This window comes from Anopheles coluzzii, chromosome 3, assembly GCF_943734685.1.
Source record: "Anopheles coluzzii chromosome 3, AcolN3, whole genome shotgun sequence".
Taxonomy (NCBI): Eukaryota; Metazoa; Arthropoda; class Insecta; order Diptera; family Culicidae; genus Anopheles; species Anopheles coluzzii.
Genome location: NC_064671.1, coordinates 73,547,399 through 73,691,577, shown reverse-complemented (window position 1 = coordinate 73,691,577; position 144,179 = coordinate 73,547,399). Strand labels below are relative to the sequence as shown.

Genomic DNA, 144,179 nt, shown 5'->3' with positions numbered 1-144,179 from the left:
GCAAAATGCTTCTGTCAGCCGCCGCCAGATGCGCTAGTGAAAATCAAAATTACACTTGCGAGTACGATCAATGTAGCCCGGCCTTTAGACGGCAAAAATGCAAACTATAATTGATCGTTCGCCATAAACTGCCAATTCAATTTTTTCTCAGCTCCATCGTTCTTTGCATGCCGAGGAGAATTCTCTCGCCGAAAATGCTGTCAGTCGCTGTCAAAGCATGCTGTCAGTTATTTTCTCAGCTGCTTTCTCGGTGTATGTAGAAACGCTCTTACACTGCTTCTTTGGACTGATCGTTTAGATTTCGTTTTCACTGACGGGTAGGCCGAAATCGGTCGACCGAAAAAAGAAGCGAATCAAAATTGTTGTGTCTTTGGCTTGCATCAGGTACTTTATTCAAACACTGATATAACAGTACACATCATAAATATAAACTCACAAGCACAATACACACTAAAGTACTCGGCCGCGCGCCAGCCGTACCGTGCCCTGCCGGGAGCCCTGCTCGACCGGCTGCTCGCAACACCTGCTTGTCCGAGCGCACAACACACACTAAGCGGCCCGCGGTTCGATTGGTGCTAGAGCGCCACCTTACTTTTATACTTTCTTATCCGGCGCTACAATCGCGGTCTAGGCCTGCCTCAGAAATGTCCGAGACCGCTCACGGTCTCGCGCCTTCGTCCGCCAATCTGTTATCTAGGTCTTAATGGCAAACGTCTCCACGCCATCCTGCCACCTCCATTTAGGCCTACCACGCCATCGACTCTGTCTTCTGTGGACGGCCTAAAAAGACTGTACGAACTGGAACGTCCGTTTCAATGCGTGCAACCCCGGAGCCTGGCGAGCTTGATACGCTGTACGACAGTGAGGTTGCCGTACATCTCGTATAGCTCGTCATTGTAGCGGCTCCTCCATTGTCCTTCCACACAAACGGGGCCAAGTATCCTTCTGAGCATCTTCCTCTCGAACGCGGCTAAGAGGGCTTGTGTGTGAGTTCCGGTACAATATATGTGCGATATATATGCCAACTTCGTCCGCCGTGACAGATGCCGTGTGGTGAACTTATTTCTCAGGCTGTAGAATGACCGGGCAGCCAGCATCCTTGCGCGCAACTCAGCTTCCATGCTGTTGTCGTTGCTGACCTTTGACCCCAGATAGGTGAATTCTGGGACGACTTCAAAAGTGCGTTCACCTATCTGCCCGTTGCGCCTACTTAGGGTGCGCCACCTTACTTTTGCGTAAAATTTGTGACGGCAATTTGCGGATCGTCTAGAAGCAGTGTAACGCCACGTAACGCAGAGGCCTGTTTATTTACCTTTATCTTTTTGATTTTGCTGTTTGGGTAAACATCAGAGAAATGTCAAATTTATCCAGCTGCAGCAAGCGCGGCAAATCTGTTCTTTTGTGTCCGCTCTCACGGCAACCGACATTGCTGCCGGAGGAAAAACAAAGCAGAGTTTGTAAGCAGTTATTTATTCACGTATCTATCCAGAACGCTTAGCTCCATTTTGTTTTGCGTGAGTGAGGCCTGGTTAAATCCGCCTTTGGTCACTACTTTCATTTCTATTCTAGACTTTTCTTACTCGTCCGGCGTTTTACACATAATTTTAGACGGTGTTAACCCGAAAGCAAGCCCAATATACAGGTGAACATGTCTAAGCGGCTCAGTAACAAGAAGTGCGATGTGACGAAGCTGTTTGATACACTTTGGAAAGAAGCGAAGCAGCACCGCGTCGCCATACTGATCCAGAACCAGCCGGATAAGGATAAGTTAGCAGAGCTCATTAAGCGCAAGACCGATGACTTTCTGCGCACGTTCCCGTTTCGCGACCGGCTTAAGCTGCAACCCGACACAAAGGACAATGCGAAAGCGCTTGCGGCCCGCAATCGTGGCAATGAACTGTTCGTTCCAATGCAAGGAAAGTACTTGGAGTCGCTCCAGCACTACAACGAGAGCATCGCGTACTCGGAGCCAGGTTCAGAAGCAAGAGCGCTTGCGTACGGCAACCGGTCGGTGGTCTGTCTGAAGTTAGGCCTGTCCCAAGAGTGCTTGGAAAACATACGCCTAGCGCGGGCCTCGAACTATCCGGCACGTTTGATGAACAAGCTGAACAAGCGCGAACAGGACGTGAAGCGATGCATCGAAAATGATGCCCAAATCATTCCGCGCAGAGTGACGCACACGCCTGGAAAGTATTGGGCACGTGAAACGGGCTGTCCTGCACTGCAATTGAGCTATGAGCCACACGCAAACATCCCTCACCTGGCGAAATGTGTTGAGTTGCGCCAGAACAGCCAATACGGTCGTCATTTGGTGACGACGCAGCATCTAAAGGCAGGGGACGTGTTTTTGATTGAGAAGCCGTACGCAAACTTGCTATGTGACACAGAACGGTATAAACGTTGCGCTTTTTGTCAGAATGAGGACACGTTTACGCTGATTCCTTGCGAGGGATGCACCGTGACGATGTACTGCTCCAAGGAATGTATGGACAAAGCGCACAAGCAGTATCATCGGTACGAGTGTGGCGTGCTGCGTGACTGTTGGCGCATTGTTGGCCACTTGTTTGGGGGCATGGTGGGATTGCGTACGGTTGCCACGGCCATCGCATCCTTCGACCAGGATCTCGAGGGTTTGGCCCATCATCTGAACACGCTGGACGAAGCGAATGTGAATGCATTTACGATGGATTGGAACGAGGTTACAGACAGCGATATCTACGACACGATACACGTGCTCACCACGAACCAGCAACGTCGACGACGCAAAGATCTGTCGAAACTCATATTTTTCACCTCCATCGTCCACCTACTACTGCTGGAACGCACCGAGCTCGGACCGTTGTGCGAGTCAAACCCGGCAAGAAACAAGCTTCTGTTCGATCTGCTGCTTCGCCACGTGCAAACGTCCCTGATCAACAAGAAGGGTGTGTATCACATGACACGCTCGAAGGACGATGAGGAGGAAGACGAGTATGAGGATAATTATTTCGGGTACGATAGGGACGATGAGGAGGAACAGGAATACACGGACTACGGGGAGGAAACGCATGCAATTGCCGTTTACCCGCTGTCCAGCATGCTGAACCATAGCTGCATACCGAACGTGGCCCCGATCCATCTGCTCGATGGCCGGTGTGCCTTTGTAGCCAGCCGACCGATCGCTGCCGGAGAGCAGCTCTTCGACGTCTATGAGTAAGTGTAAGATTTGTGGGAAGTGGGGCAGAGTTTTCTCACTTAAATCTCTTTTAAAAACAAACTCTTTTCAGCTTTCTCACAATGGAGTTCGACCCCTCGTTCCGAAGATATTGTCTGAAGCAATCGTACTTTTTCAACTGTCGCTGCCCGGCATGCCAATCTGGTTGGCCCATGCCTTTCCGTAATAAGAGCCTAGCGGAAGAACATTTTCTCCTACTGCTGCGTGAGATGGATAACGTGGTGCAGGGACTGCCGCGGCTGGTAGAGTACATGAACCAGGCCGGGCGGCACTATCCGAAGCATCAGATCACGGCCGCGGAGGTGATACTGTCGCATACCCTGCGCATGATTCACAGCTACTCGCCGGTGGATGATATGCTCAACGAGATGGAGGGTATTGCTGAGATTGGTTTGGAAGCTATTTTTAAGCGAATTTTGATAAGGAACTTCAGATAGTGTGGATTTCGCTGTTACTGATCTCACTCGCCCTACCTGAATACTGAATCTCGTTCTCTCCGTTTCAATGTTTATGCTCTACGTGTTATTGTTTCTTTTTGTCGAATTTTGGGAATTTTCCTTTTACATCATCAAAACAATCAAGAAAAAATATATTTCAAGTCTTGCAAGCAGAGAGCTTATTAGCCCGGTGTTAATAATGAAAAAAAAAAACGATTCCAATCAAGTGCCGGAACGAAATAAAATAATAATTCTAGGATGTTAACAAATCACTCCCATGGCCAGGCCATCAAATTGTTAACAAGCAGAGGATACGGCACCAATCCTTTAGTTTATGGTTTATGAGTAAATTGGAATCGTCATCTACTTAAAAGTATTGTTTGCTAATATAGACATTAAGAATTTGTTTACTCCGAATAAATGCTCTATTTGCACAATCCGATTGTTATTTTTACATCATTTTATTTTTATCTTTATTAGAAAAGCAACTCTTTATTAGTACACCTTACATCGTCTATCAATCGCTCCCACAGACTAAAAGCCTATTGGCCCGAAAGGCTCCTTTAAATTGAAATAAATGTATACGGATTACATTATTACATTATTTTGGGGATTCACGGAAACAGGAAGTGATCGTGAACCCATATCGGCATTGGAGCCGGGAATAGATGCTGCATCTAAACCGGTCCATCAAATGAACCCTAAGCTATTCCGGCCCTGAAACTATACTGATCGTGAAACTGATCCCATAATTTAAAATTGTTCCTGAATCCATACCAGTCCTGGAACTGATACTGAAACCTAACCGGTACTAGAACTGATAGTGAGTCCAAGCCAGACGTGGAATTCCTGCAGGTTTATCGGAACCGATCACCAGCCCACAGCGACTCTGGTACAAAAGCTGAAGCAATTCCGGTCCTGCGAAGCGAAAACAAGTCCATTACGGTCCTAGAACTGGAATTGAACCCATACTGATCCTGGATCCGATCTTGAACCCTTATCCGATCTCTAACTCACTAGTCGTTAGTTCTGGTCACCTTGCTTAGAGGGCTGTACGTTTTTGTTGCTTGGGTAAAACAGAGAAATGTCAGTTTTTTTTTCCTGCGGCGGCAAACATGTTCCCTCTTGTTCATTTTCAACGTAACCGACATTGCCGCCGACCGAAAACTAAGCCCGACAGTTGTGCAATTGTTTTCCACTCGTATCCCACTCCCACTCGACTCCATTTTGTTTTTGCGTGAGTTTTGTAATCTTTCCTGGTGTGGACTAGTTGTTGTCACTGTTTTGATTGTAATTTTTAGACAAGAGCTTAACCCTAGAGCCAGGACGTGAACATGTCTCTCATGCTGGGCGACAGCAATTTCGATTTGGTACAGTACTTTCTTCGACTGTGGGAGATGTTGTTCGAACACCGAATCAGCGAAGCTACCCAAGCCCGGCCAGAGATGGCAGAAGCGATTATTAGGCGCGAAATTGAAGACTATCTGCGCACGTCCCTGTTGCGCGAAAGGCTGCATCTGCAACCCGACACAAAGGACAATGCGAAAGCGCTTGCGGCCCGCAATCGTGGCAATGAACTGTTCGTGCCGAAGCTAGGAAAGGACTTGGAGGCGCTCCAGCACTACAACGAGAGCATCGCGTACTCGGAGCCAGGTTCCGAAGCAAGAGCGCTTGCGTACGGTGACCGTTCGGTGGTCTGTCTAAAGTTTAACCTGTTTAAAGAGTGTTTGGAAAACATACGCCTAGCGCGGGCCTCGAACTACCCGGCACGATTGGCGGATCAGCTGAGCGAGCGGGAACAGTACGCTAAGAAGTGCCTAAACTTGCTCCCTCCTATCTTTCCGGATCCGGCAAAACGCACGCCTGGAAAATATCGCCCACGTGGCACGGGCCGTCCGGCACTGCAGTTGAGCTACGAGGCGCACCGGAACATCCCTCACCTGGTGAAATGTGTGGAGCTGCGCCAGAACAGTGAATTCGGTCGTCATCTTGTGACGACGCAGCATTTAAAGGCAGGCGATGTTTTAATGATCGAGAAACCGTACGCATCCCTACTCTGCGAAAGAGACCAGTACAAGCGTTGCGCTTTCTGCCACAACGAGGACACGTTTACGCTAATTCCTTGCGAGGGATGCACCGTGGCGATGTACTGCTCGGAAGAATGTCGCGACAAAGCGCACAAGCAGTACCATCGGTACGAATGTGCCGTGCTGCGTGACTGTTGGCGCAGTGTTGGCTTCCCGGTTGAGATGTTGTTGGGATTGCGTACGGTTGCCACGGCTTTTGCGTCCTTCGACCAGTCTCTAGGGCAATGGATCTATCGTATGGGCACGCTGGACGAAACGAAGGTGAATGCATTCACGGTGGACTGGAACAAAGCAACGGACCGCGATATCTACGACACGGTGCACGTGCTCGCCACGAACCAGAACCGGCGCGATCACAAACAGCTAGCGTCGCTCATATTTTTCGCCTACATCGTGCAGGGGTTGCTGCTGGACCGCACCGAGCTCGGACCGCTTTGCTGGTCGTGCCCGTCAAGACGCAAGCTCCTGTTCGAACTGCTGCTACGGCACACGCAAACGGCGCTGACCAGTAAGAATGATGTTTACCACATGGAACGCGTGAAGCTTGAAGATGACCATGTGGAGGACGACGAGAGCGAGGAAGAGTCTTCTGTCGATAACAACAATAGTGACGATCGGAAGAGTCCGAGGAACGTGCACCACGAGGAGCGAACGCATGCGATTGCCATTTACCCCCTGTTTAGCATGGTGAACCATAGCTGCATACCGAACGTGGCCCCGATCCATCTGCTCGATGGCCGCTTGGCTATGGTAGCAACCCGACCGATCGCTGCCGGCGAGCAGCTGTACAATATCAACGGGTAAGTGTGTCTATGTGTACGAATTGCAAGAACAGGTGGCTCACTGAGTGTGTCTGCTTTACATGTCCTTTCAGCTTCTCGACGTTCGATCCCGACGATTCGGCCAGAAGACATGCACTGCAGCTGTCCCACTTTTTCAAATGTCGCTGCGCATCGTGCCAATCTCGGGTCGTGGGTTTCAGTCCTGTCAAGCTGCTGGAGGAGCAGTACTTCTTTCGGCGGCTGAGTCTGAAAGACTGGGACTGGCAGCAGGAAGTGCACATGCTGGTAGAGTACATTAATCAGGCGGAACGGCGCCACCTGCAGAGCGTGGTGACGGGTCCGGAGCTGTTGCTGGCCCATACCATGCGCAAGTTGCACGGTTACGCGCCGGACGATGATATGTTCACCCTTACTGGGGAGCTAAGCAAGAAGAGCTGGGAAACCACTGCGCAGCAAATGATGCGATTTTTCTGTGGTTGAGCAAACCGAGCGATGCTTATTATCACCTCTCTTCAAAAGAGCCAACACTTCTGTTCTTTTTCACTACTGAACACAGTTAATGAACTGGAGTTTGTGAACTCCTCTGTTGCACCTTTTTTCAATATGCAAGCATCGCATTAACTTATTTGAATTTTAGACAGCATTTTTACTGTTTGACTGTTCGAACAAATCGAAGAAACGCTTGGTAGAGTGTTATATTATCGAAGCGCGGAACGAATAACGAACACGCCCAGGAAAAAGGGGGGAAGCTACACTTTTGCTCTGATACCAAATGAAGCATTCCCATCGCACCCCGGGTCTTATTGAATTGTTAACATGCAGAGAAGAGACGCCAATGCAGAACGGTTTGCAGTGGCTTCTGGAAAAGCATAATTAGCAAACGAAGTGTAAGAATTTATTTACTCTTGAATAAATATTCCGTTTTCAACAAATAAGCTGTACATTTCCTAATTCTGTTTAATTGTAGCAATATCATCAACGCCTATTCCTATCCCCACCCATGCGTAGTGATGCGCAAGAATTGGAATTTCGCTCTCGTTCGTGTACGGCTTCATATTCGTTAAGCTTATTTTTGCGTACCATTTCTAGCGTGTGCGAAAGCGTTAAGGCTTTCGCCCTTTACGGACCACTGCCGAAAGTCACCGGCAATCTGAGAAACGGCACCAGGTGGTGGTGACGTGTCAGGACGCTAGGAATGGCATCACCAAAGTATCGCCCAAAAGGTCGATCGATTGGTTGTGGAAAGTTTTCCAACTGGAAAAATGGATTCCAAAGCGAACGGTCCCTACAGGGTTCTTCGGTACGCACAAAGTCACCCACATGCGATGCCACTATTGTGATTCCAAATATGTGTGTGTGTGTGTGTGTGTGTGATTCTGCCACCAGCCTCATAAAAGGGTAGCAGGGTGGAAAGTTTTGCCGAAGCTGTAGCCCGCTTTGATGCGGTAAAAACATTAGCAAACGGTAGAACACACCTTTTTCTGGGAGGAATGGGGCTGAAAGGTGCTCATCCCTACCCTAAAATAGAGTTCAAGAGAGAGAGAGAGTTTGTGGGAAGCGTAAAATGTAAAAAAACACTTTGCTACCAGCAACCGATCCCAAGCCGTAGCCGTATTGAACCTGCCAAGGGCCTTTTCACGGTGACTTACCACACATATGGAGCGAGCGCGCGCGCGCGCCAATGGAAAGGGTAGCAATCGAAGAGGGAGAGAATTATTAGCACACGAAACTTGATACTTGCTAGTAGTTCTGGGGACAGAATGAACAAACTCAGTAAAAAAAAAACATTAATATACGAGGAGTTCGCCGCTTTGCCTGAGCTCTACCGAGGCGCGTGGTAGGTTCGTGTGCGTTCCTTCCGCTTTACGCAAGGCACAGGCGCTTTTTCCCAGGCGAATAATGAAATTTTACGTTTTATTTGATGGTGGCAAACAAATTGGCGGAACGTTTAATAAGTTTGACATAATCAGATTTATCGGTTACGATGGTGTATTTGAAGAGCGTCCCGGCTTCCTTCCCGATGGGTTGTTTGCATTGAGCACGACGTCCTGCCATATGTTGGCCATCTTGGTGGGAGGGTGCGAGAGGTGTTTATTTAGGTGCAAGAACTCAGCCCAGATGCTGCAACCATCTACACTCTCCACTTGCCAGGGATAGCATAGTTGGTCAATGTTTGAAGCGTCGCATGTTGTCCAAAATTACGACATGCGGAAAACCTTTCATCATCGGTGTATGGTGTGGTACCGTTTACTTAACGCCAACTTCACGTACGGTTCCCTAATTTGTGGACGGCATATGTTGGCCGCATTTCATAAATCACAACCCCAGTCGGTGTGTGTGGAGTATAGGAAGGGACGTGAAACAATCGTGGGCAGTGGCGCGTTAAACGGTGGGCGGACTGGGCGGCCGCCAGGGGCCCCGTCGATCTAGGGGGCCCCGTCATTGTGATGTTCGACTTCGTACTGATTCTACCCCCCCCCCCCCCCCCCCTCTGGATGGGACTTTTACCATCTACTTCAAAAAGACACATTTTTAATTAATTCATTTTTCCCATCGCTTTACTCACTGTATTTTGTCGAGGGCCCCGAACTGCAGAAAACCGGGACCCATACTACTCAAAGCAGCACATTAAATGTTCTAAGAAATCTGCCAATACTTGCATCAAAGCTGCGCTGCGACACGCGCGCACAGCTCAAATCAATACCTCATCATCGTTGGCGCAAAGTATTGGACAGAGCGAGAAACCGTCAATTTTTGCTGGTGTGGGTGGCCTGTGCACGAGACACCCAAACCCACAACCACGCAGAGCAACTTGCTGCTAAAATGGAATGCACAGAACGCTGCGCTTAACTACCACCGAAAACCCGTTACACAACACAAGCATACAACACACCCAAACAAAAGTTTAAAGGCCCCGAAACACAATATCAATACATCGGATCGTAGCCGGTAAAATTAGCAAGAAAAATTGACTAACATCAAGCAAGCAACGGTGCTCCAGTGGGTAGAGGTTTCATTCGAGAAACGATTCCATCGATATCGATGTGTGCGCTTTTCAATTTGGCTGGGATGAAACGTGCCTGCGCTTGTCTAGGGGCCCCTATACTTGTTTTGCAGATGTGTGCCGAAAACAGACAGCTGTTTTCACGCGAAAAATGGTATTCACATCTCAAGCCTGAGATCGTGGAGCGTGCCTGCTTTTAACGCAAAACCTTAAATTTTCACGCGGGGCCCTACTCAACTTTTGTGGTCAACTGACAAATAGGGGAAATCGGGAAGGGGTGGTATTTATATGTCCAAAAAGAAACTGTGCCATGTTAATATTAAAATGATGTTTTATCACTATTTACATACAACTTTTTGCGTGAAGACAAGATAAAAAACCGTTACAGCTATGCTGAAACTAAAACTCAAAGGTGGTTTACGAGGCCCCAACTATTATGTGGACTCTTCGATGAAGGGGCCCCTTCGGTAAGGGCCCCCGTCGGTAAGGAGGCCCCGTCGATAAGGGGCCCCGTCTATAAGGGGCCCCGTCAATGAAGGGCCCGTCCATTTGGTGTCTTGGTGTGGATGGTCGATGCACGAGCTCACCAAAAAAAAAACGCGGAGACACTTGCTGCTAAAATCCAATGCACAGCACACAGAACAGAACGCTGCGTTTAACCACAAAGAAAACCCGTTTCAACAGCCACAAGCACACATCATACACAGACAAAAATTTAAAGGCCCCTAAACAAAATTTCAATACACCGGCTCGTAGCCGGAGAAATTAGCAGGAAAAAATGACACCAAGCTCGCGTCGCTTTAAAAAGCCTAGGAAGGTCGTTTGGTCAACGGTGGGTTCAGTGGGTTGAGGTTTCATTCGAGGAATGGTTAAATCGATGTCATTGTGTGCGCTCTTGGCTGGGATGAACCGTCCTGTTGTTGTATACGGGGCCCCTGCTACCGCTTTGCGATTCTGTGCCAAAAGCAGACAGCTGTTTCACACGAAAAATGGTATTCACATTCCTGGCCTGGGATAGTGGATTGTGTGTGTCTTTTAATGCAAAAACTAAAATTTTCATTCTTGGCCCTAATCGAACACATCCAGTTTGTGGACCGAAGAGAAGGGGAAATGGGAAAGGTTTCAGTTAGAAGAAAGGGGGGAAGGGTATAAAAATACTCAAGGAACCTATGGAACATGTTCATTTATATATGGTTTTTATCGACTATTTCAAGTTTTGCGAATACAACAAGACCAAAAACCGTTACAGATGCATCTACATACAGCCATACACAGCCATAATACGAAGAACAATCTCCATTGCCGCGTCCATTTGGGGCCCCGTTGATGATCCCGTCGATTGAGGGGCCCCTTCTATTTGGTGTTGTCAACCCAATATACCTCCATTTTCCCCCCGGGGGTTATGTTTACAATCAGATTTATTATTACTATTATTATTATTACTACCAGACCTATCAGAAGCATATTTATTTTATTTATCATAAGCATTTTACTATCAGAAGCAGAAAACATTTGCCTTTTTAACATGTGCAATATTTTTGTTTAACACGTGCACCTTATTTGGAAGCGTAGAACGCTGCGATACATGCCCACAGCTCAAAACAATATCATTTCATCATCGTTGGCCCAATGCATTGAACGTTACGCGCGAGTTGGGTAAAGCGAAATCCGTTACAAGAGATGCCTCACGCAAACTACTTGCACATACGACATTAAAAGGCTCCGAAACCGATCTCAACACAACGGTTCGTAGCCGGAGAAATTAGCAAGAAAAATTGGCTGACACCAAGCACGCTCTTTTTATCTGTTGAGGTTTCATTCAAGAATCGATTCCGATGTCGATGTGTGCGCTTTTTAATTTGGCCTGTTTCTATGTTATCACGCAAAAACTAAGAACTCGTGCCCCTGCTATCTTTTGGGGACTGGACGAAGTGATGGTGGAAAAGCAAGCTGTTGAAGGGTTTGGGTCAAATTTGGAAGGGTCGGCGGAAAGGAAATATCGATATGAATGATCGCGTAAAATTTGACGGCAGCGGCCGGCAAAGTCCGGCCCGCCACAATATGCAGTCAGGCCCGAGAAAATATTTGCGCGATTTTGAAAGATAGGAAGATCCTATTCAGTACAAATTAACTGAACATATTTTAATATGACAATTCATATCGTTGAACTATTCCAAATTTGATCACCATAACATGGATTGTCGGACCAATTAATATGGTCAAATTTGAGGAGAAATTAGAAAATAGAAACGAATAATTCCATAAAAACCTGACTGTTGATTTTACGAGAACAATGGTTACACACTATTGCTTTTTAAGGATGCAACGATTTTCTTGGAGCTTTTTTTTAAAGAAATACACTATCAATTGGTCTGACCTGGCCTTACTTGTCCGTGGCCTCATAATAGTACTGAACGATTGTACTTTTGTCTCGATAATTTTTCAGCTGTTAAGGTTTTTGTACCATCTTCAGATATATCCTGAAAACATTTTGCAACATGGAAGGAAGGGTACATTCAGAAGCGATATTGCGATTTTGCTTAATTGTTTTGAACTTTTTATGACTTTTGCACAGTATCCTGCAGACTCTTAATTGAAGAATCTTTACAATCAATTTTAGTTATTTAATAAAATGAATTTGAAACTTGCTTGGATGATATAATAATTTAAGAAAACCAATAACCAATCGCATTGTTTAATATCATAAACCAGTTATTTGGGTATTAACTGTAATAATATAATAATATATGTGTAAAAAAATGCATTCTCCTGGCCCTCACCGCTCGACCTGTGGTCCGTGGATTACTTGAGACAAACATACTGCAATACAAGGTATTTCCAGTTACTTTCGAATGAAAATATTGTTTTTCCCGCGTGCAACAAGTTATCGCTCTGACCGATTGAAAATGAAGTGGCCGTAATTCGAAGCAAGACGGTACTTCAGTATTCATTGTAAAGGTAAACACCAACGTAAAAGCAAAATATTGTTTTCATGTTATGCTCACGATGATGATTTTAAATCAAATCGTCCGTATTATGAAACACGAGCTAGAAACTGTAAAGTAGGAAAGAAAATATCGTTTAGAACCATCGTTCTTGTCAATAAAAGACAAATGTAACTAGCTTAGCGAAAACGATAACTTTCCGACCTTTAACTTCTTTTGAGTATAGATAAAACCAACTCCGATCATGGCAGGTCAGATTTGTTCGGATTGTCAGGATAGGACTAAGCCCATCCATCATCTATCGACTTCTCATTTAAGGAGTTTAGTTATGTCCTCCTACCCAAGGTAATCCCTCTAAACTCCAACGTCCGAAAGGTTTTTATGATCGCCTAGACGATCAAGTGTCGAAAGTCCGCTTCGAAACAGTATCCACAGTACCCAAAATTTGAACATACTACAAAGCCTTTCTGATATTACTGATTGTTTAGTCATTGATATCGATTAAAAATTGGCGAAAAAAAGTATTGAAATTGGAGTTTTTATTGTTGCGCGGGTGGCAGTCCATGCTGCTCTTGTTCATCTCTGTTTCATAAAGATTTATACAGATGTGAACTGTATTTTGTCGAAACAAGTTTGTTGATTTGGTACGCACTCACGGTTATCATGAAATATCAGCAAGAACAGCAAAGTGGTGTGAAGATTTTTCTCAACCAAAACGTTAATTCCGCAAGCCGAATACGCACCTAAAATTACCAAATCAAATGTTTGTTCATCACGAGCAAGTGGGCATCGCATTATGTTTTCTTTTGAAGCTCAGAAATGTCGTTTTGACAGAATAAATAGCTGCATTTTCAGTAATTTGTTTTACTGATATTCAGTGAAACGAGAAAACCATGTATTACTCAATAGCTTTCAGTAAAAAATCTAACTGCAGCAAACTTATAAAATTTGCAGTGTATGATTCGTACACCAAGCCCCCCCCCCCCGTCGATGGATTTGGTGAAGGGGCCCCGTCTACCATAACGCCTAGGGCCTCGGAGAGGCTTGACCCGCCGCTGATCGTGGGCCGTTTGATTTGGGAAGTACTTCAGCTAGCTTCAGCATCCTATCCATAAAGAAGTTTGAAGATTTGTTATTTCTGAACATTGAGTTCACAAACAATCTACACTTAACGCCTAAACATACTAAAGACGAGCATCTCCAGACTTTAAGGACCCATTTTGTTGGACATCGGACACCACCCCACCAACACATCGCTGTAGGTCCGTTAACGATCTTCGTCCACTTGAATGAGTTCTTCGGACCGAATGTCACCGGGGGAGACACGATGCGGGGCCACAGCATTCAGAGCAAACAATCAATTTGTGTGCACCGTTCTCCGGGGGCAAGAACTCCGAGAATCCTACTGGCCTCAGTCCCTTTTCCTGGCCAATACATTCTCACTGCAACACGACGATTCGAACGGTGTTGTCATCGTTTAGCGCCTCGATGAGCTTCGATGAGTAGTAATACCACCGGATCCGTTTGCCTGACTTATGGGCTCATTCCAGGGTTGGGAGAGGTCTTTAGCTCGGTATGGCATCCTCATCAAAACCCGCCCCCCCTTTTCTCAGGCCTAGGTAGGATGCAAGGCTTTCAAATATCTAAAAGGCTCCCTTCTCTCTTTCCACCAAGCACGCGGAAGGCGACTTCACGGAACTGTGACGCCCGACTGTTCGGTTTATAATTAATTGCGGTCTCACTTGGTCTGCAGTAATTTATCAACCAACAACTCGCTCGCTATCACTTTCACCCTCTCCTCTCTTACCATTTCCTTTACTACTTTACCGATTGAGTGTGGAAAATGGCAGCCCGCTGCTGGCCCGATGCTTGCATCGTCATTCCGATTCGTTGCATCCTTTTGACAAATGTGCAAAATCTCTTCCGTTTCCGGGCGCATACATACAGGCGGTGTGTTGGCAATGGATTCATCTAGCGCGCTGACCCGCTACAGCCCGCTCCATCGCATCGTTTGCCGGCCATTGTTTTGCCCTGGCAGGCGCGAGATCCGATACTAGACAGAGCCCACAGACCGGAGCTATTCAACAGGAACCTACACCGGAGCTCCGGCGTACCCCGAAATCATTCAACTAAGGACTAAGGTACATCCTCAGGACGGCTTGTGTGTGTGTGTGTGTGTGTGTTTTGTACGGTCATAAATTAAAATCTTATCACAACCGATGACACCGACCTGACTGGCCGAGGCTGTACAGTGTGCTGAGCTTGACCACAGGGAACGGTGGCCAGTCAGCACCCACAAATTCACTGCGCGCGCGAACTCTTCTCGCAAACGATTCGCCGGAATGGATGGTGGGCAAACATAAAAAAAGGAAAGCGGATACCCATCGGGATCTAATTATGTTTGCTCTGAGGGCGGGATCTTTCGAACCACATCGTAAATTATGCGAAACGGCACTTCTTCTGTGCTTTTCCTGATGAATGGATGACACGGGTTTCTAAAGAAAACGTACGGGACACGTCATTCATGGCGTTAAGGGCGGAAGCGTTACTTTAAATGCGGAATAATCGTTTTTCATTCAGTTTTTTTTAAAGCAGAAAAAACGAATCTTTGTTGAATTTCTTCGTCTGCTTCAAAATGGACACCTTAAGCAGGACGAAAAGTTAACTAATGAATGACAATATTTTGTGCAATTTCATCCAGTGAGGAGGAAGACTCATCGCATCCAATCCAGCCTTCGTTGAGGATGAAGTTTATCGGACTAATGCTGTAAACTTTACACCATCAGCTGCTGCATCGTGTCGTGTCCGATCGATTTTAACCGTTCCAAGAAGGGGAGGACCATCATCCCGATATATGCATAGCCTCGAGAACAAAGCAGTGATATGGTGACTTGCTCATCCAAACTCCAAACATCCTCCTGTGCCGTTCGCAATAAGACGCCCAATAACTATCTGCACTGTATTGGAAAGGCCAACAACAAGTCCACATACCATTTCCACCCTAGCTTCTTCACATTGGGCGGGGGAATGTAACATTAATTTGCAGCCCCAACTTTGTGTGACGCCAGTGTCTGACGCCTCCCCGCATCAGGTGATTATACCGTTCGATGAAGTGTGAAATCTTGCCATCCACACATACCTACCACCACCCGCTTCTCCACTCGCAAACACGTGCGGAAATTTCCATCCTCCGGAGCAATTTCAAATCACGTTTTACGCTAGCACGCAGCCATTGCTGAACCGGCTGCTGAATGGCTGCGTACTGCGCGCAGCCACGCTTTACCTTAGTATCGTCTTTGAGTAGATGTTCGGCAGAAGGAAGGCGCTTCAATTGAAATAACGACACACACACACATACACACAATTAGTGAAATTCTGATGCGGTGAGCAAAATCGTACCATGCGAAGATTCAGAACGGGATGCCAACAAGAGGCCCCGCGTCGCCTTTAATTACTAATGCTTAAACGGCTGATTTCGGCGTCAGTGTCAATGGAAGGGTGGCAAGGTGGTTTGATTTGACGCAGCGCCGCCAAAACTTTCCAGACATTCCAGCGAAAGCGACGAACGAGATAAACCGCAACTTCAACGTTGGGGTGGGGAAAATAAAGGGAAAGTGTTTCAATTCCACTGTGGAGTCGCGCGAACGCGACCGGATGCAATAGTCTGCCGGAAGTTCCGGCATGGGAGCAGATACTGGAGGAAAGGAGGGCCCACGTGGCCAGAAATTCGCCAACAATACAGGAGCGAGAATTCGATATTAGACTAATTCGCTTTTCCATTCACTTCGAGTAAAAAGGAACCACACTAGCCATGTGTAAGGACTCGTTGGAGGAAATCACAAAGTTATTGCTCCATTCTACGATAGAATGTGCCCTTGTCTCATCAAATACATTCTATTCGACCTCTATAGCGAACTCCTATCTCCCTCAGTTTGTTGGGATTCTTCCCTGAATCACCCGGCACCAGAAGGCAACGAAGGACGTCCGTTCGTTCGTGTCTGATGATTGTTTGCACAGATGCAAATTAAACAGAAAAAAATGCACCCACCCACGGTTAAAGACAGACAAGTTAAATGATTTGCCTTTCAACGAGCGAAATGTTCCCTCTTTCGTCGAATTTCGTACCAGTTTCGTCAAACCAGTAGAAAGAAATGTACTTTTGGGGCAGAGCACATCTATTTTAATTTTGAATTTCGAAACACATTCCCAGATTAGGTTGGGGGGAACGCTGTTCTGCGTTCTGTGAAGGACTGTGAAAGGAGCGTTGGTTTTACTTTGGTTTAATTTAAGAATTTTGTTTATAAAAATAGTGGGTTGTAAGAGCGTAGGGACGCGTTGGCGTGCTCTGTCCTATTTTGGCGTTTTGATTTATCTCACAATTTTGCATATCAATTTTAAATGTTGAAAATACTCTATTGAGCACTAAATGACACTGAGATAATATTAAAAACACACCTTATATTCTACTTCTATACCTTCGCAATTGAGAGCAGTCGGGCAAAACGATTCCGACCGGAAGGATAATATTTACACACATCGAATTGCGCTGACTTGCTCTACTTAATGTACCAGATGCAAATCGGTCCGCCATTACACTCCTGTCACCAAAACGGCAGCTACAGCGATATGGCGGTAATGCTACTTATTCCCTACTTATACCCATACTCTATCATGCGATATGCAGTCAAAAACAAAACAAATAAAACAAAACCTCAACTCTCTTCACACTCTTACGAGAAGCGCTGGTTTTAGAGTCACCGAGGAGAAAGGATGGGAATATGTTTGTCTTGGCAGTGGTTGACACTGGATTGACTGCTGGCTGATAGCGCATTGCACACTGGCAAAAGCGTACTACGTACATCATCTCCTGCCCCGCACATTGCTGCACATAGTGACGGCACCTCCGAAAATACGAGGGGAACGCACAAGAATTGTCCTTCTTCGGGGCAACCGATGTCACCAGTCAACCAGCCACCAGTCGGTTCTGTCCTAAAAAGAAAGCAAAACCCAAACTGCATTAGTGCGCCAAGGCGATGGCAAGGCAAGGGAAACGACTTGACTCAATTTACCCAAACTCGCTCATCTCCATTGCATTTCGTTTTTCTGCTTCTCTCTTGTAGGGACGTTTAGATTCCATTTTCGACAGTTTTTGGCACTTATTTGTTTGCACATTTCAAACACACGACGCTGCGTTCACTTGAAGCTTCGAGCGTTGGGGCTCCGAACGTATGGAAATATACATATAAAAATGGGGACATTTGAAAAATTTGTTTAAACAAGTACGTTTTGCTTCTAATAGGATCATTCCCACGCTCTCCAGTTTGATTCCAGTTGTGAATTGCTCGGTGTCAATTTCGTTCTTAGAATAATCCCTCCGACGAGCAGGCATCGTATGCTTCATGGCTCTGGTCTTTTCATAAAAGCAGGTCAACAAAGTTTGATTGCGGAACAAGTTTATCGATAAGTATCAACATGACAACACACAGAGAGAGAAAGAAATTCTACGCCAAAAGGAGCTTAGCCGAACAAAGAACCAACAAAGGGTGGAGGAGAGATGGCAAACCTTCTTATCCTGACAATAGCCCATTGAACGGTCCCAAGTACAGTTAGTCCGTACGATTCCGTCTCACACGTACAACAAAGACACACACACACACACACACACACACACACACACACACACACACACACACACACACACACACACACACACACACACACACACACACACACACACACACACACACACACACACACACACACACACACACACACACACACACACACACACACACACACACACACACACACACACACACACACACACACACACACACACACACACACACACACACACACACACACACACACACACACACACACACACACACACACACACACACACACACACACACACACACACACACACACACACACACACACACACACACACACACACACACACACACACACACACACACACACACACACACACACACACACACACACACACACACACACACACACACACACACACACACACACACACACACACACACACACACACACACACACACACACACACACACACACACACACGTCTAACATCCTTTCGCAAGAGATCACCTTTGAAGAGATGCCTCGGAATCGGGTCGGATTTTCCCTGCACATCAGTCCACCCCGGTTTTTTCTCGGTGCATCGCCATTTCGGATGCTTTTACCCCATCGCCACACCTGACCAAACCCTTTCCAGAGAAACTCAAAATGTACTTCCATAGCAGTTGGTTTGAAAATAGAAATAAAAATGCTTTACGAGGGGTTAGAGAGAGATTTTACGACAAGTCAAAGCCGAGCCAGTAGTGCCTTTTCATTCACCTTTTTTCTCCAATTCTCCTACTTAAGGACATCATCCATCAACAGAGATGTGTGTGTGTGTCCTCGCATGTGGGATGTGGTTGGGTGGGAAAGCTTTACACCAGTTTTAGCAATTCCAACATCATCCACATTGCCCACTGTGCTCCTAGTAGTTACTCCTGATGCTGCTTAGCTATTCAGCTGCCTTCATTCGTACCGGTCTCGTTGGCTTGAAATCGTGATCTCATCTAAAGTGCATCCCATCTCCAAAGGCGGTGGTGCACAATAGTTGATGCATTTTTATTCGCACACCACACAACGGCGGTTAAGTGTGGGTGTGTGTGTGCGGTCGGGCTTTGTTGTCATACGATCTCTCCTCCACGTGTGGGGTGGTGTTTGTTGCGAACTAAACAACAATTCTCAACACAAAACGTGCACAAAACAACCAACAATAAATCGAATTTGTGCGGAAGTATCACAAAAGTTTTTGAAGTAGCTATGACCCTGTTGATTCAATTATATGGTACGGGTTGAGGAGGGTTGTTGATGATGCTGGTACACAAGTAGGAAAGTTTGGTTGCAATAATATCCTACCTTTGGCGGACTTCAAGCTGTGCTGTCACTGTGCACACACCTTCCAGCAGCTCCATTATCTTCAAAGAGATTTCTTGAGCTAGTCTCTTTGTCTTTCGCCGTACCACACACATTGGGAGTATGAACAAATATGCTTCTCCACTGCGTCCAGACACTAGGCAAACGCAAACATCGGAGTGAGTGACATCGACGACTATAAGTGTCACTATATAACATTTGAGAGTTTCGAAACGATTCGTCGGGCGATATCTGAGGATGGAACGGAAAAAGAGAATATTAAAAGTGTCCAAAACCAACCTTTCGAGCTGAGCACACGTACCGAACATCAACGAAATCGGGTTGCTCGGATGGGGCAGTCATGTCCAAAATGTCTTCTTTCGTACGGAGGATCCAAGTGGCGAGTGACAGCGGTGCCAGGATGATACTCCCCCCCCCCCCCCCACACACACACACACACACACGGTCTTCGTGAAAGAAATCCGCTTTGTCCGTTCCGTTCAAGTAGTGTTTAACTTATTCCCGCCATGTGCAAGCTTCTTGCCAACTTCCGTTCAACATTAGATCGGTTCTACTTCTCCTTCTCCTTCTTTATTGCTCTCTATTTGCACACCTGTGTGTTGGTTTCCCTTTTCGGCCATTTCAGTATCCTCCAAATATTTCCAAATAAAAAAAGGGAGGGGGGGGAGGGGGTCAGTCGAACCCCCCTCCCCATCATACTGTAATATCTTCTTTTTAGCAGGTGGACGAAAGATTTTCTTGGCTTTTTAGGTTAGGCACTTGTGAAACACATGGCACACCTAGATGAGAGTCGTGATGGTAATATCCAAACTCTTTTAATTTTCGTATCTTGGAGGTGAACATGGCTGTGGAGCGTCTTCAAAGGGTAGAAGTATGTAGCTCCTTTTGTTTTAGAAAAATTACTGAGAACTATGTATATTAAAACCTCTCCTAGCTAAGTGGATAAGAATATATTATATTGATACCAGAGCATACAGGAGGTATTGTTATTTTGAAGTAGCTTTGCCCCCCTTTTATCTATTTAGCAATCTTATCGAATCTTAACGAAAACCCTTGTCTTTTGTGCCTCCTGCTGGGCAGAAATTAAATCCTATTGGTCATCATATCAGTGAAGTGTCATTACACGTACACAGTGAACTTGATCGATTTATGGCAAGTTATTGCAATTAGAAAAAAATGCTAGTGGAATAGAGATCACTTAATTCCACTGTTGGTTTATGCATCGCATCCAAGCGTATGCAATGAACTTTTGAGAATAAAATCTGCTTTTTGGAGCAACTATTTCAATTGCAACAATGCAATGACTTGAGATTTGGAATTTGGAAACTAACGACGCAAGGCACATTCGCAAAACTTACATCTAAACACTTTCCTAGAACTGTTTGGAAAGCTCATTTTTCCCCTATCATTAATGACTGTATCGTCGTCTGTAACGTCTTCACAGAATAAAAAGGCAGAATCCTTCTGCTCTAGATAGGTTAAGGCAGAATCCTTCATCATCGTGTGTGTGGTACCTGTACCACTGTTCCTTTGCATGTTGAATGGTGAAAAACGTTTGAGGCCTGCCGTTACGATCCTCGGCGAACAACATTCTAGTTAGCGTTAATCTAATCAGAAAATAGAGAGAAACATGCGTAACACTCTACAATTAGAGCATTTCACTGCGCTATATTTACCTGCACAGCTGGTCAGATAGTAAAGGATCAATTCAAACAACAGTCGGCTAATTCGAGGGTCCTCGATGCAGCAAAATCTCAGCACCGTACGCTCCACCATCAGCTGATGGATGATGTCGGTGAGGAAAATCCGGTACGACAGCTGGCGATGGTCGTTCTCCTGCACCGTTGCTCCTTCCAATCCATCCGCCACCGCACAGTATCCCTTCATAGCGACGAACAGCTCCAGATACTCGACGGACGACGGTACATCGGGGAAGGATGCGAGTTCGGCCGCGACCCGCCGGAATGCTGTAACCGCTTCGGCGCCACCGATTTTCCACAGATCGCGCACCAAGCCGCACTCGTACCGGTGGTACTTCCGGTACGCCTCGGTCAAACACGCCACCGAGCAGAACATGGCCACCGTGCAGCCTTCGCACGGGATGAAGGTAAACAGCCGCCGACTGTGGCAATAGTTGCACCGCGCGTACAGATGCTCGTACTCGACCACGGCCAGCCCGTGCAGATGCGGGCCCAACTTCGTCGACAGTTCCTCCGCGCCGTTTGCTGCCGTCGGCTGTTTCTTCTCCTGCTGCTGCCAGTTGCGCTCGGCGGACCGGTGGCCGTTCTTTTGCTTCCGCGCGTTGATCGTCCGGACGCGCTGCAGCGCATGCTGGGCGCGTGCTTCACGCGCTGCCAGCTTGGGCAGAAAGCGGACCGGATAGTTGGACGCGCGGGCCAGGCGCACGTTCGCCACGCAGTCCTCGTACTGGTGCAGCTCCATGCAGACGATCGACCGGTTCGCGTACGCTATGCCCCGGTCGACCGAGTTCAGCTCCGTGTGGGCGATGCTTGCGTTGAAGTACTTCAGCGCCTCGATGTAATTGCACACCCGCGGGTGGTACAGGGCGGTACCTTGCGCGCGGTACGCCAGGGCCGCCACGTGCCCCTTCACGTCGGGCGCCAGATTCAGCTGGTCGCGGATGCCACCGCTGCGCACCAGGATAATGATTTGGTCGACAAAACGCTCCCGCACGCGCTGCGCGTCCGCGCTGGTGGTGCAGCTGGCCAAACAGCAGCTCAACGCATGCTCGGCGAGGTACTTTATTTGGCTTTGCCACAGTTTTTCGAACGGCGCGAGCAGATTGCATTTTCCGGCCAGCTTAAGATCCATGGCGCTTGGGGTGGGGAAGGAGGCACCACCTGAAGTAAAAGGAAGCCGGCAAAGGGAAGGTTGGTAAGCGTTTTCTTTCCACACTGCTCATACCCAGTGGCCGTATTTACACTTTAAAAAAATGCACTTACCGTACGCTAATTGCACAAAACGAGTGATTTAGGGCACCGATTTCATCAGTTCCACTCAAACGCTCAAAACGTGGCCACATTTGCTGGAGGAGTGCTTTTGAACGCTCAAAATACCGGATTATACTGCGTCATTGCAATGTTGACGTTTCTCGGACGCCCGTTTGACAGCATTTAAATTGTCCGTTACGCTGGTGGCGTGTTCAGGGCGGTTGCACAGCTCTTTTCCAGATTTTGCTCTGCAAACGTGTGGCTTTTTGATTCGATTTTAGTGCAGATGGTGCTAAGTGGGATATATCTCGAAAGCGTATCCGCAGATGATCAATTATATCCCGAATCCAAGACCTTATGGAATCAGAGCATGGCAAAATGCTTTAGAGGAGCTTGGTACAGAATTTCTTTTTCAAGTAAATTGATTCTTATCCATCGTTTTTCCAATTTTGTTCATGTTCCAGCGAAACCTAAGGTTCGATTAATGATCCTGTCTATATTTTGAAGATTACCATAGAATCTACTTTGTAAAGCTTTCAGCAATGGCGCCACAGATGGCAATCGTGATGCAATAGCGAGCTTCTAAAAACACAATAGGTGGGATAAATTGAAAAAAAGCCGAACTACTTCGTTTTCTATGAACAGGATAAAAGTGTCAAGACAGGGGTTTGAGTTAAGTTCGATGGAGAATTAATATTTATTTCTATTCGTAAAAAATCAATTTAATCCTAACGGGTTATTCGTACTCCCTTTTTCGTAAGATTTTATCTTGTGTCGATACGAAATTTCTAAATAATGTAACCCTCTAATGTTTCAGCAAGACGTCCCTTCTATGGCGCCCAATTGTTACGTTCGAAAACAAATTCTAATTCAACCTTCTAAAAAGGAGTCGTGCCCTCTGCTCCCTTTTCCTCTTTCGATCATGGTGCAATTCTATAGCACAGCTGCTCTCTCTTTCTCTCTATCTTAACCCTCCTTTCACTACACAACATTAAAGCCCATACCGGCACATCGATATCCACGATGTGTAGGTGTGAAGTATCTGATAGCAGTGTATCAGCTGGTTCATCGAGACGACACTAACACTGGTCGGATAGTTGCGTCCCGCCGAGTTCATGTAGTCCTGCAGCAGTGGCAACCATTTGAATGCCTCTTCCTCACTCTGCACCATCAATCTAGCGTATATGCTGCCCGTTAGCATGAACTCTACCGGGCTGGAGTACTTATCAACGAAGGTTAGCAACGAACCATAGTCCTTTACGCAGGCTTCGCACTCGCAGGTGAATCTGTACAGCTGCTTCAAGATTTTCTGCCGCTGCTTGCGCGGTATCATCCAGTGGTGCACGCTGAAAGATGGTTAGTGGTTTTGTGTGGTGAAAACCGTTAAAGCATTATTCCTGTCAACCTCACCATCAACCGTAACTTACTCGTAATGGTCAAAAAGCTGCCCACCGTCGGCGATCTGTCGCGTCACGACCAGGGCGCACCGTCCGTCGCGCATCGTGATGCGCTTCACGTTCGGTGCGCAGGAATGGTTCAGCATGCTCAGCAGCGGAAAGCAGGCGATGGCATACTCATCCGGCTCGTAAACGTCCTGCTCCGCCAGGTAGTCCATGTAGTGCAGAAACTGATGATTCACGATCGTGCTTTGCAGATGGTGGAGCAACAGGTTAAGCAGCGTCTTGCGCAGGATCGGATCCGCACCGCACACCTGCGCCGCGGGGGTGCGCTTGAGCAGCAGCTTGTGCGTGATCATTGCCACCAGCACGTTCAGGGCGAAATCTTTCCGGGCACGCTTCCGCTGGTTGGTGGCCAGGCTGTAGACCGTTTCGTACACCGTCCTCGGTGACGCTGCGCGCCAGTCCATCTCAAACGCGTTCACTTTAGACACGTCCAGGTGGCTCAAATGTGCCCGCAGCGCCTCCAGATCGTGGTCGAAGCTGGCCAGCGCTATCGCAACGGTGCGCACCGCCAGCGCGAGATACTCCGTGCCGATGGTGCGCATGTCGTTCAGGATGGGACATTCGTAGCGGTGGTACTGTTGCCAGGCCGTGCGCAAACACTTCTGGCTGCAGTACATGGCGATCGTGCACTCTTCGCACGGGATGAGCAGAAACGGTTCCTCGGCGTGGCAGAAGGCGCACCGGACGCGCTTCATGTGGTCGCTCAGCACCGTTGCGTACGGTTTTTCAACCATTACCACATCGCCTACCCGAAGCTGGCGGGTAGCCACCACGTGCCGACCGTACTGCTGGTTGTTGCACAGCTGCAGATCCGCCACCCGCTGCGGCACCGTCGGGTGAGCTGGGTGGCTCAGCTTCAACTCCTGCGCGTGCTGGTCCTCCGGTACCATGGGGTCGTCTGCAAAACGGCGCGCTGCTTCGGCACTCGCCTGCATACTCTGGGCCGCGACTTCACGCATCGTCAGCTTGCCCATCAGCGCAGCCGGGTAGTTTGATTCGCGCGCAAGCCGTACGTTGGCCAGACAATCTTCATACCGGCCCAGCTGCAGGCAGACGGCCGCCCGGTTGCCGTACCCGATCGCTCGCACTTCCGAGCCCTTCGGCGAGTGCGCAATGCTTTCGTTGTAGTAGACGGTGGCAGCGATGTACTTTCGCTCCCGCTTGTGGAACAGCTCGTTCCCCTTGGTACGCAGGACCGCCGCACGGGCTTCGTCCTTCAGGTCGGGGTGCAGAAAAAGCCGCTCGCGGTACGGGTAGGACCGCAAGTAGGTGCCGATTTCGTGAAGCAGCAGCTGTACCACACTGTAATTATTGTCGGACTTTTTTTTATCCGCCTCTTCCAGCTTGCCCTTGATCGTACTTTCCCACATTTCCTGGAACAGGCCAGTGACGGTGGGCATATGCACACGTTCCATAAGTAAGTATTTATTGGCCATTAAAAAGCGGTAGAGCTCTGTGTGGATATAAAAAGCCAAATTATAATCGATCACTACACCTTCGATGCTGATAAGATGTTTTCTTACCAGAGAGCCGTTTTCTATTTCACAACCGACACGTCGAGAGTTTTTCGCTGGAATGTTTTGGTAGTGATGCTTTGCGATGTTTGCGCACTGCTCAAAATGGCTGCTCTTCGGGCGACAAGCGCGCGAGTGACATCCGTCGTTTGGACAACAATTTAATTGTTCAGTTGGAAAGTTGCTGTTTTGGTTCGATTTTCGAGGGAAAAGTGACTGGTTTTCTCGTTTGCTACCAAATTATGCGATGAAACGGGACAAATAGAATCATATCGAATTAAACTATGCAATGTAAACTATGTTGATGTAAAATAATAATTATCATGTCTTGTTTAGGGCACGGACACCGCTCTGCCGCATGCAATGTAGTGATGTGCAAAGTATAAAGAAAATCCGGAGTTGAATCCATTCCGGCTAAAAAGAACTTCGGATCCGATTCTGGAGGGTAGTTTAGATCATAACTCTACTGAGACGTATCGGAATCGTAATCTATCGGAATTGGGTGGTATTGGAATCGGTCGGTACCAGGTGGATTCGGAGCTGGTGTAACGAGCAAAATGTTTTTTTTTTTTTTTTTTTTTTTTTTTTTTTTTTTTTTTTTATGAAAATGGCGAAAACACAACAATGTAGGCAGTAAAGAGGCCTATGAGCCGCTTTAAGCAGATCACTGGTCTGTTCTAGATGGGTTCAGCCGACTCCAATCGACTTCGATACTCATCGGTTCCAAATAATTCCGGCCAATTTCGACTCCAGCCGACACTGACGCCCAATGATTCTTTCTAATTCGGACTCCGGCCTACTTTGACTCCAGCCGACTCTGACTTCTGACGGTTCAACTTTAGAGCCGGCAACGAATCAATGGCTCCACACAAACGGTTCAATGGTCTTAATGTGCAAGTAGAATTTGGCATGCAATGTTTACAAAGCCCATTGGCGGGTAGCGGACTTAAAAATAAAAATAAAATAAACTCGCGCATCAACTCTCAACGTTTTTAAAGCACAAAAGAGTTGTTGTGCCACAAGCCACAATGGAATGCAATCTCACCAAAATAATTTGCTTTGTTTTCTTCGGTACGGTCCTCCTGAGCCATTCCGTGCTGCATCTAGCGAGCAATGCGCTCAGTAAATTAAATAGTACACAATTCATCAGTCCCCGCTCACTCCCCTGCTTCGGCTTACGGCTTAGCTAAGCCCTTGGTCGTAAGAAATTCGCTCCCTGTATTGGTGGTGCGATTGGAATCGAAGCAAATCGGATTAAATTCCTGTCGTGTCCGCAGTAGTATCTAGGGAGGGGGCCCATGATGATGCTTGTAACACTATCCGCTCCATATGGTTTGCTGCTGCGAGTGGTGGCGGCTGTTGGAGTCGATTAAGCAAGTCTTTCGAAACCGAAGTAAGACCGAGGGAAGGGCAAAAGGAAAATAATAGAAATCCCGAAGAGAAAATTATCTTACCCTTAAGGACCGGCTTTTCCAATCGCAGCCAGAGAAACGGAGCTGGCTGGCCGGTTGTCTTCGCTGTGGTCGGTCGCTGCGTGGGGGAAGTGTTTTCTTTTCCTCGACACAACACATTCCCCGGCTGTGAGAGATTACCGACCGTCCGACCGGACTGACTGTGCGGTTTTTGGGAAGGTGGCAAAGGAAAGACCTACGAAAAGGGAGCGAGAACTTTGGGAGACGCATCACGGATTGACTTAGGGAGGGAATGCATGCTTTGGAATTAAAATCCCTATCCTCGCTTCCACCTCCTCCTTACCGGGTTTTCACACCCGCACACGCCAAAATGGCACACTTGACCTGAAGGGACCGTAATCAGTAGTCAAGCACCCAAAAATGGGAAACGGAAATCCTTAATGAAAGGGTTCGTTGCTGCTAGTTGGTACCCGGGCAAGCAGCCCTTAACGAGCAGTGTAAGGGATAGGGGAAATCCCGTTTTCTCTAGCAAACCATTCGCATTCCCGAAGTTTGTGTGTGTGTTCTGGCGTCTTAAGCCAACCATAAGCTAACGCAAAGCATCGCAAGGTGTTGGGTACGAAACAATCATTTAATTTTCTGCCCCTCCCCTCCAAAAACCACGACAGCAACAACGCAACAACGACCACTATGTAGGGTGCGACCGGGTCCGGTGGACAGCATCCGTTGTGGAAAAGGGCATCACGCTCGCCTCCGACCCACCACTCCCTAGTGCTGGTGATGAATAAGTGATGAATGGTTTTTTGTTTCTTCCTGTGCCACTCGAAACGGTGCACCACCGTTGGTGCATCATCATCATCATCATCATCATCAGCAGCAGCATGTGCCGCTAGCATCAAAAGAAGTACGTCTGTGTCTTTGTGCACGATAAGCCATGTTTCTTTCTCCATGTTTTGTTTTGGCACGATGAAGTGTAATAGCATCAAAGTGTTTTGCAATCGGAGGGAAATGGCACTTGCTAATCCCGGGAGATTAGAGTGGACAATTTGGTTGCATGAAAGGTGGTATGAAGCATAAAGGAGATATGTGTTCTTGTGTAGCATTGGGAGTAAATTATTTATTGTTTGAATAGCGTTAAGCTTTACTTCAAAAGCGAGAGATGACACAAAATAAGATAGAACAACTGGATTAATTTAGAAGAAATGATGTTTGCAGGACAGTCTGCTTCCGAGTTACGCAAATTTGGAGATTCAAGAATTCTAGAGATAGGATCAAATTCTTCTGATTCCATACATCAATGAATGAATTTAAAGTGAGCGGCCAGTACATTAAAATCTCCAGTGTACCAAATTTCACTAAAAAGAAAGAAAATTGCGTATTTTCTGTCCGAAGCACATTAATTAATTAATTTACGGTCTGAAACGGAACTTACGCGAACGTTCACTGATGTAGTGATGAGGAAAATGAAGTTTTTGTCGGAATCGATTCCGGCTAGCTCCGCAGTTTTCTGGAATCGATTCCGGATAGTAGGTCCGGAATCAGTTTCCGGAATCGACTCCGGAATCGGCTCCGGAATAGGAATCGGTTCCGGAATCGACTCCGGAATCGGATCCGGAATAAGAATCGGTTCCAGAATCGACTCCGGAATCGGCTCCGGAATCGGAATTGGTTCCGGAATCGACTCTGGAATCGGCTCCGGAATCGAAGTCGGCTCTCGAATCGGAAATGGCTCATAAATTAGAATCGGCTACCAAACGGAGTCAGTTTCGGCATCGCCATAAAAAAAGGCGTTTGGGTCCAATCATACTACGTATTGATAACCGCAAAAATCCAAATTTACTTGTAAAAGATCCATTCTCATGGAGATTCCCTGACTGATTTCGTACCGGAGTCAACTTCGGAATCGGCTCCGGAGCCAACTCCGGAATCGGCTCCGGAATCGACTCCGGAATCGGCTTCGGAATCGGCTCCGGAATCGGCTCCGGAATCGGCTCGGGAATCGGCTCCGGAATCGACTCCGGAATCGGCTCCGGAATCGGAATCGATTCCAGCATCGGAATCGGCTCCGGAATTGATTCTGAACACGGAATCGGAATCGGGTAGGTCCGATTCCGAGCTCCCACCACTACACTGATGCCTTCGGTGGCGCTTTAACTGGCTCACTTAATTGAACGTACATCTATAAGAAGATTACAATTATGAGATATTACTAATGTACAATGCCATTGGAATGTGTGGAAGTGAAGAAGGCCAATGACCCTTGTTGCTAAAGACAACTAAATGATGACTGCAAAGGTGTAATCATAAGTGTTGTTAAATCTCGAATCATTTCGATTTTTATTAATTTACTTAAATTTAATCTTTGTGTATTATGATAATCTGTATATATATATATACTGCAAAAATATATAAATTTGGTGAGACACTGTATTTTTGATGCAAACTGAACGGTGATACAAACGCGAATCAAACTCTTGCTTTTATTGCAACGCATCGGGCTTTGGCCTTCATGGCCATCGCCAAGACTGCCATCCAAGAACTAAAAGAGGAAGAAATTGTCACAAAGAAGAACAAAGATTGCATTGCTTCCCATACAAAAGCCTTCCCATGAACCGGGAACTGTTCCGATTTCATCCCATCGATAAACGTGCTGACAAGTGTCCACAAGTGACAGCAGACTGGGTTTGGTCGATATGGAGAGCCATCTTCGCCACCGGTGGGATTAGCTCACCGTACGATACCAATTCTGCAGCCTACGCACGCATCACACCAGATCGGGTGTGCGATGCTACCAGTGCGATAGGCCTCCAGGCGTTCGAGTCTATCGTGGGCTTTTGCTGCACGACGTTCAAGAAGCAGAGGTGCAATATTTTTTCTTTCTTTTTTGCGTACCCACTATCGTTGATATGAGTTTCCTGAGCGTGACGATTTCTTGATATCGTCAACCGACCACAGCTCATACGGTACCTTTTGGCAACGGAATCCGTACACCGGCGATGCGTGTGCGGATGCACCATGAAGCGCCCACGTGCGTGCTGCAGCTAAGGAAAGGCAATCTCTCAGCGCAATTCCCGTCCCTGCTGTGTGTTTGTGGATGGAAGAGATACGGTACAAGAGTTGCCTTCTTTCTTCACTTGCTTGTTGGTACGAAATCATGCGGTGCTGTAAGAAATACAGAAAAAAAGTCTGCCACGAACGAGTTGTTCTCCCAAACCGCGAGATAACAAGTGCAGTGACAAGCGACAACTTCACTATCGAAAAGGGTGGTGACGTTGAGAAATTGTGATTCTCACACTTTTTGGGGGATTCCCTTTGGCCGTAGTAACAAAACTGGATGAGCTGCAATCATTAGATTGATACGCTGGCCGTGCGCGTGTTTTGGTTGTTGTAGGGGATTTCTTTTCTGTATGCTACACTTTATTATTAGCGAAGTATGTGGCTCATAAGGCGTGAAGGCTATTTTAAATTTATAATTAACCTCGCTGAACCCATCGTGCGACGAAACATTGTAATGGTGATAAGTTTCCTACTTCCTATATCTTGCTCGAAGTTCTGCTTCTTCTCCGCTACAATAGTATAAAACGAAGCTGCATTTGTCACTGTTTAGCATTATTCCATCATGTATGTCTTTAAAGTGCCGTTGTGCCTTGGGTTGATAGTGTTTTCCCCCCGCGGTGCACGGTGACGAACTAGATGTCACCGAATCGACCCTCGAAGGGTTTGAATATCAAACCTTAATAGCAAAACTGGACTATTTGCAGCACAAGTTTACCGAGATGGACTTTGCGATAAAGGATGAACGAAAGGCCATCGACGAGAAGCTAGAACATCAGAAGAACGTGTCGGAATGGATACTGTCGATCATGAACCAGCAGAGCCAAACGCTTCGTCATAATCTATCCGAGGTTACGGGGGCCATCAGTACGCTAAACCAGAGGATGGTTAGCAATTTCATGGCTTTGCACATTCAGTCGAATGAAATACTCACAGTGCAGATCGCCAACGCTAATTACGAACGGCTGCGGAAGGATGTTCAAATGCTCCTATCAAACCAAGACCTCGCTCAGTTTATGATCAGTTCAGGCTTTAATCTTCGCAGTGTTTCGTTTCAATCGTGCAAGAAGACCCCATCGAAGAGATCGGGCAAGTACTTAATGCAGCCTACTGAAAACGATGAGCCATTCATAGGATATTGCGAACAGACTAGTTTCGGAGGGTGATGGCTTGTGTTTCAGTATCGGTTTAACGGATCGCTAGATTTTTACCGCGACTGGGCCGAGAATCGAGATGGGTTTGGCATTGTGGATGGAGAATTTTGGCTCGGCTTGGAGCACTTGCATCGGATTACTAGAGCCCGAAAACACGAACTGTTGGTAGAGCTGAAAGATTTTGATGGAAATTACGTGTACGCTCGGTATGGTGAGTTCGAGATCGGCAGTGGAGTAGGACAATATCAGTTAAACAAGCTGGGAACGTACACAGGAACGGCAGGAGACTCATTGACGTACCATAAGGGGATGAAGATCGAGACAATGACAATATAAGTGGAAACTGTGCCACCAGTTGGCAGGGCGCATGGTGGTATGGAAATTGTTATAATTCAAATCTAAATGGTGTTTATATGAATAGTACAGATGCAAAATCTATGAACTGGTATGACTACAAATCAACCTTTATGGGTTTAGCGTACTCAAGAATATTGATTCGCGAAAAGTAACGCAGTTTACATCAATAAAGTAAAATACACAACTTCAGATAACATCACACGACCAAAAACAGCTCCCTAAGTGACTGATACGGAGAACCGCATAAATTGGCATTGTGCATATGTTATCGCACTTTGTAAGACCGCATTCATAAAAACAAAGCAGAAAAAAGATTGCAAAAAAAAATAATCTACTTGGTTTGATGTGCTGAACCCGTGGATAAAAGGAAGCTACATATGCTTTGCCTGCTCAGTTTCATTCCATTCCTCGGTTCTTAGGTTCTAGCTGACCATGATCGTAACTAAAGTGTTCTTGTGCTTTGTGGTAGTTTTGCTTTCTGCACTGAAAGTGTTTGGTGTCGAGGAAAATGGCACAAAACCTTCCTTCACCGGGTTCGGTTTCGAAATAATAATGGCCAAGTTGGAATTCCTTCAGTACAAGCTGATCGAGATGGAATCTGCCATGAAGGAAGATCGAGAGACGATCGAACAGAAGCTGTGTTTTACTTCTGGCTTAAATCTTCGGAGTGTTTTGTTTCCATCGTGCAAGAAGAACCCATCGAAGAGATCGGGCAAGTACTTTATACAGCCTACTGAAAACGACGAACCATTCCTGGGATACTGTGAGCAGACTGCTTTCGGTGGAGGTTGGCTTGTGTTCCAGCATCGTTACGACGGATCGGTGGACTTTTACCGCAATTGGACAGAGTACCGGAACGGTTTCGGAAGCGTCGATGGAGAGATTTGGCTTGGCTTGCAACACTTGCATCAGATTACTTCAGAACGAAAGCATGAGCTGCTTGTGGAGCTGAAAGACTTCGAAGGAAACTACAAGTACGCACGGTATAGTGAGTTCGAGATCGGCAGTGAGGCGGAGCAATATTCGTTAAAGAAGCTGGGATCGTATACAGGAACGGCAGGTGACTCATTGACGTACCATAAGGGTATGAAGTTTACAACCAAAGATAGGGACAATGATGAAAGTAGAAGTATGAATGGTGCTGAGAAATATGAGGGAGCTTGGTGGTACAAGGAATTTCACCTGTCCAATCTTAATGGACGTTATAAGAATGCTTGGGACTTTAAAAGCATGTTCTGGTACAACTATAAATTAAAATCTATTGGTTTAGCATACTCAAGAATGTTGATTCGGGAAACATAACCGATAAGGCGCTGTTGTTAGAAACAATATTTTACAATAGTAAAACAGAAGCGTCTTTTGCTAAACCAAGTGTTTCATTGCATGTATTAGTGAGAAAATATATAATATGTTGTAGCATGCACATGCACATGCTATACTGTTTTCAATCAGTTCACACACATTTCTTATTACACTTAATAAACACAAAATTGTCAACACAACACAACACACAAAAAGACCAAATTCCAACCACTCAAGATACCAACACAACCCAAACCACATAAATAACCTTACGTCAGGAATTGTAAGTCAGCAGAAAAACCCTTATCCAAAAACACTTAAAACACACAAGCGACACACAACCCCGGAGGTGCGAAAAAACCTTACCCAGCACAAAACGCTTCAAGTGGGTAAAGCGTAAAAACACAGCATTGCATAATAGCAACCAACAGTTAATAAATAATAAATAATTAATGATACGGCCAACCAGGCCGTCCTTACGAGAAATAAAAAAAAAAAGTTAATAAATAATGAAATAGGAGACACCGTACCTCGTGTGTACAAACAGAACCGTAAGCGTAGGAAACAAAACACCGCGTAAGCGTCAGAACCAAGAACTGACCTTACATAATAAGCACAACCATATGTAAACTCAAAACTTGACATTCAGCATAATTGACACAAAATAGAAAGTAAAGTAAAACCAAATCTAACTAAAAGGAAATGAATCGTATAAATAAAGATGTAAGATGAGACCGAGAGCTGCTCAGTTACACACAGTACGCACAGTGACACGGTTCAGTGGAGCCGTTTAAGTCTTATCGTAATTCGCACAAACAACACAAATATGTTAAATTAATTCATTGTGTCCACTCGTTACCTGGAGCCCTGATGGCTCCCAGTGATCATCCGAAACTAATGCTTTGTTTTTGACGAATTGACCTCGCGAGTGATGTTTAATCCTTCTGCACCGCTGCTCTAACAATTGCAACCTGTGCCGAATATTACAATGTAATTGATTAGTTGGCATCATTGCTTCACTATTCACCTAACTTTTAAAGTTAAGTGCGTGGCATTGAGTCAACTAAAGTCTACTAATGCTACGCAACTGAAGGAATACTTGACTACTTGTCGTTGGTCACATGGCTGCATCGCCGTTCCTAATCAGTAAAGATGCGGTTAAAATGCGGTTGGCTCGAGGAGTCATTGCTATTTTTCGACCGTCAAATATCTTTTAGAGCACGTATTTATTTGTTGTCCATTGCGAAACCTCTGGCATGCAGAAGGTTGCATGCGAGATCTCTAAGCAATCTCAAGCCACCTTCGCAGACCACGTGCTTACTATCGTTTGGTAAATTTTTCCACGAAAAAACGCACATAGAGATTGTGTCCAATGCATGAGAGCTTGCTGGTAATGATTTATATGATTCATTTTTGGTAGGATTTGAACAAAAATGTGTCAATTTTCATGTCATCCAACGATCGCAGAACCAACCGATGATGTGGTGTAGAAGAACATATATTTTTTGTTGAAGTTAATTTCTATTCCAGTTATTAAAAGTTGAATGTGTGTGACCTTTTAACCAAGTAACTATCCAGGATGTTGTGAAAGATGATAAATGATTAATCAACTGACATTTGAGAACACGCTACTATAAAACCACCATAAGCGATATGAAACGTTAATGGAAAAGGTCGTATTTACATTAACAGCCTTACTTTCCCTAAAATTTGAGATAAATCGGCACAAATAAAATAGCTCGCTAAGCGACCGATAAGGCAACGACCGCATAATTTTGCATACGTTATCACACTTTTTGAGACCACATCCGAACCGACCGTTACATGCATGAGAATAGAACAGATCACTAAACAGATAATCAACTAAAAACGCGGAACTATAAAAGGAAGCTACATACGCCGCTGCTTGCTCAGTATCATTCCTCAAAATCATTGTACTAATTGATTCTAGCTGACCATGGACGTTAATAAAGTGTTCTTGTGCTTTGTGGTAGTTTTGTTTTCTGCACCGAAAGTGCGCGGTAACAACCAAAATGCCACAAATTCTTCGCTCACCGGGTACGACTACAAAATCATAACGGCGAAGCTGGAATACATTCAGGGAAAGCTGATCGAGATGGAATCTGCCATGAAAATAGATCGAGAGGCTATCGAACAGAAGCTGTCTGGAGCCATCAGTCAGCTAAGCCAAACGATTGGCCACAATTTGACCGCGCTGCAGACACAGTCGAATAAGATTCTGTATGAGCAGGCAGCTAAAGCCAATCAAAAACGCATGCGAAAGGCGATCCAAACGCTAGCATCGAACAGAGATGTAGCTCGATTTCTAATCAGTTCAGCTCTGTACGCTCGAACGATCACATTATCATCGTGCAAAGAGGAGTCTTCGAAGTTATCGGGAAAGTATCTAATACAATCTGCTGAAAACGACGAACCATTCCTGGGTTACTGTGAGCAGACTGCTTTCGGTGGTGGTTGGCTTGTGTTCCAGCATCGCTACGACGGATCGGTGGACTTTTATCGTAACTGGACTGAGTACCGTGACGGGTTCGGAAGCATGGATGGGGAGTTCTGGCTCGGCTTGGAGAAGTTGCATCAGATTACTTCAGAACGAGAGCATGAGATGTTGGTGGAGCTAAAAGATTTCGATGGAAACTACAAGTACGCACGGTACGATGAGTTCGAGATCGGCAGTGAGGCGGAGCAATATTCGTTAAAGAAGCTGGGATCGTATACAGGAACGGCAGGAGACTCATTGATCCACCATAAGGGTATGAAATTTTCTACTAAAGATCGGGACAATGATAACAGTTCAACGACACACCTTGCTGTGTATTGCCAGGGAGCGTGGTGGTACGATAACATTTGCATTGCTAATGTTAATGGACTTTATAAGAATGGTGAAGATATTCAAGCTGTGGTATGGTACACCTATAAATCAAGCTTTCTGGGTATGGCATACACAAGAATGTTGATTCGTGAAATTTAACGAACAATTGTAAAATATTTTAATAAACAAATATTTTCACACATCATATAACGAGGTCAGACTGGACATGGTGTCGGCGTTTTCAATGTTTTTTTATCGTTTGGCTGTGTTTGTATAAAAAATAATAAACCTAACTGCAATCAGCGTTTCAACCCAGTTTGCATATAAAAGATAGGTAATGTTCACAGTTTTGTATTTTGACTTTGCAAGCATGATTAACAGACACGGCCCAAAGCTTATGTTGAGCTTTTCAAAGTTGTAGCGCGGATAATTGAGTAGATTTTAATTTCAATAAAACGTTGAGAAGTTTGCAGTACATCATTAGATTACAATTTTTGAAGCGAATTTAAATCCAATCCAAGATAAGAAGAGAACCAACGAGGATTAATATTTACATTCACCATAGATATGAAACGTTTGTAGAAAAGTGTTACTATTGTTACAGTCACAATTAACCTCATTTAACTTGAAACTTTAGATTTGACAGCTGAAGTGAACCTGATAAGGCTAAGATCGCATAGTTTTGCATACGTTATCACACTTGCTGTAACCGCATCCGATCGTTTATTCCATGAGGTTTACACTGTTCGCCAAACAGATAACTTAGTGTACAGCAGCACTATAAAATGAAGCTACATTTGCATTGCTTGTTCAGTATGATTTCATGGTAGTAATTGATTCTAGCTGACCATGGACGTTAATAAAGTGTTCTTGTGCTTTGTGGTAGTTTTGTTTTCTGCACCGAAAGTGCGCGGTGTCGAGCAAAATGAGACAACTTCTTCCCTCACCGGGTACGGGTACGAATTACTAACGGCGAAGCTGGAATACATCCAGGGCAAGCTGATCGAGATGGAATACACCATGAAGGAAGATCGAGAGGCTATCGAACAGAAGCTGTCGGAGCAGAAAACTCTTTCCAATGGTTTATTGTGGGCCATCGATCAAAAGCTGTCTGGAGCCATCAGTCAGCTGGCGCAAACGATCGGCCACAATCTGACCACACTGCAGACACAGTCGAATGAAATGCTCTCCCAGCAGATGGCCTGCGCCAACCACGAACAGATGCGAAAGGAGATCCAAACGCTAGCTCCAAAGAAGGATCGAGATCAATTCAGGGCCAGTTCACCGTTCACTAAGATGCAAACCTCTTACCGTGCGTGCAAGGAAGAGCCATCGAAAGTATCGGGAAAGTATCTAATTCAACCTACTGCGAACGACGTACCATTCGTGGGATATTGCGAACAGACTCGTTTCGGAGGTGGATGGCTTGTGTTCCAGCACCGATTTAACGGATCGGTGGACTTTTACCGCAACTGGATCGAGTATCGGAACGGGTTCGGAAGCGTTGATGGAGAGTTTTGGCTCGGGCTGGAGCATTTACATCGCGTGACGTCGACAAGATCGCACGAGCTGTTGATAGAGTTGGAAGATTTCGAAGGAAACTACATTTACGCCCGGTACAGTGAGTTCAAGATTGGCAGTGAGGCGGAACAGTATCGCCTAAAGAAGCTGGGAACTTACACGGGAACGGCAAATGATGGATTGACTTACCACAAGGGTATGGAATTTACAACGAAAGATCGGGACAATGATGGCCATATAAGTAAAAAAAGTGCCGAGGATTGCCGAGGAGCGTGGTGGTATAATGCGTGCTTCAACGTAAATCTCAATGCACTTTACAATAATACTGAGGACGCAAAAGCCATAGTTTGGTACATGTACAAATCATCTTACACCGGGTTGGCATACACAAGAATGATGATCCGGGAGGTTTAGTTGGGTCTGGTTTGCTTGATAATAAAAACACCTTTTTGATTTGGGATTATTTTACTTGCGTTCTCAACACCATCACAGCTAACCTGACGCGTTGTCTCACTTTCAAGACGATCCTTCGCTGTAAACCTTCTTCAACACAAAAGCTCCTCCCGCTTAGCTCTCATGTCTGCAAATTATTTCGATCAATTAAAACCGACATTTGGCATGGTTTGCAAAACTCTGCGATAAATCCTCATTATCTGCACGCAAACGCGTTTCTTTCCGATCCAGGGGCCGTAGCGCAACGGCCACGGTCCTTAATCTCGCCTGCGAATGCAATAAATTTCATCACTCTATTCTAACAAGCAAACTCCGGGATTAGTTCCGGCCCCTCCCCCCCGGCTCAGCTGTAACGCTGGACATTTGTCTCTCCGTCCCGGAACACTCGTCCTTTCCATCGGGATGTACACTTGCTTTAGGTTGTACTTTTACTTCCCCACCACAGCAAGGGACTTGACTACGGGGAAATTCGTGACGGCGTGCCCTTTATCGGTGCGCCGTCCTGCTCCACAAGCAATCCATCTCGACACGGGCGCAACATGGCCGATAAAGTGAAGAAAAATTATGCGAATAATTCCCCGGGTTTTGGAGATAAAATTTACGCGCTTCTGGCACTGTTTCTCGCTTTTCCTCGCTCTGGCTCGATAAAGCAGACACTTTACACCCTCTCTGTCGAATGGAGCAGGCAGTTAGAAAGCCGTACAGAAACAGTTTCAGCTTCTTCGCTCCAATGATAAACGCAATCCCGCACTCTTAAGTGAGGAAGTTGAAAAGTATCCTTCGCGAAAGCGTTCCTTCTACTGAAGAGCGTCCCAGGAACGAAGTGAGCACCCGGCACCCGGTCCAAAGAAAGTCCAGCAAGCCCGCTTGGTCTCGCTTGTGTTTTCTCCCAGCCAGTCTGATCTTTGTGCGGCTCTCAAGATGCTAATCTGCGAAAACTTTTGCAACTCTACCTTCTCTGCAACCACCTTCCGTTCGGTTCGTGTCCGTTTGGTGCGCATCGGTGGTATGTTTCCATGCCGATTTCCATCCGGCGGATGGCGGTGCACCCTGCACGCGGCTGTCACTCCGGGATAGTGCGAAGCGGTTTTACAATTTTAATTTATCTACTTTCGTTCGTTCGTTTTTTCCGGTTCCGGTCTTCGGGAGCGTTTCAGTGCGGCCAAAGTAACAAACGTTTAGTGCCACTGGGCGCCAATGTGGGCCCCGCCAGTGCCACACTGGGTGGTGGAACTCGGTGCAAACGGTTCGTTTGTTCATTTGGAGCAAATTTATTCGTTTCCCAGGCCGGAGGTGAGGGAAGCACTGGGTAATAGTGGTATTACAAGTGATAATAACAGAGTTTGGAATGTGGGGTGAAGATTCGTTCGTTTCGAAGATAGGGACGAGCAAGAAGGCACGATTTGCTGGCGGGATACGGGAAAGGTGTACGACGATTTAAAGGGTTTCAAGCAGCCCCTGTTTCTTGAGAATGTTGTTTACCTCTAAGTAAAATTAAACGATTTTTTCAAAGGTGTTTAACCCACTTTACTTAATGTGTTGTGTTAAAAGCACAATTTTCATGAAAGAAAAAAAAAATGCTTTTGTTTTTTTTTTAATTTATTGTACATATTTATCGCTCAACCACATCATTTCAGTGTTATAAAATCAACAATAAATAAAATGTAAACGAAATAAAAAGTAAATATTTAATAAAATAATCATTTTGCATACTTTTAGGCGTTCTTCAAATGCAAAGACAATCTCTCGAATGCCTTATAAAGCACCTGAAGATAAACAATATGGCAATCAATTGCACTTTATTTTGAGAATTTTGGTATAAACTTAGCTGAATTATCATGGTTTTGTATGACTGTTTTTTTCTGAAACAAATAATAAAAAAATGACCGTCTTTTCGTCGAGGAGTAATCTTACTTACATTTTGCTTTTGAAGTAAGATTAAACAGGCTAATAGTTGGGATGAAAGTGTAAAGTTAATTGTTAAATATACTGCTTTTCTTCTGCCTCCACAAAACAAACAAGTACATATTTGCTACGCTAATAAAAGATAGGTTAGTTGAGTTTGTCGAAAATGTTTACTTTTGCCAAAAACACATCTAATGTTTCAGATTGCATACTTGTAGGCGTGTAAAATAGGATGCCAAGGAGAATGAAATAATTATGTCTAATTTTCAAGCGATGAATAATCTTTAAAAAACATGCAAGATAAAGATTCCCAAGCAATCCACAAACACTAATTGTAACACTGTAGGACCCTTGTACCATAATTTCCTAGCTCCAGGAAAATCACTCCTCGTACACAAATGGTTACACGCGCAAATGGTACTGCGTAACACTCGCCAGCGTAACAGTAATAGCAAAACAAAATAGGCACAACGATCACGGCGTAATGATTATGAGTTCCTCCCTCCTCCCCCCCCCCCCCCCCCTATCAGCTGGTTGGTTTGGGCCTCAAGAGGCAAGTTGGTAAGTGGTTACCTTGGCCGTGGCTACCTTTTACAAAACCGGGAAACCAATTGCCCCGTCGTCCCCCGGTTGGCAGTGGTAAAACGGTAGCGCAAAACGATCGTGTCTATGGTCCACCGTTAATAATAAAACACTTGCTCTAAATTATGCACGTAACATCTTTGCACGGGTATTTTTCGGATCAGCCTGCCCGTCGACTCCGGTCTAAACTTTCCGCACGAGCCGTCGGTTGGTTTCGTGTCCGTTCTTTTGCCTTCATTTGCCTGCCTGCCAGAAGTCTAGAAGTCGGCTGTTGTCCAGTGTGTGTGCACCGTTTACTTCAATTGAGCATTACTGATCCCAATTTAGGGGGAATTTATTTCCGAGCGGTTTGGCCGTTTTCTAGCAAATGGAAAGGAAAGCGCAAAAGAAAACCCATACCACACATTCCACCCCACCAAGCTGCTTCCTGTCGAGGTTGTCCTGGGTAGAGAGCTTTTCCGTTTGCTGCTGTGTAAGTTAAATAATTTTTTACGATTATTAGTAAATTTGCATATAGATTTCTTCTGCGCTGCGGTGCGGTGGAGCGCATCATAGAGCTCGCGCGTATTCGAAAGCTCGTCGGACGTGATTGGATGGTAAACGGGTAGACATCGCGCTCATTACTTCCCGGTGCGCTAAACTTGTAGCCCATTTGCTCATCTCCCGCCCATCGGTTCCGTTCTGCTCGACCTGTTTAGTGCCATGTTTTCTTCGTTTTGAAGTTAATGAAAAAAACGAGAAATACACGTGGCTGTAAAGCGAAGGAATGCTCATTGGCAGGAACACAACAGACTACAGCGTTTTCATAAGGGCAATCTTCAGCGTACGGCGTATTGGCGTACGTGTGCATCGTACGAGAGAAATAGAAACCAACGGCTCGCAAGCACAAACGGCTTCACTTCCGCCCATGGCCGTGAAGCGAGCGCTGTTTGTCGGTGCGTTTGCATAAAATATTAACAACTGAAAACAAGCTTGCAAACAGGCGAGAATGGAAAATTGCTACACACCAACGATGCTGATGGCGATGATGATGATGACGACGATGAGTATTATGATGATGGGTGGTGGTGGTGGTGGTGGTACTTTGTGTTTCATTTCAGCCAATTTTGTCCATCATCTGTTTGGGTTTTAAAGGGCCAATGCGAACCTATGCGATTGGAGAAACACTTCAGGCAGTCCACCAGAGGGGTGACAAAATTGCTGTTGATCTATAACGAGGCCAATGTGCTCTCTCACACACACTGGGCAGGGCTTTATTAAGATAGATTAATTCCAATTTATTGTTAAACCATTTCACCCCAACATGGTGCCGACGACGGGTTTTCGATCGATCGGTAGCGGCTTCCGGAGCCCGCAGTCCAGCGGATCTTTCGGTCGCGACCAATTTGGTGGACGGGCCTAAAGACAGTCTCAGGAAGACACCTTCCTGACAGTGCCACCACCGCCACCATTCCCACGAACCATTGCTCCGTGCGAGACAAAGAGTGAGCGAATAAATCATCAATTATTTACGATAAATTGAGTTGTTTTGTTTTGGAGCAAACCCACCCCCCTCCCCCCCCCCCCCCCCTGCTCGCCATTCTAACGCTTCACGCCGCGCCACTATCTTATCATCCTGGTGCTGGTGGCGGGTGCGAGAAGGCGTTTGAGCGAAAATGCTTCCACCCCGGCGCGCACGAGAGCCGGTGTTGTGCCGGAAGTATGGGGGGGATAATTGAATTTTCTCGTCATTTCATGATTTATGTAGTGAAGCTAAATGTTTCGACTAAATGACTGCCCAACCGGTGTCGGACCGGTGGTGGACTGCGCAGCACTCAACAACTTCCCGGTTTTGCGGTGGTGGTGGTGGCACCAGCAGCAGCAGCAGCAGCACAGTTTATCAATTGCGTATAATGTTTGCGGTTATGTGACAACGGACAGCGGCCGTACCGGATGGACATGCATGTGTGTGTGTATGTGTGTGTTTGTGAGTAGGGCGAATGTGATTAACTTAAGAAGGTATTGCAGCGGAATTGATAAACGTTGCCCATATTGGGGGGATTATTACTGAGACAGCTTTAACGCGAAGAGTGAACGATTGGTTGACATTATTTTGGTCAAATCGGGTTTTCGGTGAGGGAAAAGCTAAATTCGGTTTAAGAAGCTACACCACGGTTGAATACTTAAACGTTAAAGTTCTGATTTAAAGTCGTTACCTGAATTCAAAGGAAGAGAAGAGAGCAAAACAAAAGGCTCTATTCACCACAGGTAGATCAGAGGGCTTCCATGGTGTTATGTTAAACGTTTGGTCTCACACATCAAAGGGAATGAGTTCAAACCCAGTCTGGATCAGCGAGTGAAAACTAGATGAGAACTGAGATGAGAACTGTAATTCTTGTTAGAAAACATAATATATATCAGAAAATAGGAAAATAAAAACTATAATAAGTAAAAATACTACTGTAGCCAGGAAGGTGCCCACAAGTTAGTCTATTTTATTAACTTCACTAGTAAAACGATGTAATTCTTACAATGTAGCATACTTTTAGGCACTTTACAATCCTCTTTGCAATGGGATTTTAATCTCTACATTTTTTGTAATGTTTATCTAATTTATTAACCAGAATTGACAACAAAATCGGATTGTGAAAAAGTTAAGCTGCACTCAAATCCACACAAATGAATATGTAATGCTAAAGCTCATTACCTTTGGTGTAAATCATTTACACCCGCGTACACAATTAAACCGAAACTGTGGGAAACGTGCATTAAATTAAAATCATTACAAAAAAGCCACACATTAAATTGATGTGTGGTTTTCCCCCTGTTCTAATCACACGGTAGAGTATATTTCCATGACCGGAATGTGTGGTATTTATTCCACCTTTATTGAGCAAAACGGTACGGTAACAATAAATTTTTATTTGAAAAAAAAAAAAAAAACGCTGTCATTTAATTTGTGTCATTTGCCTCATTTTTCTTCCTTCCCCTCATGGCGACCAGATGCTGCTGAAAAGGCAGGAAGCGGAAGGATAATTTATACCCCGCTTTTACAGGAAGCCGCCGAGCGGGAGTTCATTTTAAAGCGACTAATTATTTTGCGCTAGCAGTTTAGTGCAGAACAAATGCACGCGAAATGGGAACAGGAAATGAGGAGCGAAAAAAAATAGGACAAAAGCTTTTTTCTTCTACAAAAAACACACACACACACACACACACGTAGTGGGCCCGGAAGTGCAGTGCTGCCGGTAGGCTGCACCAATTGCGGTGCTAATTATTCCGGAATGACAGCACGTAAGCAGGTAATAAAAAGTCATAAAACAATTTTCTCGCAAAAATGATATAGTGAAATGAGTCGTCGCCAATCCGGACAGTAATTTCCCCCTCCCGCAAATACCTCCAGCTGTCCTCTGTCTGCCAACCTACCATCCAAAGGGGGCTGGTGCAGCTGCAATCATTCAATGTGCCTCTCCGCAGCCTGTTCCTTTCCCCTCTCGCAAACCCATAAAGTAATAATCCAAGCGTTGGTGTCGCATTTGCTACAAACAACTGAGCACAGAGCAAACATGAGCTTCTGCCTCGGCTAAAAGCGGTTGCGGCGGCGGCGGCGGACAGCATCAGTAGGACGGCGAAAAAACGTGCCGCTCGTGCCCCATCGGGTACGCGCGTTACCCGCGTTGCTCACGTGCAGTAGCATAAATTAAAAATAACAATAGCCTGTGCGCCGAGCGAAACTCTCTTTTTCCCTGACCCCGTTCCATCCTTTTCGGCCGCGTTGCCGCCAGGTGACTCATTTACTCATTTTCACCCTGTTTATTTATTTACGTTTATCCGACCGGTGGTGGCGGGACCATCCCGCTGACAGGATGATCGTTGCGTTGGAAGCGATGGGAAGGGGAGGGGAGAGGAGGAAGGGATTGTGCTGCGCTGACAGGATATTGGGAGCTGCTGGCATCAGTGTGAGCCGAGAGCCCAGGATATTATTGTCGACCATCCGTTGACGGCGAAATGTTGGCTTTCGGTCGTCATAAGTCGTCATGATCCCTTCGCGAACGGTGTTTGGGTTTGGGGCTACTTTTGTGTGTGTGTGTGTGTGTGTGTGTGTGTGTGTGTTGCTGTTGTTGTACAAACCACTCCCACACACACACATATACATATACACACACAATCACACCGGCGAGGCTGAGAGTTGGCTTTCAGAGACCGCAAATCTTGCTGTCCGGACTGTTCGGATTGAAGCACACATGATGGCCCACGTGCGCGAACATGCAACCGAGCTGGTGCGTTTTTTTTTTGTCGAATGTTTTGATCTTTTTTGCAAGGCTTTGTGTGCACCGCTTCGGTGTGATGTGGGTGGATGGAGCAAGATTTTCATCCGAATGATTTATTGTATAAATATCGGGCGTTATGGGAATGGATAAGTTGGGGCGTTTTGTTTGATGTTCATCGACCGGTTTGGTTTGGTCCATCGGGAAAGGTGATTCGTTTTTTTTGCCTTACAATTTGGATCACTTTATCCCTGCTTTATCGTTTCATTTGCGAGTTTTAATGTATTGATACTGTTTTTAACTTGTTGTTGGTAAAGCTTTCCGTAAAAAAAGAAGGTTTATTATTTTTTTTGTACTTTCATTTTAAAAGTTATCTTTTTACATAATTGAATAATTTTCCTCGATCACCGGTTTACTCGCTGACTCGTTTACACATTCAGGTTGTATTTTATCAATTGCTATTTTCCTTTTCCTTTTGCTGTACTGCTTTTACTGTGATGATTTACACTGACTGAAGAATAAAATTTGATTTGTGCAAACTGCAAACTGCTGTGTTGCTTTTTAGCTTGATTTTTGTTTGCTCCATTTCGCTATAGTTTTTAGTATTTGCTTTGCATATCAAATTGAAACAAAAGCGGTGCATTTTGTGCCCATTTCCGCCATTTGTTTTGCAACACATGTTTTTATCTCGTTTGTTAATTAACATGTTTGAAGAAATAAGTAAAACCAAAACAAAAACAGCCCTTCAAACAAACGCAGCATTTTTACGATTTGATGCATTTTGCATAAATTCGTTGCTGATTGTTGCGCGCTGTTTGCGGGAAACCCATTTTTATGCATTGGAAAATTTTGCGCAATAAAAATCAATCAATCTGCTGTACGAACAAACAGCGGGACTGAACAAAGCTTGTAGCTGAAAGTCAAACAAACGCACCGGCCTTAACGATTTCAAATCAGTAGGCGTGTTTGCATCTCTGGTCAAATCGTCCACGCAGGCCGCAGAAATTGGATCATATTTCAATCGGGACCGCTGAGCGCTTGATCGGGGCTCGGGCGATTTATTTCATCCTCATCGTGACGATAGTCACGACATTCACTGGCTATCCTCTTCTCCCTCGCTATGTTCCTCCAAGCTGCACGGGGAAACACGGCTGTGACGTGCCGTTTCAAGAGGGCCCAGTCAAGTGCGCTACCCGGGACGAGCGGGGCTGGAGTGGAAAGGAGTGTAGCTTCATTTAATTCATTTATGGCCAATGTGTTTGAGCGATTGGCACTCATTAAAACTTTAATTGGAGCGTGGTTCAATAAATCAATTATTGAAGTATCATTAAACATCGTATTTATCAAATATTTGGTCGCTCCTGTTGCTCGCGCCAGTAGGCAGTCCCCCTTCGGAGGCTAGCGGTCTCGACCGATTACCGATGCCAGCTGGTGTCGGCTGTGGTGAATGGTGAAAGCCCCTGCCCATTCTTTTCGCCATTGTAAGGAGACGCGCGGGATTGAGAGGGCTATTTATGATTCAGTTATTGTTTGATTGATGAGTTGGTTCGTTTGTTGTTGTTTTTTTAATTTAAATAAATGATACCAAATGGTAATAACAATGGAATGGGAAATGGGTTTGATTGTGTTTGTACAGACGATACGAATATACCAACGTATGTTTATCGAATTAATTTGTATGCATTTCCAAACCGACAGCACATGTTTCTGGGAATGTTTGCTTTAATGGAGAAATTTCAGTAAAGAAAGTGACGCGTAATTGGCGAACTTATTGCTTCTATAAAATATTCATTATGTAATAATTAAAATATATTATTATTATTATTATTATTATAAAATATATTATATTATTATAAATTAATAAAATAATTAATAAACAATAATATGGAACGATAATAAGCAAAAGTAGTACGTTCTCTGCTTACTAGCTATAAGTAATGAGAAATTATGAGGTACTAAGCAATGTAATTACTGATTTTTGAGGCGTTGTTAAAAAAAAACTATATTCATTGAAATTTGTTAGAATTAAAATAAAATGAACTATTCGAACTATAAAACAAAGAAAAAGTTAAAAAAAAACTTCAATTTCACACAAACATAAAAATGGTGATATTAACAAATTTTAATATTATTTTAATATGTTTAAACAATAACTATAGGCTTAATAGCTCCCCTTGAGGAAACATAATGTTTGAATATACCACTTGACCAGCGGTCGGCAATATTTTGCAGATAATCAGCCATACCGGTGAACTCGTTCGACGAGAAACATTCGTCGCTCATGAGTGGACAGGGTTGTACCACTAGGTTGACCAGTACAAAATCTATACGTTTTTCTAATTTTTGATCTAGAGGGCTATGAAATGAGTGAAAATGAGCGTCGCGGCGAACGTTCCCAGGAACGAACGAGTTCGCCGGTACGGCTGAATAGCAAAAAAAAAAGTTAGTACATGACAGAAATCCGCGGGCCAGTTAATTTTGTTCATCAATTATTACATTATTAGCAATACGGCCGAAGCCGTTCTTTCTGAATAATAAATTATTACATTATTACACATAACAAATTGAAATATATTAAATACGTTACGTTACGTAGTAAATACGTTAAAAATTTAAAATAAAACGATTGATTCACGATGTTGAATCCGTTCTTAGCGGGAACGTACGGCGCTCGCTAGTAATTCTAGGGATGGCAACACATTTCTTGAACCCGGTACTAGCCATTGGCTGGTATTATTGAATTCGTTCATAGCGGCGGCGTACGAAACATTCGTCGCTCATGAGTGGACAGGGTTGTACCACTAGGTTGCCCAGTACAAAATCTACACGGTTTTCTAATTTTTGATCTAGAAGGCTATGAAATGAGTGAAAATGAGCGTCGCGGCGAACGTTCCCAAGAACGAACGAGTTCGTCGGTACGGCTGTATAATAATATCAACCAAGCCGAGGGTAAATATAGGTAATTCCTATTATTAAACTTAATTGTAATAGTAGTAGGGTAGTCAGATCTCGGTTGCTGCTGAAAGCGCACGCCAGTCACAAATTTATTTCCAGGGAGGTAAAAAAAAGCCCAAATTCAGCCGTACCGGCGAACTCGTTCGACGAGAAACATTCGTCGCTCATGAGTGGACAGGGTTGTACCGCTAGGTTGGCCAGTACAAAATCTACACTGTTTTCTAATTTTTGATCTAGAGGGCTATGAAATGAGTGAAAATGAGCGTCGCAGCGAACGTTCCCAGGAACGAACGAGTTCGCCGGTACGGCTGATTATGAGAACTCCTATAAATCTCTGTAATAATTGGTCCGTCTATCTCTATTACGATAATCAAATTTGGAACATCGAAGTACTCTTCACAGTATGAGATGTCATGGATGTTTAGTAATTTTATACGAATAGTTTCTTACCTTTATTCAAAATCCATCAAATTCTTCATCCACCATCAGATTTGATGCTTTACTTTGCCAACCGCTGCTCTAGATCCCGATCGCTGCAAATATTCGAAGCGATTGAACAGCTGAAAAATTGATGCGCAAGGATCATCAACATTCTACTGTATGCCAAACAAAATTTTCATCAAGTCCCAACCAAATGTTATGACAAAAATAGCCTTCCATACTTCCATGTCCACTTACAAAACTATAATCACACCCCATATTCCATAGTCACCTTGGTAATAAAAAGGAAATTACAGAGGAGACTGTGCAAATGAAATCAAATGAAAATTAAATCAATTTGAGCATTCATTCTACCAACTATTTATTTTTGAAATTAAATTCCAAGTACACTCACATTTCTGTTAAAATGTTTACATTTAATTTCAATACGTTAACATTCAACTCCGATGCGTAAAAAACTTTCATATTAAAGATTCCACTTCACTGCACCGAATGAGCGAAAACATTCCATTCCACTTTTGGGAATTTAAACACTCTCTAAAGGGCGCCCACCAACCAACCCATCAACGGTGTGGGGTTAGTTATCGGGTTAGTGCGGTTAACGATTATGTGTTACACGCGGGCCAGCGTTCCAGCTTTATGATGTTTGCTTCGCGTGGCGTACACGCAGCAATGCGTGTACGTACGCCACGTGGGTGTGTGTGTGCCGGTACGCCGATCCGGCTAAAAGTTCCCGAACGCACTCCCAAACGGGGCACACAGTTTGTTGCACAAAGATCGCAGCACTAGCAGCACCAGCAGCGTTGTTAATTCGACCGAAAGTTTGCGGTCGGTGCGATACAACCCCACACGGTGAAGCACATCGGCCCACGACGGTGGGGGTTGTATTTTACAATTTATGCAACGCCACACGCCACACTAGCCGTAAGTTATTGGCCGGCTGCCCGAAAATGTGTCGCTGGTAGCAGGACACAGATACGGCCGAACTTGCGATGATCGGTAATAATTATTTTGCATGTGAGAGAACAGGGAACCTAACACGCGAGCGCGACTCGGATCCATGGGAAAGCGCAAACGCCCGCAAGCCATTCGCATGCCCAAAACCGACCACTATCGCTACCACCCTCGCTGACAGTATCGATGCATCGGTGTCAGGTCAGTGATTTGGGAATGTTAATAATGTCACCAATTGGAAAATAATTACAATTATTGGCACCGGGCCCAAACGGTCCCGTGCGCTCGTACACTTATCGAGTGCCGATTGGGAATCGAGATAAAACATCCGGACAAGGCACGGGACGGCTGGTTGGGTGGCAAATGGGTGATACTGCGCGTGCTAATTTGAGTGTTGCTGCTGCTTGTTGCTGTTGAAAAAACGGGATGCACGAGCAATGCGATGCTGGTTGATGCATTAGTGCACTATCCTGCGCTCGAGGAAAAAAGGGACAATAAAATCGATTTTAGAGTGATGTTACTTTTTATGGGATGAAAAAAAGATCCAATTGATGTGTATGCTTTACAAGCCCGGAGGGATTTATTTGTGTTGTTTTGTATGTGTTTTTATTAAAGTTAATTAGATATTTTATTAAAATGGCAAAGCAACGTTTCAAAATAACCTCATTATTCCGCCATGAGTGCTTTCTGTAATTCGCACAGCCAGTGGCGCACATGCCTTGCCACTTCAGGCGTTAACAAAACATTGACCCCATAATGGTGATGGAGCGTTCTGAATTGGCTTACATTGCCGGCTACGCAAACACTATTAAGCCGATGTGGAATGCATTTGAATTTGCGGCGCGGGTTTGAATTATTCAGCCCCATGTGTGACAGGAAAGCTTTTTGCGTGTAGTGTTGAAGTGTTCAAAGTAGCAACAACAAAAACAAAAAAAGCATTTCCCATTCCCCGTTTGCACGCATCAGGTAAAATTTATTGTGGCACCATCCCGTGTGCCAATCATGCATAATTTAACATTGCCAATTGGAATAGATAATGTGGGTGGTCGGAAATGCGGGTTTGAAAACAAAGCGGTCAGCAATGTGTGCAATACGCCCCCTTCTCCCCAGATTGTGTCCACGTATCCAGGGCGATAATGGACCACTGTCGCGAGACCCCTTTTAGTGTCGAAGAGCGTTCCCTTTTGTTTTTTTTTTGAGCGATTCTACCGATAGACTGCCACTTAATCCCTACGGCTCTATGGGCCTATCAAGCGCGTATGGAGCGCGGTTGTAGTGCACCTGACAGATCGCAATGGGTCGGCGAACAATGTGTGTGTGTGTGTGTGGTACCTCAAAGCAAAAAAAAAAAAAGGACAGCACACCCATTGCTGAAGTGCCCATACAACAACAAATAAAACCAATTAATGCCAGGGCAGATTATGGCACTTATTGGCACTTGTAGGCCGTAGTGTCGTACACGACAATTCGATCAACCCCGCAGCAACGGTTTAATTTTTCGAAACAACAAAAGAGCCTCCCCACAAGTAGGCTAGGAGTGTGCGTTTAATTCGAGTCGTTACGCGGGGCTGACGGACACTATCAAAGAGCCAAAAGTGCGCTCAGTGCGCCACACAACCCCATATCTTGATCGACGAAAGCGTGAAGCTTTAAATTTATTGCATCATTTATCAAGACCGGCTTGGTCTGGTTTGGTGTGTGTGTGTATGTTTTCGGCACGGCATGATGATTGCTTGCAGTGCTACGGCTGCATCAGGCATCCAGTGTGCTGTCTGTCCCGTTGGGAATTTGTGGGGACACATAATCATGCGCCAACGGGGCGAATTGTGAACCGGGTTCGATAATCGAATTTGTTTGTCACTTTGCACCTCTTTTTTTTGTTTTTGTTTTCGCCGCTGAGTGGGCCTCTGTTGCGCCATTATGCACGTTTTGCCCGCTGGCTGATGGAGACGCCTGGTGGTTGGTTTAATTGGAGGAAAGGGCGCATGGAGAGCAGACATGAAGATGAAATCAATGGGAAGGTTAATGGGGTAGGCTTCATTATCGCAGAACTGTCATTGGTGTGGTCGGGTGGAGGAGAAGCAAAGGATGGACAGGATGTGATTGAACCACAAATATGTCGGGGGGATGGATTTTTTTCTGCGTAAAATGCTGCCATTTTTACAATACACCCAGGGAATGAGAATTCGATCAAATGAATCCTTTTGCAGTACAACGCACATTAAATGACTTCTGGAGGGATAAAATAGGGGCAAAAATTGTTGTTAAGTTTATACGATATCAATGTTATTGCTCAGTGTTCTGTCTGATGCAGGTTCGAATCCGTGGTAGCATTTGGTTCAGTTTCAGGAAAAGGTTCCTAGTTCTTCCAAATTCCAAATAGGGCACCAAATAGGACCAAATAAGTTCTTCATAAATGTTACAATCCACGTAGCTACAGAATCAGTTCTAGGGTCCAGGAACAGTTCTATAACCGCATCCAGTTCCAAAGCGGCCGAGATCTGGCTTCGATTTCAGTAATGATGCAATTTTTAAGATCAGCTCTAATACAAGTTGAGTTCCGTGTATACGCTAAAACCGGTAGTATTTTGAGTTTTAGGGCCGGTACAGGTTCGAGCTCAGTTTACTAAACGAATGACAGAGCAAGTTAGGGTTCATGATCAGGTTCCAAGCCAAAGTTAGGTTCCAGCTATCGTACCAGATCCGTATCCGGGAGGGGCCTTGAGTGCTATAGCTATTGGGGTTACAAACACTTGAACACCGCTTCAAAGTGAGCCAAAGCGTTTTTGTGAAAAAACTTTTAAAGGATGAATTTGATACGTCTCCTTGACTAGAAAATATTAATATTTACGCACCTTCAAAGTGACTCCATTCCAGAAGCTTATTGTGTGATATACAGCTCTACACCTTTGTTCAGTAACGCGTGAACATTTAGTTAGGAGATGAACTCAAGATGAACTACTCGAATTAGGTATAATGAACACCTAAGTCAAAAGAATAATGAACACACGGCATTAAACTTACGAAATCGTGAATCAGGAGCATAAGGGTAAAGACACTGAGCTATCTTTCGGAATTGGAGGAGAAATCATGAGTAAAAGTAGGGGAAGTCGAACATAGGAAATTCCAATCCAACACATAGAAATTATTATAAGTTCTTATTAAATATATTTTATAATAAACTTGATTACCTAAAATAAATACAACAGTTTTACAGATAGCATAAGCATACATAAAAATACAATATTGTTAACAAATACATTTAGACATAAATATCTGGAAAAGGGAAAAGTTCAGTCAATTGCGTAGTAGGATTATACACGCACACAAATTCAAAAATAGTAAGATGGGCAGGGATCGCAATCAGTATTAGGATTAAACGAACAAGGATAGCATATCGTACAATAGAAATTATAAGCGCACCATAAGCTACTGTAGGAATAATTTCATATAAATACGGATCCGCGAAACAAGGGAACCAAGTTCCACTTCTAATCGCCACTATGAAGCTCCGACGCAAAAAGTAACGTATAAAAGTTGAAAGTTTAAATAAATAAGCTGCAATTTTATGTAAGAGTTAACAAGCTTTAAAGAGTTTTAAACACGTGTGAAAAAGTTCAAACTCTGATGACATCCTCCTCTGCCATCGTGGCCCTAAATCCTTATAAGCTATCACAATTGCAAAACGAGACTAGACGGACACTACATAGAGCTAATGAACCGCTCCTTACCCTGGCTCGGCAATTTAATATATGGTCTTAACATTTCGACTTAACATAATTACTGATACTTTCAAACGAAACTTGCTATTAATTTTTAAATTTGGTGACGGCACAACTCGATAGAGTTAGAGATATGGTAGAATTAATATTATATTTAAGTTATCTCAGCAAAATTAAGCAAGACAAATATGGGCACAAAAAAAAAAAGATCATTATAGGCGAGCAGTTCCAGCATTATATTCACGATCGGAACTGATTGTTGTATCAGATCGGTGAAAAAGCCAGTTAGATGTATAGTTTGTTCCAGGACAAAGATAGGTTCTGTTGTTTTGTCTGCAATGTCGTTTACCTTGAAATATTTGGCCACTTCGAAGCTGTGCAAGCCCTATAAAACCTACAATATTATCTAATTAATTTCAATGTAAAGAATGTTAATGTCACCCTCAAAAGCACTTATGATAAATTTTGCATGAAAATTTTGGACCCTTTTACCGCTCAAAAATTTACGATAATGATTGCTCTTTAGTGCGCAAAAGCCCGCAGTAATAAATACCTACTGTGTTTCAATGTCAATGAATGGGTCAATAAAACCGGACCCATTTGCTCGCCACAAATTGCATTAGCTGTACGGTACGGTATACAAAAAGGCAAAGACTGATGCGCATAATTCAACGTGAAGGACTGTCCATCCTCCCTACCGCGCACTGTAATTAGCACTCTCCCACAGGCGGCACAAACAGCCAGGTAGGTAGGTATCGACTCTTCCCATAAATCCCTATCGTGATCCTTTTATCATAAACCTCTCTCCTGCTCTCATCGGAGGGATAAAAAAAACCGAGGGACCCCAACATTTCGATGATGAGTTGTAGGGGATGTCAAACGTAAAAAACAAGGGGACACTCGAGCGCACGCGAGAAAATATCACATACCACAAAACAAGCTTGATTACAATGTCGAGTTGCGTTGGAAGAGTTAAATCATTCGAAAAAGGGTAGCGCACAATCCCTTTTTCCAGGAGCGTAAAACAACGGTACAAAAGGCCTAAAGGCAAAAATGTTTGCAAAAAATGTGCACCCCCCCCGCATTTTGTGCAACAGACAATGAATCATTCAAAGGGGGTTTGGCGTTTGGAGTGTGAGTAGTTTTAATTTTATGAACCAAACAGCGTTATTTACAATGTCAAAACTCCACTCTCTGAAATAAAGCGAGTGTGATAGAGAGAGTGGGACAGAGGGAAGGGATTTCGTGTGTCTGTGAGGTGGTAAACGATGGAGTTACGCCATTGTTTCTAAAATTGAACATTTTTACCATTCTAAAGAACCGTTTATGCGCATGTATCGCCTGCGAGCATGGGACGGATCAAATGGTTAGCTAGAGGAAAGGGCTACACACCCGTGACTAACCCTGGTAGATTAAATAACGCACCATAACGCTTTGTTGAAGAGTCTGTTGGTGTAATAAGCACTAAAAACCTGGCGAATGGGGCGAGCGTGGAAATCAATGCGACCGTTTCTCCAAGCCCGACCGGACCTGACCGGATGCGAGCGTTTTTGGGAGGCGAGTCCGCTGGAGTCCTGTGGGTATGAATTCAGTTTCAAATTGCTTTGCTCATACCGTGTCTTTGGCACAATCGGAAAGGACACGGAGATGCAGGACCGAACTGCTGGAGGAGCACATTTAGGAAAAAGTCATTACCATATTTCATTATGTATGATAATTTTGTCTGTGTTTCCCTGTCCGTTCGCAAATAAATTGTAATTTAACGGGTGATGAAAATCAACACTTTGTGGTCGTGGTGGTGCTTAGCGCGAGATCGGTCAGGTATGGGGGATGGATGGACATTGCAAATGCCAAACCATCCGGATGTATTGTGTGATGTCTGCACCGAGGTTTTGGTCTGCACCTTCCCTTTTCTCCGGGTGCGGGCACAATAATTTCCTACCGAACCTTCCTATCAGACATTGAGAGGCATTTTTTGTTGTGTTGACGTTGGGCCGAGAGTTTGTGTGCGGTTGTAGTTCTTTGAGTGTTTTGTGGTAGTTTTTGCACACACGCACACACACGAACACACAAACAGCATCCATTTTTTCGGTGGTTTGTATTGAGGTCCCGGGGAGAGAGAAGAAAGGGACAGGGAACAAGTGTGAGTTCGTTAAAGGTTTCGGCGAAGCGTGTAAATTTCTCTACCAGCCCCTGTGGGTATGTGTGTATATGTGTGTGTATGTTTGTGTGCTATGGAGTTGATTCGAGCGTTTGTGGTTAGGCGGTCGCTTTGGCTTTGGGGCACATTTTTCCACAAGTGCCACTTGTAGTCGGCTGGGTAGTTGTAATGTGGTGTTTTGATTTTTTTTTTCACTTTTTTCTCCTTCTCTCTCTCCCTCTCACAGTGCTGTTGTCTGTTGTCATTTTGCGCCCGGGATGGGACGATGGGTTCAGAATTTCATCTCTCTGCTCAAGCTGCTGTGCAGGAATGTGCACATTAAGAAGTGAAAATTGACTTTTAAAGCAGGGCAATAATATGGTTCCAGTGCGGTGGACACGCTTTCGATGGAGAGGGTTTTTTGCATGCTTTAAGGGTTCGGGAGCAGGGGGTTGGGTGGTAGCGAAAGTGCACTTAGCGTACAATCAGAAATCTTGTTAGAAGGCAAAACGGGAATTAGCTTTCGGTTTGGTGAGTTTCGGGAGCGACAATTGTACCTTTTTGAAGGAGTTTTTTTTATCTCTAGCGTCAGACGAGATGAGACAAGAGGGAATTTTTTGCGTACTTAATTCGTCATGACAACAATAATAATGATGTAGACATGAGAAGAAGAAAGCGAAATTAAAAATATGTTGCAATTAGATGCATTCGACATAATGCTCTGCAATGTTGTAATGAAAAACTACGAAATGGTTAGTATCTTTCTGTTATCTGAGTTTTGAGAAAATAAAATCATGAACCAAGTTTCATGCAAGGCATCATTTTATCATTGTTTTTCTATTTTATACCAAACATATGTGTTGCACGGTTTGGAATTCCTTCTCTGAAGAGTGAGGCACATTCCTGTATCAAACTTCAGGTTTGTTCTGTGGAATGTTATAAACAGTGCTATGAAACACCTTTCCTCAGTTCTTAGGATACTAATATGACTGTAAAGGAGATTCGCTTATGTTGTTGAATTCTTGAAATTTTGATCTGATACTGAGTGGAAAAGATTATGATTCTAAGAAAGCTTCCAGTGTTGTCCATATTCTTTAACTGTCATGTTCAATTCAAGTCACTAACATGACTGCAATTCAACAAAGGCACTCATAACAAATCTAATACCCCCGTTTCGTAGACTCTTAGAAACAGATACACTGAGCATTGCCAATGATGTCGTAATAGTGGAGTAATAAAAACATAAACTCCTCATTTACGGGTTTCAGATCACTTCAGAGGTTTCAGAGGATGACCAACATTGCGACATAAAGTGTCAAAATATATAACTTTACAAGTAGTATTCCACGCAAGATCCACGCAAATTCTGCGGCGCATTATTCGCAAAATTATGGGTCACAATTTCGATTTTGCGCCAAATAAACTCCATTTAGGCCGCTTTTATTGGTTACTGTGCTTAGTATATACTTCATAAGTCTCGAAAATAAATGACAGTGCCCAATTGAGGGTTTACGTCGCCCGAAATGAGTATTTACGGTAACAGATAATGGGGTCCTTTTCGTTGTAAGTTCGTAGGCTGAAATTTCAGCCTGTCAGCTGTTTGCATTGTATAGCAGTTTTCGAGCAGCTATCTAAGCTATCTACTATCTATAGTATATAGGTGGACTTATCCCCAGGTGTATGAATTTAGAAGGGTGATTTTTATCGATTATGTTTCTGAATGAAGATTTTAAGAGTGTTTTGTGTATTCGTCAAGCCTACCAGAAAGCCTGTTTCAGCAAAAGTGTTCACCCGTCCTGTCAAAAAGTGACGTTTAAATTTGGTTATAAAAAATATGCTATGAGACCACCTGGACTACATACACTTTCATTCTGGATTCCATCACCAGATCTTTTTAATGCACTTTGGGATAAGAGTAAACACCACCTTGGTTTGCCATTTTTCGAGCAGGTACTCGAATCTAATTCTAGCTTTGAAGCTAGAATAATTTAGACTGAAAATTGCAGGCTAGGTTTATGTGTGGTTTTGCATGAAGTGTTTACATGATTTCAGCCTCCAACGGTCAAACTCCATACAAAAAACTGACTAGAAAGGTGAAGGGCCCCAATGCTAGAAACCTTATGGACCTAATCCTTCTGAAATTTGTATATTAAACTTATTAAAGCTTCTATATCTATGGAACCAGACAACCGTTATTTTAGGACAAGGACAAAAAGGGCGTTTCATGTCCAAAGTGATCGCGTTGTAGTGCTGGATAAGTAAGTAAAGAACTGTTCCTGTTAACTTGGCCAGCGCTTCCACAATACTGGACCTGGGGATCTCAATAGAACTTTATGCAATTTTCAATCGAAAAAGAATATCATACTGCACTTTGAAATGCATTGTTGATTGAACTGCAATCCATTGACGTAACTCAAATAGCTCATAATCGATTTGCAATTGTATGTGTGTGTGTTTGTTTTGTTGCAATGCAAATTCCATTTCTAATTAAGTTTAGTCTAGCGTGCCCATTGAAAGCTGCTCCGCAACAAAGCGCGTTTGTAATAAAACCCCCTAAAACAATTGCCAGCACAACGGCCAGCTGTGGCCAGTGCGCTAAACTGACACCGGTACCGGAATGTGACCTATTGTCCGGCTGTCCGGGTGATACAGTTTCACAAGGCTCCACTCAACCTCGTAATTGTGCGCGCTAATCGAGGACTTATTAATTAGGAACGCTCAATGCGGATGATTGCACCGATGGGCCCTGAGCGGAAGGTGGCTGGCGCTGGAATGTTTGTGCTCCAATGGTTCCGGATTGCTGTTTACAGTGCTCTGTTTTTTTGTTGTTGCTTAATTCCTTTCCGCTCCATCCTGCACGTGACAATTTTCACCTTCAGATGTTTCCTGTTCGGTCGACCGGCCATTCAATTGACTTCAGTGAAAATGGAATGTCATTAAATTTCCAGATTACTTTTCCATCCGCTGACGCGTCCTGGCGTCCAATATTCGCGCTGGGTTTGTGATGTTCGAGTGAGTGGAAATTGTGGAACAAAAAAAAATCGCTGCTCACGGAACGCTGCAGCTGCTACCAAAGGCGGGTTAAAAAAAACGGGATGGAAAGCAGTGTTGTGGCGCGCGTTGGATCATGTTTTAATACGTTCAATCGCACATGAAGCCGGGTTGCCAATATATTCCCGGTCCCGGTCGAAATCGTTCAGCAGCGCACATGCTCCACACGTGGGTGGATTTGATTTGGTGCAAAACGATTTCTCGTCCACTGCGATTCGTTACAAAAATCTCGCCTCGGCGCTATTCCTCGCTTTAGCCTTCCCTTCGGAGCGCCTACCCGGTCCCAAGCGCAACTACAAATACAGTGCAAGCGTTCACAAAATTAGATGTCCATCTAGGGGAGACAGAGAGAGAGAAAGGGGTCCTAGAGTAGAGCGTTTTGCGGAAAATCGAACATCGAGCAGCGCATAACACGGCAATTTGGTGCCGCTGCTGCTTTCATCATCATTCACCGATTTGTAGCGCCGCGTGCGCCGGAAATGCACAGAGTTGCACGCGGGTGTAGGCAACGTTCGAGATTGGGTCAACTGTTTGTTCGTAATTAAAATACGTGTTTCAAATAACAATCAATATTGCGGACAGCGAAGCTGGCAGCTCCCAAATAATGTCACTTCAACCGAACGGCGAGCGGGAATGTTAAGAGCGTTTTGCTGGGAGGCGTCCTCCTGCAGTGGATTTGTTTGGTCAAGCAAAGCGCCGGGAGCAGGGGAGAAACAACACACTCGCGCCGTGTTTGGTGCGTTCGACCGAAAGTTTCGAGCGCGTCCCCAAACGCAATTCGCCTAACAACAAACGCGCGCCCCGCTGGATGGACAATGGATTGTGCAAATTTTCTAGCGCCATTCTCGTTCGGATTTGCAACTGGCGCCACGTTTCGAGTCTGTGGTGGTTGGCGCGCATGGGGGAAGGTTACACAATTTTTGGACGATTGCAATTTATTGCATTTGCATGTTTAATTGAATCGTTCGCTTGTCGTAAGCGCACGCTCTCTCTCTCTCTCTCTCCCACTGCTTGATTGATTGCTCTCGAGGGTGTGTGTTTGTGTCGGTGCCAGCTGTTTATGAACGCTGGCAGGCAGCATCCGGCTGACCACATCGTTTGACGGATTTTGATGCAGTTGATGACGGGGGCTTTGGGGGGGGGGGGGGGCTGGAATAGGTCGGGGACGACGCCGGGCGTGGATTTGGAACGTAAATTTGAAATTAAAAGGATTTACAGAGCCATTTGGAGCGCTGTGCGCTTCCTTTTAATCAGATTTTATATTTAAACCTCGTCAGGAGAAATGCGATTTGATGCTGCGTTTGATTGGCTTAAATCCTATTGAGTGCGTGGGAAAGAAGCTTTTCAACGCCGCTTTAAATAAAGTAATAATCTAAAATTAATACTAAATTTTATAAAAAATAATATAAAATTACATTTCCAGCTTACACGCATTACCCAACGGGCATCACAACATCCCAAAGGTTAACGCCACTTACGAACCGCCGAAGTAAGTACCCGGTCCCAGCTGTGGGAGAGGGACGGCGTTAAACAATGTGCGAAACCCATTGTGTGGGCAATCATTTGATTTTCATTTCCATGAATATTCCGACTGATAAATATGTCTGTAAATCAATTAAACATATGTGAGGCTCGTTCGGGAAGTGCTCGTTTCGCTTCTTCTTCCCCTTGCTTGACAGTTTTCATGTTCACGTCCTACCTCATCACCCCCCGGTGCGGCAAAAAAGCATTTCCAACTGGCGAACGGCATGTTGGCTCGCGGCAACCGATTCCGGTGTCAAACCGTGCCCGTACTGGAATTTACAATCGATCCTTGTCCCACCGGCGTTACCGCCATCGGCCCCATCGTTGGCTCGGGTAATCCGTAGCGCTGTCAGCTGAATGTAACAATTTGGTTTTCGTGTTGTATTTTGGTTTAACTCACTCGCTGTTATTGTTTGCTATCGTGTTCCGGCTGTGTGTACCGATGAGTGAAACCGGGTAAAACCGGAGGGCTGCGTAGTAGGAGCTCCAATTGGACCCATGTGGTTAAATCAGTTCCAGACATTGCCAACGATGGCAATGCATGCCGGCTGCACCGGCTCGCCTTCTCCGTCCGGCGTACAGGATGTCGGGTTGTTTGACGATGGGATTTAAAATTCCTGCGGTGCTCATTAGCGAAGGGCGGGGAATGTGTGTTTGAAGAGTAAAAAGAACCCTTCAGGATGCTATTCTGGTTTTATAGTTAGCTTTAATAATAAAAACTAAAATCACAAACACAAATTAAAACTTTGAACAGGATAAAAGGGGAGACACATGGAGGCTGGGAGGTTGTACGCACTCGACGGTTATGTGTGTACTCGTAACAATAGCATTTGCGGGTTGCATTTATGGTTATTTAATTTTATTGAACGTGTTGATATCGCGTTTGCAAAACCCAGGAGGGGTAAAAAATGCGATTGCGACATGAAAGTTTTTTTTTTCACGAATAAATACACTTTTTACATCAAACACAGCACATTGGAAATGATTTATCTCACGCGTGCGTTTGTTTTTCCAGTCTGCTATACAACACAAAAAAGGCAACAAACACATCCGATGACATATTTCCGAGAGCAAAATCCAAATCCCAGTAAGCCATACCAACCAATTATCGAGCTTATTCCCACACTTCTTCCCGCTCCGGGGGTCGGTGAGTGTTTAGAAAAAAGAGAAGGAAGAAGCGCTCTGTACAAAAGCTGATGGCTACTGGGTCACACACACACATATATATACACAAATATGTTGAGGTAGCGAAACACACAAAACAATTTGCTGCAGCAGCGCCGGGGCAGTACTGATTCGGGCAAACAGTTTTAATTATTGTGTGCTTTGTGAATTTAAAACGTCCGCATTCAGGCGCATTTAGCTTGCGGGCTTTATTGCTGTGTTTGTGTGTGTTTGTGCACGTGTGCCGTGTGCGGTGTTTGTGCACGTGTGGTGCACAGTGGGCATGGAATGGTTTGGGTGGTGGACAAGCAGAAGTTTTTTTTTTTTACAATTTGTGATAAATTCACCTTTAGTGCTGCTGCGCATCATTCTACCGCATCATCTGCTCAGTGCTCAGTCACACAACGAGGAATATTTCAGTTAAAGATGAGCGCTACGAGTAAGAGAGGGCAACTGAGTTCTGCAAATTAATAAATATATTCGTTCGTTCTCGTAGTTTTCAAACCACTCTTTTGAAGCTCTTTTTTGAAGCCCTTTTTCAAGCTGATTTGAAGAGTAAAATCCAAAAAAGAGTGGATCGTTATACGGAGCGAGGAGTGCTTGAGTTCGTTCACAAAAGAGTGATTTGTTTTTCGGAGTCTAAACTCGAAATAATGAGTCTAGCTTACGTAGAGAGAGAGAGAGAGAAAGAGAGAGAAAGAGAGAGAGAAAGAGAGAGAGAGAAAGGGAAAAAGAAAGAGAGAGAGAAAGAGAGAGAAAGAGAGAAAAAGAGAAAGAAAGAGAGAAAGAGAAAGAGAGAGAGAGAGAAAGAAAGAAAGAGAAAGAGAGAGAGAAAAAGAGAGAAAGAGAAAGAAAGAGAGAGATAAATAGAGAGAGAGAGAGAAAGAGAAGGAGAAAGTGAGAGAGAGAGAGAAAGAGGGAGATAAAGAGAGGGAGAACGAGAGACAGAGAGAGAGAGATAGAAGGAAAGAGAGAGAGACAGAAAGATATTTGAATACCAATAAAGAGAGCTGTGAGTTGGCGTGAAGTGTGAGTGATTTGAGTTCAAAAAGAGTGAGTTATGAGCTGACGCGAAGAATGAGTGATTTGAATATCAGAAGAATGTTTCATTTGAATCTAAAACTAATAGATCCTTAACATCCATAACATTGTTCCTTATGTGAGCGATTTCAACCTCAACTGGGAGTGAGCGACTTGCTTCGCTGCTGAGTAAGGTTTTCTGATGATATATCTTTATTTGTGAAGCTCAATAGAGTTTGCTCTAGAACCAAATAGCCACTTTACTATTCGATTTTTTTTATTGTTACTGAGAATGCGTTGTTTGGCACAAGAATGTCGAGTCAATTTAAAAAAAAATCGAAGGAATTTTATAAGGTCAAAGTATTTAATCAAGCAGTTGCTCCACGTCTATATACCTTACCAGCAGCCATAACCTACCTTCCAGCAAAGTATTGAAATAGCCACAAGCTTGTCCAACAGCGAAATAAACTCCACTGCTTGCAAACAAACGTACGAAACAAACAAATTAATAAAACAATTTAAGCCTTTCTGCGCTACTGCAGCCGAAAAAGCACGCGCGGAATAGCACGCGCAATAGCCTGTACACTCATAAAACCAAACCAACTGAAACTAGGCTATAGGTGGAATTCCAGAACAGGAGTGTGGAAAAAATGCTTCCCATTTTTTCCCTGTTTCTACTAAATCGTAAAAAAGCTCCAACGGTTCGCTCAAGCACACTGCACTTCGCAAGGGATTGCGCTAGCCGAGAGCCGAGGGGAGAATTGCATTAACCGCCACGGACCGCCACGGGTGCGCTTTGGTGCCGAAAATTTCTTCTGCAAATAAAATTGGAAATTCGCTGAGAAGAGGAAACGCGAAACGCGAAATCTCTATTCGTTCGTTTGCTTCTAGCCCAACAGCTTAACCCGCCGGCTGCATTTTAGTATTGTATGTGTGTGTGCGTTTCTTTCTTCTTCTTTCCCTCGTTCCTTGCCCGGAGAAGTTACAGCAGCACGGCAACAATCGTAACGTGGAAATAAATTTTCAACACTATACCTCTTTCTTTCCGGGGTTTTGGGTTGCAGCTTTCTTTACTTAAATGCCACTGCAAGGACACTGCTTTTTACTGCAGGGGACCAGGGGTTTTTTTTGTTGCTGTGTGCGTAGCGCCCGTCTGTTTGCCACCAAACCCCCTGAAGCTATTAGAAGCTATTTAATTAGTGTTTACTCTCGAACTGTGCTGCAGAAAATCCCTGATTTTCGCACACCTTTTCCTTTTTTTAGCGGACCTAGAGTGAGAGAGAGAGAAGCGCGAGGGATAACGAGGGGACAATTTCCGGCCACCCAGTTTGCTGGCTTCCGTGCTATTCAATCATGCCAATTGGGGGAAGAAAAAAAAGGAAAATCTTTCACCAACTGCAACGGAAATGAAAAGGAAGAGAAAGAGAGAGAGAGAGAACGGACACTACACCGGTTTGCTGCAGCTATTTGTGCATTGTGTAATAATTTCTGTTGAACTAAACCGTTTTACCCTTCGGGCGAACAGGAGGAACAGGGTAGAATTTTGCGCGAGAAAATTGGCCCTCGCTCCACTACTACCATCAGCACCGGTGCAAAACTCCCCACACACACACACACACTAATTAGACGGAAGGTTTTTGGTTCGTGCAAAAGCCGGAACCGTCGCCCGAGCACAATCCAACCGTCGGCACAGACGGATGGTGCAGTTTAATTTCGCGTTTCGCGTCCCAAAAATGCGTCCAACCTCTTCCTGCTGCGGGTGAGGATTTTAACTTTTCCCACTGCCAGATGTCCACAGCTCGTTCGATGTGCCGTGCAGCGCCGTGTTCCGTCCCATGGGCAAAAGGGGATTTCCTGGGGTTGCTTTTTTTTGGGTTGGTTGGTACTGAGCTTTCCGTTTCTGCAGCTACTGCTGCTGCTGATGCTGCTGCTGCTGTTGCAACAGATGTCCAGCTAGAGGGCAAGGGAGGACCCGGTGCCGGTGTAATTGATTCAACAAAGTAAAACAGATTCAGTGCAAGTGTTCTGGTGCAGGAGGACAGCAGACGGGTTTGCTTGCAATTGGTTCGTTTTACATCGACACAATGCTGATCGAGGGTAGTTTTGGGGCAAGTAAGTTGGCTTGGCTTGGTTGAAGTGAACGATGAATTAACTGGGATGGAGGAGGGAGACTGGTGGGTGGTAAAATATGGGCGGAAGAGTTAATTGGATGTCTCTTTTATTGTGATGGTAGACAAATCCGAAATGAGGACAGTTGACGGGGTTTGTTTGTTAGATTCAAATGCTGAAGCTCAAAAGAATGGCATTGTTGTCCGAAAATGAGATGAAATTTTAAGGAAAATAATTAGCAATTAGTAGCTTTTCTTACCGAAACCTCGTAATATATTAAAAATACTGATGGTTGGATTTTATTACAAGACATTCTTGTATACTTTTCACAGTATCCTAAATACAGTCATTATCCGATATACGCTATCGAACGGGACCGAGCACAATAGCGTAGCTCGAGTTTTCGCGTATACTGGATTCCTATGGAAAAATGGTTTACACTACTGGTTCGAGGGTTGAATTAAAGTTTTTTGTTGTAAAACAGGTATCTTTTGCACAAATTTAATGCAAAATGCTTTAAGGACACTAAGCAAATTCAAAAAAAGGATAAAATATTTCAGAATTAAAATTGAAACATTCACAAAAAACACATGGAGCTGTCAAATTTAGAGGAACCGCGTACTGCAAATTCGCGTATATCGAGTATCGCGTTCTGCGGATAATTGCTGTAGTTAAAAGTAAACACGAAAGAGACGAATGAGGCCAATTGGCTCAAAGTCTCTATAAAAAAAGAAAAAAAAGTAAACAAAACGAAACGAAATAATTGTCAGATGAAATTTTTGACAGGTAACGCTTCACGGTCTTAGAGCCGGTCTCGTAGTACAGTCGTCAACTCGTACGACTTAACAACATGCCTGTCATGGGTTCAATCCCCAAATAGACCGCGCCGCCATACGTAGGACTGACTATCCTGCTATGAGGGGGGAATCAATTAGTCACTGAAAGCCAAGCCCACAAGTGGGTACAGGCAGGCCTTGACCGACATCGGTTGTTGAGCCAAAGAAGAAGAAGAAGAACGCTTCACGGTGATGAGCGGTGAGCGGTTTAACGGTTCACTGATGAGCGATGTAAACAAAGTGTACAGTTAAATATGTACATTAAAAAAATATTGAAAACAAGCTTTACGTCCATATTTGGCCAATAGTTCCTCATTTTCTTCATTTAACATACGTTTCACTCTAAAAGATACTCTTTTTGGACACTCTTACTCATTAGTATAGCGTTAAATTGTTGAAGCAATCAGTTAAAAATGAAGCGTTACCTGACAACGATTTCATTTCCCAGTGGATTTCTTTTTTGAATTGCTCAACTGAAAACTGCCAAAAGGTTTAATTTTCTATCGAATTAAAGCAGCTGGTCAAACAAAAGCTACGAAAAGCTTGAAAGTAATGATTCATCCGAAGCAAAAAAACCCATGCTAATGCTGACACACAGCAAAGATTCCTCTGCATCGAAGCAATTGACGGCAAATACTTTAAACGATTCGATAGTGCTGGATTCCAATTTCATCCAAGCTCCACGCGTTACGCTTCAAGGATGCTGCCTGGGTAGCACGGGTAGCATCAGCAGCAGCAGCTCTCCAGCAAATGTGCTGCCACGTAAGTACCCCCTCAGCTCGGCGTGGCGTACACCTTTTACACCCGGGATGTGTCGATTGTTCGGGTGTGGATTGTGGAAGGAAAATAATCCTATTATAAAATTTAATTATTCATGGATTAATTCACAAAACATGTCGCAGCTGTTACCACGCCAGCGCCGGTGTAAGAAGCATGTCTTTTGCTTCGCACTCCCTTCTCCCCGTCGGTTCGGTTTACATGCAGTGAGGTGGATGTAATAAGAAGGGCAGGGGGAGGGAAGACCGTGGCAGAAGTTTTGGTCAGGGAATCGTTAGCTCTCTGTTAGCAAATGGGAAGCAATGGCACACTACAGCCACTCGTAGCACCTGCCTGATCAGTTTGGTCGCTAGGAACGGAAGGTTGGAAAACTAAAACAGATAGGGGTATTTTAACACCTTGCCTTGGTTTGTGCGTGTGTGTATGTATGTGTGTGTGTGTACGGAACCTTAGTATGTGGCCTGGGGAAGCATAATAAAACTGGTACCGGTAACACATTGGATAAATTTCATTTCTAGCAGCCTTGCCCTCTCTATCGCTTGCTTTGTCTTTCGATGTGGTGCGAATCGAATGCACGGTGTGTTTGTGCGCCCAAGGTGTGTTTTATAATCGGGTGAAATAATGCCACATACTTTTGGCACGCCGGTTTTGCTGTGGGCATACCCGCCATGCGGTGTCCGTGCCCGGAAGGTGTCTTTCGGTCCCGGGGATCGGAAGGATTTACGGCCAATCACCGCAATATGGCAGTTTGGGGAGGGCATGGGCATTGTTATGGGAAGGTACTGTCGTTGTATGGGGGGGGGGGGGGGGTGGGGGTTTGCGGGTTTTCGGTCGGTAGCTTTGGGAGCAATGGTCATAATTGCTCTTCGGTACGCAATTACTTTCTGAGGTTGACTCTGTTTTGTCACTACGCCGCAGAAGGAAAAGCAGGGAAAAAGTGGCATGGAAATAGGGGTAGGGAATAGTTGTATCGTTTGAATGTAACTTTCATCTTTAGAAATGTTTACTTTGTAATATTGAAATGAAAACCTTGTTGCAATTTATTTACGCAAAATTTTATGTGTAGAGTTGAAGAATATTGGTTTTTACAGGGTTTTCCACGATTTGTTGGTGCGTTCCCACGAATTTTTGATCGTTTCCCATAGATTTTTAGTTCGTTCCCATAATTTATTGGTATTTTCCGATTGGATATCAATACAATTGGACCAACAAATTCTGGGAAACGGCCAAAAAATCGTGGGAAACCCTGTATACCTTGATACAAGACAAACGCTGTAACTATTTGAACAAAATTGATATATTTTACATAACTTCTTCAATTTATTAAATTGCATTGTTAAATTAAAATAGTTATTCCGTATTCGTTTAATATTTTACTTTTCTTATATTTTATTTTCTCTTTTCGTTTAATATTTTGACTTTCCCAGACAATCTGCTCTCAGTAGCTCGCTCCAATCACGTATCAATTCGGTGTTCTAGTTGTTTTTACCCAAATCCCTGGAAATGCTTGCAGGGTTTGGTGTTGTTTGTGTTGTATAATTTTAGGAAAAACCTTTGCCCCAAAACATCAAAGCAAGAAGAAGTAAACAACAAGCGGCATTTAACATCGACCATCGAACGGAATGCTTTGTTACAAAGCTGACGCAAATCATGGGAAAATGAGATAAGTTCAGCAGCTGATGAGAGGAACGGGCTTTTGTTTTCATTGAATAGGATTGAAAAAACGCGTACGCTTCAGCTCGATAGATCGATAAGGCACATTGGACAGCTGGCATCGGTTCCCTACCTGTGATTGATGATAAGAAATCAATCCGAGTCTTTTAGAACGCTTGCATGGGAATTGCGATTTGTTGGCTTAATGAATAAACGGTGCTATTTTGCTACGAACGGAATGGAGGCGCCTGGCTACTCTCAGTAGAATAAATATCATCCTTCCCTTGTTCAATCCGTATACGTTTCGCTTTGTTTTAGAGGTAAAAAATCTTAAATCTTAAACCGTTAAAGGTGAACGCATATGTGCACCAATCTATCCACTTTATTAGCCAACTTTCTCTTGCAACGCTCCGTAACAAATGCTCCGTAAAACCCCGTATTTAACGATTCACGCGCGATTATGTTGATGGGCTTTTGTTTACTTTTTATTTCAACGAAAAATTAATATTTCACCACCCCGACCCACTGCCCTCCCCCTCTCATCCATTAATTACCGCGCTCATGTGCAGGCTCAAAGTTCGCTCGAGCTTGGCGCGTTCAGGGAGGGATTAATGTGTCGGAAAATTAGGATACCAATTAGTGTGCACCGTTTTTTTTTGTTATTTGAGAAAACGGGAGTGTTTTTGTTTCCAATTTCAAACAATTCAAGCAATGAGTAGAATGGAGCTTTTTTATTTTCTTTATTTGGCTTAGCTTTTTGTTCGTACAATACGCTTCGTTCTGTGAACAGCGTTGCCGTCCAGCAACCTAATCAGGTTACCGGGGGGATTTCACTTGCGTATGAGCCCCGTATTGCCCCCTTAGCAACCGTGAGAACCATTCTCCATAAAGCTCTTGCGTACTGTGTGTGTGTCTGTGCGTGTACGATGCATCATGCCGTAACCTAGTTTTCATTTCCAGTAAAGCCAAAACGACCAAAAGAAATGAAAATTCAACTTTCACGTTTTGTACGAGAAGGGCCAATATTTGTGCACCATAATTTAATTATAGCGGTGCGATGCTCCAAATATAATAATAAAAAAAAAAAAAAACGTTGGAAACAGTGGGAGCCTTTTATTTTGATTCCATATCCATAATCACGGGAATTAATCAAATTCATTGCGCTCATCAAACATTACGTGATTACGCGAGCAATCGAGGCTCGAGCGAATATGGCGCAAACGAAATATGAAGAAAATGAACGGGAAAAAGCCTCCAACCAGCCCGAAGTCGAAAAATTGATATTCCATTGAGCACAGAGTATAAAAAGTGTAAATAGAGCTTCGAGTTGGGTCTATCCAGGGTATGCCGTTTGGCGAAAGGGTGAACGAGGTAATGAAATTCCAGCTTCATTCCCGGCTGGCTGGAGTAATAATGATCGATGGATCATGCCGGAGGATTACGCATGGTAAAGCTACCCCGTTTATTTTCTTTCAATTGTACGGCACTGGGACAGTGCCTGACTTTTTATGAGTGGTTGCGACTCGTTTGTGCCCCCACCGGTGGGGGAAAATAAAACATATTTGCGCAAGCTACTGAACAGTGAATTTAAATTGTAATCAATTTCACAAACGAACGGCATTCGTCCACTGTGCGTGTGCGGGGCGCACACGAGGCAGAGAGAAAGAGAGAGTACAGAGAAAGCGATATGATAATAAAATAATAAAAAAAAACGGATATAAAATCAACATTTTAACACTGCACTTGGGCGCGCGGTAATGCATTTTTGCTAGCTCGCTGGCGGGCCCGCATCCAATGAACAACCATAATGCGATTAAGCACCTTCGATTTTATGAGCTAATAAATCGTGCGCTTCCAGGGATCGATGATGATATTGCCCGCGCCAGCAAACAGTGCAGTGCAAACAAAGGCACCTAAAAGAAACGAATACCCCGTGCTGGGTGCAAGAGGGCGATTATTTATTATAAGTACGATTCGGATTTTGTGTTTTATTTCAATCGAAACTGGGAACAATACTGCTTTATATCTTCCTTTCTTTCGGATATTTCAATAACGCAATAATGGATGGTGGGTAAATGGTGAGTATTTTTTTGTTTTTAATTATTTGATACATTTTTTCTGTTTATTTGCAACTTAACTTCTGCCGTCCTTACAGAGCTGGTGTTGTTTTTCGCTTTTGTTTATGATGTTGGGGGCGCTTTTTCGTGTTTCGTCCTGTTGCGGCGTGCCATTTGTATTCGTTTGCCTTTTCTCATTGTTACCCCCTGTGTTTGTTGTTGTTGTTCTTCTTCTTCTTTGCCCTACTTTGTATGAAAAATATAAAATTTAGCTAAATAACCATTCCACAATCGCTTACCAACAGAGCCGGTGCCGTTTCGGGAATGGTTTGTTTCGCTTTCGCCATGTGTGCCTTGTGCATGCTTTACTTTACAAAGTGCCAAACCGAAGGTGCATTTTCCTTCTTTTTTCACGTTTTTGTTTACCTTTTTGGCACGATTAATGTGTTCCTGCAAGCACACGCCAGCAAACGCGGCAACCAAATTTTTTTTTTGCTGTTTTTCGTTTGTTTGTTTACTTTTGTTTCGCGCTCTCTCTCTCTCTGAATTATCCATTGCACAATCCTATCTTTACGATTTGTTTTTGCTCGTTATCTTTTGTTTATTGTGTTGTCTGTTGTGTCGTAATGATTATTTAGAGTGTTTTATAAATAGTTTCAGCTTTTAGATAATTTGTGTAGTGTTATCTGTTTTGTGTTTTTTTCTTGTTTTTGCTGCCATTACATGCGATTCGTTCGCTTGTTTTTGTTTGTTTTTGGTTTTCCCTATGCTACGCTTAACACTCATCGGACACACTCTATAGATCTCTATGTTCGGGTTCACATATGTTTGTTTCTCGCTTTCTCCATCCAGTTTCCTCATCGTACTAGCGTTTCTTTTTTAATGTTTACTCTTTTGTTTTGTAAAACGTTTATTGCTTTTTGTCAATTCTCACGATACTTGTTAGCGCGTCTTGTGTTTTTTCTTCTCTTCTATTCTATACTTGTGTGTTTTTGTGTAAATGTTTGCTTTTTCATAATTTTTCTTCTTCTACTTCATTTCTCTTCTCATTTTCATAAATGTTTAAGTGTGTATCACTCGGTGTGAAGGTATTTTGTGTGTGTGTATGTTTGTGTGCTTTACTTATACAAAAAAAAAACCATGTGGGCGCTCTTCTCTTAGCGAAGGACTGCAATCGAGTACAAAACAAATCGCTTCTTGCACGTCTAGATATATACTATACAAATCCCCTCGTATAAATTCACAATTTGTTATACGTCTTCGTGTGTGCTGTCTGTGCTGCCAGTGCTTGTTGTTCAATTCCGTCCTATCCCCTTTGTTTTCAGAAGCCCGTTTGCGTATCACGTATTAGCATGTGTACATTTATGCGGTAAGTGGTATAAATCTTTCTGCAACGCTTATCACTATTTCGCAAGTTCTTTCAATGAGCGAGCAACAACACAATTCCAGCGTTAGACAGTTTTTAGTTTTTACAAAAGAAAGCCAAGATTACCGTAGGGTAAAGAAAACAATTACCTTTTTTAAATACTTCAACTGATATTATTTGTTATTTTTTTGGGCTATTAAAAATCTGTCTGTCAGTTTAAAAAATAACAAATTGTCCAAAAAACATACAAAAAAAGGACAGAAAAAAGGTATTCACGTGAAGTTTCATTTCCCGTCTTAATCTACCGCCTTTCGCGTGTTGCCTGGTACTGCTGCCACTGCCACTGCTATAATCATTAATATAATGTTTTCTTCGCTCCATTTTATCCCACCACAGTTTCCTTGCTGTGCTCGCTTCGCTTTCGCATCTTCGCTACATTTAATTTACACATTTTTGCATAACCTAAACCTAAGGCCGTCGGTCCTCGGGAACACCACCGCTGGGTTACCACACCCCTCCTCGGAAACGATTCCCAGTTTTTTTGTATTACTCACCGGCCATCATCGTTTTCTCTGACGTCACCTGTCACCGCACTTCAATCTTCATTTCAGTATCCCCCCTCCCGCTGGCGATTCCATTCCTATGCTTCCCACCCTTACTGTTGTGCCATCCCCATCCCCACTCACAAGACGCGGTTGTGCGTTTGCTGTTTTATTTCATCTCTGTGCTGCTATTCTGTCTGGTGTTTGAAGGATTATCCTTTTTATGGTTTTTCTTTTCTATGTTCCGTTGTTTTTTTTTGTTGCTTTGGGTTGTTGCTTTCTTTGTGCATTTCCAATGCAAATCATCGTTGCTTTAGCTGTTTGCCTGCTGCCCACGACCATTTTCCAGCCAAAAAGCATAATCCACTTGTGTACGTATATGGGTGTGCGTGTGTATATCTTTGGTTGTGTCCATGAAAAGGTGAAAAAGGTTGGGGTTTGCCTCCGCGGATTGTTTCCGAATTCCGAAGCGCGTAACGGTTGTGTGCGGGCGAGCGCGCGCGCTCAGTTTCGGGCAGACTTACCATGCAGCGCTTCCGGAGATTTCGATCGGCTGCGGGGGTTGCGCGCGATGATGATTGGCAATGCAGACATCATGACATGAAACGAAGGGGGAAGAAAATGAACGGGAAAATTTTCATTAAATAGAGATTACGGTGTGCATGTGGGCTTACACGTAGGTATTATTAGGAGACGACCGAGTCTTTTTTTTTGGTTGTCGTTTGGGTTGATTGGCAGGATTTCGGTCTCTTCCACGAGGAAGCTACAGTAAGCATAAGGCGCATAATGGTTCCGATTGGCTCCAACAGAGACGAAAGCAGCTTAGCATATGGAAAGGGATATTCTTGTACTCATTAAATTTGTTTTCCACATTTTCCCTTCTTTGGTGTATCTGCAATCGAATCTTTTGCAAATAAACAGCGATAACAATGAGCTCCGATTCGAGCAATTGCATGAAAAATGGCTCTAAATTAAAGTCGGACCCAACCGTCATTCATCGGTTGCGGTGCGAAACCGGAAGACCCGGGGACAGCAGGAGAGAGAGAGAGTGAACACAAAAATCCCCCGGAAGAACATCGACACATCCAACGAAGCACTGCAGTAACAGCTGGTGCACGACAGAACAGCATCCGCCAGAAAGCAGAAAAATGTAGCAAAAAGAGGGTGCCGTTATCCTTTGCCGTTTTCGACCAGAAAGGGTTTTTTCTCTTTCGGTTTGTGTGTTTGTGTGTGTGCATATTTTCCACTTCCCCACTCTGGGCATGGTGGAGCGGTGGAGTGAATGCTAAATCGAAATTAAATTATCATTCTCTCCGTTCTGGCTCCGTGTTTTCATCGTCGGCAAGGCGGTGGCAAGAGATTCGGCAAAGCTTTTTTGCCGTTGCCCAGGTGTTACCACCCTTTTCCCGGTGGCCTTTAACTGGTGAAGGGATTTTGCCTCCTGTTTGCCGTTGTCTTGTAGTGGAATGAGCAGCAGCAGCAGCAGCTCGTTTGTTCAATTTCTTCTTCATCAGCGCTTTTTCTTTCGCCGCTTTTTTCAATACACACATACACACACAGTGGCAATGAAATTCGTTGCCGCAAACCGAAACGTCAACCGAATTGTTTTTTTGCTGTTCGTCGACGGCAAAGATCGTCCGAACCGAATCGTTTGGCGTGAATCAAAGGCGCTCCGCAATCGATCGGTGTGGCCGTAAGTCAATATTGGACCATTTGCGGGTTCTGAGGAGCGTTGTTTTAGTTTCAGTCGGTCGTTTGGTGTGCTTTTTGCGCTTGTTTCTTGGGAGGCGGGGTAGGAAAGAAATCGAATGTCCAGGAAATGCTGGTAAATCGCCATTTCATTTACTCGCCCGTGTCCCGCGCAGGCGAACACCGTGAACCGTACTTGCAAAACGGGGTTCAATCGGGCGGGCATTAAATTTTCATTATGAAAACTTTGTCCTGTCCCGTTTTGTTTAGGGATTGGTTTTTGGGGGGGTAAGAAAACGTAGCCCCAAACGAAAAGGTTCCTTTTGTACGGGGATCCAAACATCCAAAGCAACGCATTTTAATGAGAAAGTGTTCTGAAAGTAAGCAGCTTTTACCGAGACGAATTCGATCCTCATTTTTGCTAAATTATTTCTTTGCTTATTGGGCCAAAAAAAAGCTTCCGGTTTATTTTAGCAACAACTCTACTGGTTTTTTCTTCTCCGATATGACCCAGTTAGCATCATACGAAGCAGCACCGCGAAAAGCTTTCTGCACTTCCTGCGTTGTTGTTTCTTGTAGTTGGGGAAAAAAACGGCAGCCCATTATTTATTACCCATCCGAACGATGGGGAAGATTTATTTCATAAAGCATTACTTAACGGTGCGCAACCCGGAAGCCCTCCGGGAAGTGCTGAGCTAATTCCTAATGCCCAGCTTCTTCGGGGTGGGGGATTTTTGTTTGCCTCCCATATGCTGTTACGCCAAACGCCATTGAGCAGAAACGATGGTGCAATGCTGTCCCGTTTCCGGCCGTTTTTACGCCAACCGATTGACAGGAAATGGGCATCGGTCTTATCGAGCTGCCCGCGCTACGCAACTACGCCTATCAGCCGTATCGTTCAGGGATGGCTGCTTGTCCGTTCATTTCCCGTCGCGCAAGTCGGGACTATGGGGAGAGGGACAGTTTTCTGATGAAAGGAACCAAGAAGGAAAAAGGAACAAAAAAATCGGAAGTCTCCCCCCGAAAAACCTTGCGTAGGCTTCATCAGCCCAGCGGACCGGCAATCGGCAATGGGCAAATGATAAATAATTCAAACGATGTCTTTTCCAACCGAATGAACCGTTTTGCGCTAGGACTGGCCCTCTCACCCTTCAAAAAAATGCGAGAAGACAAACGTGCCCAGGTCGAAAGGTAAAGAATCGAAGTGGAACAACAGCGAAGAAACGAAGAAAAAAAGAATCCCTCCCCGGATAGACAACACCCGATAGAAACAAAGACGGACAGTAGAGTAGGTTTGCTCCAATGGGCCCAAATCAATTCCCCATTTGCTCCCCTACCTCGACTCCTGGACGGATCCAATTCTGGATGCTGCGCCATTTTTGGAGCCTCTTCCGGGTAATATCGATTCACCCATCGCCACGGTGATGTAGCCCACGATAGGGGCCCAGATGAAAGCTATGCCCTGGTAACGGAGGAAATGCGAATTTCGCCTTTCTTTCCGTTCCCTCGTGCTCGTGCGTCCCTAATGAGCTCGCAGTACGATCAGCTCGCACGTGTGCTGCACGCGTTACCGAGCGGAGCCCGATTGTATGAGAGAACAAGCAGCAGGAGGTGTTCCAAAGGTTGGGTGTGTACGTTTGGATGCTGTGGGGTTAAGGTTTCTCCCTCGGCTCTTTCCGGGGTCGGCGCTGGGTGTCGATGATGTGTTATTGAATTAGAGCGATACTAATTTGCGCAATAGGCTGCCACAGATGGGCTGCGCGTGGTTGAGCCAATTCCGGCGAAGTTTTCGCAACGCCAAGATGATCTTCTAATGACTGCTCGACTGTTGTTACACGCGGCCGTTGTTCTTTGCTGCCCACTACGGGGCCAGACAATTATAGGTGAAGAGGGGGCCCAGAGATAAGTGCTGATTATTTTGTGATTATGGTTGTTGGGCGGTTTAGTGCGAACATCATAAACACTTTACCAGGAATTGCAGGTATCCGAGGAATCGTTTCCAAGCGCCACTCATTATGTTTATTATGATTTTATCGCTCTATTTCGCTGTCCGTTGCAATAGGAGGAAATATTTCATTTTCAGTGGCAGAAAACTTTCGCCACTGAATCCCGCGAAGATCCGGAGGAAGCCAACTAACTTCCGCAACCGTGGCTTAACAAACCACAAATCAAAAGATTATCCTTCCACCCTCTCCCCTACTAGTCCAGCAAGGGGCTAACAAAGGCGAGCTGCAAATGAAGTTTTGCCCGTTTGAGCCGGTGAGCATCTGTATAAATTACTTTCCATTCAAATAAGGCTCAGAGATTTTTCCTGTGCCGTTCTTTTTTTTTGCTTTCTTCCGGGTGCCCTGCTGTTGGGGAAGTTTTCTAAGGCCTCTATTGCGCACAGCACTACATAGCAAAAAAAATTGTGCAAAAATCCGGAAGCAATACACGGCTGTGGGAGGGCTCCGAAACAGAAAAGAAATGCTTTTCAATTTGGTAGTATAAAGGCGAGATCCTTCTTTTTTTTTGTACCGAGCATTGGGTTTTCCTTTTCTAACCATACCCCCATAATGTTAAGCTTTAACTTCGGGTCGGGAAAGAAAGAAAGGAAGCAAAAAATGACTCCCCCCCACCGGACGTAAAGATTCAATCACCTGGGGTAAAATGGGACGGTTTCGGTACCGTTGTAAACGAGCCGTAAGGTGGCGATGAAACAAATTTCCGTTCGCATTCATTTCCTGCACCGCCGTAGTTCTTCATAATAAAGCAACGCACCGTTTCGTCGCATGCGGTAATCTTTTGCCATCGTCCTGCTGGTTTTTGTCGCTTTTTCTTGGAGCACACAGGTGGCCAGTTCAACTCCCTCCCATCACGGGGGGGCCCGTGTTGAAAAGAAAAGACGTGACAAACGTGAAAATGCGAAAGCGAGAGTAAATAAAAGATACATCTAAGTCGTTACATATTTATTAAGATGTAGCGGGGCAATAAGATCCGGGACTGGGATTGGGGTGGCACCGGGGACAAACGACGGTGCGCACCCAACGACGCCGAGCTGAGAGGACAGTCATCCTCGGTTGGGTCCATTTGTCGGAAGATTTATCGTCCGAAGCTACTACTTATTAGGCGGTGTGCGTGTGTCGTTTGAGGTTGAGGCTCTCGGTGAAAGTCACCAGCTTGAGCTAAAGCTTGAGTTCCGGGGGTTTTGAGCTTTTCCCTCTTCCATCAACGCACGACCGCTCGCAGCTCAATTCCATCACAATAACTCAAAACGAGCGTGCAATATGTGGGGTTGTATTTTGTGCTTCTTGTTACGCCTGGAATGCTACGTTCAGTCCACGCAAATATGCTATTCATCTCTCCCCAGCCACACTCGGTCAGTCTGCAAAAGGTCGTGATGACGGACGGCCTGGGTATGGCTTAAGTATGTGACAATGGTTTCGGTCCATTTTCACGGCTGTCATAAAGCGCCCGTTTGCTCAAAGGCGGTGATTCAGCAACCCGGTACGAAAGATGATCGACAATGGTTTTGGGGCTTAACATTTCGTTAACAACGCGATTTAGTTAATGTGAACATTTGATTCGTAAAATACAGGTAACGGTCTGGAGGTAATGGTCAGTTTCAAGATGAACAAAAGCAATAAATGGGTGTGGATTAAATAGGAGACTAACGCACTCAAATGCGTGTGAATCCTTAGTGTCGTAGGTAAGTTGACGTTATTATACCTCAAAAGTTCTACGTTCGATTCCTGACATAAACCAATAACAACTCTTGTCTCTGTTTGTCAAGAATTTCTTTTCAGGCCAGTCCAAATGATGCAACACTCTTCTTCTTCTTCTTCTTTGGCTCAACAACCGTTGTCGATCAAGGCCTGCCTGTACCACTAGTGGGCTTTGGCTTTCAGTGACTAATTGATTTCCCCCCATAGCAGAATAGTCAATCCTACGTATGGCGGCACGGTCCATTTGGGGTTTGAACCCATGACGGGCATGTTGTTAAGTCTTACGAGTTGACGACTGTACTACGAGACCGCAACACTCTTCTATTTGTCCCAAAATTGCTCCCATTTAGTAGTCCGCCTTACTTACCGGATGAGGGAATTTCAGACGGCGCTCTCGAACTCCAGCAGTGGCGTGACGCTGCTGGTACTTCTTCGCCCTGTGCAGTAGCCCCGGTGACGTCGGCCGGTCTAGAGTCATACGAAAACGATGTGTGGACGGGAGAGAGTGGTTCGCTTTTGCTGCTGCTGCTGCTGCTGTTGCTGCTGCTGCTGTTGGTGTTGATGCTGGTAGTAGTCGAGCGTTTCGTAGTGGTCCGTGGTAGAGTGCCCACTATTCGCACCGCTCAGATCGCGACCGGTTGCCGCCACACTCCCGTACTTCAGGTCCTCCTTTACCGGCAGTGGAAGCTCCCAGGGTGCCCGCAGCGTACGGTACTCGTGCACCAGCGACTGCTGCTGGGCTAGGTAGCGCTCCAGCTCCAGCTTGTCCACCTTCTGCGGTACGATCAGCTCCGTAACGCCGGACCGGCGCCGCGGATCGTCCTCATCGGCGAGCAGCTGCTTGCGGCGCTTCGACAACCGCAACACGTACAACACGCTGGCCCCGGTCGCCAGCACGAGCAGAATGCTCAGCACCGCACTAATCACCGTCACCAGATGGGTTGGACAGTCGATGTCGCTTTCGGTCATCGCGCGCAGCAGATGGCGCGTCCGCCGGCCATCCTCCACCCGATCGCACCCGATCTCGTCCCGATCGACGTACAGCGGGCCGTGGTGTGATCGTGGCGGCAGCAGATTCTCCGCCTGCTCCTGCTGCTCCTCCGGCTGGGCGGCGGTAATGAGTGCTGCGGCCGCTGCCGCCGCCGGCACAATCAGCCGAAAGTCGCCGGCCTCGTGTAGACCGTAGCCGGTCGTAAGCCGCCACAGCCACAGCAGGGAGCAGTTGCACACGAGCGGATTGCCCCCGAGCTCGAGCCGGTGCAGCCGGTCGAGCGGGAAGTGTACGGCGTCGAGCCGGATCAGCGCGTTGCGGCGCATCGAAATCTCGGCCAGGTTCGGGTTGCTGTGAAACAGTCGCAGCGGTAAGCTCGCAAATGATGGATTATCGTCCAGGGTGAGAATCCGCAGGGCCGCATTGTCCACGAACGCTCTGGTTTGGGTGGGAGAATGAGAAAGAAGCAGGGAGTTAGTGCTAGTGGGAAGGTGATTTATCGTTCCCACACCCGTGCGGGCGAGAGGGAAACAGCCGAAGCCGACCAGCTCTGACACAAATGAAGATGTACGATTGGAACTGCTAACGTGACGCAGAAAAGGGGGATGTCCATCTCGGGATCTAATCACTATCCAGAACGTTGGACATGATAGAACTCCGGCGGTTGTGGCTTTCCACAAAATGTGCGCAAAAGTTTCTCCGTTGCTGTACAAAGAAACACTTTGGGTTGAGTTTTACGTCAAAAGATAAAGATGGAATTGTGTTTTCGTGTACGAGTACATCATTCCCAATGGTTCAAGATGCGTGCATGAGCATGCAAGCATCCAATCCATCGTTATACATTTGATGAATGTTTGTTATTCATTTACAATATCCCTAAGGCAAAACATTGATCGATCAATGAACGAGTGAATCCCACTGTTTACAAAAAACCTTGAAGATTAACTCCAGCTCCTCCAGAGGAACGTTATCATTTTAAAACTCCTAACACAGACACATAGGTACAGAAAACAAGAATGTTCTCTCGCATATGTCCAGTGTAGTTGCTCGCCCGTTGTCTGGAAGCTCTAGTCCTTCTCGTTAGACACTCATTCCTCGCTGTCGACCGGCCAAGCTGTTACTTTTACAGCAGCCAAACGTGTCACAGCTAGGCCTGGACGGTACGGCTGCTTCCGTAGAGCAGGTTTGGCGCTTACGGCACCCTCTAACTGACGCTGAACTCCAAAAGGGGATGGGAGATGATGATGGTGCTTAAATAGTGTCCACTGGATCCAGGATTTAGTACAATGTAAGGTAACGTTCACTTACTCTCTGATAGCCATGTCCCCGGGATGAAGTTCTCTTCTCTGGATGTTTGGGGAAATAGCCGCGAGGAACACTTGTGTGTAAGATTGAAGCAAATACTCCCGTAAACATATTGCTAACAATAACAAAAAACAGTCTATTTGAAGAGGTCCCATAAGCTGTGCTTTTGAAAAGCTCTGCTAAATTAATTTTTAATGAGTCGAATGGATGTGTGAGTCTCCGCGACCGTGCGGACGATAGACGATAATTAATCATCCTAGTGTCATCCATGCTTCAAGGCTTTTTCGCAACACACAAAAAATCTGCATTAGTCTTAAAAAACAAAAAAAAAAAAAAAATCGGCTCCTTTTGTGGCCACGGCTGTGGATCGATACGGCCGGAGAGCCTGCTCGGCTGCAGATAAAGCAAAACACGAACGATGACACAGGCGCGCTTACGCTACGCTTCCGGACAAAACACCTCAATCTGTGTGTGCCGTGGCCAACACTGTTATATGGCAGCACTGTTGCTTATCGTAGCGCCCCCGGGGTGGCCTCGTTCCCTCCCCCCCGGAGACACAAAGAGAAAGGACTGTCCTAACAATATGGCCACCGCACACCAGATAGTAGGAGTACGATGCGTACGTGTACGATGCGCCTTTTTTGTACCCATTACGTTCCGTACTGCTCCGGTTTTTGGGGAGTAGTTACATGCCGGTGCTGGGGCACAGAACACATCCACTCATCAACGTCAGCGTGTGACAGTGGAGATTAAAATCTTCCCACTTTTGCCTCCCGGGAAGCGAAATTGCGTTGTGAGCGACAGGGGCATCTTGACGGCTTTCGGTTCTTTCCCCTTTGTATGTATGTGTGTGTGGATGAGTTGTAATTTAATGAAAGTGACTTTGGTGTATAGCAAGGCCCTTGATGGAGGGCCCGTGTCCCCAACCGAGCGTACTGTGGTCATGATAATGCGACCCACAAACGCCCCCTCCCGGCAGTTGCAGTTCCTGTGCGAGTGTATGAGAATGTAATTAAAATTCAAACCCCCCCGTTTCGAACCAGAAAGGGTTACACATCTTCATTTGTGCTGAAATCATACGCCAGTTCACGGACACACACACTGCTACTTACCTCGCATCGATGCGCTGCAGCCGATCGAGCCGGTCGAGGTGGAGCTGCTGCAGCTGGAACAGGTTCAGAAATGCGACCGCCGGCAGACTTTCGAAGTAGTTTCCGCTCAGCGATAAATACGTTAAATTACACAATTTTGATAATTGCAGTGTTGGCACAACCTGTGAAGGTGGAGAAAAGCAACGGTTGGTGTGTGTGTGTGTGGGGTCAGATATGGTTGTGGTGAAATCGGGATGCAAAGGATGCAGCAGCATACGAATGGCACAAATGGCGCGATTGTCGCTGTGGGATGCCCGCCAGTGAAATCACTCATTCTATAAATTATTAATTAATTAAACATTCAGTCCGGCGGCAACGGCACCGTGCACTGGAATGGCACTGCGGCCGAACAAAATGTATGCGCGCGAACGGTCTCGGACTATAACGCGCTCGCGCTGGCCGCACCGATAAAGCCAGCCGATGTTGTGTCCGTGGGTTGCACAAACACGCCAGGTCACACACATTACCCCTTACTAACCCCGGCCAGTCGATACGACGCGATGACTTTGGCAGCAAATGTATTGTTTCTGTTCTCTTGTGCGGCCGGGACACACGAACGCACACACGGGATAGTGTTGCCCCGGTTCCGGGTGCAGATTTCCGGGCCCTCCTTTGCAGACAACAACATCATCGTCATCATCAACATCCTCAACGCACGGATCGGATCGGGATGGCAGCACTAGATGGCGGCGACGGGGGTAGACAACTAGCCTTCCGGCCATTGACCGTTTGCTCCGGTTGCGGAGTAATTATTCGAGAATGATTTATGTAAATTGTATGAGTTTGCATATTTTATGTTGTGCGCGAGAGCGCCAGAGAGAGAGAGAGAGCGGTTCTTGTGCGCGCTCTTTGTGCTTTATTGTTGCACTGGGTTGGGTTTTGAACGCTGCGGGGAAAAGGTGATCGGATGCGCGTGTGTTGTAGGAGCGTAAGGGGAGGGATGGACCAAACTAACGCGGTTTCCGCGGGTGGATCATGTGGAATGGATTTTGCGGATGAAGGCGAGTTTATGGTGATTTTGTTGTTTGTCCCCTATTCACGAAGGGGAACGGAACGAAGGACAAGGCCATTTCAATGGAATTGACCATAATGTGGTGTTAGAGCGAATGGTTTCGATGGAGAAGAACGGAGGTTCAAAGGCGACCGTCGGGCAACTGCGGGGCATTATGTCGTGTCGATACGGTGCGGTGCACGGACAATAGGACAAAGTAGTAGCGCCGTAGTGCAATGTTTACCTTCATACACAAGGGGGAAAATGTTATGCCTGTGTGTATGTGTGTTTTTGTGAAAATGTGCACTTCGTTAGAAAATATTAACATCAAATTTTAGTGATTTTCAGGTTTTGATTTTGTCTTGATGGGAAGGACATCAAAATCTCGATCGCTTGACTACGCCAACGACTTACAGGGTTTTCCAAGTCAATTTCGAATATAAACATTGTTATTCACCGCATTCAAGATGCTTTTCAACAGCTATCAAATGGTTTATTTGTTTCAAAATGAAATTTCAATTTTAACACATGATTTTCAACACATAACAAAGAACTGTCAAACTCCATTCAGCTTTAGTCGTGTTGAAAATCATGCTATACAAAAAGGAAGGCCTAAAGAGTAGGTCATAAATAAGAAAGAGAAATTAGCATAACAAACACATTAGACCTTAAGTAAAACATTGAAAGTGTAAAAGCCCACCAGGAATGCGAGCCACTTGACAAACATTCGTTCGTCAAAGCGCGTCAAGTTGCGAATGAGAAAGTTACGCGCATAAACTTCTGGTTGAAAAATGTGCGCTAACTTTCGTAAGATGGGAGTATAAATAAAGCTTCCAGAACGGACAGAAGGTCAGTTCTGATCGTACATAGGATAGAACATCTTATCCCTTCAACTCATTTATGAGAAGTATTGTCCCGCTACCCAAGGTAAGGCTTTACTGTCTCCAACAAACGTACCGTGTATCAGTTGGTCGGTCAGCAAAAGGACTTCTATCCGAAAGGTTCACGTATACTAGGTGGTATAACGTTGAAAATTCCCACGGTTCGACCTGAAGTCCGTTCATCACGTATCAAATCGTCGATCACTTCGATTGTTATGCAACAAGGTCAAGTTCGAAAACTTACCGCACAAATCGCGAAGTGCTAATTCAGCACAGCCCCAGGCCGACGTCGCGAACCAGACCGAACCAACAACACACCACAATGTGGAACAACATTTTGCATGCGATGAATAACAATGTATACATTCGAAATTGACTTGGAAACCCCTGTATTATCAGCGCAAACAGAAGTTCAATGTTTGGGTCAATTGAAACGCTTTTAATTAAACAGTGACTTAAAAAATTTACTTGATTCAAAATATTTTTAATGCATCATACCTTAATTGAATATGTACGATTTGCTTTTTTTAACAAACATTTGAAGAAATAGCTCTTTTTGATTGAATGATCCCCAAATAAATAAAATATTTATTAAAATGCTTATTAAAAATACGAGAAAAAGTGAATACTTGAAATTTAATCTGGGAGTTCATCAATGTAAATAAAAGAAAGCAAATGTTTGACATGTAAAAGTAGAATAAGAGTTCAGAAATTACCTAGCTCTTTCCACATCTTCTTCATATTTGCTCATGTATATCGATGTATGAACTGAGTATATGACCTTAGTCAATATCCTGTATTGTATTTTGATTTTTCTTAGGAGTTGTATGGAACACCCTATCGAACATTTCAGGATTTGACTATTTATTTGAAAACCTCGGATGGCTTGTGTGACTCTTCGTGATAATGAAAACCTTTATTATAACTTCAACTATGGTAGATTCTTCTATGTCCGTAGGCATAACATCAATTGTACGTTCAATGAATGAAGAATTAATCATTCCATTAGCATAAATATTAAATGGAGTAAAAATGGCTCGAAACATTCGGTTTGGTGCAGCTGTGCCATCGATTCCGTGCGCCACTGTATGCCAGAAATTGATAACGCCGTAGCGAAGTCGTCTTTTAAAGAAGAATTTGCAATTATTCTACCTCAATCTTTAGGACTATTTCTTCGCTCATCATGACTGCTTGGTGTACGATTTTGCTCTTCAGTTTGTGCTAGCTGCTGACGCCAGCAGTCAGTACTGCTAAAGAAAACAATACACGGGCAGCACTGCCTGGCTTTGGCAACGAAATGTTCGCCGCGCAGTTAGACTATCTCCAGAACAAGCCGCTCGAGGTGGATTCAACCGTCCAGGGGATGAGTGAAAAGATTGGACACAATCTAACCACACTCCAGGAGCAGTCGGGTAGAATGCTTGCCCAGCAGACAACATGTACGGCCCAGCCCACTGTGCAGACCACCTACCAGTCGTCTACTCCCGTACGATCGTGCAAGGAAGCGTTGCCAAGGATATCGGGCAGGTATCTGATACAGCCGTTCGAAAACGAAACCGCGTTCGATGGGTACTGCGAGCAGAGCCGCTTTGGAGGTGGTTGGTTGGTGATGCAGCAGCGGTACGATGGGCTGTTAAACTTTCAGCGCGGCTGGAGTGAGTACGTGAACGGGTTCGGAAGCGTGGTGGGTGAGTTTTGGCTCGGTTTGGAGCGCGTGCATCGTCTGACGTAGGCTCGATCGCACGAGCTGCTGGTGGAGCTGGAAGATTTCGCTGGCAATTACGTGTACGCACGGTACAGACAGTTCGAGATTGGCAGTGGGAAGGACCAGTACCCCGCTGAAGAAGCTGGAAGATTACTCGGGAACGGCTAGCGATTCGTTGGTGTATCACAGGGGGATGAAGTTTACAACGCTGGATCAAGACAATGATGCCAAAGCGGATTCAAACTGTGCAATCGATTATAGTGGTGCTTGGTGGTGCAAGCATTGTCACTGTTCTAATCTTAATAGTGTGTACATGAACGAAAAGGATTCGAGAGCAATTGTTTGGTATTATTACCAAAATTTCACTTTAGGTTTGGCGTACTCAAGAATGATGATTCGTGAAACTTAGGAGATGAATTATTTTTTGTGAAATAAACATTTATACAACCATGTGCCTTCGTATGCTGCTTGAACTTTCAACATGTTTCAACAAAATCGGAATCATTTTGACGGACACACTTACTGTAAGATTATTGTCAACGATGTCGAGCGCCTTCAGTCCGCTGAGCCCGTGGAACGCCCCATAGTCCAGCTCGGTCAGTATGTTGCCGCCGAGCCGGAGCGTACGCAGCTCCCGCAACGCCACGAAGCTATCGTTCGCGATGTACTCGAGCAGGTTGACGGAAAGGTCGAGCAGCTGCAGCCGCTGCCCCAGATGCTCCAGGTTCCGCTCGTACGGCACCTCGAGCAGCTGGTTGTTCTGAAACGAAAGCACCTCGAGCGAGTACAGGTGGCGCAGCGTGCTCGGCTCCAGGCTGGTCAGCGCGTTGCCCTCCAGATCCAGCTCGATCAGATTGCGCAGATCGTGAAAGGCGGCCGGGTGTATCGTGTCGATGCGATTGCCGCACAGCTTGAGCGTTTGCAGCCGCTGCAACCCCCGGAACGCATCCTTCGGTATGGAGACGATCGCATTATCGCTGAGATTGAGCGTACGCAGCGCCTGCTGCGTGTCGAAGTTGCGCGACCCGAGCGCCTCGATCCGGTTGCCGGCCAGATCGAGCACCTCCAGCTTGTAGTAGAAGGTGAGCGTAAAGTGCACGTTGGTGATCCGGTTCGCGGTCAGGTTGATGTAGCGCACGTCCGGATTGAGCTGGATCGGGACGACGTCCAGCCCGGCCCCGATGCACCACGTCCGCACGTTCGGGTCGCCCTCGCAGGTACATATCGACGGGCAGAACGTGTACACCTGCTGCAGAAACACCAGCAGCACGAGCGTGGACGAGTAGATGATGACGCGACTGTTTGCCTTTAGCGGCACCATGGTGCCTCCCTGGGGTTGAGTTCGGCTTCCGACACCGGGCACTGGTCGGTGCGGTCTGCACTGTTTCCCTTGCACTCGGAGACACGGAGGGGTTTGCACTGGCACGGTCTCTCTTTCTCTCGCTCTCTGTTTAACCGTAACGAACGTGATAGAAAACTGCGTACAAAAATGCTAATTAAATCTACCGTCTCGTGGACACAACCGTACTGTTGATGGATCGAGTGGTTCGTAGCCTATCGACGAGCCACTTGCCGGTGACACTGGACGTCATCGTCATCGTCCAACACGCGCTTCGTAACGCTGTACGCCAACACCGGAATCAAACCGTTGCCCGTTGCATCTTCGCACTCAAGCATTGACCGGACGAGGTGGGTTGGTTCTGGAAGGAAAGAGGAATAAGAAATGAAATCATTAGTGAGCAGCATAGAGAGCGCATTGCTTCTAGAGTGGTTCAACCACGCCGCCCGCTCTGTGCATGCTATCCATTCCGGTGATTAGATATTTAAATTCAACTAATTAATTTTATCTGCTTCAGGGTCGAAATGAAAGCAGTGGAACCAGAAAGACAACGGGGACACATTTCAAGGCAACGCTGGTGACGCGCTTCACGCTTCGGGGTTGGAGTGTCGCTACCAGTCTGAGCGAGTAAAACCCGCATTTTCAAAACGGTGGTATCGGGTTCTAGGCAGCCCGCCAACCGCTTTGACTGACAACTCGATTTGACATATGTTCATCTGGGTGCCTGTCACGTCCAGCCGGAAGGGGAAAGTGCGGAAGAATGTCTTCCTGAGATTTGTTTTCTGCCACCCCGTGTGCGGGTGTCGCTGAACCGTTTTTCTCGCTCATTGCACCCGGGAGTGGAGCAGGAAAAGGTAGATGGAATGGAAGGGTGCCACCCTTTCAAGTGTGACCCGTAATCGGATTAAACCATTTGCTCGGGGCAGAAGGATGATTACCACCACCGGTGTTGGAGGACGCTGGAAGACGGATCTGTTAACTCTCGCTAAGAAACAGCTGTTTCTGCTAAAGCCCGGTTTAAATGGTGGAGCTCTTATTTTCTTTCTCTCTCTTTCTTCTTTCAGTGCTTCTACCACCGTTTGCCAGCGCTGTCGTTGATGTGGAAGTAGTAACATTTTGACATTTTGGAATGTTGGGTTCCTTCTTTTTGAAGCAATCCCGGAGGGGGTATACCGTTCGGAAGATTGGTTGCACTCCGTCGGTTTGGTGACGTTGTTCTGAGATGTTGCGCGTACTTTAATTAGGGGATTTTGGACAAAAGTTTAGACATTAATTTCAATATCTTACACACTTTATAACGGCTAATTTATCAATAAGAGCAGTGACTTTGTAAAACTTTTCCTTAATTAGAATACTTGTGAGGTTTTAAGCTTATTTGATCATGAAAGCAAGTTTGAGGCTTGAATGTGTTACAAAATTTAAGTGAGTTTGATGAATTGATAAAGATGTTTAAGCTGTATGACAACGGCTTGTGGAGGAACGTGTCTTTTTGTTATGGAATTAATATTCAATGGTGATTGTTACAAAGTAATTAATTAATTCTTTACCTGGAAGTCGTTTAAAATACATTTCAATGAATGTTGTAATGAATTACATCAAATCAACCTTCAAACATGTTCCAAAAAGGTCCTGCAAATATGTCGTACTAGGCATTTTGATGTCCCACAACAATGCTCCAACGATTCAAATAATGGACACTTTAATCCACACGCGGTAGTTACCGTAGTGACAGATTAACTCCATCTGCGCCCTTTGCTGTGGTACGGACCGCATTTCCCAACGCTGCTTTAAATCAGTCAACTTTGCAACCAATGGTAACACCCATTTCCCACAACACGTCCGCGTGGCGATTGAGCCATTCCGAGCAGCAGCCGACAACTATATATAGCCCAAACTCTGTTGGGGAGGTACTTGCAGCATTAAAGCACACACATACACACACACAATGGTCACAGTGGGACTATCTGCAGCTTTTAAGCTCGTTCACTGGAGCTCCAACCTTCCCAAGTAGCTTCACAATAATAGCACTCAGAGGGAAAGAGAGAGAGAGAGAGAGAGAGTGAAGGGAGGTGAGTAAGTATTTTGGGGACGTCGTTGCCGTGGCCCAGACGATGCTACCGCGTCACGTAAATAATGTTACAGTGAATTTTTAATAATTTTCCTTCTGGCACAGCGCCGCTGTCGTAAAGCATGCGGCTACTACTAACTGTCGTCTCCAGAGGGGAGGACGGAACAACGAGCCAGGGTTCGGTTGAACCGGAGGCTCGTAGGTGATCCGGTGCAACATTTACCGGCCTGCCGTCTCCTGGAAGGTACCCGCCAGCCAAACGGCAGCCCGAAAACGCCGTCCGCTACGAAAGTAAAGTGACGAAAATACTGCCAAACTGAGGGGGAAGGGGGACGGCAGGGAAGTTCAACGCACGGGGGATGAAACGCTAAGCAGAAGGGAAGAATAAAAGGCTTCTGTCACGTTTCTGAACCCCTGTCGCTTGCACCCCCGTTTTGCCTCGTTTACATGGTAACTACTGTTGGTCGCCGTGTTCTTTAGTGCATCAGGTTCTGCAGCGCATGCCATGACGGCAGGTAAACGACTCGGTCGTCTCAGGATGTGCTTCTTCACCTGCAGCTACAGTTGTGCACCACACAGACACAAAACAGTAGCACACATTCCACGAGGGTCCTAGCCCTAACAAAAAAAAAATGACTGTCTTAAAAGTTGCCACCAGACGGGGGGCAACACCAGCAACCGCAGCACAGGTGGAAAGAATAAGCATATAAAAAAATAAACATGTCCCCCACAGCCACCCTTCCCGGCGCCTGCAAGACAACGGAAACGGAAAGATGCACAGCACACAAATAATCAGCCCACTGTCTTGTTTTCGGAGCAGAAGGAAAATGCAAAAGTGCAGGTGTGTGCAGATTTTACATGCTCGGGGTAAAACCCGGGACGAGCTTTTCGCGCTAGCATCTGCCCCGTTTTGTCCGCTGTTGCGAATTCGCCGCATTCCTTTGGCTGGGAGTTTGTTTTGTGTCTGTTTTATTTTTTCCCATTTTTTCCGGTCCACGCCTCGTCCCCGTTTTTGCCACCACCACCATCGTCGCCACCGAGGGTGTAGATTATTCATGAATCATTGTTTATTTGAATTTCTTTCACCGGTTGCAAAAGCGGGCGGACAGAAGCTGTCGGTGGATTGGTGGCTAAAAGATGCATCTGCATTTACTGCATCCGGCCATTCCGGGGGGTGGCCGGTGGTGGAGGTGAAGGAAACGTGGTACCCTTTCATGCAGAAGGATAATGAGACGAGCAATACATTATTCAGGCGAGGCTCGGACGGCCACACGGACCACAGGACGCAGCGTTTTTGATGTTGCAGGTGTAAGAAGCAACACACAACACACACAAAAAATGGAGAAAAATGATTCCCACCTTCCCACGGGGAGCAAAGGAAGTGAAGAGTAAATATAACCGAGAGGGAAATGAACTGTAAAGCTCATTTCATGGTTTGGAATGAATGTTCACTTTGCTGAATCACAACGGAATGCTTTTCGGGAGTTTTTGTTTTGTAAAACGGAGGATGATAAATTATCCGCGATATTGTGTCTGGACAATAGTAATGAACATTTTTTTTTAGTTTAAAAATGTTTTAGTTGTGATAAAACGTAACAGTTTAGTATGCAAACTACACCACCTGCCCAGCGAGCAAGTCTTAAAGTTGTGATGGAAATTTCCAACAACCATCAACCCAAGCACGGCACTAACGAGGGTAAAGTGATCCTGTATTTTCCGTGAGACGCAAGGTACCTACACGCCTTTCTGGGATAGAGAGAAAAAAGCCTGAAAATGACGTCTACTTTTGCCATTCCAACGCTACCAATGGTTCGTTGACTTTTCACTTTCCGCTGGGGTATGTGTTAATGAATGCGAACCGGTTGCCATTACGCTCATTAAAATAACAACGGGAGGATAAGAGGTCTGCGGATTCCTTCTCCCCGGGTGTCCCCGTTTCGGATGGAACGTCACGCTATATATATACGTACGTACAGGGACGATCGTGACAAGGATGCGTTACAGCAGGTCCATTCCACCCGAGTTCCGGTTGCGTGTGTGTGTGTGTGTGTGCAGGTGAGTGTCATGTCGTCGTCGTCCAAACACACGTACGAGATACGAAAGTGAACTTCATCTTTGGTTGCTTCATTAATGGAATGGCATGGTACGCAAGGTGTGTGTGTGTCCCCAACTGGGAGATACAAGAAGCACTACTACCAGGAATGATGGGTCGTCTGTCGACGTTGACTGCATGTTGCTTGATGCTGCTTGATAAGAGCGAGAAAAACAACGCTGCATTCGTGTGCTGCAGCTTGCTCGAAGCGAGGGACACTTTCCGGGATGTTTGTGATACATAAAAAAAAAACGCAACCGTACCATCACGGGACCCCAAATTCCACTGCACACCGTACCACACTGTCACGAGCTGCCCGAGTTGGGAAACTTTCTCCCGGAACGTGGACGTGGTGGAAAAATATTTACTTTTGTCACTTGCACTGATGAGCGGCGGGGGTTTGGACGAGCTGTTGTCCCCACGAGGGAATGTCATTCCGGTGAGACGGTTTTGGGTGTCTGCTCGCTGGCAGCGCAAAAACGATCGCTCTGTGACTGTGTGTTTGTGTGTGAGCGCACGGGAGCTTCATCCATCTTGTTGTCGTTGGAAGTCTTACAAGCGTACCCCCAGCGTTGCAGCGTTGCTACTCGTTAGCCAAAAACCGGGTTCTGCGCTGGAGCGAAAGCACGAACGAACGGGGTAGGAGTTTGGAGTTTGTATGTACTCCTTAATTCGTGGTTAGAATTCGTAGGGGAAGCTCCTGGGAAAATCTTCCGTCATCCGGGTGAAGGATACACGGTGGTTGGAGCCGCACCACTCGTAGTCGCATGACCGAGACTATTATTTATCCCAAGATGACACGAGGACGTGAGTGTGATTCATTTCTGCTATTTAAAGTGACATATATTTCGGTGCGGATGTGCGGACCCAACACGCTACGGCTCTTCGTGTGCGATGGGTGTGGCAGCTGACACGTCAGATTTGGGTAGTGTGCTAGGGGTGTCCTCACGCTGGGGAGAAGGATCAAGTGGTGCCTAACAGCACTTTAAAGTAAGTTTTGGAGCTCAATTGATAAAATGGCAGAGGTTCAAGTTTGTCTGACCAAGGATAATGTTACTTGAGTGGGTCTTGTTGGACGTAGACATTAGGGAGTCTGAGATTATTTGGCAACATTCACATTGGGTACAAAGGATGCCCTCGAATGGATGTTTCAAGTTCAAAATATGGGTCTAGCTTCAATGGGAATTTAAGACTTGGAGTACAAGTTCTTGAGGATCTGACATATGCGAGTACAGGCTAGACAAGATAAGTCGGTCCTTAAAGACTCCTTGTCAAAACAATTGCATATCAGAGATTTGACATTATGCGACATCAGTGATCTTCTGTTCGACTCTTGTATCTTAGAATTGGCCTTCAGAAGATTGATATCTTAAAGTGATAAAGCGAAAGCAATTTCTAGGAACCAATACACTCAACGCTTTGGAATTGCCTTCAGGAATACTTCAGGAATTGCCCGAACAGACACGATAAGTTAGTCTTGTAAGATGCTACGCATTGCATGCGTCTAACCCCCCAAAAAGATGAACTCCAAACACCGAACCTCAGCTCCAGTAACATTTCTTATTGAAGGCTAAAATCACGTCTCTTTAGCCTTCCCTTTACATTATTAGCCACCGAGGAGGCAGGCGGATTCACGATAAAATTAATTTCCTTCCCTCTTTACTTCTCCCTTTAGTCAGTTTTGCAGCCAAAACCGCTTTCCCGTAAATCACACCATTTATCGAAGACACTCGTCTGATTGGTTTTTCGCTGTACGTCGCTGTTCCACTGTGCTCTGGGCGTGTGGTTAGCGAGAGGAAAGAAGGTGCAAGAGTGAGGTAGCAATTTTTAAATTCAAATCGTCTGCTTAGCCACGTTGCACTGATAAGGCACACATCGGGTACGTGTCGTGCGAGGTGTTTTGCAACTGGGCTTGATTTTTTCTCGTTTCCCCTTTCTACAACGCCTACTTCTTCGTGCTTCCGGTCGGCAGCGTTGGACTGAGCTTCTATGGCTGCGCTTAGAAGCCAATTTCAATTCACAGCCACCTTTAATCAAAAGGTCCCGCGGGGAGTTTGGTTTGGGGTGGGGCGAGAAATTGGCTGGATTTTTCTTCGGAAGAAAGGAGCACAAAAAAAAAAACGTCCAGGATATCGTACAGTTCGATGCACACATAAACACACAAACGAGTGCAGCGGGAAAGAGAGGGCGTGGGTTCCAGTGGTTACAGGAAACCGGCGACACCGTTATTACACCCATAAATTGATCCTTGAAAGCGGCCCGGGCTCCGGGCTGCACGGCTGCCAATATGTCAGCTTCGGTTCGTTTGCAGCCCAAACCGGGCACGGGCACTGCAAAAACCTCTTCTCGGTGGCTCTCGGAGCAAGCACATTTATCGAGGGCTTGCCCCGGGATCAATTCTCCCGGTTATATTCTGTAAAGGGCCGGGGTGGTTGCAGGAAAAAGCAAAAATAGAACACAGGAAGAAGGAAATCAGAACAAAGTCCAACGAGATGCTTCTTTCGTGCGAAGGTGCACAAAAGGGCGTGCGCTGGGGAGGAAGCAGAAGGAAAAGAAAAGGGGGAGAAGAAGTACAACAATGGTTGTCCTCGAACAGCGTTTGAACCTCATAATCGGTCCACCACACTATTGGCTCTCGGGCCTTGCGCCAACCCCAGGTGCAGGTCGACCGTGGGTGGAATTGGAGTGGAGTGGGAGTGCATGTGGGTGATAAAATAACAGCTATTAAACCACAATCACTGTGGTTTTGTGGATAAATCATACCCGCCTCTCAGTGGGGTGGAGGTTTTTATTTTCCGTGTTTATATTTACCGAGCGCTTTGAAGGAGGTGTGAGGAGCAGGAAAATCGAGCTCAAAATGGTAAGGTTTAGAGGATGGGAGTTGATAAATATGGGACGCGACACAAACCATGGCAGTTCGCTTTGGAGTGGAACAAACCTGAAGCCGCAATGTGCTTGAGTTGAAAATAGTTCAGCAGGTGACAGGACGAAATGATTCTGTGTGGTTAGTCTCCAATTTCAAACAGTTTTAAAACAATATGAAACTGTTGAAGCTAAAACAAACACTGAGAAATGTAGGAAACAATCTGGACTAATGAAACAATTCCATTTTTTTACAGTTTTTGCCTATTTTTATTCTGTTTAGTTGTTCAATGATCTTTTTTCTAAGTTTTGTAAATCGATACTATGAAATCAACATGATAAGATTTTATAAGTCTTTTCTGACTAAAATGTAGATTTCTTGAAAGTTCACATAGAGAAACTTGAATGTGGTTCTATACTGTGGTTTCTAACCGGTTTAACAGACAATTTGAATAAAGATGCTTAAACGCCTACTTTGATTACTTAACTCAAACACTGCTGTCAAAATGTCAACTGTCAAATTCAAAAAGTGGGTGCTGAAGTGAGCTAGCTACAAAAATAAATCGTTTAACAGTTTTCCCAGTTGTAGATTGTCTAGCCATCATGTAAAGCATTTCAAAATTGAACATTGAAATTTCCATGTTTTTGCAATAAAATGCGCAATATCACAATGCCATACGTGCCACCGTACCATATACCTATCTCAGTGACAGCAACGGAATCTCTGAACGCATCAGCATCTTACCAAGGCCGTGAAGCAATATTTTTTTCCTTCCCCGGTCCCTCTGTTTCACCTTCTTGCCACTCCTCCCGGCGTTAAGTGGGCGCATGCAATTAAGGCAGGAACAAACATACACACTCACAGAAACCCGACCCAATCTCGAGCACGCTTCACCACGTCGCGTGAAGGGATGCGGTGAGTTATTCTTCTGTTTTTAACAACGTGAGGGAGCGACACAAAAAAACCTCACACACATTCAAGAACAAACTCCCTGGTGTGAAGTGAGCTGGGAAAAAGCGGACATGTTTCTCAGCAATGTGTGTCCCTTGAATGGACAAGTTGAGGGTGAAAAAATATCCCTCACAAACACATACAAACGCGTGGCGTGCAAGAATATGGCACAGGCACACACATACACGTATGGAGGATGCTTGACAAATAAAGGATCTTCTTCAACTAACGACACTTGCCCCGGTGTCACAGCAGCGTAGCGGCAGCCCTCCTGAGGACTTCACCGTCTTCCAGAAAAGAGGGGGCCGTACGCCACCACCGGAGAAGGATCAATATATATATATGAGAAGTTATGTCGTTGTACGGGTCTGGGACGGGCGGACACAAACATTAGGAAACAAGTGTAATGTGTTTCGATGATGGTGTTGTTGTTCAAGACTGGTGGTGGTGGAAGATGTCGATGATGACGATGATGTGGGGGAAACATGTCGAGTGTCTGATGACTTGGTGATACATCATGTAATATTCATTCCCTCAATAGGTATTTGACATCAATGCCATCCCATTATGGCCGGATTCTTGCCGTGGAAGGTCACACCAGTGTGTTCGCGTGTGTGTGTTTGGTACAAATTCAATCAACTATTGACTCAGATCTTTCCTCCCCTGAGGGCGGATGGCGGAGGCTTGTGAAGAAAGCCCAGGCTCGTTATGGGTAGAAGCAGCAAGTAACACACACATTTTCACACACATACACTCTGTGTGTGTGTTTCGAAGGGAGGAGAGGGGAAAAACAATAGCGCCAGAATATTAGCACGACACGACCGGACCCGGCCGCGCTCTAATGGTTGGGACGATGCCTTATCTTCGCTTCGAAGCCGGGCTTAGTTTACAAGTGTTGCAGAAAAGCAAGATGTCACCGTGGCCATCAAGGCACCGCTCGTCATTAGATCGTTTTCGAGTGCTTTCGAGCGGAACGAGCGGGCGATGGGAGGGCGGTTCGTGTGCGAGAGCGTTGATGATTGATTTAGAAAATTATGATCACCACGGTGTCGACACAGGATGTGACAAACCGTCCACAAGGACGCCTTATTTTTGGCTTTTTTCTTTCTTTTTTGTTGTGCACTAAAGAAACAATTGGCTTCTGAGGCCCGACCCCAGCCCGTTTGATTGGTGGTATTTGGACAGGATCATTTTAGGCCTTTCTTTCTTCCTTTTTGTGTAATCAATCGGTGCATAGAGCTGATGGTTGATAGCGTGATTTGATGTTAGATACATATGAACAAACAATCAGTTAAGCTTTTTTGTGGCAGGTATATAGCAGAGCTCATGATTGCGGAGTTGAATTATTGGAAATGAAATTCTCGAAATTGGAGACGTTATAATAAACAATCTTTTGTGATTTTTTCAGCCGAATTTGTATACAGGACATATGTTCATGTTGTTCATGTTCAGCATGCCGTTCAGCAATGCCATTGTATGCTGTCCATTTCCATTCTGGGAAAGTAACTGGAATATTTCAATGTTCAATTTCTTTTTTCGTGGTATATTGCTGCTCTAAAAGGCAGCCACTACCCCTTCGCCGAAGTGCAACGCAACAGTTTTTCACTGTACGTGACAGTATAACCTTCGCGTAGTTGGGGATGTACTGCTGGAAATTTAAATAAAATTTCATTACACACCAAGTTGGCAAGTTCCTGCCAACTGTGTGTGGGGGGGGGGGGGGGGGGTAGGGGGGATATATTAAGCCAACTTATCCACCAGTTTGAGTGTGAGGTAGGGTGATTTTTGTAAATTGAAATCGGATACATAAAATTTAGGGGAAAGCAGTTTTTGAATATTTCAATGAACAAGATTACAAAACAGGCAAGCGTGAAGTTCGCGTCGCGAGTAAAGCTAATTACGAAAGTCAGGAAATTGGCTCGCTGATTTCCAATCGGGCCAATTTTCGAGGAAATGTGCGAAGGATGCAACATTTTGAAGGCAATGTTTGCTTGTGGAAGAAAATCCGGGAATCGTTTGTGTGCTAAATTAATATCGCGATGAAAGATTAATTTCGCTTTTCAGTAGAATAAATTGATTTAAGTTTATATAATCAAATTTTATGCTAATTTTCAGCAGAAAGGCAGGAATATGGTCAAAAATCAAAGAAAACAATTTAAAATAATTAGGACCGATGAGCATTTATTCCAAAATCTTATGTTTTACTCTGTTTTTGAGGAAAACCGGATCATTTCATATAGGGTGCCTATATAGGGTGTGCCTATAGTGGTGCTAGTACCAATAGTGGTAGTATTGCACTAAAATGTGGTCCATACGGCATATTAAAAATAATTAAGTTATTTACGTTAGTGCGAAATGTACGAAAATGCCTTTTACAAAGGGTTTAAAAGATAAATGGGGCCATTCCGTTACTTAATGATCGAAAAATCCATTATTTTGTTAAATGTGTCAACATTTTTCCAAAATCCTTAGGAATTCATAACGAAACTTATATTTCTGTTAACGTTCTAAATGACTACATAACCACGTAATTACTAATTTTTCAATATTACTGTTATGAATTGTTATTGTTTTACTAAAGTTATTTTCCTTTTGACCATATTTATGCATTTTTAAGTGTTTTTTTTTACCATAGTGCCATTATAGGTGCACAAAATAGGCATGTTCCTATAGTGGTTATAGTTATAAAATCAATAAATACTGGTCTTTTTGGAATTTTTTGGAGGATGTTTTAGACACGTCGTTTTGTTTTCACTAAATTAAGCAATATAAATTAGTTTTCTGTAAGAAATTTACCTAATAAAATTCAAAAATTCTCTTATATGGATGAATAAAAAATTGTCTTCAAATCAAGCACACTCTTCCGGGTGAGGGTTGACGATAGGTGTGATGCAGTATTTTAGTCAAGACTTTCATCGATCAAATATATATATTTTTACGATCAAATTACGCAAGAAATCAATATTATGGCATTAATCCTTGCTATTTATATAAAAACAGCTTCAAAACTGTAGTTCAATTAATATTATATACTGTTTTTGAGGCATCTTTGTTGACCACCACTATAGGAACACAATACGACGACTATAGGAACCATACCACCATTATAAGTACAACGAAGCAGTAAAAAAATATGTACTTTTTCTTAAAATTAATGTGTTTTTATGGTAAAAATGGCTGTTATTGCGAAGATAAAACACATTCCAATTGCTATGTGTTAAAATATTCAGAAATTGTCCTTCCTGACACTTTAAATACATTAAAACACATCGGTACCTCTACAAATTGCACCACTATTGGTACATTTACCCTAGGTAAGTTATAGTTTTTCCTCAACTCGCTAGCAAAACAGAACGAAAAATATGCAATAATTTGGCAATAGTTTAAGGAGGGTAACAAATTAATTTAAAACATTGTGAAATCACAGTGCAAGCTCATTTTCATTACCAAAGGACTATCGAGAACGAGAACAGGCTAAAAATCTCGTCAAAGAAGAGAAAGAAATGAAACAGAAAATCAAGCCTTCTGTTCTTTGCCGCTCCAAAAATCTTTGTTAAATGAATCACTCCGGCCGGCACTAGATAAGTAAGATGGGAAAATTCAACTTTCAATATAACACAGCAAAACCCCCAACGGGCACGCTTTGTTCCTCGCACACAAAGCCTCGTGCCCTCATCAGGCCGGCCCACCAACCGAAGGCAAACGTGAAATTGTTTCCTTCTCCTTCTCATCCCAAACCTGGCGGAAAATCCAGCCACCCTCCCCCCCCCCCCCCTACCCTTCATCTGTACTGGTGTATGTGTTTTTTAATCGAAAAAGATGTTGAGAGTTTATGTTGCAAACTCTCCTCCCTGTTCTATCTTCCAGCTTTTTTTTCCTTCCCAAAGTTATTGTACAATCGTTGTGCTGTTGTTTTTTTACTTCATGCTGTTGAATCACATACAAAAAAAAACCCACGAGCGGAACCGAAACAAAAAAAGAAGCAAGATACACTCGTTTGACTATCGGTGAATCTGATGAAAATTTCATAAAATTGCCAGCTGCACCGGCAGGTGAAGCGCGCAGTGTTTGCCATTAAATGTAGTTTCATCGTGTTTTATCAGCGCGGAAAAGAGAGAGCGAGGAGGGGTTGGGGGAGAGGTCACCGGGAATAAATAACGACCGGGCTTGATCTGGCTCGCTCCGGAGGTGGGTGGACGGAAAAAAAGGAAAATTGTGTTTTCAGCCAGCGCTACTACTACTACTAGTTTGCATAGTTGAGGGAAAGTTGAGGCAAAATAAATAGATGGAAGATCTGAAACAGAAGGAGCAGAACAAAACCCTCCCCGCACCCGGTGGGGCAGAAAAACAGAAAACAGAAATATCAAAAGCACTGGACGGACCCGGGCCAAAAAGGCAAAAAACAAGCCCCCGAGGACGCAAAAATGAATGTATTAGTTTCACGTAAAGAAAGTAGCAAAACTGGTTGCAACTACTTCCGAAACTAACGGATGCTATTAACTTTTATCACTTGCTTTTGGTAGCTGGTTTTTTCCTTCCCCCGTTTTCTTGCGAGGATGTGCTTTTTTGTGTGTGCTCTCAGGACCCCTGCCCACCCTGCCCTTCCTTCGCCAAGGCCCGTAACGATGGCACAAGGTGGTGGGGTTTTATCGAAAAAGTTCATTGGGAAGGATGTCCACTTAAAACGAACTTTCTGTTCGCTCTCGCTTTTTTACGCGCGCCCTCTTCAGTGTTTTTGTCTGTTTTGAGGAGTATCACTTGTCGGAACTGGTTGCCTTCTTCAGTGCAGGGCCAGCCAGCGGGTCAGCTTTCTTGACTCGCACGTGTGAGGTTTGTTTGTCGCTCGGATGGGGTGAATGGTGACGATGAACTGTGAAAAAAAGCTCGTGAGAAATTGGCCCGTGGCAGGTGGATGATTGGGGCACAAACAAAAAGAAGCTCCAAGTGGACAGGATTCAGGTTAAAAGTTTAAGATGCAATCAAAAGGTTCAACGAGGGGAGGGGGGGGGGGGGGGGCGGTGGTAGAAACGAATCTCGTGAATTTATGTCTAAAGAATAGGAGTTTGGAATTGAGAAGTTATCCGAAAAAATGCGTTTTTTCGATGATAACAGATAAATGTTCAAAGTTGGTAATGACAACATGGTTTAAGAAGTAGTTAAAACTAACATTAATGTTCCGGCGACAGTGTGGATCCTTGTATGAATTTGGAAGTGAGCAATTCTTTGGGAAGGATTTGGAGTTCAGTTTTTGCAGTGAATTAAGACAAATTCAGTTTAAAAAATTTACTTCGAACGATAACTATGATATCTGTAATTGAATTGATTTGCTTAAATTCGATCATCTTCTGATGGGTCAGCTGAAAGCCAATCCATGTCCAGCCCTGCCACCAAACTCTTCCTTAACCTTTGTTGCATCGCAAAAAAGGAAGAACTTGCCTTTAGGATGCCTTCGGCAAAGATTTTAAAATCTCTCGAATTAAATTAAATTAGATTCAGATGGAAAAGAAAGACGTCTGCTTTGTTCACTTTCACCACCATGGAACAAAAGAACCGACCAAGAATCAGACTGAGGTCCAGAGCCGGAGCGTCAAGTGTAAACGGTCACCTTGCGCGACTTCCACTTTCTTCGTGGCACTTTATGCTACGTTTACTCACGTCATCAGCTTTGCAAGATTGAGCTTCCGGCATTTAATTAAGTGCTGTATGATTCGATGAACCGCAGACACCCGGACGGCCGGGTCTTAGTAGTCCGGGACCGGATCATGGCCGGACCGTCTAGACGACACAAACCTCGCACCAGACGGGTCCTCTTGAACGAGGAGAGCTTCCTCGGAGAGTGATTTTTTGCTCTGTGTGTGTGTGTTTCCATGGCTTGCTGCAATCTAATCAAGACATCGGTGGTGTACACTCCCGAAGAGGTCCACCCAGGTTTACTGTGCCAGATGACCATGAAATCATGGGCCAAGGCAGGCATGGCCCTCCACCACGTGCACACACTACGGGTACGTTCGACGAACCGGAATAAATCGAATCAAATGGACCGGAATGAATTAATTCACTCATCGGGAGGGGGGGAGGGCCGGAGACTCTGGGAGGTCTGGTGTGTCCCACCCTCCTATGCATATTCATTTGCTCTCGTTAATGTTCTCGTTCTCGGTGTGGCCTGCCTGGTCGGTTGATACTGCTGCTTACCGGTGCGCTGTGATACATTTTAAATTCTTTATCCCTCCCTTTGTGCCACCTTTATCCTTCCCACCATTCCCCTCCGCCCACAGATGGTCGACCCAAACAATGACCGATGTGGTGCAAATTCCTCAAGTCAAGCCGAAAGGGAGGCAATCGAACGGTTCGGAGCACACACCCGGAACACAAATACCGAGATGCATACAAATCGTCTGCCGGCTGCAATCCGGACGGACAATCACGGACATGGCCTCAATCAAGCCGGGACCGGGTGAGGTTTGGGAGTGCCTGGGAATGCGGAAACCGGTACTCAAATCAAGGAGCCCACTTTCACTGACGGCAAGAGAGCGTTTGGCAGACACGGGGCACACCCGGAACAGACAGCGTTCGGGAGCGTTCGTCGTTCGTCAGGTGCGAAAGAGGTTACGATTTAAGTCGGTGGATAGGTCCACTACATCCTTTGGACGGGATTTGATTACTTCTGGAAAGGTAAGGGGCAGAGAGAGAGAGAGACAGAAAAAACACTCCCAACACAGACAGACACCGAACCAGGTGAGCGGCTCTGGCAAAGGATCTGAATGCAAAAAAAAAGGATGGAAATGCTATCAGTTATGCATCAGTTAGCACCGGGTGGGTATCAGAAGTTGTGCTGCCTGGAGAGGTCCAGTTCCAGAGACGCAAGGAGCTGAGAGAAAACGGGGGCAAAATTTTAATGGAATATAGATGAAGTGGATACACCGATTTTGGAGCTGCTTCCGGATCCTTACGCCATGGACCCCAGACCCCCCGAACGTTCGGTATGCCCCTTCCTGATGGATATGGATGGAATGCTTGAGCTAACGTTGAGATAGGCATAATGCTCCAACTCATTTTCGGCAGTGTCTGGACGGTTTCCTGCGGTAGCATTTGCATTTGAGGTGGTACGGACAGTTTGGGCCGCTTGAATCGGACGTCCGGCTTGGTTGGTGAACGTGCGGCTTCGACCGGCCTGGACGATGGTAATTAGCAAGCAGGGAGGCCCTGATTTGCATGAAGTTCTCGTGCCCCGTGCGGTGGTCGAATTTCGGGGAAGAGGTCTAGGAGCTGAAGCGATTACTTTATTACTCGGTATTTCGTAGAGTGCTAGCAGAGCAGACCAAGGCGTGAAGCCAAAAAAAAAAAGAACGCAGGGATAAATAAGGCAATGCTTTCATACAATAGGTAGGCTAGAATGCAGGGAGGAGGACCGTTTGGCCTTCATTCGGTTGGAAGAATTTTAAATGCTGTGCCAAACTGCGACGGGATGTCTGTAGTGCTGGAGAAAAGTGATTTTAATTGTCGGTTTACAGGCGGATTAGTAGGCAAACGAAAGGAAAGTTAGAGACACAGATAAGACGTTTGTTTATGAGGATAAATGTGGAGATAGCACAGGTACGAGAACGCCCTGAGGAATTTAAATGTCTTACTTTTACTTCCTGAAGTAAACGCTGTGGCGGGTTCCTCGATCGTGAGGCCCCATCATCCATCCTCCAAGTGGCCCCGCGCGGGACTACTCTACCAACTATTATATATCCTGGAGTAACCATCCGCGTGCCTCTGTTAAACTGACGGGGACCTTGGCAACCGCCCAATCCACCTACCGTTGAACCTAACGCCTCTGCGTAAGCGTTCCTCAACAGATCCTTTAAGAAAACAAACATTTAACGCACTGTTTGGCACAAACTTTGCATACTGCCAAACGATGGTAATCAACCCAATCAGAAAACAAATTCTTCCACCTTCCATCGGGAACAAAAGGCTGGCTGGGCTATTGGGTGCTGGCGTAAATAGAGTTGTTCGCGTAGCACAATGCGCGCGTAAAATGAACGAATAATTCTCATCATCCCTCCCCCTCAAAGTGCTCTGCGTACGTGCGCAATATACATAATGTCTCTTGCTAGCATCATTCCCGAGTTTCCTTCCAGTCCAGGCAAGCTTGCTCGGCGTGTTAGTGTTAGGAATTCCTGTACGTGCGCACGTAAGGTGCATTTTTCAGTGTAGCATGAAAAATGGTTCCCTTGGCGGCCTTTTCCGGCTTGTTTGTAGTGTACTGTATCACCTTCTGTGCCGTGTTTGTGTTATTCAAGTAGCCTAGTAGAACGGGAAAAGCCAATGTTTTTGGCTGGTTCAATTACTTTGAAACCCTATTTCAAACCAAACGCGACGAGGAACCGAAAGACCGAGCTACGATGCAATCAAATTTGAATAACTTTCTATTGAGTCATTAACCGACATTGCGCGGGGCGCAAGCGTGCGTAAGGTTGGGCGGACACTGTTTCCTTATTGTTTCCCCCTTATTCCAAAGCACTCGCTGAGGGGCTGGTAATCCTTTGCATGATAAAATTACACTGCACTGCGTATAGTACGGTGTCCCATTTAGGGTCGTACCATTTAGTTTTATTTTACCGGTACCCGGGATTTATCCAACCAATTGGACAGTCGGTCTCCCCAGCGCTCGCTCGATTCGCGCGCGCCGTTGACGACGATGTAATGAAGATGAATGAATTGAATCGACGAAAACAGGGTCGGCAAATGGCTGAGCACGGAAAAAACGGGACTAGAGGGCACGGGGTGGCGGTCCATCGGTTCGGGATGAAAATTGCCATGATTTATGGAGTTTTGTTTACCGTCCAATTTTGCACCGTACGGTGCTGGGCTGTTTTCGTGGTGGAGATGGGCCGTGTTGCGATGAGTTTTTCACCTGCCGTGTTAACGTTGGTTGGGCGAAGCGTGTGTAGGGAGCGGGCGGGACGTATCCGGCGTCAATGGCGAATTTTCTTTTGACAGATCAGCCCGTTGGCTTCTGCCTTCTGTCTTCCTGCAGAAGGTCAGAGCGTGCGTTGAGTTTCCAACTCCACTAGCATGGCAGTGAGCCTACCGGCACGAGATGTTGGCGGATTTTTTGCTCGTACACGCTTTATCTGGGATGATAATTACCTGTAGAAGAACCGAAGATAAGAAAAGAGAGAGATTTATTGTAGCAATTTCGCTAATGAAGAAGTGATAATTTGCAGAAGGCAATTTCCTACAAGCGTTCATCCTTTTGGGAATGATAAATGGTTCGGCTTTTTGGACAAGCGATGGTCAACTTTAGGTTGATTAGTCGGGGCGAGAACAAATTGTAATCGATTAGCTTTTGGAACCGATTTCGCTAGTTCGATGGATTATTCAATTCAACTATTTGCGTGTTGCGTTTTTTCCGAACTATCCAGTTTATTCCGGTCATTCGAAGTCTGTGCGATTGCTGAATAGAATAGAATTGAATTGGTTGTATAAAATGGTAGAAGGCCGGTTAATAGTTAAACTATCTCTTGGCATTGGAAATTTGAAATAATTTTTATCAATAATCCTTCAGTCTTTGTAAATATGATTCATTACAGGATTCTCATAGTTGTCAGACACTTCCTAGACTCTTTCTTGTTAGAAGTGAACTTCATATGTTGGAAATTGGACTCTATGGAACGCTTTTTGGACAGGCTTCTTGGAAATTCCTATTAGACTTGTCCAACAATGGTGCTATAGAGTCCAATTCCCTTTACATTAAGTTCATTTCACGATAGAAACAGTCAATAAAGTGTCCCACAGCTATGAGAACTCCTGTTAAACCCTGTATCCTTGATTTCTATTTATTCAATTGTGTTAATATCATTGCTCTAATCACGAGCAGTTTACGAATCTATCATTTTGGAACTCTGAAGGGTTAACTCCACAAATGCAGCCATCTACCATGAAATATTGAAGAAGACTATTGAAATTCATTACACACTTTTTGATTAATGCTGCTTTTGTCTTATTTTGTGACCTTATTTCTAGCAATGTTTTCATACTGGAAATGTGTAGAAAATTGCTTACACTATCTATATAATGATAAATCTTTTAGAATCTTTTGCATAAAGTCCCAGTCATTAAAGTCACCTTAAAGGCTCAATCGTGTTCGCTTCAAGTGTCATAAACCACACTCACACCATACAACCATAAGTCAAATGCGTTTTTCTACTATGTGCAATAGACCACCATCAGTGCATCGAACACTTTCCCCCTTCCCGATGCATTTGTGCGTAAATATGTGTTGGAAATTAGATTCTGTGGTCAGAGGCAGCACTCTTCATGCGGCAGAAGAAATGGACAGAATTATGCCGGTACTGCATCTCGTGTACAATAAGAGAGTTTGCGCATCATCGCCTCTACCTCGTGCCGACACGTCCGACGTGCATTGGAGCGTAATTTTATTGTGGTGAAGTGTGACGTAGCCTGGGCTCATCTTCCTGCGGATCGGGAAATGCAGTCCCATTAAGTGCAAGAAAATGTCCACGCCTTTCCTCGCACGCCTTGGCACGAGTCTTGGAAGCAACTCGGCAACACACCACACAGCCATGTTTATCAAATCAACACATCAAGCGAGAGTGTGGAGTGCGTTTCCCCTTTATGCCAAGCGCTCCACACGTCCTCCGACTAACAAAAGTGACACGGACACGCTAATCTAATACGATCTGATATGGCAATTAATTTTCCACACATTTGCAGGAACGAGTTACTTTGAAGCGGGCTCATACTCACACACACACACACAAACGTAAGTGGGAGAAATCGATAGTATTTCTGAACCCTCCCTTGCCGCAACCTTTGGCGATGATGCGCTGCGTGTGGCGTTTTATTGATTTCCGCTGTACGGAATATGAGCCCAGCAAGCGCCCCGGGTGGGAGATGAAATCGATCACAATAATTTTCAGCAGCTGTCAGTGGGCTGTTGCCATAATTACCATTATTGGCGTTACTGTTCTGCGAACGGAGGTTGCTGGGTTTCGACGGAATCGTTACCTTCGCGTGTACAGGTAAGTGCAGTGTATGATTGCGTGCGAAAGGAATTGATGCTCGAGGGATGCTCGCGGGCAAATTGGCCAATGCGTTCAAAAATGTATTAAATTTCACTTTTATGGTTGATGGTTGTTTGTTTGGTTGTTATTGAATTATTCATTTCAGGAGATTCAGCTTTAATACAGGTGGGTTTTTAGCGCACTCTATGAGATGGTTCGACTTTCAACAAACCGTTGCTGGAATTACATTCCATTTCATTTACAATTATTAATTTACCATCGATTACCAGGGGCGGCCGATTCGAGTAATCGTTATGCAAATGCCGTAAAGCGTACAATCAGCTCTCCCCCGACGCCCTTTTCGGTACGCCAAATACATAACTAATGCTCATTATGATGGGGGTACGTAATGTTTGCGCAAAGCCCGATTACGAAATCGAATTAAGGATAGTTTAGAAAAATCCTTTCCCTCCAACCCTTTTTCGCCACGCAAAGCACTGTTCGCAACGCAAACAACGCACCAGAATGCTGTTGTTTATTGACATACTCGGGGAAGGAAAGCGGAGGTAGTTTTTGCTATCAACCCTCCCCCAGTTGAAGCTGTTATTACGCGTTGATCGATTTGTGGGCACTGACTAACCCGCAAGCCTTTGTAATTGAAGGGGCGCAAAGCACAGAGCGAGGGCAAGCGTGTGGCAAGAATTAATTTGGCGTAGGTACCGCTCGCACCGTTAGCCGAAGTCTGGCGAAGTGCAAGTGCATAATCGTGTTTATTAACCAGTTGATTAGCTGGGTAAATAATAGACACGCGGAAAAATGCGCATTCTACACGCGGGGAAAACGTCTAGGAACATGGTTGTGGTGATGAAAATCGCTCACTTGCTTGTTGGCTGACGATGGAAAAGCGTTTACTTTTTCCCGCCTGTCTGCCTGCCTGCCTGCCTGCTTGCAAAATGAGGCCTCCGCCATCGTTTGGGGTTTGTGTTCGGTATGCTCGCGTGCATAATAAATCCCTTTTTTCGGAAGCATTGTTTACGGGCGGTTCAGCGTGATGACTACATCGACCTGCCAAGGATCGTGTTTTTAGTGTTTGTTAACACACACACACATACACTCACTGTACTTGTTTGCTTGTTTGGAGAGGGGAAAATCCTTTGCTGCACTTATACACAAGTGCACCACTGTCAAAGCTAGACAGCCGGCGTACGTGATGATCTTGGTACGATGGCAACCGAACCTAGCAAGCCTTGTAAACATACTTAATTCTGCAGCGCGCTGTGAAACCAACGCACAAGCCCCAAAGTGTATCCCTGGCTGTTTCGTGTCGAGAGGCGGTCGGGTAGCTTAAGTACTCCGGGGTCCCTCCCCTCTCCCGTACTCGATTGTATCGCCGCCGGTAATTAAATTCATCCTCACGCATGAAGAAACCTTGGGCCTTGGGAAACCGAACCGTTGTTGCAACAATTTGCATTATGCTAAAGACCAAATTGGAGCGCGTACATGCATTCGAACGTCCTATCCTACCGCCTTTACCCGGATACGACGTAAGACGAAGAATTAATCGATCCGTGGAAGCCCTGGAATTGTGGGGGAGATGGATTTACCATTCCAAGCGACGCTAGACAGGCAAGTGTCTGGCTTTTCTTGTGGCAGCCCTTTCTGTGTTCAGCAAAAAGCGTCGATTATTATTCGCTTATGATTTGTGCAAACGTTCGTGTGCGTGCGTGTGTGCTTTCCTTGCCAGGGATGCAACAACGGTTCTATGCCGTGTCCCTATTCCTTTGGGAACGGTCGACAAGTGTTGACACATGTTTATCGAATTTGCTTCGATTGTGGCACGTAGCTGCAGTTCACTGCTCGAAGCTGCTGCCGTTCGGGCGTTGCGTGGGCTGAGTGCTTCGGAAGAGGCACATGATGGAGTTTGATGTGTTTGCTCAAGCATAAAAGTGTTTTGTCATGTGGAGAGGGTGTGTGTGTGTGTGTGGTGATTGATTCTTTTGCCATTGCAAATTAATGAAACATGACATGAGGAAAGGTAATAATGATTGAATCAATTGCTGTGTGCTGTACCATAAATTAGGCACAGAAAATGTTTAAATTGATATTTAAAACTGAAATACCGGCATCTAGTTGTTGAAAATGAACAAGACCGTTGAAGATAATTTAATATAAATCTACGTTAATTTAAGAAAAAAAAGTTTAAATAAATCTCTGCCACTTAAACACGCCGATTGTAAGAAATTGGTAGAGATATGTATTATTGGTGTAATCAAAATTTGTCGACAGCTGGAACGACGATGATGATGATGATGGTGTCGCCACAGAGAGCGTACCATGGTGATGGGGTCCTTTTCATAATTTTCCCAAGCAATCCTACGAGCTTCATTCATTGTTCATTGCCAAACCCAAACCCCGTCTTTCGCGCTCTTCCTAACGCTCGAAGGAAGCAACAGCGAGATTAGGTGGATGAGCAGTAGCAGGACCCGAAACCGCCATCATTGCAGGATACGCGGAACGTAACGCGCCATTGTTATAATGATAACATCGTCGACCAGCCTCGGCGCTGGTTGGATGTATCTTGGGAACCTTTCGGCCACCCACAGCCCAGGGAACTAAATTACCGTCTGCTTCGTTGCGAACGACCACCACCATACGGAACGGAACATCTTGCTCGAATGTCCCAGGTGAGTTTTCGCCGCCAGGTGGCATGCCGGAGGGTGGAGGAGACGATTGTGCACAGGGACGCCCAGACCAGGGACCACCAGAAGGTACGATGTAAGTAATGTTATGGTTTTTTATTGTGCTCGTGCTTCGTTTAACAATTACGGGGCCGGGTGATGGTCGTCCCGTTGGTTGGTTTATGGTGCTGCTGCCCGGCTGACGAAGAATGATTTTTGGACGCGCGTGGTTCGTGTCTCCGGTGAATAATTTGGGTTTTATTAGGTCAATGAAAGGTGAAATGTAATGGAGGTTTTTTTCTGCTGCCGTTGTTTGATGTTACCGTCAAGCTGACGGTCAATCGAGAGGAGCAATAATGATTATATTAATGATGAGCGGTAACAGTTGCGTTTAATATGATAGGGAGTAGCGTGTAATGTCTTATTTAATTTGGTTCTGGGGTCCTCAGACATGAAATGACAAGCTTTAAAGCCTAAGCAAGAAAATAAAATTAATCATCGAAAGTGAGCATTCTTCTTTACGCAAATAAAGCTCGATTCTATACGAAGTTCACTCTATTCTGGTACAGTATCCTGGTACAGGATTTGGACTCGAAAAATATCAAGGAATGTTGCAGCAATGGTCTGGTTTTTGAAAAGGGGTAAGTTTCCGAGCAGAGTTCATGAGTTCAGAATCAGTTCCAGGAGCGTTTTAGGTTCAGTATCAATTATAAGTCCAGCATCAGTCCCAGGACCGGTCTGATTCTACGATCAGTATAGGTCCGAATATCGACCCAACATCGGTTTAGGATCTGGATCAGGTCATGAACCCGTATAGGTTCAGTATCAGCTATGTGTCTAGTTTAAGTCCAGGATCAGTTCCATCACCAGTGTGGGTTTGGGGTCAATTCCAAGACCGATACCGTGGATTCAATTACAGCTCTATATCTAGTATGGGTTCGGAATCAGATTTGAAACCTAGTTTAGGATCTCAGTCAGTTCAAGAATCGGAATAGTTTCAGCCCCAGTTGTAGAATCATCTCCATGACTCATACGGGCTAGATAAAGTGCAGTACGGGCCCAGGATCACTCCCATGCAATGGCTTAAAAATCACATCTACTAACAAAATAGGTGCATGATCAGTTCCAACACCTAAATTCCAGGAGTATTGGTTTTAGAGCAGTTCTTTTGCTGTATAACTTCAAGTTCAGAAACTTTGGAATTGCGTTGTATAACGCTGTAAAAGCTAATATATTTTTAAAATTCTCTTTTCTATTACTTTACATGATTCGTACACTCGAACCAAATTTATTTTCATTCACTTGAAATATCTTAAAAACCCTGCCGTAGCACCTCTTTGGCTTGTTGGTAATGAATTGCGTTACCTGTGGAGTGATTTCAGATTTTCTTTGAACGATAATTCTTCACCAGCAACCACTCAAGCCCCAAAGAGCAGAGCAAACACCAACAAGAACAAAAAAGAAAGAAGCAGAACGATCAAACCCGTGCCCTTTTTGCTAAAAGCTTTCCTGTTTATTACTCTCAAGCAAGGACGAGCTGATCGATCGATGGCAAACCACCCGGCAAGTACAACCCTATGGCAAGTACAACATACCACCAGGCCGAGGTTTTACCTTAATAAAGGTGCACTTAAGCCTGGCTCGTGCCGACACTGCCGACGGCACGGAATTCGCACGCGCTGGAGAGCCTACCGAACCGAATCCGAACCGGGCGGTTTGCGTGTGGAATGTCCAAGGTTGCTCCTATCGAAAATATGGCTCAATGCCATCCTAATACCCATTCCCGCTTGTGTCCCTCGTGCTTGTTGGTTGCTCCGTTTTTACTCCGTGCGTACCCGTTCCCGTTCCCTCGACTGTAGCGAGATTCTTTGGAAAGGGTAATAAATGGGGAGCAAACCACCCCCGTGTGGGAGAGCAAAACATTGACTTTTACTAGTTTTTAGAGGCCTACTATTAGGGGGAGGGGAACAAGTAAAGAGAATCGAGGGCAATGGGGAACCTTTTTCCACGAATTCAGGCGATTGGTGTTGAATTACTTTCACTTTTCCACGGCGAAACGCAACGCAAAGTAATTGGATGAATGGGATGGTGCTTGGAAGTTCAGTTCGTTTGGATGCTTTAGTTTAGTTTAGTGAAAAGTTCCCCGTTTGAAGTTGAATAATGGGCTCTTAATGTTGCAATAGTTGCTTTGTCCGCCGTCCTGTCTTCGTTCGTGAAATAGAATGGTTAATAGGGCGGAAAATTGGGCTACCGAGAACACAAAGCTCAACTTTTGCCCCCAAACAGGACCAAAATAGCTCGTCCTGGCTGTGCTTTTTTGTATTCTCTCATCTACTTACAGATGTGCTCCGAGTCAAAAGAAACAACATTGAATAAACATGTTGAATTGCATTTAAAAATTCGTTCCCGCACAAAAAAACAAACGGGTTCCAGAGCTCTACACACCGTCTTCAGCACCGAAATTGCCTACTTCCCTGGACCGGAGTTTGGGGCCATCACACCGAAAAGCAACATACATTATTCAACGTTACGGCCACCTAATAGCCTCACGTACATCTTCGGGTGTTCCTTCCCTCGGCATGGGGTAAAAGGTGAAACTTTTTCCGGAACTTCCGGATGCGCAGCAGCAGCAGCAGCTCGTCTCAGACAACAAGCCGACCGAAAAGTCCGTTGCCGGTCCGTTAGGTACAATTTAGAGCTGAAGACATCGCTGCCGTGTCCGTGTGTTGGAGTAGCTTTTGGGGCATATTCCCGCCCCGGAAGTGCAAAAGTTTTGTTGGCCGCGTGTTGGCGCAGAACTTTTCCCCCACCGGATGCGACAGGTAGGTAGCACAAGATGGTAGCAGTGCGAGCAGTGACCCGTAATGGGTGGTGGGAAAAATGGCAAACAAATAAAGCCTCAATGTAGTTTTTATGATCCACTCAGCTCCCCGCGCGTTCCCTTCCCCCCTTGATACATGCGTCAATCCTTGGCTTGCGTCGGATAGGACTCGGCGAAGAAAGCGAACTCCCGCAATCCCGTAGACATACGGCAAAACACACACACACATACACACACAGTTAGGGGCCTATTGAAAACACCTGCCGTGCTGGGGCTTGGAATCCAGCCTGCTGTCGGTGGCGTTTCCGGGGCCAAAACGATTACCTTCACGTGCTTTTCGACGTTGCGAAGTTTTCGCCCGCCCGAGCAAAAGGGTGAAGGAGGAGTTTTGGTTTTTTTTTCTGTGCACTAACTTGAAAGGTGAACGTGGACACTCGCGGACGAATGGTACGAACTTTGAAAGGTACGGCCCTATCCCTAACAGCTGGCCCCGCCGAAGGAGGAGACTGTTTAGGAGTTGAGTAGCTTGTAAAACGAATTTACGATGGGTCGTCACACACTTTGAGGTAGAAGATGAAGGTATTTTGTGTTCATCTCGTCGTGCTTAGAACTCTGTTTCGGTGGCAGATGGTTGGATGGAAGGTAAAGATCACTTTGTAAATGCCCCGCGTGGATCACGATTTACGACGCACTTTGCGTGGACAACGCGATGTGTCTGGGTTTGATCGCGTGCCCCCTTTTGGCAGGGAAGAGATTTTTCCTTGAACGGTGTTTTCCGCAAGGATTGGGGCCATATTTTGTGGCTTACCGCGCGAGACTAATTTGGTGAGTGAATTTTTATATGCACAACACATTTTTCTCAGACTTTCCTGTAATGGGTTCGTTCGCTAGAGGCGCGCCTTGGGAGAACATTTCTGTAATGTCCAGCGTTAAGGAAGCCCATCAGCTATTAGTCGGGTGAACTTCTCTGAAAAACGGGTGGCTATAACCTCTCACACACCTCACTTTGCGCCCCCTCATAATGGTGGTGGTAATCATTTTCTTTGAAATTTTCCACCATCAAAGGCGGAAAACTCAGTTCGTCCCTCCGGTGTACGTGTTCCGGGAAAACGGTGCTCTCCCTCTGTTTTTTGCTGGTATTTTGCTGCTGTAAGAACACGTGTTCCGTGGGGTCGTAAATCGGTGCGCGTAAGTCCCGCGGGAGTGGAAGGAAATTTCAACTGGCCAGAGTTTGCTGCCTTCATCACCCCCCACCCTAATCCATGGAAGTTCATAAAAAGGCCGGCAATTAGATTGAACTTTCCTCTTCCTTTCTATCCCCAGTCGTGCCTGTGAATGCCGGGAAGGACCGTGGGTGGAAGTTGTTTTCGGGAGGAAATTCGATGAGTCATTTGTAAGGCGTTAAACCGTTGTCGATAACGATTAACGGGCGTACCGGTGCGGGGATGAAATTAGCTCGTGTTAATGGTAGGTTTGGCTGTTCTTTTCCCTTCTCGTCCCGCTGTGCGCTTGCTTTCCCTTTGATGAGCGTCTTGAGAATTGCCACACGCTACGAAACCATGATCTAGCGAATGAGGGTGCTGGGAAGTGTAGCAATTATCGACTCGACCGTAGTCGATCGATTGGTTTTCTGGAGTTCATTAGGTGGTGGGTATAGCTATGGCGGGTGATGGAAGATTAGAGACGAAGAAGGACTGAGTGCTGCAAGACGCAAAGCATGGGGAGGAGTGCCTTCATACATAGTGGGATTTTAACGATGTTTTTGTACGTGATATCACTTTTTTCGGTTAATATCACAAAGGTGTCAACATATGAGATTTTTTAAGTATTTGTTCAATAATATCGCATAGTACTTTGAAGTTTATTCAAGAGTGGACTTAGAGACTTTGCTAGAAAAGTCTTTAGAAAACCATTTATTTTGTACGAAAACTGAAGCCTGGATTATATAGCATACAAACCAAATCACATTACATTACAAACAATTTAGATAACATTACAAAATATTCAAATAGAATACATGGTTTTCCAGGAGTTCTCATAGCAGTGGGACACTTTATTGACTCTTTCTTAAGTGAAATGAATTTAATGTAACGGGAATTGGACTCTATAGCATTCTTGTTGGACAAATGCAATAGGAATTTCCAAGGAGCCTGTCCAAAAAGAGTGCCATAGACTCCAATTTCCATCATATGAAGATCACTTCCCATAAGATAGAGTCGAGGAAGTGTCCCACAACTATGAGAACCCCTGGAAAACCCTTTAAAACATCCATCAAAACTGAAGTATGCAAAATAAATCACTAAGAAATTGCTCTTGTTGACAACACTTTTTCTTATTCTTCTTCTATTTGGCGTAACGTCCTACGCGGACATGCCGGCCTATACAGGCTTTCGAGACTTAATTCATTACCACACAGCCGGATAGTCAATCCTTGCTACGGGAAGACGGTCCATTCTAGCCATGACGGGCATGTTATTGAGTCGTACGAGTTGATCACGGGACCGCCCCAACACACGGAACAACACAAAATATCCAATATATCATCAATACATTACAAATATCCAAAGATATAATCAAGATGATAGATCGTTAAAAATAGTAAAATTGCTTTAAAAACTAAGCCACGACATAATATAACTACCATTTTATATAATATTGCACATCACTGTATGATTAGATTTCCTTAGCTGTAAAGCTAACTGTTACAAACGCTAGCACTAACTAATATCCTACGCGAACTACGCATGGCTCTAACATCTAACAGCTGAAAGCGACGGTTGTTACCATCCAAAACTCATCCACCGTGAGGCACAATGTGGCCGTTCAGATTGTACCATTAGTGGGCCAAGCGGAAAACTAACCTTGTCAACACACAAAGAACTTGGGCCTGCAAATGACGTCCCGCACGGACATGGAAGGTCCCCAACACACACACTAGCTCCACGTGTACAGCGTGGGATGTAGGCCAGTGACTAATTAGAATAGTTAAAACACTGTACCCACGATGACTGTGCCTGCACGTGCCTTTTGCTGTGTGTGCATTGTGTGTGTGTGTTGTGTGACTTAGCTGGCGCACGTACCCCAACGAATGGGCTGGGGCTGCTTAACGAACCATCCGTGCCACGCGTTACGTGAAGCGAAAAACTGGCGGTAATCGTGCTCGCATCTAAAGGATAATTGAAGATTGTCCTGTAGCGATGTAAATTAAGCAGCATCATGGCACGGGCTGGGTGTGGGGGCTGTGCTAGATTATGAGCATGAAGCATTACCGCCGAGCCATGGCAGCAGTATGCTATCTGTTACACGACACCAACATGCAAACCATCTCAAAAACTAGCGTCCAGAGCTGGTTAATGTGCAGCTCCAGCCCCGTCTGCCCAGCTCACACCAAAACCCACAACTGCTTAACTCTCCCGTGGTCCACACTTGCATAATCAACGTACAATGAGTGTTTGTGTCTGTGTGTGTGAGACTGCAACACGCGATGCGGTTTGCATTCGGTATTACTTTTCGGCCAACCAAAACGCCACTCTTCCAACGCCCCATCTCCCCATCTGACCGAACAATTCTCCCCCCCCAAGCCCGTTTGCCGCTTGTTTAACCGCTCGGAAAAGTTGCATTTCGTCAAACAGAGTCTGCAGGGAATCGCGTTGGGTTGCGTTGTTCGGGAAGCTTTCCCTGGCAAAGCTCTAGTCGCTTGTACCGCGCGGGACCGAACAATTACAAGCACTTATAGCAGCTTGGCTGTCCGGGGCAAAATAGTACATTTTAATTACAACACGCTGTCGGAGTTGTTTTTGCTAAGTGGTTTGTGGCAAAACTCGCCCCGGGTTTTTTGGGGCAGCGAGGCAGTGAGTCTGGCGTCTGCAGTTCTGCTGGAGTTGCACTGCACAAGCACTTGCAACAAGCTAACCAGACCAGCTCGGGCAGACCACGTGGCGCACACCCGGGTGCGCACTGTGGTAATAAGTTGCGGAATAAATTAAAAGTTACACTCGCGGGGGACGGTGATGTGGAAAATCATTCCCAAATTTGTGTTTGTCTTCTTTGCAAAGCGGTGGTGTAAAACAAGTGATAGAAACTGCGCTATGTGCCGAGTTGTGTGTGTGTGTGCGTTTTGTTGTAAAGTATTTTAATTACTAAGAACCACTTTCGTGCGCAAGTCCCACCACTTGCTACTGTTTCTTCCACAATGAATACTAAAACCAAGAAAACAACCTCAAACCTGGTTACACAAAACCATCGCCGCGACATTTATTCACGCTGTTTCAACAACTGTTTCAATAACAGCATCGAAGCATTCCTGCCTGTTGTTCGGTGTTTCGAAGATGCGTTTCAAAACAACATTTTTCCACCAAAAATCAACGTTCTTCCCAACGGCTGGTCCGCCAACGAAATGGTTTGATAGGCTGCGGTACTGCTGTTTTGAAAACAACGCCTCTAATCTTCGTTTGTCGTCCAGGGCTGCCTCTAGTCAACAAAGCAAAACGACAACAGCGGCGGGCAGAAACAACCAAACTGACATCGCTCAGGAACTCTCTATTTTCTTTGGCGTGTCGACATCCCAACACGCTCGGTTCCCCGCACTTGAAGACGCTACCACGCCCTTGCGTGGTCTCCCCATAGTCTCCGAAACCGAGCCAGTCAGTTGCTGTCGGGTGAGAAAAATAAATATTTTCCGACTTTTCGGTGACACCTAACATTTGGTCCACCCAGGGCACTTTGCTAGACCAAGTGGGGGAAAGAGAACAGTGGAAAAAAGCGTGGAAAAACGAGCTCCCATTCGCATTCAGTTACGGGCGGTATGCGAGCTATTTTGGTTTTACTCCGCTGGTCGTGAAGGAACGCAATCTATCGTGCTGGTAAGTAAGACATCATAACGGTTGGCCCAACCGTTCGATGGCAAAAGAAACGGGCGGTATGGAGACCGTCAGTCGCTTCTATAGACATACCGCAATGGATGAATGATTGATCGGGAAGTACGACTACGAGAACCGGGAAAAGGAACCGATAGAAACGGATAGGAACAACAAAAAAAAAACGCCGAGCGCTAGACGAATGACATGAATCTACGTGCCAAAAACATGCTGCAGGTTGATCGGGACTGCGAAGAAGTGCATCTGTTGCTGTGTGTGTGTGTGTGTGTGTGTGAATGGTTGGTTAGTGGTGCAGTGGTCTCTAGAGACATTTTCCCTTGCCGGTATCTTGTTCGCTTTTTGCCTCTGTTTTGACTATGACTGTGAGCAATTATTTTGAACGGCAATCTTCGTTGACCTTTTGCAGAAAGCAGAAAGCAATTATTCAAGGCTGTTGGACGAGATGGTTAGTGCTGTTGTTGCTGTAGTGACAGCTTCATAACTCTTGCAATTATAACTTCATTTTATTCACACAGCATTTCTAAGCTGATTTCGCAAGACTGACAACGTTTCTTACAAGAAAAACACGTTTTTGAGATGTTTTTAGTATTTTTTGTTGACATTTCAACAACTTGCCCGCTCAATATTATTAATATCTGCATACTGTTTTGCAACATGCAGTTGTGGAGAATCTTTTGAATATTTTTAATAGAGCAGACTGATATTTGTGAGTCTTTTATTTGATTTGTTATTTTGAACATGAAGTAATAAGGTAGCCTTTGATTTCTAAAAACTATTTAAATTGCAATGAAATAAGTCGCCAAACTGTCAATGGGGCCCTTCACGATTCTAGTTAGTTTATTGTATGGAGTTTGACAGTTGGAGGCTGAAATCATGTAAACACTCCATACAAGATCACACACAAAACTAGCCTGCAATTTTCAGTCTAAATTATTCTAGCCTCAAAGCTAGAATTAGATTCGAGTACCTGCTCGAAAACACGGTGTTGTTTACATTTATCCCAAGGTGCATTAAAGAAATCAGGTGATGGAATCTGGAATCAAAGTGTATGTAGTCGAGGTGGTCTCGTAACATGTTTTTATAACCAAATTTTAACATCACTTTTTGACTGGATGGATGAAAGCTTTAGCCGGTCTCGTAGTACAGTCGTCAACTCGTACGAATTAACAACATGCCCGTCATGGGTTCAATCCCCAAATAGACCGCGCCGCCATACGTAGGACGGACTATCCTGATATGGGGGGAATCAATTAGTCACTGAAAGCCAAGAACACAAGTGGGTACAGGCAGGCCTTGACCGACATCGGTTGTTGAGCCAAAGAAGAAGAAGGGTGAAAGCTTTTGTTCAAACAAGCTTTCTGGAGGCTTGACGAATACACAAAACACTCCTTGAATCTTCATTCAGAATCAGAAGCGATAAAAATCAGCCTTCTAAATTCATACACCTTGGGATAAGCCCCCTTGTATATTATACTCACTTTGATAGCTGCTCGTAATCTGCTATACAATGTAAACAGCTAACAGGCTGAAATTTCAGCCTACCAACTTAAAACGGAAAGGGCCCCAATAACTCAGAGGCTGTCGAATACTTTGTTCAGGCTGTAATACTTAATTTGTGAAATTGCTTGTCCCTTTTGTGATATTGAGATTAAATTCTGTTCGAAATGTTATGCAATACAGAATACAATTGATAATATTGTTATGTTATATGCTGGCTGAAATAGACTGGAATATTTGTGATCGTAAACTGTGATTTGCTATTTCATTTGTAAAAGAATATTGCCTTTAAGACCCATTCTTAACATGAAAACAGGACCATAATCACAAAAATGTTTGGCATGTTTACTGTCTACAATATCTGCTATATTGAACTCTCATTACTGTTACAACAATAGTGTTAAACGTTGTACATCTTGCGATAGCTTATAAGAAATCGTGATAATGATGGGAATAATAGCAAGATTTGTTTGTATTGACTCCATCTTATATGTATTTTGTGGTCCGATTCTTGACCTATAACTTCTATTAAGGTTATAAATAGTGCGAGCGTTTAGAAAACAAAGGCTTGTCACCTAGATTCAAGCAATTTGTAGCTCACTTATCAACAGGTGTAACCTGCTACCCGGCCACTGAATTCGTATCAATGTCACCGTTTTACGAGGTAAAAACACACACACACAATCATTGCTAATTCGTAGACAAATTTATCATTCAATCCAACGACCTACCTACCTGCTCATCGTACTGGGCTGACCCTCCTGTATCCCAAACATCCTGCCAGCAATCATCGGTCCAATCTATCAAAACTATAAATATTTTACAACCACCACCAGCAACAGCAGCAACAGCAGCATGTGACAACCATCCGAAAGGAAAAGGTCACTTCAAACAACGCCTGCTTCGGTCAATGTGTAAAAAAAGCATCTACGCCCATCACTCATGCACCGACCCGGATCAGGGGAGGTTTGCTCACCAGTGCCGTGTGGCCAAACTCTATCGCCAAAGGTGGGTCTGTCAAGGTCTCTCACATAAGGGGCCACCACCGGGCGCAAAGGCTCGGTCCGGGAAGGCATCGGAAGCGAAAAAAAACATACCACTCATCGCCTTGGTCACCTCCCGCCAAGGAATGTTGATGAAGAACGTGACCCGAGAAGTAAGCAGGGTCCTCGGTGGAATACCAACAAAAAAAAAAGAGAGGGAAAGTAAGGCCACACCGAGCAGGAAGCCCACAACCGCCACCGGAGACGGTTCAAATTTTCTAGGCCACCAATGGGGCATCGTTTTGTTCATGCCGTGTGTGGCTTTTATTTTCGGGTGTCTCGGTGTGGCACGCCCGGTTTTGGTCGTTTCGCCTGAGTTACGAGCAGCTGGTGCCGGAGCTGCCAACCGCCGCCAGTTTTCCAAAACCCGCGCCTGCGAGCGCTGTTTCGGGGTCATAATTCATTCCTTAACAACAAATTTTGTTTTCCACACAGACACACGGAGAGTCAGCGGCGCAGCACATGCGGCGGAAAACCTTCCAAGACCCTCTCACGCCATATGGAAAGGAGAGTTGGTTGAAATAAGGAGGAAAAGAAGGAGAAAAAAACCAAATGATGCATAAATATGTTTTGCCCATGATGAAGACGACGGCAACAACGATGATGATGATGATGGTGGTGGTGGGTTTTTACGTTTTTCGCGGTCGATTCGTCTTCATGGGTTGGGCTGGGGCGACCAAGAGACCATCGCATCGTGTGTGTTAGATGATTTCATACCAGCCATTTTTTCGTTGCTGTTGTTGTTCCGTTTTGGGTCTGCTCTTGGCAGATTCGGCGGTAAAAATGTGACGGAGGAAAAAAAACATGCAAACCGCGAAAAAAGCAGCAGCAGCAAATCGTCTGACGGGTAAACAAGACAAAACAAATTAGCTAATAGGTAGCGCATATGTTGCCTATTAAATCAACTCCACAAGTTAGCCGCGTGTGCGTCGGCGGGAACCTTATTTGCTCAGTTCATTTGGTGTTGTTGGTGGGTTTTTCCACTGTGTGTGTCTGTGTGTTTTTAAATGTATCCGCTGCGTACCGATTGCGTGCGTCCCTAGGTGGGTGGGCGTACGGGTGTTAATATGGCCACTGCTAATGTGGCCATCCCAGCCCCTGTCCGTTGCAGTGCACGCGAGAGTTGAATAAATAACGCAAGGCAAAAGACCACCGTAGTAGTGGCCCAGTGGCAACCATTTTTTAGACGCAAGTGGGACGATTGTTTCATCCTTTCGCAGCTCATCCTCTATCAAGCGTGTGTGTATGGCTGTGTCAGTTTTGCGCCAGCGTTGCGTGACGTGATGGGTAACGAAGGGGCGCGCAAAACGCCAGGCACCAGGGAGTGGGTGCAAGCGTTGCATTTAATGTGACAGTTTGTGACGGGCGAGGTTGTGTATGTCAGTGGGGAAAGAATTTTAAAAGATTAAAGGGTTTAACACTCTCGGAAGGGTGGTAGAGTGAGAGAGAGAGACAGAAAGCAGTGTGTAGCAAAGCTAATCAGTATTATGATGAATGATTTCCGCCGTGGCGAAGGCGTTTGTCGTTGTCGCTCTTAATTTTCTACACAGATGTTAAACGAAGCTGTTTGATGTTACAAATTCGATGCTTTAGTTGTGCTAGAATGTGTTAATAAAAATACTCAAAAATAATAATAAAAACAAACAAAAAAATCTGAGACATCTGTGGGACAGTTGACCTAAAATAGCGTCATTCGCCTGTTAGTTTCGCGTCGTTGAAGTTTTGGTTTCATATTAGATTTCCTCTGTCTGTCGGTCGGCTGGGCTTGGAGTAACCTTAGCAACGGTCGAACCCTGACGCAAGAACCTTCACTGCGGCGTCACGCAGCCGTCATCAAAAGCATTCAAGCTGGGTCCGAAGATCGATACCAATTAGTTTGGGCGTCTTGGGAGGATAGGGAGATGTTGCAAGAAAATTCGTTAATGAATTGATATGTTCCAGCGCGTTCGCGCAGCCAGCCGGGACCCGGGACCACTAATTAACTTGTCACTCTCAACGCACCACACACACACATCCCCCGGACCCATGGAAATCTTTGTCACACGGAGGAAAAAGGTACACACACACTCACACGTTCCGGAGGTAGTTCGAATATCCCACCAGTCAACTTGGAAGGGAACATAATTTGGGGCAGCACAAGCAGTAGCGGCAATGATGTCGAACGTCTGCAGCTGACAGAAGATTGAGTCAATTTTTCCCGCCTCACTTACCACAGCCCGGGCTGGGCCAACTTTTGGCAACTTTTGCTTGGGAAAAAACCACCACCACCACAGCACGATGCGGGCCCTGCGCCGTTACGTGCGTAGCTATTGAGTTGTTTCCTTCATCCGTTGCAAAGGTCGGAGAGTGCTTTTCTGTTCCAGCATGTCCGTAAACCTTCATTAGATCGGTTTATCGTTTGAATTAATGCGCTTCACTAGCTTTTGTGGCTGTACAGTGTGTGACAAATGATGCGTTCTTGGTAAAGCAGAAAGAGTCTTTTTGCGGGGAAATAATTGATTCTTTAATATCAACCCATTCAACGTGCCCGTTGGGCGTTTGGGGTCCGTTGAGAAGCAAAAATTACCTTTCAATTTGTGCGCTATGCCGCACTGTTGTTATAGTTTTCACATCCCGAGCGTCCCATCATGCTTGGTGTTTTTAATGAAATTCTCAAAATTCTCTTCAAACAACCCACGGAAGAGCGAGCTGACAGCATAACTAACCATACAAACACTCACACACATCCTTCCTGATTCCCCGGGTTCGAAGGAGCCGGTGCTGTGCAATAGACTTCACCATCTCATGGTACACATCCGTTTCTCTTTCCGCAGCCTGCTCGGACGTGGCTGCGTCCTCGGCAAGGGAAAGTTTTTGCTACTGCAACGATGAAAATTGGGTAAAATTTTCCCTCAAAAATAAACCTCCTGTGCTCATCCCCGCTAGTGTCTAGTGTGTATCACTTTCTAGACGTTCAGTGAAGAGGGGAAAAAAGCTAGGCACATTGTTATCATTTTAATTATATCAGATCCCCAAAACGCACGTGCTTGTGATAGGCGACTCCGTAAAAAAGTCCCACGTTGTCCTCTCGTCACTGAAGTCCTCTTGCGGCTCTAACAACGGCAAAACGACGATTAAAAACAATAATTTTTCATCTTTATCATATGTGTCAGTTCTCCGTTTTGGGGACAGGGAAACTGGTGGCTTGTTTTTTGGTACGCCTGCTCGAGGAGCAAGGGCTAATGTGGTGGGCTTTTGTGTTTTTCCTCCCGGCAGCTTCCATCCCCGTTCGTCGTTTCTGTGGTGTTTGGCGGTGCTGCTGCTTCCCGCACTTTGAGACTGGGTCTTCCCGTTTTTCTGTGGCATTTGGGTTGACATGTTCGCCCGAAAACAAAACCGAACCCCCATCCCAAACTTTTCCTGGAGCGGGGAAATTTGTGGTGTGTGTGGCATAAATAAGCAATTTATCGTCCTCGTTGTGTTGTGTAGCTGGTGCGTTTGCCTGCGTTTGCCGGCTGGGACTTGCGTACGAAAAGTCTGCGTATGCGGTGCGGTTGGGTCCGGGGGGGCGGACGAAAGTCACCCCGAAAACTCTCTAATCGAGTTTAATGGGAAAGCGTTGGCTTCCACTTTCACTCCGGGCACAACCCGGGCTCAGGGCCCGCACTCTCATCCCCTTGGGATGCTGTGGGACATCGCCCATGGCTTTCTGGAGGCCGTTTGCCTTCACTGTGCTGCTCTTCATTAAAGAAAACCCCCGTTTTTCGATGCCACATTCCGCTCTTAGCGGGAAGGACAAAAAGAGTACACAGGAAAAACGACGGATTATCAAAACCAGATGAGTGTTCTTGAGGGGTTTCGCCGGGGTTTTCCGCGGGCGGGAGTCGTGCTCATTTGTTCCGACCGACTCAAAATCTAACAGGAAAGGGGGAGGCCGTTTTGCAAGAGTGTCTCCATACTGTTCACAGTCACAGACGCGCACAATTGCTATGCATGCGGAACCGTTCGCGCAGAGGGGCGTTTTGTTTCGCGGGTTCCAGGAAAATGAAGTCAACGCGAGGCAATGTTCTCTCTCTTTTTTCCACTCCGCCACTTGACTTACGGCGTTACGCTAGACTGGTAACACGGTGTGAAAAATAGCATCCACATGAATGGAGCAGTCATGTCAAGAGGCCGAGTGGGAGAGGGGTTGGTGGTTTTCCACCAAAACGTATTAAGATATTAAATTTGATTTATGCGCTTTTGACGGGCGCGTCGGGACGAAGTTGGAGTAATAAAATAACTTTAAAATAAAAGCCGCCGTCTTACGGTCACGGTAGGCAATAGCCGAGAGGAGGATGATGGGTACGTTGAACTTTTGTACAAGTGGCGGCGAATTGTGATGGATTGATAAGGCAAAGGGGGGAGAAAGTGACAAATTCGTAAAAAAGGGAAATTGTTTGATTGGTATAATGGTATTAGTAGTAGGTTTTAGGAGAATAGGGTCCCTTGAACAATCATTTGTTTATTTATATAGATAGTCAAAGCGTCTGCTGTCTCAGATAACGCGAGTTGGTAATTTGAGGAAGTCTTCTTGACCTGACAGGCGAAAATGTGGGTTTTTAAACTCTAGGAACTATGATTTTTATTGAGAACACAAGCATTTGGAGAAGATCTTCCAAACATCTCAAAAGACCAACATTTGACTGTTTTGTAGCTTGTCTAGGTACCTCAGGAACTTAGAAATCTTGAGTTATTGCTTTAGAAGAGCTTTTTAATATCAGTACCTAATAAGTTTTTAGACTTAACTGGCTAATTCCAAGAACCTTCAGGATTTTTTCATTTTTTTTATTATTTCAGCAAGGTTTATTTCAGTTCTGTTGGTTCTTCTTGATATGTTCAATCGTCTGTGTATCACAAATCCTTTGTTTTCTCAGAAGAATTCAGTTATGTTCCCACCAAATATTGGATGGTTTGATTGTATGTACTCTTGTTTTACTTTTCCCCAATAAATTGAAGAAACCCACAATATTCTTCCAATTTTCGTGAAGTATCCCACACATTTCCGTGTTGCCAATTACAACGGCTCATCCTCACCTTCCACATACCCAACCATAGACGACGTGTGAAAATATGTTCATCCTTTCAGCTTATCCTGCACCGAACCGTCTTGATTCCATCATTCGCTCACGGTGCCCGCTGCGACACGTCGTCGCACAACGGACGCATCGTAATTCCGGTCCCGCAAGCCCAAAACGTGTCCATTACGCTAGTTTTATTACCGCATCACAGCATCACTTTTCCAGTCCAGACTATCAGCAACTCACTGGAAACACAGGGGCCCCTATTTATGAGGGATTTTGTTTTTACATGATCGCGACTCGTCTCGGGCATTCGTACGTGCCCAAAACCGGCGGAGTCGGGTGTAGTTTTTCGGGTTTGTTTTCGCACAACTCGAAGCTTCCGTTTGAACTTAACCGTGTGTGTGTGTTGATGCTCCGGTTTTTCCCATGGAAACGAATCATCTCCCAGTAGGCGTTGATGCGTTGTACGTCAAACAGTATGTGTGAGTGTGTGTGAGTGAGGGTCGAGGTGTCAAATATCGGACGCGGTTCGAGTGTTGGGATGGTGGGATTTTGTGGAGGATGTGCCGGGTTTCGGCATGTTCAGCTAGAGCTGACAGACGGCATGGTTAAGATTTATGTTCGCGGGCGCAAAAAGGGAAAAAACATGGAAACCGAGAGAAACACCGAGGGGCTTGCCTGTACTGCGTGATAAAAAATGCAGTTAGGTTAGGCCCCTGACAGTGCCGGCAAAGATGTAGTGTAATCCGTGGAAGACAAATTGTGTCAAGTTGGTCCTTGCTTGCTCTGGTTTTGTGTCACTGTTGTTTCTGCTGCCCATGCTGCTGGTGTTGTTTTTTTTATGAATGACCTCATGTTAACGAATTAACCCAGTTAACAAATACGACGGTAAGGCTCATTTTTCTTTGGCTACATTTCAACACTTTCTTATTTGTAAGGGACCACAATCGTAAAAAACAAGTCTTGGGGTCGTGTTCGAAAATGTAGCAATTAATTCTAACGCCGATAATTAAAACTTTTAGTAAAATGCTCCAATTTTTCTACATTTAACACATTCCACTCATCCGTGCAACCTTGCGCAGTCTTCAATTTCCCGCAACGTCCAACGTCGACAGGACCGCTCAAAATGCTGGGAAAATGCCCCTGGTCGGTACCCTAGATTTTGTCGGTAATAAAATACGACTGGTTAAATATTTGCGGTAACTATCCAAACTATCGGATCGGACGTCCGTTCCTAACTTTTTGCCCAAAACCGCACGACAAGGTTTACTTTGCTTCCGACGGAGCCCCTCATGCACCACCAGTGCACATTGGGCAAACGCCTGTATAAAAATCGAAAAACCAACTTCATCGCAGGTTTACACCATAATCATTTTCTTAAAATAGATACTTAAACTTAGTTGAAACCAAAATATTTCACGTTTTTATCTTAAACTTACTGAGATATAGGCCATCAAAGTGTAAACTTTGGGTTTTTTGTCCCAACTTTGAGCTATTTTTCGACCGAACATAAACCATCATATTTTAGTATATGATGGTTAGATTTTGATAATCAATGTGTCGTTGGAAAGGTTTTTTGTCATACTTTGATGTTATGTCTTAATATTTTGCAAAAACTTGTTTTTAAAGTTCATAAATGATTGAAAACCAAACATCACTGCTGAATTTTTGGATATTTTTATTTTGGAGAGTGATTTTTTTTATGATTCGACTCGATTTCACTCGTGAGTCGTATATCATTGGAAAGATCAACAATTTTCCTACGCATTGTCGTTAAAATTAGCTGCGACCATCTGCGACCCCGAAAATTATTAAACTTTTTCTTGAAAATAGCGCGAACGATTTTGACGTGTTGTTGTATGAGCCATACACCACCAGTATCCAACTACCTGTCATAAACGGGCATTTGAAACAAACAGGCACAAAACAAAGCTGAAGAGAGGAAAAACAGTTTAAAAAGGTCGTAAGATAGGAATCGGTTCTTTTCCAAACAAACCATGAAAAACACAACTTTTTTAGTGCGTAATACTTTAAAAATTCGTTTTCAGTCAGAAACTTATTCCGCCTTCGTTTTAATTCCTAACAATTATTATTGATGCTGTTAACTGATACGTAATAATGCAATGTTGTGAGCGATAATTATTAAGTTTTATTCGCTGTCTTGACGATTTTAGTTTAGGACTGCCCTGTATAGTAAGAGCAATTGTATTGAATGAAGATAAATTGCAATAGCACGAGGAATTGATTTTCATCCCGGCGTTTGTATGGCGGTTGCCCACTGTGCAGTGGGACGGTGTGTGTATGTGAGTGCGGCCAAACTGACTGCAGATGAAACCTTCACGAGAGGAAGTACACGGTAGTTTACAAATCGTTTGTTGTTTTTTTTTTTGCCCGGTACGTTCGTTATCGGCTTGTTAGTTTTCCCCCAAGGGGGGAAATAGTTGCTGGGGATGGGGATTACCCGGAGGGAAGCTTTCCGAAAGGTTTATTTAGTGTACCGGTTTGCTTCATCGATCGGGCTTTTGGAGCAGTTTCGACCGGGCGGCCCATCGAGAAGTGCTACAAGGGGAAGTACAAACAAACCCAGTGTTCGACAAATAGCTGCAGGAGCGGAAGGTTGTGTTGGTTTTGTCAAAATATTTTACTTAATTTTCATCCCGGACACACGGGATGCTTCTTATTTGACTTCCTGGTTAAACCTCACCAGAAAGGGACACCCCAGACCCAGCGAAGGTGGAGGATTTAACAGCTTTTCACAGGAAAGGATCCGCTGCAGTAAAGCTGCTGAGAGGATCATCGCGCGGCAAAAAGGGGGTTTCCCCAAAAAACGTTCAATGCTTTGGTTTATTACTCCCTCCAACCCAAACTATCGCCGGGGTAAAGGAGTGCCCACGTCGTGCGGGAGTTCGAATGGGAAGTAATAAAACCATCTTACGGTGTTGCGAACCCCGGGGTCCGCCCCGTAGCGCACGGCGGAGGGCTAATGGGATAATGAATGTTCTCAAGTTGAAAGGCTCATCAAGACCGGGTTTACGAGCGGTTACACTCCTCGCCGGGATTACCGACGGCAGCCCCTCGTTCTTGTCGCGTTGCCTCTCGACCGTATGTGTCAACATGCCGATACCAATGAAGTGCTAAAGTGCGTCGTCGGAAGCAAGCGAGCAAAGTGTCGGTCGAAAGGGAAAAACGGTCGTCTATATCGCACCCGCAGGGCGCTCATGTTACCAGACCGTGTTTGGGATGGCGCACGGCGTACGGCACATTCCGTCGGTCGCTACATACAAGCACACACACAACCCCCTGCACCTTAGAAAACACGAGGAAAAAGGGGGAAAAACTGTGTTATGATTTATTGTAACACGAGACACTGAATAATTAGCCTCTGCAGTGGGTCGGTTCCGATCGGATCGGACCGGGCTAATGGATTGAACGGTGGTCGGGGTGTGTGAGTGTTGGTGTGTTTTTCTTTTGTCCAGGGGAAATAGGAGACGAAACAACGCGAACGTTTCGGCCGAAGTATAGCTTATTCCTTCCGGGGTTGTCTCCGTGCGCCCTCCAGTGATGACTAGATTTAGGCTAAATGGTTACACGTGGGGTTGTTGTGGCTTCCATTTTGCCGTACGGCATGACACGTACGGATGACTCAATTTTGACACTTTGCTATGTGACTTACATGAGCGTCAGTGGGGGGAGGGTGTAAGTTTGGGCACATGGGCGTCGCCTACCTGGAATGATACAGAAGAGCATTCGATTTAATTAGTGTCATTTTAGAGTTTTTGTGTGTAAATTTAGTCGAAGCAATGTTAAAGGTCACTCTGCTGGAATGAACTTAAGCGTAGGAATGTTTTGATCATTAATTAAATGCTCGGTTCACTGGCTGTACTTCAAATAGATTGGGGGAAAGAAAAAGGCATCATCGACAAGTTGAAAATTGATAAACGCTTCACAGGATTTGAGCTATTTGTTCCTTTGAACAGCAAATAATAAATAAATTTATTTGCAATCGTCCGATAATTGATGGAGTGTAAAAATGTCCAACATTACTTGCCGTTTTTTTCTTTCTCACTGTCTCTTACTTTCTTCCGCTCCACCCAACGATTCCCATTTAATTAGAATATTTTTACCAGAAGCCCCATGCCCCATCAAATCAGAACCAGTCCCGCGTGACTTGACGCTTCCTGTGAACACGCAGAACAATCGCACGCGACAACCGCGCGCAGCCATTCTGGCTTTGGCGCGAGCGCGCGTGGTCGCGCCGGTCGCGATTCGGTCGGTGAAAAGAGAAAATTAATTAATTAAACGTGTAATTGGTCCGGAGCATTTTTGTCAACCGTACGCGGCAGCGTTCCCCATCAGCCCGGAAGCTCTTCGCTGGGCACCAAAAAGTCCGGAGCTCTTGTAAGGTTCTGACTGCGAAATTGCGAAAGGTTCGACAGAAAGTCAATATCGCAGAGAGTTTCGCACGCCATGTTTGGCAACCATTGCGAACGCAGGCGGGAAAGAACTTTCTGCGCCCGGTAGGTCGAAACCGTCGCGATGGAACGCGATGAATTGGAATGCCGGCTCAACATTGATTGAATTCTGATGAAAACGTTCACGGGCACGGTGCAAAGGCATGGATGGGACTTCCGGGTTTTGTCTCATTTACACTGTGTGCTTTCCTTCTTTTTGTTTTTCGCTGCTACTGGTGCTGGCCCCGGTACGGGAATATCCTTAGCGCGCGCGGCTGGTTTCGCAATTTGCGTCGAATTGATTTATTGATTTTCCATTCAACGTGCAGAGAGCGACCGAGCAAGCAAGTACGGTTACATCATAAACATGGTTCGTGCCCATTCAGCAGCATAACTCACGGCCGGAGAGCAGCACCACATAACACGCACAGAAGGGAAGAAAAAAACATTCCAACTAACGGATCGATCTCAATTCATTACCGAAAGCGGAGAGCTGTCAATTGTCCGTGTGTATTTCCCTCCTCGTGCGCTGTGCGTGACGCAGTTTGTGTGCGGTTGGTTGGGAAAAACCCGCTGCTGGGATGGGGAGCGACGGTTGTCAGTTGTCGGCAAAACGACATGGAATCTGCGTAAACTAGGCTAAATAAAATATCGGCCCCCGAGTTGTAGATAGTGAGCCCACGCAACCGAAACAGAGGGAAAGCCACAGGACAGGATGGTGCATCTATTTTAAACTAAAAACCGTACCGTAACAAGGCTTCTTCTGCCCTGTGTGTGGGGCTGGGGGACTCATAGAGAGACGCATTTACAAGTACGCTGCCTGGCTTCGAAAAAGGGAAAATCACCTCCCCCAAACCGGTCCGCAGTGTAGTGTTAAACTGTTCGGGACACAACAAAACTGACTGGGCAGGGGTGGGTTTCGGGTTACCCGAGCGCCACACACACATAACTAGGTTTGTGTATTTGAGGGGTGAAAAATGGTGGTTCTTCTTACAATGCTGCAGAGCAATGTGGAAAATTGGAAAAACACCCTCAGTCCCTTCTGCAATTCATTCTGCTTCCTTCTCTTCCGCAGCCTTCCCCCCGGGTGGAATGCCTGGCCCCTGTCTAAAGGATCGGTTTTGAATAAGTATGTGTTATTTCAACTGTCAATCTAACACAAAGTCGTTGATGCGACACCATCTGTGCCCTCTTCGTGGCCGGGGGACTATGGTTGAAGGGTGGTCAAAATAGTGAATTGGTAGAGTAAATGTTATGTTGTTGCCTTAATGAGCATACCAACATTACATACTTTACATACATAACTAATTATTGAGTTTTTATTAAAATAGTAGAAGAGCAAATTTGTGGATTTTTTTTGCAATTAATAAAATGCCTAATTTAAAGTTTACGTTCCTATTTTTAAAGATTTTCTTAATTTTGGTATTTTTATTTTCAGGAAAGGTACATTTTTGGCAATTTATAGCTCCAAATTCGGCCTCAAAATAAATATATTTTTGTTATAATTATTGAATAATAAATAGGCATTTTCAGAATGATCAAACGTACGATCTAGAATGTTTATAATGTGTTATTTAAATGTTTACTTTTGTAGCAGTAATTTATTCTAAACTTTTCTTACAATAGTTGCTGATTTAAGCATATTGTTTTAAGCTTAGTTCATTTATTTATCCATTAAATACTGATATTCAATAATTGTCAATTATTTTGAATTTATCTTGCAGAACGACCCTAGACGGCATTGTTGTCGATTGTGAATGTTAAAATGAACCTGATTTATTACGTTTATTGTTTTAATTACTTTATAAACCTATGGTATTTCTCTTAAATCACTTTTATAACTTTTTTTAATCATACAAAATGGCTTAAAATTGCTTAAAATAAAAACAAATTACTTCATGGAAACTTGAGTCATTCTGTTCTTTGTCCACAATGTCCCTGTTTTTCACTCACAATTGCACAGTGTTCGTTCGCTCATGAACTTCCCACTTTCGACAGGACATTGCACAGGGAAAAATGGGCAAATGGAGAAAAAAGAACCAACCCGAAAGCCCGGCATGTAAGTCGGGTGGCGAAATGATGAATGAAAATCGATGATCAACCGACCGACCGGGAGCGCTGAGTGAAATGTATTTTTCATAATGACCCAGAACGTTTATCTCTGTTTGGGAGGTAGCTGAGGGGTTTAGCAGTCTGTCGATCGGTTACGATTCGAAAGCGAAACGATTCCAAACGCGGGGAGAGTATTGCGGCAAGGTGCGGATGGTGTTAAGTTGACGTGCTAGACAAGATAAATGGATGTTCGTTTGATATAGTATTGAGTACCTTGCTCGACTCGTATCGGGGGCCTACCGGAGTCGCCGGGGAATGGGGTCGAATGGGGGTAAAGATGTTCGCCGAGGAGGGTCGTGTCCCGTTCAAACTCAAATGGACGACGTTGTTAATTATCAATTATCCGTTTCGAGTGAAACTGAAGCGACAGTCCCTTGATTGCGCAGTCGTTTGCGTCAGACCGTCATTAGGCTTGTGCGAGGGGTAGTAAAAGGCGAAAAGAAAAAGTTTTCCCAAAAATTTCCACCACGTTGAAGGGCGGGGAAATTGATGCTTAAATTATTCCCCGATGAAACTGCGGCTGAGCTCCCCGTGCGATGGTTTAAAGACTTTACTCAAGCAATTCCCGGCGGAGCGGGAGACAAAGCATCATTAACTTCAGCGAGCTGACGGACGCTGACCCGAGAACATTAAAGCCCTCACTGCTTCGTTTTGGAGCAAATGTATCGATCGGGAAGGTAAGTACGTAGTGTAAGTCCGTGCCCGTGCCGAGTTGCCGAGCCCCGAACTGAGCCGCGCGGACATGAAACGCCGGCTTTTAATTACAGCCCCTTCACTGTGGCATGTTTTCGATTGAATTACTTGCCCCACCGCCCGCACCGACACAGTGTGTCCCGGCATGTTGGGTTCTTTCATCCATGCCGAGGTGAAACCGGTGTCCAAAAATTCCACCGCGACTCACAACGAATTTTGGCCCGTCCAACATTTGGACACATTGTTGCCATTGGAAAAGGAGCGCGCGGAAAGTGTGCGGGGGAGCGAGACGATTTACCTGACGGTTTTCCCGGTGATACGACACCCCCCCCCCCCACGGTTGCGATAAAAGGACACGGATCCAATGTCGGGACGGTGGAAATACCGTAAAGGGGATCAATTGCTTCCCGAAAAACGACTTCGGAAAGACGGTTAAAGAATCTTTCTCCAGAACCCATCGGCATCTTGTCAGCAGGGTTGAAGAAGGAGAGGGAGTGAGAATTGGGAGGAAAAGTTCAGGAAAAAATGTGTAAGCTAGAATTTCCCGTTTTGCCGGCCTGTCCGCACGGGGAGGGTGTTTAAAGTGGGCCGGAAAGAAAAACATTCCAGGATGTTGCGTTTCGTGTTGGCGTTATTCCAGGAAACTGTCCTTGCTGAAATCTTCGGAAGCGACGGTCTTCCTTGGAGCAAGGTGGGAGGGACATTTAAATTATCAACCTCCCCTTTCTGGTGTACTGGTGTAAAACGAAAGGGTTCCTGAGTAGCTGAAGGTTCCTGTCAAATCGTTTTCGCTTTGGAATCGGAGCTTCCGGAGTTTGTTAGTGTTCGCATCGGTTTTGAACGCACACACCCGCAACCACCCCCGGGGAACCTTTGAGCCACGGCCACGCTTGCAAAGGTTGCGGCCCCGAAAACCGGGCGGAAAGGTGTGACAGTGCTGTCGTGCGGTGCTCCGAAGTTGGTTGGTTTGAAATTTAATTTACCGAATTCAGGGAAGTCATTCGGGCGTAACATTGTAAGTATGTATTTAAGTCCTCAATTCTTCAGCGCCTTCAGCTTCAGGTTGGTCTCTTTGTGGCGCTGTGTGATTGTGTGACTGTGTGCAAAACTGAAATTCAGCAGTCGCAGCCAAAAAACCCTTTTTCCCTGAGTTTGCTCCTTGTTCGTCTGGCTCGTTGTTTTGCAGCCGTTCGGGGGAAGCAACCGTAACCGGGGACTGGTAGATCATGCCTTACGGTGCTCTACGGTGCAGAAATAGCAAAGAAAGATTCCTGGAGCAGTTATACCGTCATTCCCCTTTGCCCTTCCAGAAATATCTGCATCCCAGAAAAGGTATGGAACTTGGAAGCAGCAAGTTCCTCTGGCCCAACGGTAAGTTTCGCTTTTCGCCGAAGTTCGACTTACTCGGTGCGACGTGGAGCTGAACTTCACATTCAAATCATCATCATTCAGCAAATGCTGCTCTCTAGTACCGATATATATCTGCAAAATCCTTTCGCCTTGAATGCGCCACCGGAGCGGTTTTCGGCTCTTTCTGTGTGTTTGTGTGTGTACGGGGAAATAGTTGCACTGTTTGATTTGGTTAAAACTTTGATTTGCTCCTTTTCCGTGTTGCAAAAGGGTTCTCTGCCAAGCAGTTACAGTTACTGTGTGGCGTTGCAGTTTCTAGCCATCTCTGAGGTTTGTTTGGTACAGCTTGCTTTTCCCTTATAGAGGATGGCGAGTGAGCGGTTTGGAGCCTTGGTAATGCATATTCAATTGCTTGCTGGAAAGCTTAACGCTTGTTGAGCAGTGATTTGGTGGTGGCGCCGAAGTCGTAGCGTGGAAAGTTGTTCACGTGCTGGCATGTGAAGCAAGTTGCAAGCGTGAAGAAAGTTTGCTTCCTTGGGGGGATTTTAGGATTTTAGCTTGTTAAGCATTTATTCAAAGTTCAAAGAAGCGTTGAAAGGGCGATATTTGCACACGTTGAAGCCCTTTGTTTAACGAAAATATGTTCCGAAAACCCCTTTCCCTTTACGGGTTTATTATGTCAGATTGAAGTGCTCAAGTAGAGCCTGATCAAGCCTTCTATTTCTAAGAATTTAGAGAAATGTATCGCTTCTCTCATCAATAATTACAGCTTCTCTGTCTGCAGCAAGGTCCCAAGCACATTCCAAGAAGGAGATAAAGTCATCGTTTAACGTAATGTAATTCCTGGTACATTGCTTTTAGAATTACGCTTAAATTGAAGCAAAGTGTTCGCATAGATTGCAATCGAGATGATCGTTATTGAAAGTTTGCCTTCCATTTCCGGGCTGGAAAATCCTTTTATAACTGACCAGCGAACAAATCTGCGCCAGAGAATCCGCGCTGATTCTCCCCGCACAGCGAATGGATTATAAATGCGACCATAATTCTTTATTTTGAAATTGGATTATATCATCCCTTTTGGTTGCGGTCGAAGAAGACACACACAGGGACTTGCATGAAGCGGTTGAAAGCAGAGGGTGATGCTTTCATCTCAGCCTGAGAGCTAACGATTTCTATCCGCCTGCAATAAAGCAACCAAAAAGCTCCCAGCATCGTTAGCGTCCCAGCGCTAAGGTATTACTGTCAATTTTCGGGCATGGTTAGATCGTTGCGGGACGCCGCTAGATAACGACCGATGAGCCCCCTGATCGTAGCCGGACGGTCAGGCACGCGAGGACGGTAAAACTGGAATCAACTGAAGCCTGAAGTCGTTACAAGCGAAAGTTGGAGGCGTACCCGTTCCCCGTTTGGCGAGCGAATCGATTACGGAACGGCCCGCGGGGAAGATAGTGGTATGTCCTTGTTCAAGCCGAGCGGGAGTCGTCATCCAAGCAAAATGAGCCGACGAAGCGTCAAAGACGACGAGGGGAATGGGGGAATGGTAAATCCGGGAAACGGAACTCCGTTCCATTCTCGGCGTCGTGCACGGCTGCAGAACGTATCCTGGTTCCTGGCGGGGAACAAAAACGGAACGACGGAACGGTCCGGCAAGTTCTGCGGAGGTCGAGGACAAATCAGGTTTTCGGGTGGTGGTAATCGGATTTCTGCCACCCGTGTCTGTGCGGCACCGGAGTGGTGCCAAGTCAGTGGAAAATTGTGTTCTTGAGCGAGAGAGAGCAAAATAAAATCCGTTTGGAAAGTCCGAAGGTGGATGAGAATATGAGATTTTTGCCTTTCTTTGCTGCTTCTTCGACAGCTGAAGGATGATGACGATTTTTGGCCGAGACCATCGAGGTACAAGGTCGAGCCGGGTGGCCAGAAATAGCCAGGAATGGCAGAGAGAGAGGAGGAAGGGATGTGGCAGCCGGTGTGTGCGTGTGTGTGTGTGGGTAGCTTGATATAATATCCCGGAAAAAGTAAGACGTTGCTGCGAAAGTTCCAATCGACTCCCAATATATCCTCTTATGAGAGAGTTTTTTGTTGCAGGATCCTTAGCACCATATTCACCACTACGTTCACCAAACACAAGGAATTTCAATGGTGAAAATGAAAGGAAACACACACACTCACATACATCGATTGTAGTCGTAGCAGGAAACGCCAAAGATAAGTTTTAACGACGGGACAAGATTTGACAGGAACGATTTCGATTGAGTGCCGCCCACACAAATGGAGGAACAAAAAAAAAAAAAAAACAGAGCGAAAAAGCGAAGTGAATCGATGTGTAACTCCTTCGTCATTTGAGAAGGCTTTCCTGAGTAGTTAGTTTTTTTTCTACCTTCTACGGTCGTTTTTCTTTTCTTCCTTTACCGATCACTTCTGCTCGTGATGGTTTCGTAACCTACATTTATGGCTTCTCCCGCATGGCTTGTTCGACCTTCGACCACACCAACCGTAGTGATGTAAGAGCAAGTTCATCCGTCCCACCAACGCCCACCACGCCTAGAGGGGTCAACTTCAACTTTTGTGCCCAAACAAAACTCACCCGATGGAGGACGGCCGGGATGCAATCAAGGATGAAAAATGATTCTGATTGACGGTTGGTTTCGCTTGCGCTTTCCTCCGCACCGCAGCTTTTCCGGTCCGGGGGGGGGGGGGGGGGGGGGGGTTTGGGGAAAGCCCTTTCGGGTGAGGTTTCCGTTACGTGGGTTCAAGAGGGGCAGCAACTCGATCGGAGGCTGTGTTTTTGTGTGAGTGTGCCCCTAAAAAACATTCGTTCGAGTGGGTATGTAGATGGCAAAAAGGAAGGAAACAAGCAACAGATCGATAGCACATGAGGTTTTGATCGAATATCGTGCACTTTTGCTGGACGCTTCAACTAGCAATTAAATAGAGGAATGGTTTGCCCTTTTTTCCGGTGGAGAGCTTTTCAGTTGCTGTGGGAGACGGTGCAAAAAACAAGGACTACTATTTCGAACCATCTGACCTATTTTGAAGTATTAATTTTCTTGGAAAATGGACCCACTCTGCGGGAGTATTGTCACGTTCTATTCATAGATGTTTATGGCATTCAATCGAGCATCATCATCAAACTTTTATTCCAGAAGAGACTAGATTCCTATTCCTAGAACTTCGAGACTATCCGGTCTAACAAAGACAACAGTAATTACGTCATGCGTAAAATAAGCATCAAAATGGCATTGTGGAATGTCTCTGGTGGATCTATTTAAAGCGCCGGAATTGAAGTTTATGTCTTTTCGCTTTGCTGTGTTAACTTTTCAACCAGCATCGGAATTTACTGCTGCTGCTGCTGCTGCTGCTTCCAACTGTGAGCCTTCCGGGTGCCATACTCTACAATATTCCTTATGTCACGCGCATCGATCCACGCGAAAGGGAATCGAAATCGTTCTGCGGTGCGAACGGGAAGTAAACCGTATCCCCCCATAACCCGCCAAACCCCCTCACTCTCTTGCCTCCGGGCTTAAGAGGTCGCAGCCAAGATGCTGGCAAGACGAGAGATGATTAAATACGGATGAGTAAGCGAAAGAAAATATGAATCCCGCGGGCTCTTGACGGGCTTGTTCTGGGTGCGCTCGTGCCATCATGGCCGGCCAGGGTTCAACTTTATGGAGTGAAATAATCACGGGCGTAATTGAAATTGCCAGCAAAACGCGCCGGGCCGAGCGGCACAATCAGGAATCGCGCTGAACCCTTACAGAGACCGAGAGCTATGAATGGCTTTTGTTTGCACGCCAGTGCGACGTGGTTTGAAAGGGCGTTCGTGAAAATTCCCTCTCTCCCCGTTTTGCTCTATCACAACGAGGAAATCAATCCGCGTGTTCCTGGCAAGGGTGAGAGTGCCCACGATTGTTTACCGCCACTGGATGGTTTTCTTAAGCAAGGACGCGTTTTTTTGGTGGTTTGTTTGGGGGAGATCCACACACCGCAGTTCGCGGTGCAGAAGGAGCCGCAAAAATCGATATGTCAATGTGGGCTGAAGGTACTGACTGTCTGTGTGCGTGTGAATCACGTTGAAGTGTAATTTGCTCGGTGTTGAAGAAGCGAACGAGATGAATGTATGAGCTTGAAGTTTGTGAGGATTTTGCATTCAATTTATTTAAGGTTGATTGAGATTGAGACGAAGCTGTGTGCTATAAATTTAAATCCGAATGAATTAAAGAAGGCCTAAAAGCTTGCCCAATCAAATGTACTTTGGACGGAATTCATTCATTGGAAGAAAGAAACAGACTTTAAGAATTGAATTGCACAAATGTTTCTTCATTTCACGGTAAGAAACAATGTAGCTCGTCCGAACGATTTGGGTCATTCAAACAAATGCACCCCATAGTGCGTCTATTCATTGCGATGAGCTCCCAACGTCGATTAAAACTGTGAATGAAACCGCAAACATTCTACAAAAATCACTCATGATCGCCATCCTGCGATCTCGTTCGTTCTATTACGTCAAGTAGGCTAATGCCGGTCGCTTGCCAAAGCGACGTGTAATTAAATCGTTCCACGCACCGTTAGCACCGTCCGGTCCCTAACCGGCCCAATCACCATAACGACGTCACGACACTTGGCAGCGTGTACTAGATGGTTAGTATCTACCGCAGCTACCCTGGGTACCGAAACGTGCTGCTGCCTGTTTTGCGCTAAGAAATTTTCATATTGCGCGTCACTCTGTCACCAGCATGACGTCCTCAGGTTTTCGCCGCAACGTTTTCGGGTGTGCGTACTTGGGTGGCGTTTAAATTGATTATTTCTTTTTTGCCCTTTTGTACCGTACCCGCCACCCCCCCACACCATGCGCACGTGAGAAGGTGTCATACACGTACATGCTGGGGAGGTGAGAAACATGGTGAAAGAGGTTGAATTTACGACGATACGTCTTACTGCATCTTACACCGCGGAAGGAAGGAGTCCGCCGTCGATGACGTGAAGGTAAATTTAATATCTTTCCATTGCTGGTTGGCATGCCCGGGCCAGTGTTGTTACTGTGGCAGTGGTACCGTTTTTCCTTCACGGTTGGTACCGAAAAAACACTAGCCTGTCACTCAGCCAGTCATCAGATCGCACCTGACGCCCCAGTATTGGGTGTTCCGTCTTTTGGGCCGTGAGCACGCGTGAAGGATGAAGAAAGAAGCGTCTGCTGTGTGCCAAGAAGCGAACGCACGTTATTGTTTTACAGTTGGCAAATGCCACCAGGACTATTGTGAGGTCATTCCACTTTCGAGCTATCCTGACGGCGGCGGTGAGTGACTTCCCTGAAAAATAAACGTCACTAACAACAGCGTTCACGCGATATTTCATGAAGTCTTACGCAGCATCACGCATTTGTCTTGCGGAACACCTTTCCCGAACTGCAATATGTTGCAGAAATGACAGCAAGGAAAGGGCAACCCCTGCCGAAATAAAACAAAAAAAGCAGGTCACCTTTGTAGAGCACACGCGTTTCACGCGTCCAATTGTGTCGGCTCCGAGTCGCAGAGTTTTCTCGGAGCCTGTTCACCGCGCGCCATTACGGGATTCGGTTCGCGGTGCGTGTCATTTCCGGGGTCCGTCTGGTTGATTGACGTCTCGCGTGGTCTCGCGTGTCTTCTTCACACCGGTGCACGACGTGCGAAGAAATAAAATATGGATTGCGCTATCCAACGCCAGCCCGAACACATCAACACATCAAAAACACCTTGAAGGAATGCTTCCACGGTGCCGTAGAACCTGCCATTCACCATCCGAACCACCGAATGCCACGTGGTCCTGTACGTGACGCAGTAAAAGTCTCCGGTTTCATCTGCTCCCCGCGCTTGAGTGACTAATTCAGGGGGGTGTTGTTGGTATTTTGCGCCATCCTGCTCAAGTGGGTGATGTGCGTGACACGTGGGGAAATGCCACAGATACTGGGAGATGTCGGAGCGTTACCTACACGGTCGGAATGCTAAACGGACGTAGAAATGCTTTCCTGTCACCATCACCATGCGGCTGATGTCAGTCAATAGTGCAGGTCGACAGACGGCTCTGAGTAGGTAGGTTATTGGTTGAATTGGAACATAATTTTCACTACCGGAAGATTGACTCCTTGGGGCTACATAGCCCGTTCAATTGATGGGATTAAGCAATGATCCCAACATCCTTGAAAGCTATTGCATCACGATATTAAAAAGCCTTTTTTTGAGGATCAATTATGTCGTTCAAACGGTCAAACTTGACATTCTCTGTGTCAGTGTTCAAAGTGAAGGAAGTCCTGCCTTTAACAGATGACAGTAGATACACTCTTTTTCCTTCACTCAAAAACCCCTTCAAAAGCGACAACGGGTTGGACAGCAGGAAGACAGCAATTCAATTGTTCGTTTGCTCGCAGTTCGTTCCCGGAACACCGGGTACGGAAGCACCCGGTTTGACTTCATACTGTGTCGTCCTGCTGTCTATCGTACGTCAAATTGTCCCAACCCGTCCACTTCATGATTTTCGGGGGAAAAGCAGTTGAACCGGCAGGAAGTGTTGCAATTGTGCCCGAAGCGTGCCTTTCCCCGTATGCGATGCTATAAATGGCAAGGTGTTAAGGAAACACCAGCTTCCGTCAAAGTGCATGCGAATGAAAGCTCAGTCTTCACGCTGGCAGCACAACATCAAACGGTTTCGTTGGAATGTTATGCACGTGGGTTGGTGTTGGTGCTGAGTGATAGAGCCAAGAATTTCGACGAGTTCGATGAATAGTTTGCAACGCTGCTCTGCTAAGTGAACTTTAATGTTCCGCAAGAAACAAACGAGTACGCAGCCAAGGCGCTCGGCTACACCTACCTAAAGGGAGGGGTGTTTCGTTTGGGGAAAAGTTTCCTAGCAAAGCCAGAGTGACAGGAAAGCTATCGATCCGAAAGGTTTGGTAAAGACGTCCGGCTAACGACCACTTCATCTTTGTTTCGGAAACTGTTCAGCCAGCAACTTGCAGCAGTATCTCGATAAGCTCATCCTTAATTCAGTCAATAATCCGAAGTTCAATAAATCAGAGCCGGGAGAAGTTTCACCAATTCGTGGTAGTGGGAAATGAAGGAGCCTGGGGGGGAAACTGATAACGAAATAGTATCGTTTTTCGTGCCTCCATTGCTTCCAACAGCACACGCAGGTTGATTTGTCTGGCGAACGGTTTTCGGTTGTCTGGTGCAATCTATTAGCAAGGATTACCGTCGCTATTTTCCACCGACGTGCTGAATGCCATTTCCCATACCGGCAACCTCTAGTGAGGTTTCCCCCCCTCCCCCACACTTTTACTTCCACTGTTATCAACGAGGGAAGAAGTTTGAGTTGGGGTTTGAGTTTTGGTAAACAATAGCTGTATTCTTGTACAAGACGCTCCACAAAACCAGCCCGGCAAAAGAGAGTCGCCGGATATCCGTTCGAAAATCGACTAGTAGTGGCGGTGTAAGTAGACGCTGAAGGCCGGGAGCCTTAGCCTTCCGAGCGCTGGCCGTCGGTGAGATCCGATCGTCCCCGTACGGCGTTTGTCCCCGGGGGCTATTAAATGCACATCAAGCGTACCGAAGCGGAGACGAGCATTCGAAATCGAAACGAATCTTGTAGTTGTTTCCGCTCAAACTTTCATCGCAGGAACCAGTCTCCAGCTCTTTGTCTTTACGCTTCTACTGCATATGAGCGTGTGTGTTTGTATGTGTGTGTGTTTGTGTGGGAGAACGCATTGGAAAAACGCACGTTTGGGTCGTAGGAGGAGAGATGGGCCCAGACTGCAAACAAAGCGCCTAAGCCCGCACCAACTTATGTGGGCTCTTCATTTCCTGCGGCTCACATGCTTCTTCCATGTATCGTGTTGCGGATTTGGCTTAGAGACGTTGGTGCAATGTTTCATTATAAATAGCAACATTTTAGTTTGCGAGCGTTTTGTTGGTGTTGTGCAAGAGAAGTTGGTAGGATATTGTATTCTACGAGGAGTTTTGTTGGTGGATCGTTCTCTGCAATGTTGTCTCGAGTTTCTGAAGGGGAAAATGAACAGGTTTCACGCCAGTTTTGGATTGATATTGATTTATTCGTTTAGTGTATCTTTATGTCTTTGTAGAATTCCCTGTAAGGTTTATTGAATCTCAAAATTTACTATCTTTTACTCCGAACTTCTTTGTTCTGAGCGTTTGCCAAGTGAAATAATTTTATCGTACTGGATTATTGACCGTTAATGATGGCCATAAGGCTCTTACAATTCTTTTCCATTTACCTAAATAAAAATGGACGTGATAATGCCGGTGCTAACTAGCACCACCACCACCATCAGTTTGATGGTTTACTTACGGCTTAATAAAAATTTATTTGAATCGCACCAACAAACTGTCTTCTTAGTGCCGATGACGATCAGACGGAAGTCGTTCCCGGCCACAGGCCCAAGTACATCAACTTTATTTACAGCAATAAATACAATAAATAAGAAGACAGGAAATCCAATATATCCGCTTACCTCTCGGGAGACGAGGGGGTTGGCCTCGGTGGCCGGAGCGATTGCACAATCGCGCTGTGCATTGCGCTTAAAACGGACGGTGATAGGAGGAACGTGCGCCGGGAAAGGAAACCGATAATACACTTTTATCAATAGACATCTAGGCACACAGGAGATATTGTGTTTAGCGAAATAGCGTAACGCGTGGTAGCGATTCTTGCAGTTTTCATGTTTAGTCTTTTCCCCCAAGACAAAGGGCAAGATCTTGTTGGAAGTCTTTCGCTTCCCTGTTTTTCTCTCCCGTGCTTGGTAGGGATTGCAAACGTCTTGCCAGAAGTAGTATTCTGCCCGGGAGCTGCTGCAAGTAATATGTACCGAGCGAAAGGAATATTGTGTTTGTTCACTCAGGATTTATTTCTTCCCGTTCTACAATGTCCTTCCCCAAACCCCCAAAACCAAGCTCGTTCCCAGCGCAGTGAGTACACACAGAGTGTGCCGCGTAGTCCGGTAGTCAGGCCCTCGTTTTGGAGTCAGCTCGTCCCAGCTGGGAACGGTTGTTAGCCAAAAGAAAGTACAGTGCTTGGCGCATCATCCATATGTGTGTGTGTGTGTGTGTGTGTGTGTGTGTGTGCTGGGTTGGAGGTATGGCCGTCACTTGCACAATGGGGAACACACACTCTCCGTCCCACACAACATACAGGCGATGTACACTAGCCTCGGCGCTACTCAAACAATGTCAGATTGAAGAACGGCTTTCGCCGTTTGGTGTCCGGAAGCCATCACTCCTGCTCCCCGGGCTTGTATCGGCCCGGCCCGGGGAATGTACGTTGATGGGCTCCGTGTATGGATACGGCCCCGGAAGACGCATCCTTAGCATCGAGGGAGCGTAAATTTATGTTCGGCAACAATATAACGACATAAAACATTAACCGAGAAGTCACAGCCCAGATGGGGGAGGGTGTAGCTGTTTTCGTGTCGCAGGGTGCGATACATCCCGTGCTCATGTCTGTACCGAACACGCCCAAGCATCGTTCGCGCCAGTGTGCTGGCCAGCTGGCCATGTGTCGACCATCGAGGCGATGATCGTGGCGAAAAAAAAAGAAGGGAACGAAAGTATATCCGGGCCAAAAACCGGTCCTTGGAGCTTGGGGCAGCCACCACACAGGACAGCACGGGACACCGGAAGGAAGACAAATTTAATATATCTTTCATTAAATTTCGACTGCAATCTAGTTTGCGGCAAGTTGATGGAAAAGGAAATGATGACTTTCCTGGACCGTGATTGACTCCCAGTCGGGTGTGTGTGTGTGTGTGTGTGTCAGGTCAGGAAGGGGTAACGTTGCTCTCGGGAGAGCGTTTTTTTCTTCTTCCTCTGTGCTATAAAATTGGGTTGGTGTGCGAACAACTCGGGACATGCAAAGAGTGTTTTCGGTGACAGTTGTGAATGCGTTTCAATTTGTCTGCTCTATGGGGGAGGGTTTTTCAGTAGGGTGAAGTTTTTCTGTAATCATTGGAAGAAGGGCAGAGGAAAGGATGGTGGAAAGTTCTGAAGAAACTCCGTTCTTTTTACAACTTTTGAAGCGAGAGTGATTTCAATTGAGATGGAGTTAGATGTGTTCGTAAATATAGCCTGAACAATAAACCTTTTCTTGTAGAAACTGAAAATAAATCCGGTTCGAAGGACCATTTTCAACATGACGTAGCCGTAACATTCTTGCTACAGTTGGAATTTGCACTTTGATAAGGATTAATATTTGAAATATTTTCGTTCAATAGGACAAAAAAAGCAAGCTAAAAGTAGCTGAATCGCTTGTTATTCTTCACTTGACACGACTTAACATTCAGCTCAACGAAAGAAACAATTTGCCAACAGGCAGCATTAAGTGTTGTCAAACGAAGCAACTTGACTCCGCAAAACGCCAGCAAACGCTTACATTTCATTTGACAGCAACGAGCCGAGCATCTTCTCCAGCTGCCGCCTACACGAGCAAGTTTAAATTCTGGTAAGCTCCTTGATAACTGACCCAACAACGCCCCTTCCCTCCTCCCTCGCAACGCCTGGCGTGGAGCAAATAGTTGCTTGCGTTCGTAGCGCTCCGAAGCCGAAACAATTTGCTGCAACAAAGAGTTGAGAGAAAATGGCGACCGTTGTTGCTACTGCCACGCGCTCAAATGCCACGGTGTAAAGTTATCAAGTATTTCAATATTCTGCCGAAGTTCGATCGGCTTTGCTGTGCTTGTTTGGAAATTCGCAGAAAAGCTTGCCGCTTTGCTTACAGCTGCTCGGGGTGAGCCTGACGCCGGCAGTAGGCGAGTGGGCGACCACTGATCGGCTCATCCTATCGTATCCCCGCGTCCGCCGCGCAACCACTTGCGCTTGTAGGGGCGCTGCTCATTTTCCACCCAAAGAATGCTTCGAAACATGGTTCAATACCGATCGAAAACCCCGAGCCCTTGCACTTCATTTACATCGTCGAAATACTTTTTACTCGTTGGCGAAATTTTCCGCACCAGCATCACCACCACCACCATCACCAGAGGATTAAGTTAACCAGCGCGAGTATAGGATCGGTTCTGAGGAGGAGGAGGTTTTTCTTTACTTTTTTGTTATTTTTGTTCTCTTATCTTCTTCTTTGGTGGTCGAGCGCATGAACGCTTTGAAGTCCAGGATCCGGGGTAGGATGTTGGCTAAACGTTGCTTCAAGAAACGCTGGGCACGGGAAACAGGCGTAGCAAGAATCCTGTCCGCCGCCGCCGGATCCGCTTTTAATGCGGGCCCGGGCGTGCTCGCGAAGGCTTACCACTTACTTTCGGAAAGTATCCCTTTAAATGGCGCATGAAAAGGAAGGCAAGGGGGGGAGGGGAATTTTTCCTACGAAACTTAATAATACGATTATGTGCCCAAATCGGGGTTTTCCCGCTCGCCGATCGCTTCGAACTGTATTGATATTTATTGTAATGAGATTAGCACCCGCACCGGCCCGCACCGTGCAGAAGGGTGATTATATACCGATTTACCCGGAGAGTTATGATGCGGTTTTGCGTTTGCTTTTGCCTTTGGTTTGGGGATTTTCATTGAAAAATTATAGCTTTAAACCGCGACTCGGCTTAGGCGGAACTTTGAGGCTCCCCCAATGAGGCTTTCTGCTGGGTGTAATGCTTGTGCTGGAAAGAGGGATCAATAGAAAAAACTCGTAGCCTCGTCCGGAGACCGGAGAGTATAAAAAAGTTTCCTATTTAACGCTTCACCGTGCACAGCCTCACGGTAATGTAAGTCCGTGGTGGGAGCTTTTTTGCCCTCTCTATCTTGAATTCATATCCTCGGATGAGATACACAAAAAAGTCCACCATCAAGTCGGATGCTGTGGATGCTAGCTGTTTATTTTTTCATTCTTTTATTTGAAGCAAGCAGCAACTCTTCTCAACTTTGACTTGTCTTGCTCGCTTCTCTTTCTCGTACGGTCCCACGCTCTCTTCAGCGACACCTTGAGCGCACCGAGATATTCATTTGCTTCGGCCGATCGATTGTGAAAAGAAAAACCTTCAACCGAACCGAAAAAAAAAGCGCGAAGAAAGCGAAGAAATGATGCGCATTGAACGCAAATTATCGATTCACTGGAATGAAAATTCATGCCGCAGGATAAACCATGCCTCGTTTTCGCTCTTTCAAGGGCTTTCGGCTGGTGGCCTTTCGAACAGCAAACATGACAAGCCGGCTCTGACAGCTGCTGTGACATTTTGACAGCCGTAAATAATTTCCATCGAGTGATGTAAACTGTTGTTTTTTTCTTCTCTCTCTCTCCCGTGTTGGTGAGAAAGAACAACCGGCTGTTTGATTATCAGATGAGAATCAATTTGATGCAACAATTGTGGAGGAAAATTGTACTTTTCTTGTAGGTTAATTGAAACGAAAAACTCGTGAGGAGATAAAAATAGCTGCCTGTTTATAAGAAAAGCTTTAAATATTTAAATCATTGAAAATAAGGGAAAAAAATCTAAAAAAATAATGAATAATGTAATGTGAAAGATATATGTTTTAAAGGGTTTACCGTAAGATTTGAAAATATAGATAATTTTTGTATGTGACTACAAGAAAATGCAACGAAAAATATTAAAACATGTCATGACTCTTACCTTTTGCAAAAAAGAAAGTTTACTGTTCGCCTTCCAACGACTCGCTTCCACTGCTTCGTTTTAATCCAGCTGTCACCACCATTTACCATTCACACCGCTTTTCTTATCGTGCGGGCCAGGCCAAACTTAACCGCACGCCGCACATGTAACTAATTGAGGAATACAATTTTTAATTTCACTCTTTCACTCCACGACCATCTGTCGCATGCTCCGAGCGCACCGTTTTGCGTCTTTAAACCGCACCGATAAGATTAGACGCCTCCATTAAAGGTTTCCTGCCCGGGCACAAGCACAGGCTACACAGACACCACCATCACTGCAACGCCTTCTTTTCTTTTCGCTTTTGTAGCAAGCAACGTAGCAAAAGCACAGCCTTCTGCTCGAGTAAAAAAAAGATGAGAGGGGGAAATTTGCTTCCTCTTTATCCAGCAACCTTTTCCAGCCAAATCGGACCCAAGCTGGGAGCGCCCGAGCTTTAGGGGTGAGGGATAAGAAGGCAACTTAAAAAGCAACCGGCTCGGAAAGATGATGGCCTTCCTGGTAGCCGTGGTATAGAAATGCGCACAGGCCCCGCTACACTTGGGGGCGCGTTCAACCCCAAAATCTTGGGTGCGATTGCCTCTCCTCGTATCTGAGATCTTTCACTTAATAATCACTTATCATTACACCGGCGCTGGATAATTTAACTCGCTCGACGCCTTTTTGCTTTCCTTTCGTTTTCTCGGAACTTTCAGCGCGTTTAATTTTCTTTTTGGCATGGGATTTCACATTTGCTGCCGCAAGCCGAGGTAGTACGAGAGGAGACACCACATGTGTGTTGGTGGGTTTAATTTTCACTCACGGGCGAAAACAGACACGACCGATGCGAGCGGGGCTACCAATTTGCTACACTTTCACATGGTAGATGCATCGAACGTTTGTAATCATGCTCACAATGTGAATCCTGCGAAGAGAAGGAAGGAAGAAGAAGGGATATAGATTATTGAGTGAGAAGGTGTAGTACATCTGTAAGCAGTGTAAGAACAAGTCCTAGTTTCGGTTCAAGCTGTGTTCATTCTTCAAGCTCCCCTGCGACACATCGTCGGTGACTGTTCTTCTTTAGCGTCATCCTTTCGGCCGAACTCGTTCGAGATTTTCGCTGTGATTTTCGCTTCCACATACATACGCTGCTGTGCTTCTTGCTTCACCGTAACTGTTGTTGAATATTCATAAATACAAACGTACACCGTTGTGAGACCGCAACGGATCGTTGGATGCTTTTTTGTGTGTGTGTTATTCCTCCACGCTGCCGTGTTCGCTCGTCGTTATTTTCCCCTCCGAATGCCCCAAGGAGCTGTTTTTCCTTGCCAATCTCTTTCCACCGTTGCACCTCCCTCCCCACAGAATAAAAAGGGGTCGAGCACGGTAGGTATGTTTTTCCTCTTCCACCTTTACAGCATCAGAACGCCAGGAGGAGAGAGGGAGACGAAAAAAAAAGGATTCACCAGTACAGAAAAAAGAAGAGCATGGGCACAACCACACACGAGATGCCGTCTCCGGGGGCGTTTTGCGTTTATCTGGCAGAGATTGAATGCCAGCCCCGGAGTGGTTGGCTGCAGATATCAAAACTCCGAACCTGCTGCTCCGTTCATTATTCAAACTGACTCGAGCCTCGCCGCCGCCGCCGCCGCCGCCTTTGATTGTGACCTTCCAAAACGTGCTTTCGTCGTTTCGGTTGTCGCGCAAAGCGTTGCGCATACACAACACACACACACCTTTCGTACGCGAGA

At 45.3% G+C, this 144,179-nt stretch overlaps 6 protein-coding genes and 3 pseudogenes across 7 annotated transcripts; 7 read left to right on the top strand and 2 right to left on the bottom strand.

Moving 5' to 3' along the window:
* Positions 1–1,362: 1,362 nt before the first annotated feature.
* LOC120956256 (uncharacterized) lies at positions 1,363–4,093 on the top strand. The gene is made up of 3 exons (XM_040377631.2): positions 1,363–1,514; positions 1,609–3,192; positions 3,267–4,093. Exons 2-3 carry the CDS (start codon positions 1,649–1,651, stop codon positions 3,649–3,651), a joined length of 1,929 nt encoding a protein of 642 aa, XP_040233565.2. The 5' UTR covers positions 1,363–1,514; positions 1,609–1,648; the 3' UTR covers positions 3,652–4,093.
* Positions 4,094–4,767: 674 nt separating this feature from the next.
* On the top strand, positions 4,768–7,504 carry LOC120959509 (SET and MYND domain-containing protein 4-like). 2 transcript variants are annotated; one of them, XM_040382961.2, is made up of 3 exons: positions 4,768–4,888; positions 4,953–6,538; positions 6,613–7,504. In XM_040382961.2, the coding sequence occupies exons 2-3, from the start codon at positions 4,986–4,988 to the stop codon at positions 6,998–7,000; spliced, it is 1,941 nt and encodes a 646-aa protein (XP_040238895.2). In that variant the 5' UTR covers positions 4,768–4,888; positions 4,953–4,985; the 3' UTR covers positions 7,001–7,504. The 2 variants fall into 2 exon arrangements, with proteins under 2 accessions (XP_040238895.2, XP_049466195.1); XM_049610238.1 differs by lacking the exon at positions 4,768–4,888 and having other exon boundaries at positions 4,899–6,538.
* A 15,555-nt stretch (positions 7,505–23,059) lies between these two features.
* On the bottom strand, positions 23,060–25,554 carry LOC120959489 (SET and MYND domain-containing protein 4-like). The gene is made up of 3 exons (XM_040382925.2): positions 25,373–25,554; positions 23,814–25,302; positions 23,060–23,732 (listed from the first exon to the last, which is right to left on the bottom strand). The coding sequence occupies exons 2-3, from the start codon at positions 25,283–25,285 to the stop codon at positions 23,378–23,380; spliced, it is 1,827 nt and encodes a 608-aa protein (XP_040238859.2). The 5' UTR covers positions 25,286–25,302; positions 25,373–25,554; the 3' UTR covers positions 23,060–23,377.
* A 4,879-nt stretch (positions 25,555–30,433) lies between these two features.
* LOC120959669 (microfibril-associated glycoprotein 4-like) lies at positions 30,434–31,508 on the top strand (annotated as a pseudogene).
* Positions 31,509–31,666: 158 nt separating this feature from the next.
* On the top strand, positions 31,667–33,382 carry LOC120958905 (ficolin-2-like). The gene has a single exon (XM_040381971.2). The coding sequence runs from the start codon at positions 31,773–31,775 to the stop codon at positions 32,640–32,642; it is 870 nt and encodes a 289-aa protein (XP_040237905.2). The 5' UTR covers positions 31,667–31,772; the 3' UTR covers positions 32,643–33,382.
* A 336-nt stretch (positions 33,383–33,718) lies between these two features.
* Positions 33,719–35,719, top strand: LOC120958904 (microfibril-associated glycoprotein 4-like). Its single transcript, XM_040381970.2, has one exon. It carries the CDS (start codon positions 34,600–34,602, stop codon positions 35,629–35,631), a length of 1,032 nt encoding a protein of 343 aa, XP_040237904.2. The 5' UTR covers positions 33,719–34,599; the 3' UTR covers positions 35,632–35,719.
* Positions 35,720–36,225: 506 nt separating this feature from the next.
* LOC120959420 (microfibril-associated glycoprotein 4-like) lies at positions 36,226–37,449 on the top strand. Its single transcript, XM_040382790.2, has one exon. The coding sequence runs from the start codon at positions 36,322–36,324 to the stop codon at positions 37,405–37,407; it is 1,086 nt and encodes a 361-aa protein (XP_040238724.2). The 5' UTR covers positions 36,226–36,321; the 3' UTR covers positions 37,408–37,449.
* A 31,660-nt stretch (positions 37,450–69,109) lies between these two features.
* Positions 69,110–142,798, bottom strand: LOC120957538 (vasorin-like; annotated as a pseudogene).
* Positions 82,396–83,413, top strand: LOC120957539 (fibrinogen C domain-containing protein 1-like; annotated as a pseudogene).
* Positions 142,799–144,179: the final 1,381 nt, after the last annotated feature.

Coding starts and splice junctions, on each gene's coding strand:
- LOC120956256 (XM_040377631.2), top strand. CDS start 1,649: ATGTCTAAGCGGCTCAGTAACAAGAAGTGCGATGTGACGAAGCTGTTT. Junction 3,193..3,266: donor CAGCTCTTCGACGTCTATGA/GTAAGTGTAAGA, acceptor AACTCTTTTCAG/CTTTCTCACAATGGAGTTCG.
- LOC120959509 (XM_040382961.2), top strand. CDS start 4,986: ATGTCTCTCATGCTGGGCGACAGCAATTTCGATTTGGTACAGTACTTT. Junction 6,539..6,612: donor CAGCTGTACAATATCAACGG/GTAAGTGTGTCT, acceptor ATGTCCTTTCAG/CTTCTCGACGTTCGATCCCG.
- LOC120959489 (XM_040382925.2), bottom strand. CDS start 25,285: ATGGCCAATAAATACTTACTTATGGAACGTGTGCATATGCCCACCGTC. Junction 23,733..23,813: donor CAGCTTTTTGACCATTACGA/GTAAGTTACGGT, acceptor ACCATCTTTCAG/CGTGCACCACTGGATGATAC.
- LOC120958905 (XM_040381971.2), top strand. CDS start 31,773: ATGATCGTAACTAAAGTGTTCTTGTGCTTTGTGGTAGTTTTGCTTTCT.
- LOC120958904 (XM_040381970.2), top strand. CDS start 34,600: ATGGACGTTAATAAAGTGTTCTTGTGCTTTGTGGTAGTTTTGTTTTCT.
- LOC120959420 (XM_040382790.2), top strand. CDS start 36,322: ATGGACGTTAATAAAGTGTTCTTGTGCTTTGTGGTAGTTTTGTTTTCT.